Genomic DNA, 144,179 nt, shown 5'->3' with positions numbered 1-144,179 from the left:
GCAGCACCCCACACAAAAATGGCCCCTGATTTCTTCAAACATTAATGTTAAAATTTTGCAAAAACAAAATATTTTTTGATGTTCCAACTAGTTTTCAGTTTGTTGAACACTTTATTTGGATTCATTATCTCGATCCTTCACGATTTCATAGTTTTTCAAGATCGCATGTATTTCATCAATTTCCACCCTTTTTGACATGTAAAATAGCGCTATGTGCGTAAATCCCATAACATATGTTATAACAGTTAACGTTAGGGGTGTTGCAAACTGGACCCATTCCCGACATTTTGGTCACTGTTGCAATTCTCAAAACTGACAAAGGAAATGAAATTTAGAATATTTAACACAGTTACATGAGGAATCCTTACCATGCCAGGCCTCTTTTGATAGTAAGATTTTGTACAAAGATACAAGGCCAAGGGATGATGGTGGTTGCCTAGCAACAGAACAAAATCTTAACGTTTTGTTAAGAAAGTCATACTTTTTTAAAAACAGCGTGACACAGACGGTCTAAATCAGAATTATGAAGGCCATCATCGAAGTTATTTCATGATTCTGGTATCAAAAGAAAACTGGACCCCTGCAGCAAACTGGTGCCCCGACTCTAACTTAAAAGGCTAAGGGCAGTAACGCTAAAGTCAAGAGTAAGAGTAACATAAGGCTATTAAGTTCATTGAGAACTTTCTCAGCTATTTATTAGACCCTTTCGAAGTCTTGTCAGAAAGTCAGATTAAAATCGGCAAAGCTAATTGATGCAGTTACACGTTCAAAAGGGCAGCATAGAAATATAGACCAAATATAGTCACTTACCCTCAAATTTGCCTCGTCAACCGGGCCGTATAGAATTCTAGTAGGCCTTGTACGTACCCCGTTAAGACGACAGCTCCTTCATGTGATCGATAGTATCTAGTACCGGTACCGGTACCGGTATCGTATGCGATGATAACTGACTGATCGGAATGAGTGTGATACAGTGATACGACAATGGCGCTTTCAATTTGCACGATTTTATGTTGGCTATCGATCTAATTGGGGTGGGGATTGGGGTGGGCAGGACGTGAATTTGGCGACCGGCCTCGGTACGACTGGGGATTGGGCCTACACTGCTTACTGGTAACTTGTCTTTGAGGTATTTTGTTTCAGTTGTTTGTTTGTTTTACACAACATACTGTAGTAGGTAACCTATGAATAATTGGTGATCGAAGCTCAGCCACTGCACTCACGGTCGCCAAATGCTAAATAGTCTTACTTGTTGGAAACCAAATGGGGATTTCTTCAGCTGACAAGCAAAAAGCAAAAAAAAACAAAAACAAAAAACAAAAACAAAAACAAAAACACAAAACAAAACAAAAATAAAACAAAAAACAAAACACAAACAAAAAAAAACCCACAAAAAAAACTAACCCCCCCGCAAAAAGAAACCCCGAATAAATAAAAAGGCTTTTGAACAGCGAAACCAGGGGGGCGTTTCATCAACGAGTTCGTCGGGGGTTTTCACCGACGAATTTGCTATCAGCCAATCAGACGCAAGGATTTACACTGACAACTGTTAAAAGCTAATGAAATCCTTGGTCTGATTGGCTGATAGCAAATTCGTCGGTGAAAACTCCGACGAACTCGTTGATGAAACGCCCCCCAGGTGTCACTTCCGGGTTTCTTCAGCAGAGAGCCTGCTGACAAAAAAGAAAAAAGAAAAAAGAAGAAGTCTTCAGCGCAAAAACAAAGCCGTACCGCGCTCACCGAGGTTTCTCTTACTTTCTAGTGCTACTTCCGCACTTCCGGAGTAAAAAAAAAAAAAGAAAAAAAAAAGAAAAATGGGGGGGGGGGGCAAAGTGGTGACATCTTTATTATGTATACAGCTGTACTTCCTTTGTTTGGTGCAAAAAAAAAGCAAGCAAAAAAGTGCCCCCCCCCCCCCCCCCCCCCCCCCCCCGTCGGCCATGTATAGGACCCTATCATATCAAACACAGTTCAGCTCAGATTTACACTTTTCCACATAGCCTATACAGTGTGTACTTTGGGACGGGATTGAGTTTCGTTTTTATAAGATAAGTTTTTTTTTGTGAGTGTGTGTGCGTGTGCGATTGTAAGAGTTCTTGTGTGTTTGTAAGTGTGTGTGTGTAAGTGTGTGTAGCACCTATTTGTAAACATGAAAATTTGATACCAAATCCCTGTTGGGACTCATGGTTTTCATACCCACACGGGTCCCACAAGGGCCCCACATTGATAGGACGTAAAGGGCACATATTATGAATATTCATACATTTTTATGAATATTCAAGTGAGACATTTGGGTGAACTAATTTAAGAAACCATGTCTTCACAGACTATTACGGAGCCCGCCAGTTGACATGAGGAAAAAAAAACAAAACTCAATGAATAATTGCGTTCCCTCGCCGCAATAATTATTGCGTTCCCACGCAATATTATTGCGTGGGAACGCAATAAGGAATCGCAATAATATTGCGTTCCCTCGCAATAATTATTGCGTTCCCTCGCAATATTATTATTATATATTATTATTAATAATATTGCGTGGGAACGCAATAATATCGCGAGGGAACACAATATTATTGCTTTTCCTTATTGCGAGGGAACGCAATAATTTTTGCCAGGGAACGCAGGGAACGCAATGATATTGCGTGGGAACGCAATAATATTGCGAGTTAATGCAATAATTATTGCGAGGGAACGCAATAATCCAGCATTGAGTTGTTGTTTTTTTTTAAGTCACCTGGCGGGCTCCGAATAAGCCCGCCAGTATAACGAACACTGCCGAGGGAACGCAATAATCCATTGAGTTTTTTTTTTTTTTTTCCTCATGTCACCTTGCGGGCTTACGCAATAATTATTGCGAGGGAACGCAATAATTACTGCGAGGGAACGCAATAATTATTGCGAGGGAACGCAATAGTATACGAGGGAACGCAATAATATTGCGAGGGAACGCAAGAATATTGCGTGGGAACGCAATGATATTGAGAGGGAACGCAATAATCCATTGAGGTTTTTTGTCCTCATGTCACCTGGCGGGCTCTGTAGACTATAGTGTTTTGCAGGGTAGGCCTATATAAAAAACCGTGACACACAATCATCAGTTAGGATTAGGAAGTAGGAGGTATAATAGGCACAATGAGCAGGATTTTCTTCCTTTTTTATCTTTTTTTTTTTTTAAATACGGGAGTATACAGTATGATACTTTTGTCGGTAAAATGGCGGAACATATTTTGTGCCAAACGAGCTTGTGTGATGCATCTTTTGAATCGAATATAAGTTCATTCTTATAAAGACGACTGATAACAACCATGTTCTTGGAACCCTTTAGTTTTCTTCTCGTACAAGTAGCATCCTTGATGATTGTGAGTCATTTACTTGCTTTAATAAGAGTGCTACTGTCAGTATCAGTCTGGCAGAAAAAGTACAACTCCAGTATCTACGGAAGAAGGCCTCTTTAAGGTAGCTATCGGATCGATGTTATCTCTCAAGGGAACAAAAGTAACTTCATGTTCGCAAGGTGGTGGAAAACCCATGTCCTCCATGAAAAGATCCATATCCTAATTCTTGGGCAGAAATTCAAGTGACAATGTGGATTTATCATTTTTTAGTTGTATGCTGCCAATAATATGAAAAAGAGACATTCACAAGTCAGAAGGGCATAACTTATGAATTTTGTCAATTATTCTGTCGTTATGGGCATATAGGCCTACCTCAAAATTTGTCAGGGACTCCATGGATGCCTAAATGAATTTGAATCTTGACATCGCGACGGACAGAAAGAAACTCTGCTATAACAAGGACAAGAACGAAAACAAGGACGGAACAGGCAGGAATGTGAACAAACTAAAGGAAGAAAGGGAAACCAAAACGAGTGGTGTACCAAGTGCCGTTTTTATTTTTGAAAGATCGCCAAGGCACAGGTAAAAATTAAGCTTCAATGAAGATTTGCCAATTAATGAAAATGTTAATATCATAAAATACATTAATCATCAACATGTTATATTATTGGATAATATGTTAACGTTAGAAATAATGTTCAGATTGAGAGATGGAGGTATGAACCCCGATCATCAAAGGCACAATAGCATCCGGGGAATTTTATTTTTAGTGCACCCATAGAAAATTTGACAGCTATTTTGCCTAATAATGTAGCCATGGAACTCCATCTTTTGAACCTCTTTGGTAACACTCATAAGTGCCCTTTGAGGTACGTAATCGCTGTACAAAAGACTGAAAGACCATTGAAAGATTTTTCACGAAAGGCTGCCAAAAAATAAACTATTTTGAACCATTTCAAGGTTTTGGGAGACAATGAGGTCACGAAGTTCACTGAACAATCACTTAGGCAAGACCCCGGAAATCATTGAAAGTTCACTGAAAGATCATTAACATTGAGAGCATTGAGAGATCTGCCAATTTTTACAGTCGTTCTTGAATGTAACAGATTATACAAAAAACATGAAAGGCCATCCATTCGGCGAAACCAATTTTGTACAGCGCCATCTCTTGTCAATAACTTATACATCAGCACAAAATGAAGGAGGAGCGGTTGTAACGCCTGTAACGTTAGAACTCTATCTTGAAGTGTGAAGGAAGATTTTTTGAAAGCAGATATCAACCTCAATGAGGTAAAAGAAATCAAGATGTGGCACGAGGCAAGAAGGCAAGAGCGGTTAATCCGCGGAATGATGGTGGACTACAAGAAAAGAGCGGAAAGGAGAAGAGAATATTATGAAAAGATCGTAAGTTACCGAACCAGTTACCACGTATACCACCAGCCAACTACATAAACAGCAAGTGCGGGAAGGCCGCGCCTGGCGCCTACGCACATTGACCAAGAGTTTGTGTTGTGTGTACTGTCGGGTACTCAGTAACATGCCATACTGTTTTTACCGCTTCCGTGCTGGGCTGTTTAGCTGTGGTGCGAGCGTTGTAGAACCTACCCTATTTACGTTTCGTGTTTAATAGGCTTCGATGTTCGCCGATAGCGATACTGGAGCTCGGTGATGATGGTGGTGATGGTGATGATGATGAAGAAAAATATTTCTAAGCAAAGCGCTATTTATCTGCTAAAGAACATTCAAATGTTCCCACAAATGTCACATAAAATAGTCATAGACCATATTCTAACTGGGTATCCTTTCCATCTACAAATTTGTACGCCGCGCCGCGCCTCCTGTATACTAGTGTTAGATGTAACAAGTTACATGGTTTTACACACATAATTGACACATTCAATCATTCCCAAGTTTGCCACCAATTCATGACAAGTTAAATCTGCCTTTGCCAAAGTGGTCAATAGCAATACACTAACTTTGCGCTGCGATGTCTAGGCACACTGCTCATCATTGTAACTAAGTCAACCGGTCTAAAAATAAACAAAGGTAGCCAGACCAGACGCCGTGCAGAGTGTGTTTACAGCGACTGGGATGTGATGTGTATAGATTCTAGTTAAAACAAAGGCAAACCTAGCCCAGAGCTACCACTACCAAGTCTCACGCATTCTGAGTGAGACTCGAGCATTGAGGGGCTGTCTCACGATCTCACGCATAACACCCATTTTTCTCACACATCGGGCAAAGTCTGCAATTTGGGCCTACAATAAGAAGCATAGCTCAAAGGATTAAAGTGATAGTTACTATTGAAGGTATATTTTCCTTTTGTCTTTCAAAATAAGTAAAAAACCTGATTGCACCATTAGAGCTAAAAATTGAAAAAGCTCCCTACCATGAGAGGCCACAGGGGGAAAAAAAACCCTCCCACACCCTTGCTCGCGTGCACATTCGCTCGCCGAGATGCCGAGTCATGAAGATCTCACTCACAACAATTTTTTGAACTTGGCATCCCTGCTAGCCTAGGCCTCAACTAAAGTAAAAGTTTATACGGTAGCTCTGTTTTTAAGAGGGAATAAAATTGTTTAGCTTCACTGAGCTGACTGACATTTGCAATGATGTTCAAATGAAGAAAATACTTGAATCTATACTAGACAGATGGGGAACGTTACACTGCACTGTAAAGTTGCAATATGTGACCCGCTACAACAAAAGGATCCTGAAGTTGCTGACGGGTGAGCCGAGAAAATCGAGTTTGAAGTCAGATCACCAAAATCTGTCGAAACGTTCAGATTTCTGTTTTAACATAATTTTGTAGTCTAGTATCTTCTATCATGTGCCGAAATTTTGAAGCTAAATGATCAAAGGAAAGGCCTGAAAATAGCATTTTTCTGGGCCATGCTTGGCTTGCCCGTCAGCGACTTTAGGATCCTTTTGTTGTAGCGGATCACATATATTGAAGTTGGCCCGATCAGATGCCACGTACAAGTGTAGCATTCTTCCAAATGTAGTAGTTTAACCAAAAAAGTTTTGGAAATTACATTGTAGGAGGAATTTTTCTGTTCATTGTAACTTAAAACTCTACAATTTACCGGTACATGTACTAGTAATGCCCTGTATTGTAATCATAAATACACGATTTTGAATGGAATTGCATTAAATAGTAAATTTTGAAGATCTACTGTATGACTATACACTAGTACATGAATAAAGACTGATATTTCAGACAAATTACAGTTTGCAATTGCCATACGGCTGTAGCTGCACATTTACTTACAGTGCATTAATTAATGTATCACTTTGGCCATGTAAGTTTGCACCATGGTTTTGCCAGTGCTTGAATTGTCGCAAAATTATTACTTTTTTGATTCCTGAACTGATTTCATCTTTGAGACATTGGATGTAAGACAATGTTCATGTCATAGGAGGTATTTCATATTAATTCACACACTTTCGTCCTGTCCATAAATGACAAGACTACAGAGCTGTACTACTGGGCTGGGAGCAGCGTGCATGGTGGCAGCGCACAGTCAGACCGCAGCACCCGATAATTTGCTCGTATTTATTCAACTCGTATGCAAGCCCGCTCGAGGCTTGCATTCGCAATGAGCTGTGTCAGGGGATTTTGTCCTTGGGCTTTTGGCAACAAAAATACACCTTATATTCACAAATTTGGTCTTATCAAATTCAGGAAAATATTTAAGCTATCATCACATGTTACTCAAATTGTTATAAATGAAAAATATCATAGCGTAATTTGAGCTTGAAAAATTATGAAAAAGTAATTCGTGTAGTACACGTTCAAGACGTCAAAAGAATACCAAATTCACCTTGCGTTTCAATGAAAATGCATTATTTGGTAGTCCATCTCTTAATCTTTGTATCTGTGTAAATATCTTGACAATTTGTTGATTAATCCGATCAGGAACCAGTAAAATATACATCGATGTCAGTGCTGGTCAGCTTGAAACCGTGCAATCTCAAGAGTAAGCTCTCTTGGACAGCGCTTGCATTCAGCGCTTGCATTACATGTACGTCATTACGCTGCTATGGTTTCATGCCACGTGCGTGCATAGCGCATGCTTGCATACAGGCACGCGTGTAGTTCAAGTGCTGAATGCAAGCACTGTCCAATGAGAGAGCTCTTTCGCGCCACTGTACACTTTGTGTGGAGCATACTTCCTGCTTAAGAGTGAATTTTACAGACATTTCAAAACGGAAAAACTATTATAAATCATGCTTGCGTCTCCTTGACTCCAACATATAATGAGCATCTAAGTTTCCTTCTACGAAAAAGCCAAAATCAGAAACAACAGTTTCTTAATCCGGTCAGGAACCGAAAACGAACTTTAGACGACAAAATCTTCCGTGGAAAGCAGGTAAAATTTACACATATTCAACTGATTATATCGTCATGATAACAACCGATATTATACGCAAATTGGGTATACATCAAAATAAAGATCAAAGTCTGGAGAACAATTTACCGTGACTTGTAGCCATGATAAATGAATCGTTGCTACACTGTGAAAACCATAGCCCTGTCACACTCTCGCAAAATCTCGCACGTACTAGACACCTTTCGAACGCAAAGATCGTCAACGAGAGTGCTGAATAAATCTTGCCGGATCGGCTCATTAGCATACGTGCTGCGGTCTGACTGGCGCAGTGCTGTGGCCAATGAGCTGCTGACTGTCCAGGCCATCTGTGCCCATCAATATGGGAGGAGAAATTGAAGGAAGGGGTTAGCTTATCTCTGTGATGAGGAACTGAATATATCACAGTTGCATTTGTTGTGTGTGATTCATATTAAGGAACATTAAGAGTGGTTATCCATCACAGTATCTGTCTGATGGTGTCAGCTCGAGTTTTGCCAGTCAGTGTGCTCAAAATGTCAAAGTTAGTGGTCAGAAATTTGATGATATCACTGAGATAATGGATCTACATGTACATAAATACTTTTGTATGTGCTACATATATATGTATGAATATGTATTGCTCTGTTGAAATGGCACTGAGCAGAGAATACCAGGTAGTACAATAACTACTAAACTTTGTTCCTGCATGTAGATTGCCACAATTCTTTTTTTCCTGATAATGGGAGCAGTTTGATTCATTTTGATTTTCACTGAAAATGTTTGTGGTATAGCTGGAGCTGAAGCTGCTATAATTAGTTACAACTTTATGTAATAGTGCGTTATCTTTCTGCCATTCTGAGACCTGAGACACTAAATTTGTTGGGCCTACATGTACTGTATCTGAGCTGTGCCAAAAGCCAACTTGAGTGGCTGTTGGCTTTAGTTTGCTGCTGGGCTACCCAAAATGCTTCACTACCTGATAAACCTGTTCGTGTACTGTAAAACACAATATTTTCGCGGCATGAAATTTCTGCAAATTGGAGCCAACGGCCTTTTTCGAAGTATGAAATTTTCGCGAGTTGCCTCTATCGTTCAAAGCATATATTGTAAACAAGAACTTTCGCGTGCATTTAATGATTTAATGATTTAATGATTTTGATTTCATGAATCTTGGCTCTCGCTAAATTCGCAAAATTAAGGTGTATGTTAACATTCTTCGTTTTACAGTATACAGTTTTATACTTTCAAGAGTAAATGACATGGGAAACCAGAAGAGGCAACATCTAATGCCATTATCAAATACACAGGCCTACATACACATGTAGTCTTCTAGAATCATCTTGCTTTGCAATTTGACATAGAAAGTTCCATGCTGTATGGTGATTTTGAAGCAAACATCAGAATAAAAAAACTACAATTTTTTAAATATCTCTTTTGTCCATTTTACTTGACTTTCTTATGACCTTGCAACCCTAAAAAAAAAAAATATATATATATATATATATATTATATATGTATATATATATATATATATATATATATATATATATATACACATACATATTGTTGAGGAACTTGGATAGTGACCAGGGTTTATATTAATCATTGGTGGGAGAATTTCCTGATCATGCTCAGATGAAACTCTCAGTGAAGTGGGTGGGGGAAGGGAGGACGTTTTGTAATGCTAGAGTTCTTTTTCCATCCTGTTTTGAAAACTGTGGCCACTAATTAGCAGCAGGATGTTATTCCTTTGACCAACAAGACACCCAAGGCATCATGATATCAGGCAATTCAATTAGAGTAATGGCACGTATGTGTACAAAGTTTGAGATTACGCAAGATGAGTGAAATTTGAGTGATGGTGTTCGAGCTGCCCATCCACCCTGGCAAGTGTGAGTGCAATGAATTAGAAGAACTTTCGAAGATAGCAACTTTTAATGATAAGCTAACATTTTTGGGGCAGTGTTGAAAGATTTTTTTCCATTAAATGAGTGAATGAAAGTGACATTGAAAAGTAAAATGTGATTGTGTATCAAATGTGGTGAAATTGAAATTCCATATTTTGCTGTGTGTGTGATTTGATGAAATTGAACAATTGGTTATATGCATGTTGAAAGCAAGGACCTTCAAGTTTTACATTGTCAAAGTATACTAACTTGCCATATATACGTAAGCTGTATCTTTGCATAAGTCGTCTCTTTCACCTTCCTTTGTTGAATGCTGTGCAGAAGCAAGATCCTACTCAGTTTCTCAGGCTTCATGGCAGATCGTCCAAAATCCATCTCGATCCTGCTGTCGCTACTTCTGCTGAAAGCCCAGCAACGATGTGAGTACCTTGTTTACAGACCAGACAAACATAATACCAGTATGTCTGTATACAGAAATCACAGCACTTAGCACAGTGTAAGGCTTGATGTTGGAAGTGTGTGTAAACACATTACAACAAAAAGAAATGATTTATATTGATGTCTCAAAAGAGACTTCTGCTGCAATGTTCTTTTCTTTCCATATGATTTCTGATAGGAGAATATGAATTGAAAAAATATTTCACCGTGCAGGTTTCAAGATGGCTTTTTAGGTATCCATGCTACACTTTATGTATATGTATTGAATGCAACATTCAATTATTATTTGTTTAAATTAGGCTGTAAACTTTATATGATGAAATAATGGACTACCGTAGTTTGCTGGAAGATTTTGTATAAATCATTAACACACTGGGTTTTAGAGCTATTCTTTGCATTATTTTCATGGCATAAAAATGTGTTCACTTCTCTTGTCATTTACTACTGACAACCTATTTTCATTAAGTACGAGTGGCATTTTTGACTGCTAGACATATGAGGGATGAATGTGTAATTTAAAAAAATGTTCAAATGTCTGTTGTAGTTTACCTTCAATGTTTATTTCACTTTCTAGGATGCCATGGCAGGGAGACTCGACCCATATGATAGACAGGTTTGACGTACGCGCCCATTTGGACCACATACCCCAACGGACTCCGGAGCTGCCAACACTGGATGAAATCCGCGAGGAGCAGAGCTGCAACTATGAGCGGTATCGCACTCTCGTTCACAATGACCATGCTGGAAGTATGTACACACCTTTCATTAGGGAAGGTTTTTATCATGAGAACTGGCCCTCTTGAATGTCCCTAATGATGTGGCATTGTGGCACAAGTAAACCCCCATAGAAAAATGTATTGAAAAAAAAGAAAGAAAGAAGCTATTTGGAGGCTAAAAAGATATTATTTCATTTTGAGTGTACAAGATAAGGTACTGTATGTCCAGATTTTCATACTATTCTTGGAGCTATGAAAGATTACAATTTCAAAAGAGCACATGCAGTTGTAGTGTCCCATGTCTCCTAAAACCTCTGTACTGTCTGCTGTTCTTTTCGTGTACAGACATTTTTGCAAGTGAGGAGGTCACAGACATTTTTGAGAGATGTTTTTTTTCGCGATTTTGACATAGAAATTATTGTGAGTGCACACCACTCTACTGCACTTGGCGATATTTTTGTGTGTTGGATTCACTGCCCAACAGTGATTTGTGAAATTCATGAAAGTTAAACTCTCACAAAACTGACAATTCTTGCTACACATTTTTAATTTTAATATAACAATAAGTGGGTGCATAATTCTGTGGGATGCTGCATATTATTCAGAAAGACACCGCAAACACATACATGTACACACAAACCTACACTCACATGCTCACTCACACACACAAAGTACATGTAAAGCAACCCTATGAAATATTTGTATTGAAATCTGTTGGTAAGTTAATAAGTCAACATGATTGGCATTTTCAATAGTGCTTCAGACATACAAGCGTATCCAAATAATGACTCATGTTGATACTATTCGTTATGTACTAATTGTATTTGTAGCATACTGGTATGTATTCATACCTTCGTGTTTACCTCCATACTGGCGGAAAAGCATGCTGACAGACTAATTGGGCAAGGACATACTGTTCACTCAAGCATATGTGCATACACCATAGTAGACTTTTTGAGCCATTGTTTTACCAAATAGGACTGGATTTCTGCATCGGCACATCTAGAAATGGACTTACTAATGTCAACTTTATGGAAAATACATAACAAAAATTGAGACTTTGGTCTGATAACATCACTGCAAATTTTTGCTAAAACTGTTATTAGTTTGTCCAAGGTCAACTGTATTTGGAGTTCAAAATGTGTTTTGTATGTATGTTGCTTTAAATAAAGCACACAGCAGCTGAAAGACAGATGATAATACTTGGGTTTTACTTTTCATACAGTATATATAAGCTATTTTCCAAGAAGTATAATTGGTAAAGTATCTGTTTATATCTGTCTGCCATTTGGTCACCATGCCATGATAATTCCATAATGTTTTCTTCCAAATTCCTGATGATCTGAATTTCATATCAAGCCCTGTATGAATTGATTGATATTCATTGATGACTTTCTGTTATATTGTACTTTATGGGAATAGTTATCAGTGGAGTGATTCTAATACCTGTTTGTTTCACATTTAGGACATATGTTATGACTAAAGTGAGAGTCAGTTATGGATATTGTTTACTGCCACTTGTGAGTAATCTATCTAGTATCATAATTATTATGTGTATATTTAATCTGCTGCAAGTCTCTTTTGGCACAACTTTTTGAAGTATTGTAAGGCATACATAACCAAAATCATTGCATGTGATTTTACCAAGCAGCTTTCATATTTGTATTCTTTTGCAGTATCTGAAGAACAGTGCTTACATCAAATCTATGTGGAAGAAATGTTTCCAGAGATCCAGAAGAAACCTGGAGATGAAAAAGAAAAGTGAGTCTTGTTCTGTTTTTGTTGCTGTAGTTTGTTGGTGGAATGACATCATATTAATCAAATATAGTACGTTGTATTCACATTGTTGGTAGTTATTACCCTTGATGAGATAGAAAACAGTAGAAGGCATATTTAAATCACATGCATATATTTAGTTGGCCAGATGTTGGATATTATTGATTTCATTGACGTGTCGGTTATGCTCTAACCTCTCCGTAATGGAGAGAATTGGGTATGTACTCGTGCTCAAATTAGATTTCCACCTCAAACGTGATACCTGTAGTTGGTTCCTGTAGCGTCAACTCGCAGACGGGAACCGAGTATACCAGGTTCTCAAAATGTACACAAGGGTGTCTACATTCATGGCCTAAGTTCATATTTGTTAGTTTTGTACTGAGTTGAATAAATTACTTTCATCTAAAGATTCAAGTGTCTGCTATCAATATCTGTTGTTCTTTTTTCTGTCTCATAATCACATATTTTTGTGTATGTAAGTTACTGTAAGACATGATAATTATATTCGTGGCATGAATTTTTCACGAATTGGAGCTGAAGGCCTTTATTGCGGCATGAAATTTTCGCGAACTGCCACTGGCATTCAATGCATATAGTGCAGACAAGAACTTTCGCGGGCATTTTAATTTCACAAATTTTGGCGCTCGCGAAATTCGCGAAATTAAAATGCAAACGAACATTCCTCGTTTTACAGTACCCTTCCCATCACATTGGTATGCCTCTTTTGCAGTCAAACTTGTGTTAAGATGTATGTAGCAGTCAGGCTAAGTTCATTTTTGACTTTCGCTGACCCCATTTGGTTGCCGTTATAGTGTGAAGCAAAAGAATCTACAAGTCCAGCGCTCACTCTATTTATATCTCATGCCCTATCGGTATTTTGCTTTGTTTGATGGTACATGCACTTGACCATGGAAAGGGAATACATTTACTGCTTGACTGCTTTTGCAAGGATGGATTACCAACCTGACCATTCTTTTGTCGATGGGCAAAGAGAATCTCGTCTGGGGGCATTGAATGTTCTCGGAGAGTAGCAGAAGGAAAGTATTTATATGATATCTTGTGATTTATTTGTATGAATAGATTGGCAGCTATGCGAGCCGCTATTGGCTTCTCCTATGATGAGGGTGGAACGACGTTGAGCACGCCATCGGAGAGCAAAGAGGAGGATGCGACAGAAGAAGGAGATGAAGAGCTTAGCGACAGCGACTCGGACGTCAGTTTCTCGGAGATTGATTTAGGTAAGTTGAGATCAGGTGAATGGAAGCAGTCAGTAATTTACCACCACCTTTCACTATGAGGGATATACTATATCCGTGATAACACAAGGGTTGGCATAATGACTAAAATAATGTGGAAGCCGGTGTTTGCTTAGTGTTGGTATGCCCCATTTTCCCTGGGAACAGTAGCCAATTCTTCAAATCATCCCAATGAAAAATCATTCCTTTTTCTGTAATGCAGCAGTAAGAGAAACACATTGATGCCTGCTGATGTGATTTGTGAAAACCAGTTGGCAATTTCTTGTGCTCCAATTTACTTGAGGTCTCTCTGAGAAGTAGCCACTGTGCTGTGAGGGGTAATTTAATTTAGCTAATCATTGTTTGCAAAAAATGTGGGTTGTGTAGGGAGATGACAAAAAACATTGCAAATTCTGTAGGCAAGTGTTGTCAAGTATGTATGTTTGATTGAAGATGCCTCTGCACCCAGAGGTACTGGGTGTATTGTATTAACAGATGTCTTGCTGTATCAATGTTCATCTGTGTTATGTTGTGTGATTGATTTACCAGTAATTACTTGAAAAGTACTGGTAATGTGAAATACACCTTATACATCAGGGGTGGATCCAGGAATTCTGTGAAGGGGAGGCGCTTTTACAAAATCAAAATCTTTCACATTATATCTTTATTTGAAAAGAGAAATAGAATGAATTGATAAGATACAAAAAAAGAGAAGATAGTAATAGTATAGTCTCGGAGGAGTCGGAGCAGCAATTTACTAGAGGGTGGCAATGGTCCTGTCATCACAGAGAAGGGTCTTCATGAATTTGAGTGGGCTTTGACCTGAAATTTTGGATTTTATGCTTTAAAAACATAGTCTCAGAGCTCTGAGCTGTTATGGTAAAATGAATAAAACACAAACAAACAAACATTTTGAAGTGTAATTAATGGGTAATGATTCTGTGTATCTCCACTTCTGTAGATGTTGTCATTGACTTGGATGACTTGACTGCAGAACAGAAGAAACAAGTTAATGTCTATGGAGAAAAATATGGCATGGCCCCTGAAGCTTTCACAAGGTAAATCTGCAAGGCTGCTTATTTGATTGCATTTTGCTGTTGTGACCAAATGAAGAGTATAAATGTTCGTAATATATCGTACATAAATTTCGTTGTTGCCAATCAAATAAAGTATTTAGAGATATAAAGATAAGAGCTTTCAGACCTGAATTTTCACTTTGTTTGAGTTACACTGAGTTACACTGAGCTCAAATCCATGAGCAGACCCACACAAACACATGTAAGATATAAAGCTTTTATGATTGGATCACATGTATTGATTTCATTCATAGAAATCTGAATTGTATTTGTGATACCATTTTCTACAGATATTTCATGATGACAAATTTTGCAGCAACTGGTAGTGATCAGCAATTTATATTAGAATTGATTACCAGTACTTTTTTGCTGTTTTGGTTGATCCAACAATATATTTGCTTGTTCATTGTAATCGTGAAAAGAAAAAGGTTATGATTACAGACAGTAACTGAGTACCTGCTTTGCTATTCAAAAATAATCTTTATGACTACTTTTGCACAATACCTCCTCTCACTTGAAACCTCTCATTGTGTGCGTCCTGATTCCAGCAACAGCTTTCCAAGATTTCTCTTTTGATGAGGCCTTATGTGTATATCAGTAATAATGGGTGTTTGTTTTGGCATGTTTTATTTTCTTTCTTAGTTATCAGGTTTTTGTTGTGCCCTAACAAGTAACCATATATGAGGAAATAATTGTCTTGTATTTCATTGCAGAATGTTGGAAAGAGAACGGGAGGAGGCAGATGAGATGAAAAAAGCAAGAGAAGACGAAGAGGAGAAAGCCATGTATTCAGTGAGTATGCAGGGGAATTAAGAGTGAATGAAAGTTGCTGGCTAGCAACAACACCAACAACACCAACACACCACCACCACCACCAACAACAACAGCAACAACAACAACAACAACAACAACAGCACCACCACCACCAACAACAACAACAATAACAACAACAACAACAACACCAATTACAACAACAACAACAACAACAAAATCAGTACATTTGAAACTGATCAGGAAGAAACATATAACTGTGCTTCATGCACTGATGCTATGTTTTATTTGGGAGGAACATATCTAAATTCTCCTCACATGACCTTATATGTGCATGCAATATATTCATTGACCAATTTGATCATTTTCATCCCCTCCCAACAAATGGCCAAAACAGGATGATAGAAGGGACTGGAAGGTTTTGTTCTAGACAAATATAAAAGCAACAATAACAAAACATTTCACAGAGTTGGTGACATGCCATGCTGGTGAATGATTTTAATAGAAATGTCGTTAGGTGTTTATATGAATGTTTTGAGGTAGGAATAATAAGCTTTTCATTCCACTCACCGCACAGTAAAGTGCATCATACTCTGGTGCATTCAAATAAGACTATGGGTGCGTTTATCAACTCACTTCTGGCATAGAATTAGGTTTCCAAACAACTTTCAGGAAGATTTGGGCGGATGATAAATGCAAACCTGTTTTGATTATGGGGTTAGAAATGCCTTTCTGAATGTTAAAAAAAGTGAGATCGCAAACATGCTTGAGCAAAAAACATGTTTCTGTGCAGATACTAAACGCATACTGTAAAACAAGGAATGTTCGCGTGCATTTTAATTTCGCGAGCGGCAAGATTCTCTAAGGGAATATGCCCCTCAGTGAATCTGGATAGGGTAGGTCACAGACCGTTTCAGAACAGGCTGGTGAGTTGGCTCAGTCGATAGCGCATCTGCCTCCGACCTATGCGACTCGGGTTCGAACCCGAGTCTGGACTGAGCAATGTTGTGTGTAATCATACCGTCCCCTCTAGCAAGAGGCAAAACACTCTGTTCCTCAGATAGGACATAAAATGCACATCCAACTGGACCCCATGGAAGGCCAGCCTAGCATAGCTGAATATGGGCTTTCCAGCCATCTTCTCAGATGGAAGATGAACAATCAATCCAATCCAATCCAATCAATCAATCAATCAATCAATCAATCAATCAATCAATCAATCAATCAATCAATCAATCAATCAATCAATCAATCAATCAATCAATCAATCAATCAATCAATCAATCAATCAATCAATCAATCAATCAATCAATCAATCAATCAATCAATCAATCAATCAATCAATCAATCAATCAATCAATCAATCATTTCTTTTTCTCTCTGTCTGTCACAGGGAAGAAAGTCTCGTAGAGAGAGGAGAGCCATCATTGAAAGAAAGCTAAAAGAAAGGAATAAAGCTGGAAATAGTCCACCAAGGTATGTATTCTTTTCTTTCTCTCTCCGTTTTAACTTGGGATAGCTTTACAGCAGACTGTTGTCAGTGTACATGGTGAATTTTGTTTCTTTTATTTCAAGTGAAATTTGTGATATTACTTTATTGGAGGCAATATAGTAAATAATCTGGACCCTTCAATGAGTTACCTTGGCTTTCAAAACAATGAACAAGCTGCCACTTTGTTCACCACTTAGTTGAAGAGGTTACTATATTATTTTAGGGCCTCATCAGTATCTGAGTCCATAATAGTGCCAACTTTGGTTACAATCTGTAGTGCCAAGAGGAATTGGTTTAAAATCTGCTCACCCCTTGTCACCCCTTTCTTCCATGTCACATGTGGCGGCCACAACAATCCAGCCCTTTATAGGTAAAATTTCTGAAACGGCATTCATTGTATTGATTATACAGTAGTAGCATATTATGAAACAAAACCCAATTTAGAACATGTGGAATGCACACGTATAGTACCCTAAAAGCTGTTATTTTGCCAGAGTTTAATTTTCGTGAATTTTATAAATTTATTTTGGGCCACAAATTTATCTTAACACAAGAAAATTTTGCCACGTGATGCACTAGGGGAGTGTACAGACAGGCATTTGTGCACTTACGATAGCCACAGTGTCAAATTGTGAAAATAACAGATATCTTAAAAGCTGTCTGTGACCTCCTCACTGGCAAAAAATATCTATGTGTGAAAATAAAGGCTTTACAGTACAGTATACTAGCATTACAAGGAGAAAACAAGTGAAATGATAGGATGTGCCCATTTCTTCTCTCTTTAACACCCATCTGCAGCTATGCAGCCCGTGGCAGTCCTACTTATGCACCCTACCACCGCAGTCACTCCAGGTCGTCGTCCAGCAGCCGAGACAGCTCCCCGGAGCAGCCGGGCAAGGTCACCTTCATCACCAGCTTTGGTGGGGAGGATGAGGAAGATGAGGAACGTGGAAAGGATGGCGCCGACAAAAGAGAGTCTTCAAAGAAGAGGCCGTCATCATCATCTTCCTCCAAGCCGACGTCATCGGCCTTGTCGACTTCCGCCAGATCGTCTTCCAGACGCTACGAGGGCTCGGCGTCATCCTCTTCTCTCACTTCTACCACTGATTCTCACTCCAAATCATGGTCGGTGTCTGTGTGAAATCAGCCTCTTTTGAAGTCCAGATGATAGAAGAATAGATAGACAGAGATAGAGATAGTAGATAGATAGGTGAAGAGATACGTACATGTAAATAAATATATTAATAGAGAGAAAATGAAGGGGGAAAAAGAGAGGAAAAACAAACCTTCAAAAGTGATAGTGAAAGTAATACTTTCATATTCAAAATGATATGACAATCTGAAATAAAACTTCCAAGACTCTGGCATGTTCTACTATTTTTGTGATAGATTTGAATTCGTTTCTGTAACATGCTGTAGAACTTTTCAGTGTAGGACCATAATGATGTAGCCAAGCACATTTTCTTTTTTGATCAGATGCCATAATGTTGTTTTTTTTTATTGTATTCATTGCATAGCAAATTTCTTTTCTTTGAGATATGGACAGCATGAAACAAAATTGAGTAAACAATGGCTGAAAGACAAGCGAGAAAGTTGTAATGTGCCAAGCTATGCCAGCAAATGTTTACTAGTACCTTGGTCAGAGTATTGGAGTTGAGATGATATGGCTGATGACAATTGTGTTGCCACTCAATGATTACGTGGACTATTGGAGAACTAAACTGGTTTACATCAAGTGCACTTGTATGTGAATCTCTCCTAAAATGATGCAGGCATCGGAGGGACAGGAGGAGGTCTACCTCGCGATCAAGGACACGCTCAAGGACGCGTTCTCGCTCCCGGGACCGAGGCAACTCTCACCGTGCATATGACCATGGTTCGAGGGGCAGATCACCTACAGACTCCAGGGTATCTTCCCGATACAGACGATGGTCCACCTCGCGCAGCCGATCCAGGTCGCGCTCCAGGTCACGTGAGCGGTACAGGACTTCAAGGTCAGATTTACACGATAGACACAGGATGAGCTCACATGCTGGATACAGACGCTCACGTTCGCGATCGTTGTCGAGGGAGCGCCATCGCTCCCATCGCCATAGATCAAAATCGAGGTCCAAATCTCGTAGCAGATCACCTGGGAACACGACCATGTATGCGGTTGGGACGCTTCTGACCACATTAAGGTGTGAATTGTTCCTTTTTATTCTGGGATATCCTCCTCTTCATTCCTTCAACCAGGAGTATTGATTATTGCACGAAGAATTAATATAGACAAGTGTGAATAAGGAATATGAGATTGGTTTTGCAAATACCAACAGATCTGAACATTAAGTGAACAATTGTCTAAATGTTCATTTGAAAATGAAATGACAGTATAAAGTAAAATGCCACCACAGTACAACATACAAAGACATTGTACACCTGAAAGCAACACCAAAAATTCTTCTGTATGGCCATCAATTGAACCATAACTTTCTGACAAGTGTGGGGAATGTTCTAAGATTAGAGCTTCCACCGGACACAAGGAGAAGCGGGTAACTTGTGGAAGTAATGAATGATATCCCTTCTGTACTGCTCTTTTGTTTCTTCCAATTAAGAACAAGGTATTTCTGTGCTATTAGTTTTGGTGAGAACAAGTCTGATATTCATAATATGTCATAGATAGACATGCACAAGTTGTATTCATGCAAAGAATGTGAATTTTGCAAATACATCACAAATGTTTGTCACACTTGGGACTAATGATGAGTATCTTTTTTTAAATGGAATGAATGCCACAGTTTGTCATAGGAACTTTGCTGCATGTGGAAGGCAAATTTCATGTAAGACCCGGTAGCGTGGGGATACCATGGAGTGGCAAGGCCGGACCTGTGCAGATATATTTAAGAATCACTGTAATGAATTGTATATTGCTCTATCGCTGATCTCTGTTAAGGAAGTACACACACACCCAAAGAAACTTGAATGGAGTTGACCATGACCAATGAGCTTTGCTCTGGGGGGTGTTTCATCAACGCTTGTCAGCGCTGACAACTGTCGGTGCTGACCAATTTCAGCAAAATCCTTGGTTTTGATTGGCTGAGATGCTCTGGTCACTGACTGTTACTCTGGTGATTCAAGTTGTCAGCGCTGACAAGCGTTGATGAAACACCCCCCTGATGCACATTCGCTGACAGGTGCTATTTATGATTGCAGATGTACCCCATTGGGCAGCGAATGAATATCAATTTAGTGGAACCACTTGTGTCTCCCCACGCTACGTAGGGGGTGTTTCATAAAGCTGTTCGTAAAGTTACGAACCACTTACGAACGACTGGTGATCAGTTCTTGTGCTGAATTATTAAAATTCTGATAAGTTTAGTGATAATGATATTCTTTGCATTGTACATTGTAAAAGGTATCTTCACGTATTTATGTATAGTTTGTTTTGTTAACGGGAATTATAAGTCTTTGGACTTTTCACCCGTCTGTGTGTTTTTTGAATGGCAATAAACCTCATCAATTCAAGTCAATTCAGTTCAGTTCAGTTCAATTCAATTCAATTCAATTCAATTCAATTCAATTCAATTCAATTCAATTCAATTCAATTCAATTCAATTCAATTCAATTCAATTCAATTCAATTCAATTCAATTCAATTCAATTCAATTCAATTCAATTCAATTCAATTCAATTCAATTCAAGTATAGCACATCAGAACTGACCAACAGTCGTTTGTAAGTCGTTCGTAACTTTACGAACAGCTTTATGAAACAGGGCCCAAGTCTGTAAGACTTAGCTCAGCAGCTCATATAATCCCTCCTTGCATCTCTCTCTCTCTCTCATATGTCATCTACAGGAAAGATCGAGAGGAACAAGCAACAGCCAAAGCTGCCTCCTCCACCACCAAAGTCAGTACTCTCTTAAACTTCACTCTCTGCTGGCCACACTTAAAAACCAACCTTCTCGTGGCTTGGGCTAGGCGGTGGCGGTGTTGACTTGCCAGATGACTGACGGGGGAAAAATCGAAACGAAAGCAAAAACAATAAAGCGATTGTATTGAAAAGAAAAAAAAAATTCCACCACACTGCGACCCCCCCAAATACAGCTGAAAATTACATCAAAATACTTCTGCATAGCCATCAAACCATGACTTACTGACCATATGGGGGAATGTTTTGAGAGTAAGGACCAGAGCTTCCACCAAAAACAAGGAGAAGGAGGTGACTCGTGGAAGCAGTGAATGAAATCTCAAGGAGCATACAGAAAATTTAGATAACTTGGAATGGGACAAATTCTCCAGACTTTTCACAACAGTTGTGACATTACCTCCTCTTTGAGATGTGTGATATCTGAGAGGCTTTCCTTTCATTAACCTACCCTTACAAATGTGATGAGAGTGAAAGTGTGTTTGTGTGTGTGTGTTTGCATGCGTGTATCTGTGTGTGTGTGTGTGTGTGTGTGTGTGTAAGAGAGAGGGAGAGAAAGAGAAAGAAGGACAGGAAGATAGATATTGAAAAATTGACAGCATTTTTGCAAAGAAGTTTCCAGATACACTGTTAGAGCCGAGAATGCTGTGATGAGCCTATTGCCAAGCATTTTACTATCATCTGAATAAGCTGCCAAAGCAGATTCACTTATCCAAACAGATTCACTTCACTTCGTGGATTTGCTTTCTTCTTTGATTTCTGCCTCTCAGTTTTTAGACGAAACCTCACCAATCAGTAAATTCCATCAACCAATGGGATATGAATACAGCACAGTGTAGATAGTTCTGAAACTATATACCCATTAATCACGACAATGCTACCAAAATAGTCTTGGTTTCGTCGTGAATTCTTCTCATTATTGTTTGTTCACAGAACTTTCTGTTCCCAGTGTCTGATATTTTGTACTTTGATGTCCTTGAAAGTGCTTGATATTTTCTTGCTTCAGTTTGTTGTTGGCAGTCAAGTGTTATCTCCTAACAAATGTTGCTGCATTCCACAGCCCAAACTGACTCCACAAGAGAAACTGAAACTCAGAATGCAGAAGGCACTCAACAAACAACGTAAGTAATTAGCAGCCCTGTCCCCCCCTCCGCACAGTAACTCTTCCTGATGTAAGCGTAACCGCAGAACTGACCGTGTCTGCCCAAGATGGTCTGGTTTGTATGAATGGCTCAAAAATCTTGGAACGTGCTGATGTGTTTGTCATCATGCCATCATATGCAAAGTGTGATGCTTGCTTTTTGTCTGCTGCAATTTCTTGTAGCATAGACTTTGCAAAGTAAAACGGTCTCCCTCGTCTGAACTTTGCATGCGTTTCATTAAGCAGTGCAAATACTTTCTCTCTATACACAACATATAATTTCAATAGAAATGTAATGGAATGTTGATGTCATGACTAGTGCATCTTTGTGCATCTTCTGTGTGTGATACGATTTTCTACTAAAAATCTTTAGAAGAGTCGAGTGACGAGGGGCTTTTCTCTATGTATTGATTCACACACATGCTCCGGCACATCCGTTTTTGCACCAGGTCCCTCCTTAACAACAGTTGTAATGCCACATATTTTGAAATGTCATTATAAAGTCATTAATGAAATGATGGCAACTGATCATTTCCTTCCGCTGCCTCCCCCCCCCCCTTACTGTGGAGATATCACTTGGCACAGAGACTTTCATTTTCTTTTAAGTGCATGGAACTAAAATGCTATGACAGTATGTACAATAGTGGAAGTGATGCTTGTTATAGTGAAATGCCTCTCCACTCTCAAATTTGACTTGAATTGACTTGAGTGAAACCAGATTTTGAACAGAATGGGAGGAGTTTCATTGATAAAAAAGGGTAAGAAAGAAACTTCAACTCAAAATTTCACCGCTTCATTACTTTTAGTAAAGATTTAAAGGACATTTACGGACCACTTGAAAGTAGTCTGAAAAGATAGAGTGAAATTTTAATCAGAATCAGATGAAGATCAGGGGAAATAATAGAATTGAGAAGTTTTGCGTAATAAACAAAACTTCTTGAACAGTCAAAATAGATAGGCAAATTAGTGAGTTGGTGATATCACTGCCTCACAACTTGCCATATTAGATCTTGTACATAAAATCTTGAAATTTCCTGGTTATAATTGTCCAGATGCAATTATATCCCAGTTACAAATAGCAGTATATCTGACTGATGATTATTTTGATGTAATTCAGCTTTGGATAAAATGTTTTACACTTTTAAAGTAGAAGAAAAAATTTTCTTCACTTACTTGTTCATGATCAGTGGAAAATTGTTTGGTGATGACATCATCTGCTCACCCGTCTGTGTTGCAAAAGTTAGGAAATCTTTGCAATTTCATTAGTACCTTTATTTTTAATCCAATTTTTGATAAAATGTCCATCGTTGTGCTTCTAAATTGTCCTATTTTAAAAGTTATTTTTGGTCCAGAATTGTCCTTTAATGAAGCTCTTTAGCGCCGTGTTTGTTTGACTCATCAAAGTAAAGTTGATTGTAGAGTAGAGTTTTGCTTTGATATCTAAAGGAACTTGCTTTTTACCTTGTCCCACCTATATAAACTGCTTGCACAACATCAGCTGGTGTGGAAGTGCTTGCCCTGATTTGATCTGCATGCTGTAGCCTGTGTACAAGGCAGTACAGTTCATCACAGAGTGCGAGTACTGCTGTGGCAGTCCAAAGAAAGATATTAGATGCAGGGGGACATCTGCTAGAGCTGCTTTCCCCAATGAGGTGTATAGCAAATTGATTGGAATGTGGTACTGAGTGTAGTTTTGAAAAAAAACCAAAAACAGTTGATAAAGGAAGGACACGGAACCAAGCAATGTTTAAGTAAAATAGTTCTGGAGTAGATGTTAGTTTCATAGGAATATGTATACTTGCTGTCGTCACTGATTTGTGCTTTTTTTCTCTCTCTCTCAATGTGGAGATGAATTATTTCCAAAGATGGGAAACAGAGTACCGTTATACCATGGTAATGTCACCTTGCCTAAAAGGAGCAGCAAAATGTTGGAAAGAAGTCCTTGATATGGATCTTTAAAAAAAAAATGACGTAGAGTGAAACATAAGATATCTGTCAACATCAGAACAGAAACACTTGCCTAGCCCTGCTTTAGAACTGAAATTTGTGGTAGGCGACAAGTTGCCCACTACGTTATCAGACTGACATTCGTTTTTGTTCACATTTGCAGATAAAGCAGACAAGATCAAAGAGTACCAGAAGAAGTCGAGCAAAATTCAGGAGCAGGAGGTGAGTGTGTATGTTTGAGAATCTAAACACTTTTTTAAGAGACCCCTCCATTCCTGGAATAGTCATACATGGCTACATTCAGTACAGCTAGAAAAGGAGACTGAAGAATGCATGCCTTCACTAATATGTTGAGCATATCTACTAATTCATGACATTGTGTAGTAATAAATTAAGTTATGAGTGAATGTACTGCTAAGGATTATGGCAGAATCTGAAAATTTTGTGGTTATGTGCGGACATTTAGCTGGGTCACTTCAAAGTGTGCTACATAATGAACAGTGAATACTGTATACGCCATATATTTTGCGAGTCTAAATTCTTGCGAATCGGGACTTCCCGACAATTTCTGGAGTGGTTAAATTTGCGATCTTGGAGTACTGTACTGAACGGTGAAATGTATATGCGTACGTCACATTCATATCGGCATTAGAGTCAATATTTTCACGTGTTTTTGATTTCGCGAATAGCAGCTGACTGGCGGAATTTGTGAAAATAGAAACCTCGCGAAATATTTGGCGTATACAGTGCTTATCCAATGTATATTTCAGTTGAGGCAGCTGGGTGTAGTGAGTTTTAAGGCAGATCCATGGGTCATTCCTGCAAAAGAAGTTGGCTCCACCCGTAACTGCTGCCAGTTGCTTCACAGTCTCATGTGCAGCTTCTCAAGAGGCCTTCTATTCTTATCCATTCCTAATTTGTATCACTCTTCTCTGTGTGTGCGTTTGTCTGTCTGTCTGTACAGGACAGGGACAATGTTCTGAGGGAGCAGGCTCGGAGGATGCGCATGAGAGAACGAGAAAAGTGGGAGAAGGAGCGAGACAAGGAGCGTGAAGTGGAAGTCCGACGCTACAGAAGACGCTCAAAATCTCGCTCACTGTCGCGATCTAGGAGTCGTTCCTACTCCCCTCCGCCGAGACGCAGTAGGGCACATTTGCGCATTTTTGTTTGTTTCTCATTCAAAGTCCATCATGACACCAACCTCCCAGAAGACGGCAGAAACTAGTTTGCTCGAAAAGAGCAGTCTTTGGATTTTGATTACTCGTTTTCCCTTTTCTGTCTGTCTGTTTGTCTGTTAGTAGTCGTACATGGTAGACGTCGGCCCAGATATTGATATGCTTTCAAGTCTGAATGTGATGAATTGGAGGAGAGGCACTGTAAATCATCCATACTTGTTTGACTGTCTCATCATCTGAAGTAAAGTTTTTTGTGGTCTCCCTTGACCATAGTGGGGCTCTGAGAAGGCTTGGACTGAAATTTGGATTGTTTGTGTTTTTAAGGATAAGAGAGGAAAGAGATTTCCTGATTTATTTGGTTTAATTGATTATTCTTTTCTTTTCTTTTCTTAAAGTCTATTGAGTTGGATGTTTTATACTGATTCATTGACCATTTTACATACATGGAAATAGATCTTATTTTAGCCATGAGTGTAACAGTTATTTCTGAAAATTTCCGGTTTCAATCATACCAGTTGCCATAGCAACATTTCTAGTTGTGGCATGTAATGGTTGGTGTTTCTTTCACTGCCTTTGTTATATGAGACATGTGACACATTTTTGTGTAGAACTAATTGACAACCAACACTAAAATGTGACTGATTCTAACAGAAGAGCATCTGTCCTGTACCTGTGTCAAATTAGCAATTGAGATCAGTTACAGTCCTACATCTTTCAATTTCCTGGTTAGTAAGGCTTCCAAAATCACTCTTAGTTTCATGTTTAGTTTGTTCTATCTACCACGAGATGCCAATTAGTCAGCCATACATGGAAGTATTTTGCCTGAGTGAAAATACGAGAACCAGAAAAATTTTGCTTGAAGTGTATCTTTCTTTTCTGACTATTGAAACATTGAATAGAGCGATGTAGATGTGCAATGAGGTATTGCTTTTGATTCTCTTTAACCATTCCTTATCTATTTGTTTGTCTTTTCCAGGTTACCACGACTCCCCATTGCCAAAATCAAGATATCGCCGATCACGGAGCAGATCAAACTCCCCGCCTTCACAGTATAGATATTAGGTCAAGTATGCCAGTGACTTGAGGGGCAGGATTTCTTTTGGGATGCGTGGAAGTGTCATGACAAAACAAACAGCTAGAGCAAAAAAAAAAAAAAAAAAAATGATAGTGTGTATGAATATGAAAATAGAAATAAAAAGATTCTTTTGGCTCATGCTCATCATTGGGGCTATAGTTTTTCAAGATGAAACTGTTAAGAACATAATGTTTCCACAAGTAGATTGAGATCTCTCATTTCAACCCACTTGAAATCATTGAATTGAGGGCTTCTTTTATCGATTGCGGAAAAATATCTTCATCTGTCTGTCTGTCAGTTTGCCTGTCTGTCTGCCTGTCAGTATGTCTATTCTTCTGTATGCATGTTCTATGTACATGTATGTACATGTATGTATGTTTTGCTTGTATGTACAAATGTGTATGTGTGTGTGCATGTATGTTTGGTATGTATAGTATGTGTTTTCTCTGTCCCTTTCTCCCTTTGTTGGTGTTTGATCTCCCTTTCCCCTATGTCTGTCATCACCCTTCCCCCCCCTACTTCTGAAACCCAGCAATCTTCAAATGAAAGTGATTGATTTCAAGAGTGTTTGTACCATACTTCTGACAAATCCCAAAGCTATCTTGCTTCTCAAGAGCTTGTGTGGCAAGTATGATAATTTCTAAAGTTCAGAAACGAAGCACAGTTTTCTTATTGGCATCTCATATTTTGTTTATTCATGTATTTTTTTTCTTTTGTTTGGGGGGGGGGGGGGGGGAGAGTTAGAGCGTGGGTAGTGCCCTGCCTTCCCCTTTTCCCACGGTATACCAGTTATTTTCATGAGTTGTCAGTTTACAGCAGGCTGAGTGTGCAGTGTACAGAGAATCGACTCAAAAGAGGAAGTTGTTTTCAGTTTGTATATGAAGACTCAAAATATGAATAATGAATTTGAGTGAATACATCTCGACCATTGACAAAAATGTAGAAATTGTGAAAGTACCATTGTGAAGACTGTTTAGGAAGCTTTTCACACAGAAGTATAAAACAATTTCTGTGTGTTCAGTGAAAACATAAAAATGACACCTTATTTGTATACATATTTCAGACGTCGCTGAGGAGCTGTGGTCAAGAATTTGATGAAATAGGATTAGTCGGAAATGACATGATGCCATCTAACTTTGCTTGATTTCTGTTGGGGGGGGGGGGGGTGTTATGGCTCCACAGGAAATCTAAGCTATGACTTTCTTATTTCAGCAGTCCATCATGAAACCATCTGTTTACTCAGCTGTAAAAGAATATCAATGTGTGGCTTTTGGGCAACGTTCAAAGGTTCAGTTCTTCTGTGTGATACATGGTTAGTTATTCATTTCGTTTATCTTTACTAACTAGGTTTGGGATATACAGTACATTCCCCCTAAATGCACAATGTTTTCCTTCATGTGCAACTCGATTTTCAAATTTTTTAGTTATGTTTTGATCCGTTTTTATCCTAAGTACTTTTTTTTGTGGTACATGTGAACAGTCAAAAGCAAGTTGCACATACGCTCTCCCTTTTATCAAACATATTGAAATGAAATCGGGCATATTGTGGTAGCAATGACAGTTTTACACCTTTCAGCTTTTATGTACACACTTATCATTGGTAAGCATCTCAATATAGATCTATTCATTTTCAAAATACAGTATGTAAGCACACATACAAAACGATATTGTTTTGTGTAATGTAGGCTTCAGTCAATTGGCAGTAAGTAAAATTAGCATGTACAACAAGTCAAATATCCTCATTCAAGATATGCAAACACACACAGAAACACAAAGACACATTTTGAAATTGTTTTGTGTAATACATCTATAGGCTTCAGTTAGTTATTGAAATCAGCATGTGCAACAAGTTAGATTCCCCTGACGAAAAAGCTGTAGATAGGCATCAAAAGCACGAGTCTTGCTCCGATATAAAGCTCACTGGGCACTGTCTCTCAGCATATTGATTACAGTGTACAAGCAGTCAACAACATGTGCTGAATGGCTAAAGGACAAGTTTTCCTTCAGAGAGAAAGTTTTCCTTCAGAGAGATGTGGATTGAGTGAATGCAGCATTGATGAATAGAATGCGTCAGTGAGAGTTTGAAGAAAGTCAGACAATCCATTCAAAAGTTATGAATTTTTGAAATTTCTGCTCAGTCACTGCTGGATGAGAAGACTATTACAGCTTGTGATGTCACATGTGTAGAACGATATAGAGAATTGTATTTTCACTTTTCTCTTACAATAACAGAACACTTGACTTAACTCTTTCAGAAGACGGGGAATAATATTACCCTTAACAGACATAAGTGACAAGTGGAGGGGAAATATGCACTTTTTTTTCAAAAAGTACAATTTTGTGAAATTCTCTTTATATTTTCCTAATACTGAGTACATGTATTGTTCTACGCATGTGACATCATACACTATAGTAGTCTTCTCATCCAGCAGTGACAGCACAGATACTTTAAAAATTCATAAATTTTGAACAGATTGTCCGATTCCCCCCCCCCCCCACCCCCACCCCCCAAAGAAAAAGTGTTCTGCTAATATTGCTGCATTCACTCAATCCACATGTACATGTATATGAAGGTGGACTTGTCCTTTAAGGTATGATGTGAGCTGAAACTATGGGTCAGTGATATCCCAATACTGATTAGTGTCCGCCTCAGGCAGACAAGTTTGGCTCCCTTCTGGCTCTCGGAGAAGCTAGGAGCTACCCATGTCTTGAAGTCACGCCAGCCTTTTCCATCTCTAATGCCATCCATGTACCCTATCTCTAGAAGCTCTCGGTCATCTTATAGGGGGAAAAAAAACCCCACTCCATTAAAGGACAAGTCCACCTTCACAGACATGTGGATTGAGTGAATGCAGCAATATTAGTAGAACATATCAATGAGAGTTTGAGGAAAATCAGACAATCCGTTCTAATGTTATGATTTTTTGAAGTTTCTGCTCAGTCATACCTGGATGAGAAGACTACTATAGCTTGTGATGTCACATGTGTACAACGTTATAAAGAAAGTATAAAGAAAATTCAACATGTTTTCACTTTTCTCGCATAACAAAAGAACACTTGACTTCTCTCTTTCAGAAGACAGGGGGAATAATATTACCCTTAACATACGTCAGTAACAAGTCGAAGAAATGTGCACTTTATTAAAAAAGTACAGTTTTGTGAAATTCTCTTTGCATTTTCCTTATGTTGTTGTATGCATGTGACATCATACACTGTAGTAGTCTTCTCATCCAGCAGTGATTGCACAGATACTTTAAAAGTTCATAACTTTTTAACGGATTGTCAGATTTTCCCCAAATTTTCACTGATGTGTTCTACTAATATTGTTGCATTCACTCAATCCACATGTATATGAAGGTGAACTTGTCCTTTATTAAAGGCATAATTTACCATTTGAAGATGAAACAAAAACCTAGCATTAGTGCTTCAAAATACATACAGTAGTTCTAAAATGTGAGGTAGGGATGGAAACAACCAATGTAAAAATTTGAACCAGTATAATCAATGTTAAGTATTGGTAAATATACAAAACGTGAACATTAGTTAAAATAAAAAAGCTTCCCGCATTAACTGTTCACAGTTATGGTGTAATGAGAAAAATAGTGGTGTCCTTAAATTTTAGGATTTATTGCAAACATTTTATATGGTAGGATGTTTTGTGATACAACTGACCTATCCACATATGCATCAAAAGCCATATCTTGAAAATTTTTTTAATCACTGCTCCCAAAGGTAAACAGGACCTTTAAGGTGCCTTTGATGAAAGAGTCAAGCTTGTTAAGCATTGCAAATGTTGTTGAAATAAGCAAAAATTATGAAGTGGAAATATTAAGATGTAGCAAATTTCGGGGAAAACTGAAATCCATCAAAAACACGTTTTTGTGCCTAAAAATATTATCATCCATTTGTCCAAAATTCCCTCAGGAAAGATGCCTCTTAAAAGTCATCATTGCTTAATTATTATTACCGCTGAAGAACAATTTCTTAATTGTGAAGGGATATATTTCGTCTATAATTTATGTGTGTCAGATTTGTATGCATGTAAGGGATACAAGTGAGACAATGACGTCATCACCTAATTTGCATGTGTGACTTAAACAAACTACTTTGGGGAAGATATGTGAAACTTCACCGTACGCTACTGTAACCATTTTCCCCCCGGTTTGAATGAAGCACTCAATTTTCAGTGTATGAGATCTTATGTCATATAAAATAAACAGTCGGGTATTAAATGGACGGGATCATCCTCCACACCAACGCAGATAGTTTTAGGCCTATGTGTGTTTAGGGAGAAGCATAATAACTCAAGTGCAGTTGGCGCGCACATGACACCCCATTGCGTTATACCATACATTTTTGTACTTCCCTTTCGAGTCGAGAAAAGCGAAAATTCACGCTGTATGCTAGATTCCCATACATGTACAAGGTTTGACAGTGCAGAGGAATTACGGAAAGCAGTGGCAGTTTTGTCAGAACTTCACTCCAAAGCAAGTGACGAGTATCACGCTGTAATGTCCGTACACATGTGCACAGTGCACTCCTGTCATGACAAACGTATTACAATGTACATATGTACTATCTTTGTATACCTTATTTGTTCGGCCATAACGAAACTTCGATGTAACGGAAAACATACAAATAAACAAACAACAACAACAACAACAAAAACCACTGCCTATCCCGAATACTTCGTTATAACGGGAGTCGCCTGTAGAAGAGGGAAGTAAGGGACAGCTCATTAACATAGGACCTATACGTACAATTTTACAATCTTTTCTCATTTTTTTAACATCTAGAGTCCTACTTGAAAAAAAAAAAACCAAAACAAAACAAAAACCCAGCAACCCACAAAGGTCACATAAAGATATACACTGTACATTATATTTATGTAATGGGGAGAATGAAAACGGGAAAAACGGGGTATACGTGTACGTACATTGTATTTACATTACCCTATAACTACACGTACTATTATGTAAGCGTAGACCTAACTTAGCAGCCAATGACATTGTACATGTAGTACAATTGTAACTTGTACTGTACTTGTATCGAACAGCGCGCCATAGTGTTTTGACATCGTATCACGTGACTGGCTAGCACGTGGCGTTTCCAATGTACGGGCCCTAGAGTAGATAGAGATTGTTTACAAGGACCTTGCTATTTCATACTTCTAGAGGCTTTATAATTGTATGCTTTATAATTACAGTGTATATCTACAATTTGCGATACTTCGCAACCTCTGTCCACGACACTGACATGTAGACTGCATGTTGACTTGGGTTTTTATGGCATTTTGCTTCAAAGACGCATTCATCAAAACAAACTGATAATCCAGCAAGTCTGGGTAGCGTGGAAATACTGTAGTGGAATTGTGAGGAAGTTAATACAACTGTACATCATGTCTTTATTATCATTTTTTTTCTTCTCGAGAGTAAAATAAGAAGTACGCCGGTACTGATGAATGTCTGTGCGTGTAAGTATTGGTCATATACTGATGCAGTGTGTGAATGTCCGTATCACCTCTGTTCTGGTAACGAGCAGGATAAATAAAACATTGCTTGCATTTGCTCCTAATCTTTTCTGGCAGTTCGGTTGTTGAGTCTGCAAATTGTCGAGTGTATCTTTTTAAATATTCTCATGTATGATTTGTACATTTGTGAGGATTCTGCTGGCACAGAATCAATAATTTGACGGCGAACGCGTACACTTGAGAAGTGTTCTACCGCGAAGGTGGTTTTCCCTGATAAGAATTCTTCAAAATCATAACAGGTTACGGTTTCAAGGTTATCATGCCCACGGCCCGGAGATGTTCCACACTCGACGCTTTCCTATTAAAGGGGAAATCCACCCTCAAAGTTAGTTTGTGTATGGAAGCAGAAAAATCATAAGGAATAGACAGTGAAACTTAATTAGAGCAAATTCTGATGAAAACTGAGAAAGTTATGATTTTTGTTAAGTTATGATCAATTCAGCAATTCAGTGAAAAATCGTAACTTTCTCGATCAGAAAAGGACCTCCGTGAAGGGAGAGTTTGAACATGAAGGTTAAATAGGAAATCCACCCCAAAACTAAATTAAGTTCCAAATACGTTTATGTGTATATAATATTCCCTACAAAACGATGCAAAAAGAATGACAAGACTCGGATATGAAGTAATGAAAATACATTGTATGACATTTTGAAATGTCTTGAAATATCACATTTTTTTTTCCCCCGGAAAACATTCCTTGACCAGTCCTTATGAATATTCAAATCAGCAAGTTGACGATGTCATGCTCTCACAATTTCTTATCCATTTCATATACAGAAATGACAAAAACTCCATATTTCAGCTGTATAAATATATAACTCGTCTAAAAACCACCCAAAATAAAAAAAAAGAACAAAATGTTAACTCTGATATATCTTGGTATAGGAACGTGCTTTTACTTGTAGCCAAAGATAAAAATTTTTCCGAAATTCGCTATCACATACAGTGTGGTATGACATTTAAAATTGTGTGGGTATATGACATCAACTCGCTCATTTGAATGCAGTGTATCCATAAGGAGCTGGTTAAGAAGTGTTTTCTGAAAAAAATAATGTGAAATTTCGAAATCTCATACAATTGTATCTTATTTCTTATCCGATTTTTGTCATTTTTGTGTCATTCTATTGTATAGACTAGGGAATATTTCTCTCTTTCTTTTGAAATTTATTTTTGTGGTGGATGACACTCCTACGTAGGCCATACTAAAAAGATGACGAAAGAGGAAGGGGGGGGGGGGATAAAACCCGGGGATAGAAAGAATGAACAGAAATTCAAACACACACAAACACACAAACGACATCCCACGGTTCGTGCAATGTGGTCGGGACAGGTCTCGGTGAAAAATAACGTTCGGCCTTTGAACAGGACGGAGCGGCTACGAATTGCTGTGAGTGCCAGAGGCAGATTTAACCTTGTTTCCATGCGCCCAGTATGTTTCTTGTCTTTCTTTCTTTCTTTTTTAATGGTTTAACCCTATTTCGAGGATGCTGCAAGCGAGTCTGAGTGATGCAACTCGTACATCTTTGAAGGCTTTGAAGTACAGTGTAGGCCTACATGTATTCAAGACTGCTTTGAGAAAATGGCCGCCAAAATCTGAAATTCCTCATGGTATGCCCTTTAGACCTATTTCCTTTATGATGAAAAATGGAAACAAAGTGAAGGTTTTACCTTATTTTGAGGGTTCTAAATCTGAATCTGGATGATTTACAACTCTACCCCTCAACCAACCTTCCAACCACTAGGCCTACCCTTTCCACAACACTCCCCAATTGAAACCACAGCCTTCAATCCGCAACACCCCCTCTCACCCCACCTGTCTCTCATGTACTCCACCCCTCTCGCCTCACCTTATTCCACATGCACCTCTCTCTACCATGACCCTCTCCAACCCCCTCTCCGCATTCTCTCATTCCAATAGATTCTAAAGATTATTGTAAATTGTATTAAGCTAAAGCCCCCGTTGCACTTTGCTGGAAAGGCCGTCCATACAAGAAATTGGCGATATTTTGCTCATCCGTTGTTCAAATCGTCAATGCAGTTGACGAAGTGTGTATAAAGTTTCCATTATAGAGAAGTGTACATGCACGGTCTAGGCGCCGAACAAAACAAACAATGCACCTGGAGCGATTGTGTATATATACAAGACAGTGGAACATGTGCAAACGCATGAGAAATGAATATGAAATGCATGCCCACATGACAAAACGCACGAGGAACAAGTGGGTGACACATGAAATGTACATCAACTGTCAGAGAGCCTTTGATGTGCTGTACATAGCGTTCCATTAATTTGAAACGGGGTAAAACCAATAAAAACACATTGGGAGGACGGTAAACCAAAGTTAGGCCCCAAATCGGACTTTGGCACCCATGGCCTACTGAATAGTATTGGTGTAGGTGAGAATGCAGCTTTTAACTTTTTGCGAGATACTAGTACCTGTACTTGTTGTAGTCACCACTTCAGGCAAACTTAAAAAGCATATACTTCTAAGAGGAACTCAAAGTTTATTTGATGAAAATCGGGTTTGAAATGGCCGAAATATCCTCCAAACAAGCGCTCTTAATAGGCCCACCTATAAGGATCGCTTTTCATCAAAAACTTTGAATTCCTCTCGGAATTACACGTTTTTTTCATATTTCATAAGAAGTTTCTCGCTATATCTGAGAAAAAGAAGGGATGGTACTTTTCTTTAGATAATGAGAAGCCTCTTAGGAGATATGAAAGAGCGGAATTCTAAGAGGAATCCAGTTTATTTGATGATTTTTTTTTTGAATGGCCGAGATATCCAAACAAGAACGATCCTAATAATAGGTGGGACCCACCTTTTATGAAGATCGCTTTGTTTTACTTTGTTTCTAGATATCTCGGCCATTTCAAAACCGATTTTCATCAAATAAATTTGAATTTTGAATTCCTATTAGAATCGTATGCACTGTAACATTTTATGAATTGGTTTCTAAGTACATGTATATCGCAAAAAGTTAAAAGCTGTATACTCGCCCATAACAATACCATATACAATTTCTTATCAAGTGGCCATGTTCATCAGGTATACAAAGCGCCCGCGCGTGTGACGCTCCACGTCTTCAGAACTCGAAACGGCCAACGGGTCAGGAGTCTGGACGGAGCAATACGGTTGTGTATGTCCTATCATCCCGAATAACACCTACGCCGCTCACACATCCCACACTTTATAATTGCACATTGTGTAGGCCCTTCTGTGAAGTGAAGAGTTTTCTGATCGAATGAATAATTTGAAGGACGCGATGAATGTAAGTTTTCATCATGTAAGAGACTCGTAATGCTGGAAAGTATTGCGAAATATAAACACATCACTCTAGTGTTTGAGTCATTTTATGGTTACGTGTTGGATTTTGTTTTCGAATCTATTTAAAACTTTTTGCATTGCCTTAAATGCTACATTTTGTACGTAAATAATAACAAATTTGCATGCAAGTATTATACATAATCATAGAACAGTGAAATATATTTACCATCATTGTATTAAGGGTGCATGTGCGTTTGCAAAATTACTTCATGGAAAAATGAAAAGCGTATTGGGTAGGGCCTGTGATAGGCCCTACACATAGGCCTATAGGCCTACATAGTATATTGGGGGAGGGGTTAGTTCGCGTGTGACGCCACAGAATTATCGTTTTGTATTTGATAGATCACAATTTCAAAGAATTCGTTAGAACTTGCTCAAATTTCTTCCAGTCTGATCCCCCAACTTCCGTGCATCTATTCGCACAATCTAATTTTCAGGGTGGATTAAAATTCATTTTAAGAGCAGTATAGGCCTATCTCGTCGTAAGTGAGCTCGTTATACATACCGGGGTTTCCCTGTACATGTATTGGTGTTTTGAATAGGTTGTGTTCTTGCATCTATACTGATGCTGCTTTTGGCATGTCGCTCCTCCCGACACGTGGGCGTTAAAATTGCTGTGGTGCGTCGATTTCTTCGAACATAAACACATAATAAAGGCCTATTTATGTTTCCAGTTTATGGTTTGAGATATCGTGACTGAATGGTCTGATCGACATGAGTACAGACTCGATCGTATAGACCTAGTCCTGAAGCCATCAACAAAGACCATCATCAGGAAACGGTTGCTAATAGGTAACGGCATAATTTTCAAAATATTTGTATTTAAAAAAAAAAAAAAATGCATTTCATCATATCGTACAACCAGGACAGTATAGGGTTATTGCCTCTGAAATCGAGCCACCACAATACAGACTGTATTATGGAATGTCCTCAATTTTTCACATACGCAACCCAATACAAGCTTGAATTGAAGAAAGAGAGAAAGAGAGAGATGTCAAAACTTCAAAAGTGTGCAGACAATACTTAACATCTAAAGGATCCACCTGTTCAAGAAGTTCCGTTTTCGCATCACGTACATAATAATATGCCTGGGGGGTGTTTCATAAAGCTGTTCGTAAAGTTACGAACAACTTACTAGCGACTGGTGATAAGTTCTGATGTGCTATACTTATCAGAATTTCCATAATTCAGCACAAGAACTGATCACCAGTCGCTCGTAAGTCGTTCGTAGCTTTACGAACAGCTTTATGAAACACCCCCCAGGTCCACAACTGATTCATAACCCATTCTAAGGACCCGGAGTAAATAGCATACAGTTACACATATCTTGTATGCAATTCACAGTATATTCTCGTTTGTGTAGTGGAACAATGCAGAGTTGTACTTTTATGCATAAAACACATCTATAGGGCCTATCATACTATCATAATCATACATACCATGCACCATTATACAGAGCTAATAATTTCGAAAGGACTATTGCAATTAAGAATGATTATATGTGTACGACACAGGCCGACACGATCGCTCTATGAAAAGTTTTTACAATCTCGACGTTCGTTCTCGAATTGATATTGCGAAAGCCCAAAGTTTAGTGGTAATCAAACCATTTGGTCTAGGAAATATATGCAACAATGACAAACAACATCATCATCATTAACAACATAAACAACACGAAGGTTACAGAGCACGACCGCGCACTTTTAAAACACGCACAAAAAAAGAATGCCCATGGTGCCAGCTTATTCGCGTATCCTTTTAGCCATAATTTCATTATGTATGCAGATTTTTTGACCCCACACAAGATAATTCAGAGATTAGGCTGGCAATCAGTGACAAAGAGAATCCAGTATCAATATTGTGTCCTTGTATATAAAATTGTCATTGGACTGACTCCAACGTATTTGTAATCTTTGATAACAAAACGAAATCCTTCCTTTCAAACTAGATATGCGATTAGCTGTCCTCTCAATATTAATCTTCCTAGATTTGAATATTACAAGAAATCTTTTCATTATCGTGGATCTAAAATTTGGAACAACTAAGAGCCTACCTGATTTTATTCGAAACGCTGCCTCTGTTAACACTCATTCAAACGGCATTGCAAAATGCTTAGTTTAGCCCTAATTGATAGACTTGAGACATCATTATAAGCATGGGTGTGTTTAATTGTGTGTAGGTATATACGTGTGCGTGTGTGTGCATATGCGGGCTTGGGTGGGTGCTGATGGTGTACTGGTGTGGAGTTGAAAGTGTGTGAGTGTGCGTGAGAGATTTTTTTTTCTGTACTATTGTTTTTTATCTCTCCCGGTCTTGATTGTATTTTTTTGTTTGTTTCATTGGCCTGTGTGCAACCCTTTTTCGTGTACGCTCTATGGACTTATATAATATAGTGTGTTTATATTATGTTTCCTCTTTGTTACTGTGTTTGTAAGTTTGTGTTTTTTACTCAATCGTATTTTGTATGTGATGCAGGGCCCCTTGGCAGAGCAGTTCCGAGTGAGTTGAAAGGGCTACCCTGCTAAAAGAAAACGGAATGAATAAATAAATAAATGAATAAATACACAAATACATGAATAAATAAATAAATAAATAAATACCTATAATTGTATACATATAGTAGTAGACACGAATATACACATTGAATATGGCAATGTGTACAATTATGTTAGCATGATGAGCTACATTATGTTATATAGTGTACAAGGAAACGCACGTTTATAACGTGCACACACTGACATAATAGTGTTGGAATTTACTGGTTTCATTCATCCTCAAAATCATATCATAGGCAACATTGTCAACCACTTAAAAATGCACTAGTTCATCACTATAGGAGCGTGCTATATAGGTAAGTCTGCCATATAAGATTCAGCTAGATTGCGTCAGCTAACAAGCAAAAAAAAAAAAAAAATGAAATAGCTCTCTACTACAACTTGCAATTGGCTTCCAATCAACATCGACTATCAAGCAAAGAAAAAAAAAAGCGTTACCATTTTTTTTTTCTGGTGCCACTTCCGGGGTCAAAAAAGTTGGGGGGGGGGGGGGAGGGGGAGGTTAGGCCCAAGTGGTTGGACTCTATCCTATGTATTATGCCCCCCCCCCCCAAAAAAAAAAAAAAAAAATCCCTGAAGCCATATTGCGGCCACAAAGTGTTGAGGCGTGTAGGTTTGAAGCACAATGTATATAGGCACAACTTACTGATCTATGACATGCACATTCAACACGTACACAACTACGAGTATAAAATATGAATACAATAAACTTTGTCTAAAGATTATACAGGGGATGGGGAAAGCAATTTGTCGTTATATATAGGGCTTTTTTTTTTTTTTTTGCTTCTTGCATGTCACATTCTCATCTAGCACAGATTCCAGTGGATTGTTTGTTTCTTTGTTCATTTCCATCTGAGAAGATGGCTGAATAGCCCATATTCAGCTATGCTAAGCTGGTCTTCCATGGGGTCCAGTTGGATGTGAGGCGGGACCACTTCACCGGGTTAAACACCCTGCTCTTTGCGGGATCTTTTACGTGCATGAGTTGTGACTCTCTCACACACGGGACCTCCATTTTATGTCCTATATGTATCCGAGGGACAGAGTGTTTTGCCTCTTGCTAGAGGGGACGGTATGATAACACACAACATTGCTTAGTCCAGACTCGGGTTCGAACCCGGGTCGCTTGGGTCGGAGGCAAACGCGCTACCGACTGAGCCAAGTTCATCTGGAGATATTGTTTATAAAATGCATTAAAACTGCCATGATGGAAACAAGTAACAATGTCCTTTATTTTCTTTTGTTTCCTATTAGACAGCCATGCTGCTGTATTCCGGAGGATCGTCATCCTAGATTATCGAAATTAATGGTCTACATAAATAGGCGTGCTGGACAATGGATCGAATTGTCATTTTGCGAGCATTGACCTCGCGTCGGGAAATATTACGCTAGAATTTTGCTGGCTGCCAACAGGGCTTTAGACTAAAATTATGTGTATTTCTTGTAAATCATAATAAATGTTTTTGTTGTTGATATCATAGGCCTAACACTTGGGCCGAGTTATTCCCTTCGAGAAAATATTTTCTAGAAGCGCTGGCATTTGGAAACTATTAGGCCTATAATAATCTCTTCGGTAAAATAGAACCCCCGCGGGGATGTCAAGCGTATTACACCACTTTAAAGAGAGAGTACAATATATCTGTATATTACAATAGATGGAAAATAAATGATACATTTATTTATGAGTGAGGATTCTTAATATTTGGACAATCGAGACAATCGAAAAAAAAAACCGCCGAGTGACGTCACAAAAAGTATTACTAGACTCCTTTATTCAAAGGACAAGTTCACCTTCATAGACATGTGGATTGAGTGAATGCAGCAATATTAATAGAACACTACATCAGCGAGAGTTTGAGGAAAATTGGACAATCCGTTTAAAAGTTATGAATTTTTGAAGTTTCTGGTTAGTCACTGCTGGATGAGAAGACTACTATAGCTTGTGATATCACATGTGTACAACTACATAAAGAAAGTATAAGGAAAATTAAGGATTTTTTTCACTTTTCTCGCATAATAAAAGAACACTTGACTTGCCCCTTTCAGAAGGCAAGGGGATAATATTACCCTTAACATGTCAGTGACGAGTCTAGGAAATGTGCACTTTTTTCAAAAAGTAAAATTATGTGAAATTCTCTTTACATTTTCCTTGTAACGTTGTACGCATGTGACATCATACACTCTCAGTCCTCTCATCCAGCCGTGACTGTGCAGATACTTTAAAAATTCATAACTTTTGAACGGATTGTCCGATTTTCCCCAAACTTTCACTGATGTGTTCTACAAATATTGCTGCATTCACTCAATCCACATGTATATGAAGGTGGACTTGTCCTTTATTAACATAATTTCCATTTGAAGATGAAACAAAAACTAGCATTAGTGCTTCAAAATACATATACAGAGTTCTAAATTTCACAAATAATGTTCAGTACGTTTCACTCAAAAATCCACACAAAAAACGAAAGATAGTTTTGATATCAAGTTCATGTTAAAAACTGAACGTATCACTGTCTTTATTGACACACAAACATCAATAAATACAACATATTTCTGTCATTTCGGTAGATGGCCGTATGCTTTTGATAAGTGTAAAACTACGAGTTAAAACTGCTGATATTTCAGGCTCGAGTACACACACGACTACCTTGTATTTACACTGCATCTACGAAACTGATCGAGGTTTTTGATTTTGGAGTACTCGAACACCCATTAGAATATTTATGTAATTATCAGTACAGCGATCTCACAATTACGTTGGTACAGCAAGAATGAATGAAGCGACGGTCTCTTTTGTTGAATACATTTTAACACTTTAATAACCTCCGTACTGTATTTATTTTGTTCAAAGTAGGGGTCCCTTTAGCAGCAGTCTCCTATAGATATGAAATTTAACCAATATGAGTCAAGGCGAAAATGTTCTTTCTCGTTCGCTGACCGTCATGAAAAGTATCCGCAAACAACCTATGGACTAACAAAACAAAGAAGCAACATGAAAAATAAAATACGATCCTACGTGGGTTTACCACACACCACTCCAATATAAACAAGTGATAAATAAATGAACTAGCAAGACGGATCTTCAGTATTTAGATTTGTCGTAACATAACCACTATAGGTCTTGACCGATTCAGATAGCATCTCCGTGCACAATGGTTGGTTTGCTCCGAGACGTGTATGAACTCGTCGCCACACCGGCTCATTATCGTGACATTCAAACTTGACTGATGAGTACCTTTCAAACTCTAGTTTGTTTGACAGAAACAAACAGTTTGCTGAAATGTCGCCCGACATGTCTTAATGCTTCAAAATATGGAGTCCATACACAACATGCATATAGGGCCTATACTGACATTTATTCAGGTGGAAACATGCAAATCGTTTAAGGCGTTTACCTATACTTTATTTAAAGGGGAAATCCAGTCCAAAAATCGCGTCTAATAAAAAAAGAGTAAAATCTTACGAGTTCAACGGTGAAGATTTGATTGAAATCGGATAAAAATTAAGGAAGTTATGAAATTTTGAAGTTTTGCTAATTTCTGAAAAACAGTTCTTGTACAGTGGATATAAATATACAAATGAGGGAGGTGACCATGTCATAACCTCACAATTTTCAATTGACCGTGTACAAAGAATGACGAAAATTCAATGTTTCTGTCATTGAAGTCTGAAACATGATGTTATTTATGGTTGAATAACTTGAGAATAGTGATCAGTTAGATATCAGGATTTGAGCCTCGGGCATAATTGAGTTTGAATGAAAAACTAGAAATTTCAAAATTTTATAATTCATATGGCAAGTTGTGAGGGGATGACACGCTCACTTTGCCGTTTGCATATTCATATTGACTGTTCAAGAACTGTTTCCTCAAAGATGAATATATGACCGCTAAACTATGTTACCAAGAAGTCTGTGTAGAAGGCACAAACGGCCACATTAAATGAACGAGGCTTCATGAATGGGCCTGTAGGATGTCACTGATCGAGCTAGCAACCATTATCGAACGTGTTAGTCAAAGAATTTTCGACATGCCCAACATTACAATAGTACCATGTACACGACTACAACAGGTACATCTTTGCGATTATGTTCGTTGTATTCATTTTACGCCAGTTATACGACTGGCATATGTAATACTAACAGGAGACAAAATATAAACCCATCTGAAACACATTATGATGTATAGGCTTTGTGATGAAATCTCTCCCAACTCCAAGGTAAAGCGAAGCCAGTCGCATGAATAATAATAATAACAAAATTCGAGGAACAAGTCAGTTAACCCTATAAAGCATACAAATCTGTTGCTCAGAAACATGGACGTGATTTAACAGAAATTCGTTTTTCCCATCACACTCCGTGCGCACACTTGTAGCTCTCATATGCGTATTATAATTATGTTGTAATTTACATAGTATCTTATACATAATATACCAAGATTCAGTTAAATTCAAACGTTAATAATGGTTCGGAGTATAATGAAAAATGGCAAGCTTGCAGGCAACTGCTCTCGTAGCATGAATAAAGGCACCTTATCTCTCATAATGTGTAGGTAGTATTCATAATTCACCAAGATTCAGTTTAAATCGAACGATAAAGTGGTTTGGAGTACTATAAAATGGCAAGGTTGCAGGCACCTGCTCTAACAACATGAATAAAGGCATCTGTTTCCATGTCGTGTTCTCACTTTATTTATGTACTTAGTATTCCATTTTCGACAAGAAACGGTGTCGACACACATCTTTGGTATATACATTATATTGAAAATAAATCGCACCAGTACTGCACGGTGCAGCTAAATGACAACATGAGAAACATAAGGCACAGTGCAAGGCAAAAAAAAAAACACCACCAAACAAACAAAAACCAACAACAACAATATTAGAGTATGCAATGGTAAATTGACAAAAGTGAACTACGTCACAAATAAGCAGAGAATGGATGACAAAAATTTGCAGTCTTGAAGGGACATTACCTAAACCGATTAGAGCTTACGTTTTCATTCATACCAACAACAATGCATGTAGTGATTCTGCCCGAATACATTTGGTTCAAATACATGTACTTGTTACGCACTGGGGGTTAAGTATAGTGTTAGACATCTTAAAAACAGACCCAAAGGAATTGTAATTCAATATGCCGAAAATATTCCATTAGAGTGATAGGGTTCATCACACACACACCCTATTTTCAAATACTTTAGTATCACTTATAACAAAATCAGTAGAAAATCAACTATCAGCAGTAGTATTTGCTAATGATGGCGTCATACACTGACACTCCGTGATACAACATAGCCACTACGTAAATTATCAAATCTTCACAACTCGTTAGAAATATGCATCAAATCTAAGGCGGTTAGGCAAAAATTGATGAGAAAAATAAAGATACAAATTATATGTGATTATTCAATGATGAAATCATTATGTAAGGCATTCGGGGATGTCCTCGCTGATTTAGACATATAGCAGCATATGGTATTGATTACATTATACTCCGCACACAGTACAATGAGGCCTCTCCCTTCACCATCACCTGCTTTCCATCTTTTCTTTACAATAACAATTAAAGGGAACGTTTGGTAACCCCATAAGAGTTTGTTTAATACGGGTCAAAGGTCTATAAATGATTAGACTATAGATTATTCATGCAAGGTACCCACAATGTCTTGAGCTTAGACCAGATGGTATTGAATTTTAAACTCTACACAAAACAAACCTCTCTTCTTAGCATCGTCTTAAATCGTTGAGCATTATAGGCCTACTTCTTGCATGTATGCAACGAGGCACTTTTCTTTCAGAGGCACGAAGATTAAATTTCAGTTGACGTAGAAACGGCACTAATCTACATGCAGAAGTATAGGTTTTCGTTTTATTTCATAATGAACGTATATTACCAAATTCTACAAAAATGCGGAGCCTTCTAAATTTGATAAGTAGATATTCAAACTCACGCGGTCTTGTGGCTTGTTTGTGCAAACCGACAGACAGGTGATTGTCAATCTTTCAATGTTACACTGCAATGGGGTGTTTTAATTTCTGTTGAAAGTTTCTGCATGCTTGTATTGTCATTTACACCCATCAAACCTGAGAAGGGAATCCATCTGTACACTATCGCAAGAAAGTGAAAGAGAGAAACAAACTCGATAACAAACCACTCACAAGATCACTTCATCATCAAAAGTTCAAACGATTAGCAATCTGTACAAATTACTCAGCCACGTCAAATAATTTAAAGCTACACAATTTACTTAAAGGCTTCTCATTCTCGCGTCGCGCAGTATAAGCTACTGCATCAGGCGACACATAGTTTTTCCCAAGAAGCAACATGTAATCATGATACACAGGGCGACACATCGCAACATGTCCATTCGCAAATAATCCACAATCATTAAACATGGTTATATAAACATAGCACACAATGAACAAAAGATGCACTTATACACAGCAAACTATTAATCATAACTAAACAGGAATGGAGTTACTGATGGCTTTAAGGACAATGTCCGATATATTCACGCTAGAAAGGTGGAAGCCCCAGTCATTATTTTGAGACATATCCTAGGAAGAGCATCAATCTTTTTAATGGAAACGGTCAACCTTACAATTTTGACCACCTGAGCGGCAAAAGAACAGGAAAATGCAATTTCTGTGCCAAACGCAATGATCAAAGGGAAATTAGAACACTCCTATCGGTCCAATCTCCTCTATATCTAAACCTAGACTCAATACTCCTGAATACATTTTTTTTTTTTCCCCACAACATACGCAACAATCGTTCAATAAGACAAGAATGGGATTGTATGGATGGACGCAGTGAGGCCGTATTAGTATATATGTCAGAATTATAAATGGATGAAATAACCGGTTACCGACTCTAATCATTGATAACACCTTTAAGGTGAGTTCTAGTTTTCAAAAAGGCAGCATCCCGTCCGGCTTGATCGAAGAACACAGCCGCAACAGATGGTATAATGCACATGCATATCAATCTCTAGAGACGATCATTTCCACAGATGCGCGCCCGAGCAGGCACGAGCCATGGTATATCGTACCTGCGCTGACAGGCTTACGTGTAGTTACACATGTAGTCAGACCACAGAGACAGCGCTGACCCAGACGAGACATATACACGTACATTGTAATAATAATAATGTCATATCCCACTATCCCACACAAAGTCATCATAACTCTCCCGTCGGTATAGCAAGGAGCTTTGAAGCGTTTGAAGCTCCTTGCCGGTAGTGAAGGGTACGCGGGATATTAGGGAATGGCCGGCCGAATCTGTGATTACCGCTGTTGAGGGAAGATCGAGGTCGAACACATGTACTAATGGGATCGGAAGACAGGATAAAACAGAATAAAACAATACAAAACAAAGCGGAATAACATACCAAACTAAACACTTCAAACACACACAACCCCCCCCCCCCCAAAAAAAAAAAAAAAAAAAAACAAGAAACAAAAAAAAAAAGCAAAACGCTACAAGGGAACGGCCGTGTAGAATCATTGTTAGCATCATCAAATCGTAAAAAAACAATTTTGTATATAATGATTATTAGAAAATCAATACTGCATTTATAAGGGCTGTCAGAACAAACAACAGAAAATAAAGAATTGAATAAAAAATGGCATTTTCGTAATCGTCTTCTTCCTCATCTTTTTTTTTCCCTTCCATGATGACAAACTGAGGCAGGACGATAAAGTCTGCTCATGCTTGGATACTCGAGAATAGAATTACATAGTTCTACCACGTGTTGCTTGATGCACTTACCGTGTCAGATGGATAAATATTGGAGACCTTTCAAATACAATCACTACGCTAATTCACACTCCTGCAGCTAATGCAAAGACAAAGGCGTTGGATTACTAGAGAAATAGAACGCAACTCGACATAATATCACGTAGCGTATCATTATAGAGTTAAGAAAACACTTGCATACTAAACAGTAGTATTGAAGAGAGTCAAGGGCAAACAGAGTCTTCGGGGTTTGTCGGCTTTATTAAGGTAGACGTGAGGCCAAGAAAGGGCGGGTGTACATGTCATCCAGCTTTAGCTGTCCGCACTCTATTTGTTGTGAGTGAAGATGATAATACTACACTGCAGTTGTGCTCTGTACGTGTGACGTGACTCTGCCAAACAAATCAGACACCGCGCGACATGGTCCAAGCCTAACGCATAAATGAATTCCTTTAAAAAAATCACAAAAATCTTGATAACGCAATCTTTAGTTCATGAGTGCAGGGGATGATGGTATGTCATAAAAATACGTGAATGCATGGCGCAAGGCATCATACTTAAAAAATGCGCATCGCACAGTGCGCGCAGCATTACTTAAAGTAAATTCAAAATGTATGATCAATCTCATATCATAATGATAAATTATGCCCTATAGTTTCAATAAAGATTGGATTGGCGTCACATACGGACTGATACGCAAGAAACAGATAGGTAATGTGGTATAGATACATTGATCACTGATGCCATGATAAGAAATGAAACAGGTCTGTGGGGTAACAAAGTGGAAAAATATAGACAGCCAAGGAAAACAAACAAACACCGATGGATGAAAAGACAGAGGCAGGTAATTAGTATGGTATATAAGAAAGAGAAGAATAACACTTAAAAGACAGATCTAAGAAGAGATTGGTTGTTAGGGAGAAGTGAAATAACAAGAAATGTGTTGAAGGTTAGATTCATACAAGTTCTACAACTATTCAGGAGGTGTGATGTATGTAACACAAACGAGTATTGGATTTACGAAATAAGGTTTGGGTAATGCAGCTGGAATGATAGTAAAAGCAAACAAAATGATAACACACTCAAAATATTCAAAACACGCCGACACGAATCCACCAAAGATTGTGATTATTTAGTAAATAGCAAAAGATATGAAACCAGTATGTGATATATCATAAGTTACCTTGAAATCGATACCGCTGCCCTTTTCCCCCCTATTTGAGCCTGTCTTCTGTCAGCATTCTTGAGTTATTACAAAGGATGTCTTTATTTTGTAAACGGAGAGGAGAGAGGCCAATGAATTATGACCCTGGCAAATGAGATATCGGTCCGTGTAATTTGCGACGATGAAAATGTCATGTCTTTCCAAATATTTTCGAACCCTACCGACCCTGAACTCGAACCCAAAAGCTTACTAGCCTTTCGAGGCGTTTTATGCAATGTTATGTCCCCAGGCGTGAAAAAAAAAATATAAAAGTACGACGCCTAAACATTCACGATGACATACCAGTCGAATTTTCAAACTAAGAAGCGAAACTGCTTTTTAAACGATTGCGAGCCGCGTTCTCTTGTTATAGAAACACCCCTTTGCCATTGTTCTCTGCACTGCCAATTAAAGTGAAACGTTCGTTCGTCTTCAGACGTTGTCCCTCAAAACAACCATACAGCCTCCGAGATATTAATCACTATTTCCATAAAGGGTTACTAAATGGCGAAACGGGTTCTCGAAATTAATCGGCTAAACTTACTCCTCACGCGCAATCACTGGACAGAAGATGAAGAGCTCGAATGTCAACATACCTACGCTGACGACATTGAACTTTCACATAATGTCGTCTGCTTAGTCATAACACTGTTGGTATTGTCTGGCTTCAGAAATCCGTCTTACATAAGAATGTCCTGTACTGTTTAACATCTGAGTATACTACATTCAATCTCACACAATAAATGGCAAAGGTAAAGGAAGACATTGTTTCAAAGGCATATTGGCCAGTAATGGTTGCCCCCACGATGGGCGAAAATGGCAACAAACAAGCGCAATTCAAGGCAAATCAAGGAAGTTGAAAATGCTTGAGAATACTCAGGTCTTGATTACACTATATACATCATAACTCCAATGGTTTATGAAAATTTGGGAAGGAATTATTCCATGATGCTACTCAGAGGCAAAATGTCCAGAACCAGTCCCGCCGCCTGCGTTAGCTGACAATGAGGAAAGTGCCATGGCCGCGCTGTTGAGAAGCTCGTTTGCTGATGGCAGACGACCCGTCACACTGGCGGGAAAACCGGTGCCCGCCGTTGCAGCTTGTTGTGACAGAGCAGCACTCAGTGCGCTGGACACTGCAGAAACAGGCACGCTGCTCAAAGTGGTGGCTATGCTGTGGGAGGGCAGATCCTGCTGCTGGTCGTGCTGCTGTTGCGCCTGATGTTGCTGCTGGGGATGGTGGTGGTTGTGGCTGTGGTTGTGGTGGTGGTGGTGGTTCTGCTGTTGCTGCTGCTGCTGATGATGTTGCTGCTGTTGATGATGGTGATGTTGCAGTGGCGTCGTTAAACCCATTGTTGACGTGGAAAGATTGAGCGCAGGGGTCAGGATGGCGGGATTCATCAACATTGACATTGTAGCGAGTTGGGCTGCCTGGTTCACGTTTATGTCTCCTTTGCTTGACGCCAGGGCCAATGGAAGCATCTGTTAATACCAATATGGCAGGGTATTCCGTTTGTGTTTGGAAAAACAAGTTTTTCTTATAAAGAGCCAGAATTTATCTCGTGAAAAATCAAGTGATAAAAATGCAAATACAAAAGGATAAGCACATAAGAATTAGCGATTGCAGAGTAGAAATTATATTGTATAATAATCACTGTCTACGGGAAAGAAAAAAAAGTTTTCCAACCACATGCTTTAGATTATACTTTCAAGTATATTGATCTGCCACATACTGGCGGCAAGAGAACCAGAATCGGTCAGTTTTCTTCGCATGCTAAATAATTTCTTCATATCTACAGGAGTAAATATCGGTGTAATACTTCCTCATTTTAGTTTTCTCTCTCCGCCTGGAAGATGTTCTCTCAGCTCATTTTTGTTTGTTTGTAAAGCTTTACGCAATTGCGGCTTTCTTTTTTACATTACACGAGAAACGTACTCATTAACAACTCGTAGGAATTTTATGTGCTACATAGGTGGTGCCTTTTGAGTTTTGCCGCTCTCTCACCTGAGGCAGAATCATATCGGATGGAAATTTGAAGCCTTGAAGCCCGGTGGCGTCTGTGAGGTTGGCCAGCTCGGGCGCCTCGTGGATGTGCGATGGCGTCGTGCCCGCCTCGTCTGTGTGTTCTGGAGGTTCAACCTTGACGGCTTGAGGGTGCGAGAGGACCGCGCCGCTGCTCCCTCCTCCAGCACCACCACCGGTACCACCGGCTCCAGCTTCGCCGTTTCCGCCACCTCCACCACTACCTCGTCCTCCTCCACCTCCTCCGCCGCCTCCTCCTGGAGTGGCCGACTGTATGGCAGAGACGGCGTTCTGCGGATGATGACTCAGGACGGATTCTTAGGAGAGAATTGACGAAATTACGATTAAGTTGCGTCAATAATATTGTATCCGTAAGTTGCGCATGACTAACAGTGGAAAAGTAAGACATGACTACATCAATTTCAGTGTTTTAAAACTGTCTGAACAGGATAGTTGACGTGGAAAAATGACGAAAATCATCTACACATGTGCAGCTTGAACGAAATGTAGGGGTGAAGTTGAAGTTGATTTATCACTGAAGGACAGAAACTCAGGTAGTTGATTTTTACCATTCATTTGGGCCTATTTGACTAGCCATGAAAATGCCTACAAATGAGAAAATTTCTAAAAATATATCTATGCATAATGATGACAATGACATTCACGTATTATAATGCGGATGACGATGACAATTAGTTATGACTAAGATAAAATTCGAATTGATTGACAAATTGCCCATCATCCACGTAAATTCGTTAATCAGTTGCAATAAAAACACCTGGACGCAAGGATTAATTGACTTTAATAAACAAACATAGAATTAATGACGTATTTAGTTATAATGATAACGCTAATCGTAATCAATGTTCAAGATTATTAATCATCACTGTTCCATAAAGTTTATATCGCACATAAAAGTAAAGGGAACAGAAAAAGGCACAACGCAGAGGAACAAACAAAAAAGTACAGAAAATAATAAATTGCGTATAGACATTGAGGAAGCTTACAAAACATAGTTAGTAAGGCCCATTAACAGGGGTATGACACAAGACTTTGTGTTCCTAAGAAATCATAACAACTTGTTCGAACAGTGATTCTCATTCAATCGCTCACACACTCGCGCGCCGGTGAAAAGGTCAAACATATTGTAATAGAAAGAGATGGAGAGAAGAAAGATGGATATGAAAGAATTAGAAGTGCATATATATATATATATATATATATATATATAATACATGCATGCACATAATCATTTAAGTAAATATACTTGTATACAATACTACGTAGTTTACTCCATTTTTGCAAGCTAATTAAAGAGCCACAATATTGCTCTATAATAGGAGTTTACAACATAATTCTATTAAGTGTTAGAAAGTTCGACGAATGTTACCTATGCAATATAGTTAAACATAATATTATAACGTAACAAGGGAAAGTGGGCCATTTTATATTCTCAGTTTCCTCTTTCTGTATCACCTATAATGCAACTAGGAGATATGCAAATGACCTTCCACCAGTATAACAACAATATATGAGTGAATCATGAACTTTTAAGCACGAGGAAAACATTTCATCGAAAGATATACCGTGATTTTAATAATAATTCCAGTGCTTCCAGATACTTTCATATAAATGTTCTGGATATGACTTTTACAGTTAAGAAAGACATCACCCTGTTAACAGTGATTCTCGGAAACGGTATTGATTGAACCCTTTGCATGCTTACGTATTTTACAGATATTTCACTCAGAAGAAGGAAAAATGTGTTATTACTATGTTCTTTTGATCTATGAAACACTTGTTGTAAGAAAAGATTGTTAATTTAGGAAAATTTAAAGTATATTTGATACTTTGGTGAGCTAAAGCAATATTGTACCGTCATCAGCATTTGACATAAATTCAGAGAAAAATAACGAGGATCATATCGTTGAAATTGATCCCCCCCCAAAAAAAAAGAAAAAGAAAAAATGCATTGTATTCGACAGATAAGCATACAATGGAAGTTGATTTGTTTTTTTTCCGAAACCAAAGTTGACCTCTAATCAATTCATTAATCAAATATTTTATGCACAGAAAAATAACGAGGATCATATCGTTGATATTGATCCCCCCCCCAAAAAAAAAAGAAAAAGAAAAAATGCATTGTATTCGACAGATAAGCATACAATGGAAGTTGATTTGTTTTTTTTCCGAAACCAAAGTTGACCTCTAATCAATTCATTAATCAAATATTTTATGCACTGTACTGAAATGCGCAGACTACTCTACATTATCTTTCAAACATTTCTAAAATAATTTGTGAAATGGCTACAGAGCTATACAATCACCAACATTATTGTTTTAAGTTCTGTGATTTTTTGAATAATTATCACTATTAAACTAGGACTAAAACAGTGGTAGTATTATTCCTGCATAATCATAAAGATTAATTTCCAGAATGGTGCAAAATTAACGTACCCTCATCAAGGTCCACTGAGCGTATACTTCAGCGATAAATGATGTAAATATATTAACATAGTTAAATTCAGCATCTCACGTCACAATAATATGTAACAGTATTCGTTATAACATGACAAGCAGTATTAGAACAAGAGTAGTGTTATTCGGTGCATTCTTCCTACAGCATCCAAGAAACGAATACTAGATACGTATGAAATAAATGAAAATATCACTACACGTAATGTGAATGCGCGCAATTACATTGTTACTGCAACCGTGTTGTTACGAAAAACCTTAAAATGATAACCGTCATCCAACGATTACATAGCAGAATGATCAACTTATTATTTTTTTTTACAATCCTCACATCATATTCACTAAATACTCACGGACACAGATTGTAATAAAAAGAAGTCTCCTTTTTTTTTCTTGTCCTCACATTCACTCCCTCCCCCCTTCTCCAATCTTTCCTAATATGTTTATATTAGCTGTCATATCCAATCATTCTCCAAACACATCAGTCATGTCAACTTCTGTCCTTCATCATTAGCAGCACGCAAGGAAAAGCTAGCCATCAAGAGTAAGGAAAAAAGAATGAAAAGAGGAAAGGAAGAAGAAGAAGGAACAGAAACGATGAATATATGCTTTTGTTTGAATATTGGGCTCAAAGGCCCAAAGTTCATGTAAACATACACGTATTTTGCTGCAGCGGAAAGCTGTAAATGCCTCTAAAACTTAGATTCTAAACATTCGATCTCGCAAATGTAAACAGGGAAGAAATCGGAGAAGTACTCCAGCATCCCCATTCTGTCCTATTAATATCTCGGCAAGGGCGAATTTCATAAATACACTTCAATCTTCGTAGATCTTCAGTTAAAGTACTAATACAGATGTGCTATAAGCACTTTAATTCACGGCAATCATGAAACTCCTTTACATTATTCCTCTACCATGTCTACTGTAATACCAACATGATGTTATCATTGGTTTCTAAATACAATCTAATCATAAGATTTGTACTCGTTGATTAATACGTTGTAACACAACAAGGGCTTATCATGGGCGGTTTGACCAAGGAGTTAGCACATAACTCCTTTATTGTTTGACCGAACACTATTCGGATTAACTTTGATTACCCTCACCTCCCTGATTACCCATACTCTCCAGCTCACCCTGCCTCTCAGCTCTCTTCCAGCATCTTGTTTCCCACCCCCACCCTTTCCTTTCCACTCCCCTCTCCTTCTCTCTCCAAGTTCCCTGTGTACTTCTTCATTTCCCCTTCCCTCTCAATACCCTCTGTTTTTACCCTTCACTTCTATAGTGCATTATTTTTTTGTGCTGCAGTACATGGTATTACCAACATAACGTCATCGGTCTCTGAATACGTTTTACTCATTAGTTTTGTACATGATGTTATTGTGAAGTTTTGACAATATCTTCCGTGGGATTTTTTTTTTCTTTTTTTTTTTAGCGGTGTGACTGTTTGATGGAAAATTTTGGACAATCTGTAAACATTGTTGTTGTTTCGTGTGCTCAGATTCACGGAGAGGGATGAAAAATTGTCTGGTCACCCCTTTTCCATTCATATCTCTCCCCTTTCCTCTAATTTCCTCCACCATTTCATAGATTTTTTTTTTTACCCTTCTCGTATTGCGCCAGTCGATTCATCTAGATATTCTGTAAATTTCACCCCTTTCATTTTGTGTGTACAAAATACAGACAAAGTAATATAGCGGAAAGCAGCATTTTGTGTGTAACAGCATTGTGTGTGTACGTCTGCTTTTCATTGTGTGAGGACATAACCCAATGTATCTCAACCAAGGAATCTATATAGCTTATAATCATTCTGTTTCCACCTAGACCCTTTGGATTGCCCAACTCGTTTCCCCCACTCAGTTCTCAATGCATGCACTTGCACCACAAGTTGCATTTGGGTATTTCGGTGGCATTTTGTGCTGTTTCTTCTCAATTATATGCTCAATATGCATGAAACTATCGGCGTCATTGTTCTTTATTATTACTGTACCTTTTGTAAATTGGGTAAGTTCAATAATGTGTCGACTTGTATTGTTTTAATACTTTGCTTGGACACGGACTGAAATGAACTAGACTTGCATCAAACTGAACTGAAATGTGATGGGATAAGTATAATCCTTTTCTTTCTTTCATTCATTCTTTCTTTCCTTTTTTTTTGGGGGGGGGGGGTGTGGGGGTGTTCCAGTGAAGGTTGTTAATCCTTCTCATACGCGTTTCATCAAGAGTCTGTGAAGAAAATGATTTTTGTTTTTTTGCATATTCCAATTAATGTCAGAATTTGCCTTGATAGTTCGTAATCACGAATACATTTCACTTACATGACTTATCCATTTCAAGAGAATGAGGATTGGATATAAAATGTATGAGATGTCGGTTAGTTATGACATCTTTGAAGGCTTCCGTGGTGGTAGAAGGCTTCACGGTGCACCACGTATTCTTTCTAGAGTATGTACCGTACTCCAGAAAGAATAGGCCCGAAAGAATACGTGGTGCACCATGAAGCCTTCTACCACCCATCGGTCAGTTATGTTGATCCCATTGGTGCCCTTGGGATCAACGGTTACCTCCCAAATGATTAGGGCTGCTTCACCATACACACGTTAATATAAATACTAAAGATTCAGTAACTTGAGTTTCGAGAGCTCGTACGATAATCTGGCGTGTAGTTGCTGTATGAACGATTCACAACTAAAGGAATGCTTATTATTAAAGGAATATGTTGCTGGGAATTCCTGGAAGTAAATATCGGTACAAACTACTCATACTGCCGGTGCGAGATTTCATCACCAGTATAATTTAGTGAAGCAGTGGATATAGCTTCCTTTTCGTAGAATAACAAAGAAGAGGATGCAAATGCTATTAATATTATTATGGCATTTCTCAAGTGTGCCTGATGTGAAGATCCATGACCAACTGTCGCCACTTCCCCCTTCGGAGGCTGCATAGTCGAGTTTCTCAGGAAAAGACCAATACGATAAGGTTTTAGATTTTAACGAGTCAGAGTATTATACGATTTCCATAAGGCTCCAGTATATCATGTCAGACAGGTTGACAGTTAGCAAAAGAAGAGTCCCTATGTGAATGTATTCTCTCTACAAAGGGCTGCTAACATTCACAAATCAAGTCAGTTATACGTTGCTAAGGGCAATCAGGAAGATAATTGTGTGTTACTTATAATGCACCCAGAAAACCCAAGGGGAACAATTGGGTGCATGTCACGAGACCAACACCCACGAGTTATACAGTCCACAAGTCATACAGCTCATGAGTGATACAGCCCATGAGCTCGACTTAAAGCAAACAAGGCCCATGAGACCGACACATTAAGCCCCGTGTTGTAATGTCGAACTCATGGGGGTTTTTTTTGCCTATAAGTGACGAACTCATGAGCCTTGTTTGCCTAGTGTCGAACTCATGGGCTTTTTGACACGTGGGATGTGTGATTCATGGACTTTTTTTTTCGATGTCGAGCTCGTGGGTTGTATGACTTTTGGAAGCCGGTCTCGTGAGATGACCCCGGAAAATCAAGGGGGCTTTTGTATTCTTTTTGTTCGGAGATGAAGAACGTAACACGTTCCTTAGGGAGCCGTGCATCTGCAGAATGGGGAAGACTTGGGAGCTCTGCCTACATTTTGGAACCGTCACTTGAATACCAAACATTTCACTACTTTAAATAACATTGTTTTTTAGGTAGTTCCATCCGGTTTCCATACAGAATTTTCAGAGAAATATATAAGGGGAAAATGTGAAATCCAGGCGCCTTTGACCTCTTGAGGTTTAAGTCAGGCGTGTCAGTATCGATACTCGTGGTTTTTCCAAAAATGAATTGAGTACTCTAGAGTCAATTTTGACGACTACTTTGAAATCATGGAGATAATCACGCTTCATGTACACCTGCAAGTATATCTGCAGGAATACAAAGAGACCTGGATCAAACTGAAGCCTCGTTGGCAAATTCTGATTGGTCAATTTGTGACAGAGAGGAATAGCACGTGTTCATCAATGACTACATCGTAAATTGTATGTTGTTGGCCCTTTAATCGCAATGGAGTGATTTCTATGTGTTGCTACCATACGGGTGATACACGTCAACATCTAAAATCTAATCCACCCGATTTACATGCAGAACAATTTTACCAGTGGTAATGTAATGATTGTTTCTTACAAATCGGCAACACAAATAATTATTCAGAACAATTTTGTTCTTGTTTTAGATTGAAATTCAACTGCCTGGTGCACACCTGGTGCAATCCAGGCAAAAGAAATGGCTAAATCGTGGTATGTGTCACCTCTTGTTCCGCGTGTGGTGTCTGACGCTGTGCACTAAATCTGTGGAGGTGGTCCGAGCGGGGGAGGTTAGCGGATATTGAGTGATGTTCAACTATCTGGTGAATACTTTTTGCGGAATGTTTGGGGAATTTTCACTCCAAAAAAAAAATGAGGAAAATAACATTTCAGGGAAATGAGAATGGCTAAATCATGGTATGTGTCACCTCTCGCTCAACGTGTGTGTCTTTCGATGTGTACCGAGTATATGGAGGCGGACTGAGAGTTAGAAGGGTGTGGAAGGAGATTGTCCCCCCTCATACACTGGGGAGCTTTTGCATTTTTAGAATTGAAATTCAACTATCTGGTGCACATTTTTGTGTGATATTTGGAAAATTTCAATCATAGAGTAAGAAACATGAAAATTACAGGACGATGTGAATGGCTAAATCGTATCAGTTCCGCGTTCCTCTTGTTCCGCGCGTGCGTCTTCACTGTGTAGGGCGCCTTGTGATAAAAGTCTATGGAAGTGGACCAAGCCAGGGGGGGGGGGGGGTGAGCGTTTGCAGTTTTAGAATTGAAATTCAACGATTAAGTGCACACTTACAATGAAAAATTTGGACAATTCTGAATGAAAAAAAAAGATAGTAAATATTCAACGAAAATGTGATTGGCTCAATAATGGTATATCTGTCACCTCTTGTTCCTCGTGTGTGCTTTCACGTTGTACTGAGTCTAAAAGGAGGCGGATAGTGCTCGTTGGCAATGACAAAATAAACGATAATGAATAGGAGTGTTCACAAATTATATCACGATAATGCCATGTGCACTCTCACCCCACGATAATGCGCATTGTACTCAGAAATTTTAGTTTTCAATCGCTGCGTGATTTTCTCATTTGCTGATCACATTATTTCAAAACCTAATATCCGAGTGTTAAGGAAAAGAAGGGTCTAAACATTTTATAGACGTTTGTCGAGATGCCTACCTCCATTTGGCGTTCTCATGCCCCTCGTCAAGCCACCACGAAGTCCGTCAGGCCCGATTCTCGTCGCGTCATTCTCGCCGTCAAACTTCTCCAAAGAGAAATCTCCGTTGGGCGACGCCTTTTCGTCACTGCCGTATTCACCATCAGCGCTCCTGGTAAGACAAAAGATTAAAACTAAATTCAGCTGCGCATTGAGTCGGTCATTCAGACATTCAGTTAGTACTGTAAGTGAATTAGCCCGAAAACTGGTCAAGCACTCCGTTGAAAAAAGAAGTAGTGATTAAAATCTGGATTGAACGTTCTTGAAATGAAAATGATCACACAATAAGATTGAAGAGCATGACCAAGAACAGCAATCAAAATTCAAGGAGAAAATGTCACAGTTTTGGTTGAGATGGAGCTTCAGGTTTCCAACTTCTTTTTTTTTTTTTTTTTTTTTTTGGGGGGGGGGGGGGAGATAATGAGAAGCATCTTATGAAATATGAAAGCTTATAAATCTAAGAGGAATTCAAAGTTTATTTGATGAAAATTGGTTTTGAAATAGCTGAGATATCCAAAACAAAGCGATCCCGAATAAAAAATGGGACCAACCTCTTATTAGGATCGCTTTGTTTTACTTTGTTTTTGAATAAATTATAATCAGCCACTTCAAAGCCGATTTTCATCAAATAAACTTACAATAGAATTCTTCTAGAATTGTACCGTCTTTAACATTAGTCATAAAGTGGTTTCCAAAGTATCTCGGAAATCACAACTCAACCAATACTATATCATCCTTTTAACATATTACTGATGTACAGAGCAAACAATAACGACAGAAGGAACGAGTCAAAAATTCCTGAAGGATTAAATCGTACACACATGCATGCTACTGGTACTGATACATATGAAGATTCATCGAAGGCGATCACAAAAGCATGGGGAGAGAAAATATGCTCGTAATGGGGAATAGATGAAATCATAACTGTGACCCTCGTGTCAACGCATGCATGATAATGAAGTCTATGGATTTTCCATTTTTTATGTTCCCTTTGCTGCTGCTCTCATGGTCGTTGAATTTAGATTTTGTCTGTCTTCTTCTTCACTCAAAATTTGCAATGCAAATATTGAATCTAGTAAACTATTGCACCACCTTTTTCCTCCAATCAGCCTATCACTGCCTATATGTAGTATTCACTAAAAACATTGCATTTTAATTCCACTTTCTATCCCACTGTCTGTTATCAATTACAAACTAAATGAAATTATAATTTCGTAAACTTGTTTTTTTCTATTCTCGTTGGTATTGCATTGGTATTACGATATGTTTTGGAGTTAATGTCGGTATGTGTTGTTGTTGTTTGTCATAAATGCGGAACAGTACAAATGAATAAATTGACAGTAAATAAAGCTACCATACAAAGACATATGAAAAATAAAAGATAGGGAAGTTTCTGTTCACCTGTGACTGCATAATAAGGGATAATAATATTATAAACCTAAGTACTGGAATGCCTCGAGCTAGTTACCAGGGTAATACCAATGAATATTCATACAACGCGTATCAACTGGAACTGATCATGGGGTCATATTTTCTCTCTTTTTTTTTCAAGCAAAACTTTCATGATGGAGAAAGCCTCAGTTTGAAAAAGGCTATTTCACTACAGTGTATTACAAACGAGTTTCATGTTCCACTGCTGTATTTTTTTTCAATATTTTTGAAAATTAGATAATTTTATCTCGTAAATACAGCTTTGCTTACATTTATCAATTTTTTCATATTTATAATCGAGAGTTTTCAATGTGTGGTTTTACATCATCGTGAAGTTACCATCAACACAGCTTTGGTATCCCTGCCGTGTTTTACTGTATACAATGTTTGTTATCAATTAACCACTTCACTTCAATTATACAATTCCATATTCAAACAAAGCAAATCTTCTTTAACCCTGATTATTGGGCAACTCGTATAAATGTATAAAGTAGGGTGATCGAGAGTGTCAATACTACTGAAATATTAAAACAAAATCTCAAAATTGCGCGATATCAAGGCATACAGGTGACACGTGGCAATCGCTTTCGCACATTCCTGCATGCAATGCCTTTCTTTTAAATGAATAAACTCATTGCATTTAATGCGAACATTTGCGTCGAAGACCATTCGCTCGATTCGAGTGGTAAGTCAAGGCGTATTTACATAAGCACCAGTGCAGGTTTGGTAAAAATAGCAACACCAAAGGACTTATAGTTTCGACTGAATATGTCTTGATAACGAAAAGTCCCATGTATCTTTTATCGTATGGACAAACAGCTTTAAAACGAAGCATATGAAACAAAACAAACCGTGGCGAATATATACCATGCATGCATACAGTACGATCGCGGAAATAGACATGCTAAAAAGTAGAATTACAATTCATTTACAGCATCAAAGTGTCTACAAAAATTCATAGGAAATTACTGAAAAAAATTCCTATTTTCCCAGTCAAGCTCTGCTTATGAAGATGGTCCCCTTGATTTCCAATAATTTATTTCAAAACTTTATTCGAAGAAGCGTTTCCAACAATAGTGTACCTTCAATCTGATATTGTTCTTTACTTTATACGTTTTTTCCTACGATTGCATTACATAATAATGTAAATGGATGCAGTTAATTCATATGGTTATGTCGACACTATGTTACATTTTGTGGTATACACTGTATTGGAAATGGTATGCAGAAATCAAACTTAACTGAGTGACTGATCTGAACTGAACTGCGTCGTGCATCCCCCTCGAAATGTTTCTCCTCACAATCCCGTTCATATATATATATATATATATATATATATATATAGATTAAGCGAGAATTAAGGTTTACGAGATATTTTCAGAGTTATTTACATGTTGGCTTGATTCACTTTTGGGTATTATCATCATTCTTTTCATAGTCAGTATTTTTTTAATGTAAACTATTATCATATCATTTTCATCATCACTCTTACCACAAGATACCATGGTAAGCCACTACGATCATCAACATTCCAATTCAATTTTGACAAGAAACCCGGGGGTCACGCGCTCACCTGAGTATCGCAATTTCACCTTCCATGCATTCTTGACACTCTTACCTGAGAACATTGGAAACTTAGGTCTGCATATACATGGCAGCCCTGGATCTGCAATGAACAAACTTGGAACTAAAGTCATCAGTGTACAAACTCATGGTATTAACTTTGCTTTATCATTTCTGGTTCTAGAGTAGAAGATTCTAAATATTCCTTAATGTGGGGGGGGGGGGGGGGGAATGACCCCCTAGGGCCCCCCCCCCCCCCAAGAGGGACATGGAGCCCATTTGAAGGAACTGAGATTCTATTCCCCTAGGGATGCTACCTGCTAAGTTTGGCCAAAATTCATCATGAGGTTTTCAAAAAAAAGAAGATGGACATGTACAATTCAGGCCCCATTATGACCCATCCCCATTCCCTCTCCTGGATCCCAAGGGGGGGGGGGGGGGCACCCCTGATTCTGCCAATCCCATGAACAAACGTGAAACTACAGTCATCAATGTACTAACTCATAGTATTATCTTAGCCCTATCACTTCTGGTTCTAGAGAAGATTTTTAAAGATTCCTTAATTTTAGGGGGTTTGGGCCCCCCTGGGGGCCCCCCAGGTAGGTCATGGTGCTCATTTGAACAAATTGAGATCCTATCCCCCTCAGGATGCTAGCTACCAAGTTTGGTGAAAATCAGACATGGGGATCTCAAAGTGAAGATAAAAATGTACAATTTAGGCCCCCATTAGGACCCCCGTCCCCTGGGTCCCAAGGGGGGGGGGCACCCCTGATTCCCCCATGAACAAACTTGAAACTACAGTCATCAATGTACTAACTCATAGTATTAACTAAGCCCTATCACTTCTGGTTCTAGAGAGGAAGATTTTTAAAGATTCCTTAATTTTAGGGGGTTTGGGCCCCCTTGGGGCCCCCCATGTGGGCCATGGTGCCCATTTGAACAAATTGAGATCCTATCCCCCTAGGGATGCTGCCTGCCAAGTTTGGTGAAAATCTGTCCTGGGGTTATCAAGAAGAAGATGAAAATGTAAAAAGTTTACGCACGACGGACGACGCACGACGCATGACGGACGCCGGAGGAAGAGCGATCGCAATAGCTCACTTGATCCTTCGGCTCAGGTGAGCTTATAAAACCAATGATATCATTGATATTCATAGCACTGAGTTTACACGTGGACTCGCCTCAAGCATGTCAAGGTTTAAAGTTATCTCACAATGTATCTCACTAGCCCAGGTTAGGAAGGACATGTACTTTCGTGTTGGAATAAAGATGAATGTTATGTGTCCTTCATTGTTTGACATCTGACTTGTGACAGATATCATTGGAGGCATTACTTTTAATACTCGTCTTAGCCAGCTTTCAATGAGTCCAGTATCAATGGCCGCGTATATAACGAGAGATATCAAACACCAATTTACCTGTATATCTTACACCACTTTGACACACGTGCCAGATATCAATATCTAGATATCAAGTGTACGCTTGCGTCAGATTACAAAAATTACACTTGACATCGCTAGCGCGAGATCATCATTTTTCTTTTTTCAAATAAAGTAAAGAGACACTGAAACTTCATATTAAGCAAATCACCTTGGTTATAAGTCCATCTATTTTTAAAGTTTGGAAGCTATTAGTCTATATGCATCGTTGGTTTATCATGAATACAACTGCCGTACTCCGTAACCAAGCTCTTCGTCAAGCATAACCACCTCATAATTATGCAATCGACATCGTTAGTACACAGGCTGCTGATGGTACAGATAAAGTTAAGGGTGTCAGTAATTCTTATTTCCTGACTGGCACATACAGCTCATCACTTAAAAGGGAATTCCAGTGCAGTTAAAAGTTAGTCTGAAAAGAAGAAGTGAAATTTTCCTGTCACAACAGTGAAAATTTGATCAAAACTGGATGACAAATAAGGAAGTTGTGACATATTGAATCTTCGCTAGTTTTTCAAGAAAAGTTCTTGAACTGTCAATTATTATGAATATGCAAATAATGAAGTGATGATGTCATCACCTCAAAACATGCATGTCGAAATTTCCAGTTTTTCATTCAGACGTAGTATTACACTTTTAAGTCATTATTTACCATTTGCAGATGAAACAAAACCCAGCGTTACTGCTTCAAAATAGTTCTAAAATGTGAAGGATAGAAACAACAATGTAAACATGTTAATTATTATAATCAATGTTAAGTATTGCTAAATATACAAAATGTGAATAATAGTCATACTAAATCTGTTTCTAGAATAAACCGCCTACAGTTATGGTCTACTCCTTACATTTTAGGCTTTACTGCGAGATTTTTATATGTAGGATGTTTTGTGATATAACTAACCTACGCATGCATATGCATGACTCTCGAACATTTCTTAAATCACTCTTCCGAATGGTAAAAATGCCTTTAATAAAAGTAACGTTGAATTTATGTCATTTTTCTCTTTTTGTGTGTGTACACGATAAATAGAAAACTGTGAGGTTATGACATCATCAGCTCCCTCATTTGCATATTCACATCAACTGTACGAGAACTGTTTCGCAGAATTTAGCGAAATTTCACAGTTTCATAACTTCCATATCTTTTTATCCGATTTTGATCAAATTTTCACTCCTATACTTAACTCTTAAGATTTTGGTTTTCCTTATCTCAGTTACTTATAAATGGACTGGAATTCCTCTTTAAGCAGTAACATAAGGTATATCTAATCATATAAGAATATACGATATGACACAACACAACATCTAAAATCAAAGCAGAACAATCAAAGAAAACCACCAACACTATACAGAAAAGAAACAGATCATAATATTGAAATATATGTGATTAAATCTGGGAATAGCAGAGTGATATTTTCCTTGAATCAGGCGCAGGTATGGTATATGACATTTTCTCTAATCAAGCTTACTCATTATGGCAATACCAATTAAAATTTCGTAATAAAAGGCTTTGAATTACAAACGGAATCATGCGCTCTATAGAACATACAATAAAGATTAATGTGCACAATAGCAGTCACTACTACGTGTCAGAGATCTGACAAGTGTTTTATGATGATGACAAAGGGCTTACAGAACTCAATGATATATTCGACGCATTTAAGACTTATTGTCCAACTTTAGGCCTGAAACTAAACATCAGAAACTATAACACAAATTATATTTCAAAGTTTCTTCCACCACACTATCACAAGACATTCTTCTTTACCCCAACAGACGAGGAATTTAAGACTGATAGAACCCTTGAGTCTAGCAAATCAGCCGGCTATGACGGCCTTAGCATCTATTTTTTGGAAGGAAATTATTATCAGTATATTATCACACCTCTTACATAAAATTTTAACCAATGTCATTGGTACGTGTCCTAATTCATTTGAAGTATTTAGAGTGGTTCCTTGTTTTTATATGTCTATATCACCCAGTATTTCTAAAATGCTGGAGAAAATTATTCATAAACAGTTGTGTATTTTCCTAAATATCAATCATTGGTGGGTTCCAATTCCATTTAGTTTCAGAAAAAAAATGCTGCTTATGGTATTGCTCAGGTACTGAATAAACTCACAAAATGCTTTGGTTTTTGCGGGATGTAACTCTATGGCTGATGGACTATTTATCTATTGAAACTCAAAACTAATGCAGTTCTCCACTCATCAGAATCCTATAAATCGAATATTATAAATTCATCTTCACTGTTTAGTTTTGGACTCTTTGCAGACGATACAAACATTTTATATTTCCATTAAAATTTAGAAACTCACACTAAATTCAGCAATATTTACACTCTCCAAGTGGTTTGTTTGTAACGGATCATCACTTAATATTTCTTAAACACGTTTCATAATATTCAAATACCATAACTCGAATGTTATTGTACCAATTAGGCCTACTATATTTGTATTGACGTACATCCAATATTGTTGAAACGTGAGATCGATTAAATTCTTAGGCATAATGGTTGATTAATTTTGAGTTTGTCGTGAAATGATCACTATGTTGTATTGGAGGCATTTATACTGCCTGAGAAACTTTGCCTGTCAGAAGCCATTGACTATTTTCTGTACTCTGCCCTAATATTGTCGTATACTACGGACTATAACAATGTGTGGGGAAATTGTGCCTCAACCAAAACAAACTCGATACATGTGTATGCTTTTATCAAAAACAAAAACAAAAAAACAAAACAAAATAGCCGTGCGGTATCAGAATACGAACTCCTACATAATACCTCCGTCCGACCACTCATTTTCTCAATCAAAAACACTAAAATTTGATTACATTCAAACTTTTCAAACAGCATATGCACAGATACACGTTCAAGCGACTCCCTTTGCCAGTGCTCTATGACTGTCTAATTTCTAAATATGGGCAAGTCCAAGATATCGCGCACCTTACGTATGGGACATTCAGAGATTTCAAACCTCTGAAAAGTAATGAAGGAGCACTTGGATTTTACTGTTTATCATCAGGATGACTGGTATCCCTGAGAAGAACATTGTGTTTAAGTTTGATGTCATTTGACCTTGGGTTAATCATTTTATTAAGAAAAATATGGCAACTTACGTATGGGACCAGAGAAAAACTGGATTTTTCAAAAAAAAGTTTGACTTGAAAGTTCTCTGAAAGTACCTTATTGATCAAGTTCTGTTTAGAAGTGAAGAAAGGTACAATACTGAAGTATCTTTCAGCAAAGTTTCATTGCAAAAGAATAAAACATTTTTTCATGAAGTTGGTTTAATTAACGAAAGTACACCTTACGTATGGGACATGGCTCAACTTACGTATGGGACATTTGTCTTTAGTGCACAAGTGTATTCATGGGAATGACTTTGAATTTTCCCATAATGTCATATTCAGTTCCACAAATCATACTACAACATTTAACAAATGAAATAGACTGCTAAGTAGGTGCTTTCCCAGTTCAGGTACCTAACAAAAGCTAAAATAAGACAAATAAAAGTAATTACCAATATACAATTAAATATCTTAGTTTGGATTCCGTCATGCATTAACACTGTCCTCATGATGTCTATACATACAGATACAGTATATACTGACACTCTATTTCTAGCCCATTTGTAATACTCTGGTCAATATTTTTATCAATTGAAAAAAAAAAAATGTGCGAATTCTAGCTTGTGACCTTGATGTAGCATACATGCACATGTACCATGACTAATTTGTAGTCTTGATAATTTCAACTGTAAAATCAAATGTCATGTACAGTGTAATTTGGAAATACAGTTTGAAGTGGGTACTTTCAGTAGTTCTAGGCTTACCTTGCAAGTTGTCTAAGTTTTTATAGAGCTTTATAATTGTTTGAAATGCAGCACAAAACACAACAACAAGAGTAATTCATTTTGCTCTGTAATCATCATGTTTTGCCATGTGAATTTTAGCTTCTGCAAAATCAATCAAATTTTAATGAAACTTTTAGACTTTAAAAGCCGTGGTAGAACAAAGAGATCTACTTAGAAAAATGTATGTTCCTATGCTGGCTTTTTTTTCTCAAATTGCATGGCTTCAAGTCTATGAAACCAAAGACCACAAAATTTGTGTTGATACTTTGTACATACATAATGCTTGTGTAGTGAAACAGGAAAGATTATCATTTGTATTCAAATCTTAAGAGAAAATGTAATTCTAGATTTGAAACACTTAAGTAACTCACTGATCTGAAACTTATAATTTTGATAAATTCTAATAACCTCATTTGATCATACACTACCAGATTGCAATGTATGTTGATAATTGTGTAGATGTGGGGTACAAAGTAAGTATGATTTGATGAAGGTGTCACCTCAAGTGATTTTGCTATTCAGTAAGACCTGTAATGTTGTCATTGATGAGCTCCACAAGCACAATTGTTTTGATTTCCCTTTTGAGGCTGTACAGCCTGTAGTACATGCTGAACAATGTACTGCACCTAAAATGACACTCACAGAATCCCATTCTCTTGGACAAAGTCATTTTGTAGAGAGGTAAAGTTGAAAATGTGACACTGCACCTCAAAACAAACAAAAAGTCGCCAGACATGAATTTTAAGATAATACCATATTCTGAAAGAGCAGACTTTAAGCTTTAAAATGATGTATAACTCAAATCAAATGGACTCTCCTAACCTATCTAAATATTGGAAAGAAAGCACAAACTCAGGAAAAGTGTGAACCGAGAAAAGAGGCTCTGAAGTACAATGTCTATTCAAGCGCTTAATCTTTACCAAACCGTGCTGGCTGTGCGATGAATGGGACAAAAAACAGGAAGTAAACCACCAGAGTAACAACAATGAAGGGATTATCAAATTAAACTGAAATTAAGCATGCCTTATTAACATATTCTGTCCATAATTAATGCCAACTTTCAAAGCAGTAGCACTATCCTATCAAAAGTTATTAGAGTCGAAGCTGATGAGTGTGGACAAGGTTTTTCAGAAATGAAAAAGGGATTCTAAAGACACACCTAATCACACTATTCTTCCAAAAATGTTCGAGATAAACTGCTAAAAAACACACTTTCCTGCCCGTTTTATGATCCCAAATTTTAGCATAATGTAAAAGAGGACCCGCTCTTTCAGAAAATATGAAAAAGTCAAGTTCGGCTAGATTTACCCATTTCACTTATTTTCAGTCCTCACGCAAAATCAGTGTGTGCGACTTTATGTTCGTTTTGAGGTGCACGGTCACAAATGATAACTGAATTAAGAAAATATCCAATATCAAAATGTTAAAGGGAGGAATGCTAATTGAAGACCAGCTGCACAGCCTGTAATGAAAATAAGAAAATAAATGAATATTCTTTATTTTCCTTTCTTAATCATAGAATGACTCAATAATGCTGTTCTTACACTCTCCCTGAGGTCAACTGAGTAGGAGAGGCAGATATATAGACATATCCTTCAGAGTAGGTGCAAAGATAACCATTAACCAAACAAATGTAAGGACATATAGCATCCATGTCAAAAGGCGGTTTTCCCATTCACTTTGCATGTAATGTCCCATACGTAAGGCATTTGTCCCATACGTAAGCAAACTTTAATTAGTTATAAGACGAAGGACTAATTAAATTTCCACATTTAGTTTTGCTAATCTGGAGTTAAAATGAATAAATTAGAACTTCCTGAAGTATGATTGGTCAATGTTAGAAATCTTTAGAGAAAACTTAAAAAAACATACTCAAATCCTTACGTATGGGACACTTCGTTCTGGGAAAGTGCATAATTTGCATAATTAATGTGCTGACCTTGTCTTACCAATTGGAAATTATACTAGCTCATACAGGGGTCATGTCCATAAAGGAATTAGGTCAAGGACAAATTCAACTGATTTTATATGAATATTTTTAATTTGTCCCATACGTAAGGTTTGTTTTTACTTTATGCAAATTAAGGTCATATTTCTTGCATAAATTTGCATAATTCAATATTTTCTTTGCTGGAAATATATAATTTAACTCTTTGGCTACAACATGATATCAATAACTTTTCGATTAAATCAAGATGAATTTTGAGCATCTGAGGGGACATTATCTTGGACTTGCCCATATATTATCCATTCTTACCTCCTCGTTCGTCTCATTATCATCTGGAAAAACCAAGAATTGCCTTAGCACAAATCTTCAAAACATCATGGGCCGGATGTCTTGAATTTTGCACCCGACAACCTTACACAATGAAAATATAGTCACTTATTCAAAAGCAGAATGAAGATAATTGTTAAATCAACACACCTTTGATATTTAGAGCATATCGATAATTTCTCGATTGCTTCTCCTTCTCCATTTGTTCTCTTTAGTCCAAAAGGCCCCGAACTTGTTGCCATACACCCCACGGCGTAGCCAGGATTTGATCTTAGGGGGGCGGTTAGTCTGCGAGGGAGCGAAGCGACCGAGCCCGGGCGAGCGGAGCGAGCGAGTGGGGGAGGGTGTGGGAGACGGGTGTCTCCCACAAAGCATGCACACGAGGGTGTAGATAGGGGCATTTCCCCTCCCACACGAAGGTGATTTTGCATTTTCAGACCTTAAATCCAGCGATCTGGTGCAAATTTTTGGTGCGATACTTTTTCATCGAAGTGTTAAAATCATTGAATTTAGCTCTTATTCTGAATGTGCATCATCTGTGTGTATGTACAAAGTCTAGTGAGGAAGAGCCTAGGGGAAGGGGGATTCCCCCTCCCGCTCGGCGGAGCTTTTGCGTTTTAAGAATTGAAATAAAGTGATCTGGAGCACACTTTTTGTGGAAAATTCGGAAATTGTCACTCCCAAAAATGCACTAAGTCTAAAGTGGGTAACAAGCAATGGAATGGTGGCAAGATACCTCTCCCATATTCAAGGGAGCCTTTTTTTTCAGTTTTAAGCTTTTAGAACTGAAATTCAACAATCTGGCGCACACTTTTGTTGGAATAACTCGAAATTTTTCAATCAGAAGAGAAGTGTAGCAAGTCTGTGGAAGGAGATTCTGTATTATTTTCTGATTGCAGTTAAACGTTTTGGTGCACACATTTTGTGTCATATTTGGAAAACTTTTTTATGTTCAATGTGTAGCCACAGTCTACTTCTATGCATGGGGGGGGGGGGGAGGGGCGGGCGAGCAGGGAGAAGGCGTGGTCGAGTGTTATCTCCACCCTTCCCGTACGATGGAGCTTTTGCCTTTTTAAGGTTGAAATTGAGATATCTCGTATTCGCATATTTGTTGGAATATATGGAAAATCATTAAAAAAACCCCTTGATGTGTGTGTGTGTGGGGAGGGGGGGGGGGACTGAGGGAGGAAAGGGTCGATTAAAAGGGGAAATTCCCCTTGTACATGAGGGAACTTTGAGTTTTCGGAATATAAGTTATAAGTCGTGTGCACTCAGAATTAATCATAAGTTTTTGTAAATCTAAAAAGTGTACTAAGGCTAGGGAAAGAGGCACATCGCAGAGGGGGAGGGTTTGGGAGGGGGTACCCCCTCCCAAGCACGAGAGATTTTGCATATTTTGATTTGAAATTCAACGATCTGGTGCACACTTTGAATGAAATATTCAAAAAATTATGATCTTATTTGATGGAAGGTTGAAAAGGAGACCCGCTTCATGTGCATACATACAGTATACACGCATTTTTTTCCCGCCTCGCAATCCCCTGTCCAAATCCCCCCCCCCCCCCCTGGCTACGCCAGTGCTGATACACCTTAGGTGATATCATGGCCCACGATCCCCTCATTGGCCCAAACACAAATCTTCACTATTTCTTTTTGTGTTTGTTTTTTTTTTTTAAACTTGATATTTAGAAGAAAAGGAAAAGAAGAGAAGAAAAAGCTTGCACTCATCTCTCAGAGGTAAAATGCTGTTGCTGCTAAATCATACACTCAAAACAGGGTTTTTGGAATGCCTTTGTGCACGAACCAATGATATCGTTGGTTGGAGTTGTGTAAGTTGGTTAGATCACCACATCAGCTTATTTGCATAATTATGTGGTTGCGGCCGAAAGCACTATTCGTTGAAAACACGCGACTCTTAGAATTCCACAACACTCTTATCTTATGCCCAATTTCGAAGAAACTTCTGCAACTATCTTCGTCTGATATAACTCTTCACCAGAGTGAATTGGGATGGAATGTATATAGCGCAATAACAACGTTAAAGCGTGTCACACAGAAAATAGTTACAAGGAGCAAATCGTTTGAAATTTTGAGAAACAAGGAAACAATGAAAGTCACTGTGGAGTTTGTTTGTTTGTATGTATGTTTTTTTTTGTTTTAAATATCTAAACACGGTCATAAAAATCGCGCTCAGCCGTGGCACGCCATTCACATTTTGACCAATGATTCCGAAAAAAAAGTTTTTTTTTTTTTTGCCGAAAAAACTTCAGTTTATCAGTTGATAAACTAAGTTTTTTGAGAGAAACTTTGTCTACCGAGCGAAAAACTAAGTTTATCGACAAACTCTGTTTATCAAGTGATAAACTTGGTTTATCAAGCGTTTCGATAAACTTAGTTTATCAAGCGTGTCGATAAACTTAGTTTATCGCAAAAAAAAAATCCTCAGTTCATCAGTCGATAACTAAGTACTGTTTTTCGAGAGAATGATTTTTTTTTTGAGAGAGAAAGTTTATCGATAAACTATGTTTACCACGTTATAAAATAAATTTAAGTTTAGCGTTTATCAACTGATATATTCAATTTATCACCAAAGCACTCAGTTTGTCGACCGATATTCTGATTTTTTTCCCTCGATAAGATTATTAATTATTCTTATTATCATCATTATACCGATGAACAAAGTTTATCAACAGAGAAACTAAGTTTATCGGTGATAAACTAAATTTTTCGGGAATTTGGGGACAAATGGCGCGCCATACGAGTCAGTGCAGATGGAGAGCAGACTTTCAATATGATCATGATCAAACGAAAGTCTGATAGATCGTGTCTAAGGTAAGGACTACGCCTAATATAGTTGTACATTTTTTCTCACTCTGAGTACTTACATTAATTTTGTCTGTTAACTTGTTCTAAACGCCGAGTACACATTAAATGCCTATACAGAGAGAGTCGTGTTATTTTTTCCATTTTTTTTTTAGACGAGTAATTCCTTTGGGACAAGATTGTATTGACTTTTAGAGGGAAAAAAAACCCTGGAAAATGTACGTGAAAATTTTAGACTTCGTACGATAGACCACTTTCATGAAAGTGTTGTGTGTGTGAGCCCTGTATTAAGCTACTGTCTTGACTGACTGCGTGTAGAGATCTCTCAATCACACAAGTATCGAAAATTGATATGAGAAACGAAAGTATGAAATTTTACATTTTGTCCACGAAAGAAATATGATAACAGCCGCCAGGTAATTTACGAAAATTATGCAATGCAATGATATCACGAGCTCATAACATTGTACAAACGAAATATATATTAAAAAAAAAATCATATTTATGGTCCACACGTTAGCTACTACATCTATGTGAAATCAGCGTCTTAAATAACCATAATAGGCCCTGCTATAATGATACGATGCAAAAGACACTATTTAACATGTTTGCCTTATTCTTTGAATTTGTAATACCAAAAACATAGGAAAACATTTGGCTTGGTTATTATGGGTCGTCTTGTTGAGTCTATAAGTAAGAAAACTAGGAATTTCCGGAAATTAAACAAGCTGATTTGCTTTAAAAGAAAACAAGAACTACACGGAGTGTCTCGTGTATTTTACAGATGTTGTTATTATCAACACATAATACATATCTACGGGGAAATGAGTATAACAATATCTGGTATGAAACTTGCATTAAAGCTCATAAAAGGAGCCACGTCTGCTTAAGGGTATATCTATACGTACATAGCGTTTTCATACTAAGCCAGTTCCGTTTCAATTTTGGCTGCTCGGTTGCACATTTTTGATACTATTTTCCGTCAAAGATAAAACACGCCTTTAAAGATCATAATTATCTCCTCTCGTGATTTATTCTCCTAATACAAGACGACAACCAAATGACATACATATTACATAAGTATAGAGAATCTGATCTAGTCTATTTTACTTGTTAGCGATAGCAGTCGTTTTTGTTCTCTCTTTATTATGATCATTTCGTCACAAGTGACCCAAGAAGCACCATGCCGACGAGGAATTTCATTCTTCATTCAAGGCATCGAAGAACTACAGCTTTAACCAACTCTGTGTACATCCAAAGTTATGAGAACGAACAATTATTTTTTCGTTAACGTGTAATGCGCAGGACACAAAACGTCTGGCTCATGATTAAATTTGTAAAACTCTATAATTTCTTTTCTTTTGAGAAATAATGAGATAATGAAACTGCATTCTAAGTGGTGCTTCATTGTTGCGGTGTAAACTTTACGATAAGAGGAAATAATTATACACGGTTGACGCAGTTAAGTGGTGTCGTTCTTGCCAGTTTAGAAGGATCACTCAGGAAACAGGTTGTCGTATTTTGAAAGTACGTGTGCCAATGTGCAAGGCTTAAAGGGAAATTCCAGTGCAGTTGAAAGTAATTCCGAAAAGAAGAAGTGATTTTTTTCTTTCAGCACAATAATGAAAGTTTAATCCAAATCGGATGAAAAATAAGGAAGTTAGGACATTTTGAAGTTGTTTCCCTAATTTTTTTTTTCAGGAAACAGTTCTTTAACAGTGTTGATTATTATGAATATGCAAACAGTGAAGTGATGATGTCATTCCCTCACAACTTGCCATATAGTTTGTACATAACACTTTGAAATTTCCAGTTTTCCTTTCAAACGCAAGTACGTCCCACTCTCATATCCTCATGTATCTAACTGATGATTATTCTGAACTTATTCGGCCAGGAATAACACCATGTCTTATACTATGATAACATAAACATTGCATTTTGGGTTTTTTTTTTTCTACACGACTTACAGAAAATTATTGGGTGGTAACATCATTAGCTTACTCATTTGCATATCTGTACGAGAGCTGTTCTGCAGAAATTACCAAAACTCCATCATTTCATAACTTTCCTAATTTTCATCCAATCTTTCGCACTCTCGCACAACTGGACTGGGATTCCTCTTTAAAGCTACATGTCGCTCTGAACGCATTGTTTAATATTGATATTCTTTGTGTGTTTAATTTGCTCAACGGAGGTTTTAGTTTCAGTACACGAGTCCGCGTCAGGTTACAGGCAAAGATGTTCTCTGACCTCACCAATTGCTATTATCTATAAATATGACAGGCAGAAATGAGAAAGCAGTAAAAACAAATGAGTCAACTATCTCACTAAAGCTTCTTGACACTCGTCTTCACTCACGTACAGGGGAATCTACCCCATTTGCAAGCTACTTTTAATTAAAAAGAGTAACGCCGCTTTAAAACTGCTTGTGAAATCGTGCAGAGAAGAATGTCAAGGAATTTGACGCTTTTAAATATTTTCAGTATACAGTTATATCGGTCACAATCACACTCATATGCAAAAAAGATGAGGCGACGATGCCATCGCCTTTCGCCGCTTGCGCCGGTTTTAAGACCTAAAAGTCATGGAATCATCGGGGGGGGGGGGATTTGAAAGTGCCGATTATACGAGTATTACCATTGCTGTATCATTTCAACTCTAGAATAATGTGATGTGAAGGATTAGCCATTCCAGAGTGTCTCGCGTGACTTTTTGCCTTTAATCTATTTGTCTATTGTCTAATTTTTGTGTAAGTACAAAAATAACATTAAAAAAAAACCCCAAAACAAAAACAAATTTCCTACTTTCTTCGGTTTACCTGTTCTTAACTGCTACTTTGACATTCATATTCCGTACTTATTTGGACTAAGGCGATTGGTATAATGTGGTTGCATGGGTAGTAAAACGATGCTTGTATAACTTATAGGTCTAACTCGCGTGACAGGCTATAATTAATTGGGGGTTTTGACATTCTATTTAGATTGCTTTTCGTATGAATCTGTGAGTCAGATATGAAGCATGATAGGCGTAATGCAATATTGATATCCATAAATATGATAGGATGACTGCCCATCAATCACGCACCGATCAAAGTCACAGTTGCAGTAACCACCTAACTTTTGAGTTATGCTCTGAGCAAAATCAGATTTGCATATTGACATATACATATACATTTGACATATTCTGTGACTTGCGTGGCAGCGTAAATTTCTCGATACATAATTAAACTACCACTTGTACAATGTGGGGTTAGTAATCACTGTAATATATCAGTAGGTTAATGCTATTAAATGAATTTTTTAAGGGCTTATATCTTTTCTAGACTGTTTTCCACATAGGGAGTGGGGGTTGATGTGAGGGGAAGAGGGGAGTGGAAAGAATTGGACGAATGCCATACCCGTTTACACTCCTCCCCAACAATTAAAAAAAAAGATCAGTTACTCTATAGTGTCAAAACGAAAAAGGAAAATATCGAGACAAGTCCGGAACCTAAGTGACGGATGTAATTGTGTCCCAATATTCATCATAGTGTTTTATTATCATTATTATTACTATTATTATATTATTATTATCATTATCATTTTGTTGTCATGCATCTTTTTCACAAGTCTTGGATTTTGATGAGATGCGCAAAATGCCACCAGTCTGTTGCCAGTGGTCATCAACATAAATACACCTGTCAGTTAACATGTATATTTATACCTTTGTGCTATGTTTATATCCAAACATTGTAATTATGAAAATGCTTTCCTGACAATGCATCAGCAGTCATTCTGAGTGACATAGAGACTAGCTAATATTTACAGGTGTCTGAGGAAGCTTAACATTTGCAGGATAAGCTCCTTGATCTTCATCAATCCTTCTTTGACAAGGTGTTCATGTTTGAGAAGTGAATGTTTCCCTATTTTTTTTTTTTGGCAGCTTTCTTCACCCATTTGGCAACCCTAACTGTACCAACATCTCTTCTCGTATTCTGGAAGTGCCCTGCAACTGAAATTCTGAGCAAGGAGTCCCCTTCCCCTACCATGTTCACCACCAAATCAGCAGGTTTTTTTTTGAATGACGATACGCCCCTTTTTATTTGTGATTTTTTGATATGATAGCATTTGGCTATTATTGCCAATGAAAACAGTTTCTTGAAAATGGGTCATCTTGTTTTATGGACTTCTAGGGAGAGCATTTGTAAAAAGTCATCTTCATACTATTTTGCTGTACATTAACCAGGCAAGTTCCAGGATGGCATGCTTGTCGGTCATTTTTTTTTTCATCTCAATTGACTCTCTTGTGTTCAACTTCTCACTTGAAATCACATGGAATGTAACATTTGTATGTTAGTGTGGAATCTGGAACAATGAATGAAAGAAATTAACTGAGCGGGATGTTTTGGTTAAATCGACCAAATGCGGCTTGCCGTGGTCGTTAGTTATAGTTTTGCTGTCTCTTTCTTTTTATTTCGTTCTTTATGCTTCAAGGTGTCTGTCAATTTTTCGTGCATGTGAAATTCATATTTTATCTTTCAGAAAAAAAAGTGAAGAAAAATGTTCATATAATATATATGCATAACATGATAGATGACCTTGTCTTTGTTAATTTACAAATACGCCACATTAAATTGTCTATTGATGAATACATGACATTATACAGAATATGACAAAATGACAATATAACAAAATGCACGAAACTCTTGCTAGTGCACTGAATTGAGCATAATAACATTTTTAACAGTAGAAGCAGATTAAGATGTAGCAGATGGTTTCAACCACATTTGATTTTTTTTAACATGGACATTACCACAAAGGCTAAAACTGCTTACTTGGCACATTTGGGCTCAACTAGGATACTGGATACAAAAGGTGAATGACATCCGAAGCATTCAATATGACCCTTCATAACAATAACATCTAAATACTAGTTATAAAAAATACAATTATCTATTTCCTTTTTTTTTTGGGGGGGGGGATTGATGATGACCCTTACGTGGAATGCCTTGAAGTAAACATTCAAGCACACTCTCATTATAGGGAGTTGTGGGGTATATTGGCGTCATCACCTCCTCCAGTTTGAATGTGAAATTCCATGATGTTCTTGTTTCCTAAGCTTTATGTTTGGTTATTCATTATTCAATACAATCCACTTGGAGTTTCAGATGCATATCCCACCAAATTCTCAAAGTTCACACTTCCTTGATCTCACACTGATAAGATATGTGAAATATAAAAGCCTGTGATTTGTTGCAATCATCAAGCTACTCTACCAGTCTGCGGGATGTTTTCGAGGAGAGCATATATCCTTAGTGCGTGTGTGTGTGTGTGTGTGTGCGCGCGCTTTTCGGTCTCCACTGTTTACGAGGTAGCCTTTCTGCATCTTTTGCAGGGTCATAAAATGTATATTTATGTTGTTGTTTTTTTAACGACCAATCATCAGGGAGCAGGTTCAGAGATTATCTTACAAAATCACCGTCAAGTGTTTAAAATCAGTTAAGATATCATCAGGCTGTCATCAAAACGTCAACAAATTTTACATAAGATATCTCGAGAAAATCAGCTTTTTGTTTCTCCTGCGAGAATTTAATATTGATTAATATCTAATTCATATTCACAGAAATCTGTTGAGTTTAATGTCAGCAATTCAATTGATTACAATGTTGATAATAGCAGTAAATTTTGGATATATATATATATATATATATAATATAGTTATTTTTCCCCAAGTATTGACAAACCAACCAGGATAACGACATCATTTTCATCACTTAGAGGTAATATACTTAACAATATTTTTGAGAAAGATAGTTATGGTGGTATTTTCTTTATTATGATGTATCCGATCATTTGTCAGTTTTCTTATGTCTTGACAATTATTTCGAAGTATTAATGATATCAAACCAAAAGCAGTGATGTATAGGAAAGAACGTATTGAAAATGTTAATTTTAAATAATGAGTTCCTTTATGAATAGGGATTGGATGTTAATGAAGAAAAAAAGATATAAATACAGCATATGATAAGTTTATGACGAAATTAAAACTATATTACGATAAGAATACAACTTTGGTAAAAATTAAGCTGTCTGAATTAAAAAAAAAAAATCCGTGGATAAAACAAGGAATATTAAATTCAATCAAGTTCCCATAAGCCATATAAAGTTTATATTTGTAAACCAAATGTAATCTCACTAACATTATTGGTAAATCTAAGATAATATAATATTCACAAGAATTGCAAAAAGCAGAGGGTGATATGAATTCCATTTGGAAATAAGTAAAATGATAAATAAAGTAAGATTATACAATACACTTGATCATATAAATGAAAATCATAAAACACCGAAAAATCCCTCTGATATTGCAAACGCATTTTTCCTCCATTGGATCTGATTTGGCTTCAAAGACACATTTGTGATAATTTGCAATTTTCTAAATTTGTATTACGTCCATCAACAAAAATCAATTTCTTTTTCCTACAACACAAAATGAAATGATCAATGTAGTTAATACTTTTCAACCAAAGCAACAGGATATGATGGAATTAATATGTAATTACTCAAACAGATTGCTTAGTCAATTGTATCTACTTTAGAATATATAGTCAATATATATGTGTAGCCCAGATGGCTACTAGCACATATGATAAAGAAAAGAATAGAATAGGATAGACAGTTAAAGAAAGCAGAAGCATTATAATTGTTTTCCAAGTCACCCTGTGACGTCAGTATGAATCAGTCTTTTCCCTTCTTGGAGTTTATGAAACCCTTTATTTTGCTTCCAGCTAGACTTCCCTTTTTTTTTGTCAATTCTCCTCTCCCAAGAAAAGTTATTGGTCCTAGGAATTTATGAGTTTGACATTGGCTACGTTCTCCAGCTAGTGGTCAGTTCTCCGCACTCTCCATCCCCAAAGCCCCCTGTCCAATTTATGGGAATGACGTGTTTTTGCCCTCTGATCCCTAAAACATGAATGACCCTCGCTGGGCTAGAAGGTCGTTCTCCAGCCAGAACTTCTCCTTTATTTTGATGTACTTTAGTGCAGTAGGTCAGACAGGAATTCCAAAGACAAATTCAGGGACAACAACCCAGAAAAATGATGACGAACACGTTGGACGTCATAAGGACACTATCTTTCATTTGGTTTATTATTTTGTTATCCAAGAAACAATAAAGTCTTGACCAGTAGTTACAGAGAACAAGGAAATACAGAAACCAAAAGACAGTGGGCGAGTTAATCAGAAACTGAGATGAATCAGAGAAAACGGAGTTCCACAGAAACGAATGGGAGGAGCTAATGGAAGATCTGACCAATAAGAAATTAATTTCCAGTGAAGATCACACCCCCAAAATAAGATTTAGCCAATGAAATAATTTTAGGGAAAGGATGCCAATAGTAAATTTGTTATAAAAGACCATGTTTGAGGAGAGTTAGTTTATTGATAGAAGAGAGGGGACACAACAGAGGAGCTGCGTGATTAGAGAGACCGGCAGAGATAGAGAAGGGCCATGAATAGTTGGAGACCACATCTGAGATAGAGTTAGGTGATCCCCTTCCTTATCCACCATGCTCCCCTCCATAAACTAAACTTTATTAACGCTGCGAATGTGACGAGGATCTTGGTTGAACTGCCCAAGAGTTAACGAGTTAACTGGTTGACAACGACAAGTTGAGAAACTTTATACCACGACAAGACAGAACTTTGGTTTACACCAATCTGGGGTGTAATGAACTCCAAATAGTCGACTGGTACGTGTCATCAGAGATGTTGCATCCTGTCAGGTTGCCACAACGTGGACGGAAATGGTGATGAACTGTTTAAGGAAGCAGTGAAAGCAGACCGGTTAACAGACGCCCCGGCCCCGTGAACGAGCTCGACATGCAGGCGAGAACTTCATCCCACGACCATGCCGACGTCGAGATAAGTGGCCACACCCATTAACATCATTATATCCCTACTAACAAAACCCCTCCCCTTCCCTTAAGAAGTGTTAAAGAAGTAAAGCCCTCCAAAGGTGTAGAAGAGTAAAGTGATAAGTGATGTGTTCAATTGTGTAATAAGAAAAGGAATTTGTTTGTAATCAGTATCTACATTTCAGACCTACGAGAAGGCAGGTCGGTGAATAAATATGCTGTTAGCAGCATTGACATTATCCCTGTAAATTCTATCCTTCTCCCGCATTTTATATTCACTGTTGTTGTGAAGCAACAATTAGTCTCTTTCTGACTATTGGAAATTTGTTGATGATTGGTGTCTATGTGATATAGCTAACCCCCGACCAGTACAGAGAGAAGCTAACAGACCAGACCAACATTTATCCGCCTCTGTACAACATTGGTCGCCCCCTTGAGACAGTATAAGGGGTGTGGGGGTTGCACGGAACTCACGACCTTCGCGTTATCAGCACGATGCTCTAGTACTTTTATGAAAGGTGTTGGATTTTGGTTAGCATTTGTTAGAAATATGCTGAACATGTGCACCTCTCAACTGGTACTATGTAGGTTAAGTTCTTGTAGCGAATATTTGTTTTTGTTGTGATGGTGGTTATCGTTGTTAATTTTCATCCATATGTTTTGATTTTGTCTTTATTCGTTCTGGCAATGAATGATATGACAATCAATGTTCAGGAGAGGGATGAATGAGTAGATCCTGTAGAGATTCGAGTAAAAATGATGCAATGCCGATACAAACTGTGATTTTAAAGATCACTATTTTGTTCTTCTTTCTTTTTTTTTTTTTGATGCTAACACTCAAAACTTTGAAATTTGACCGTTTGGTTTCGGTATGCACGTTACTGGAATGTGCAAACATTTGGAAGGCATGACAGCAATTTGTTCACGAAATGATGATTAGTGTGCGTGTGGTTGTGCGTGCGTGGAATATCGAAGTAGTGGAACCAGAGAGAGATGATTTTCCTGATTTGAGTTGCAAGCTCCGACCCCGTGCCCAGCGTCCCCTTTTCAGGTGGTGAGCAAGTAGGGACCGCCTCTATTAATGAGGAGGACTGTCTCCCCAGGACGGTCAAAAAGGTGTCCGCTTCTACCTGGTGTTGTTGAAAGTGATGTTGAAGGAAGAGAAGTTTCCCGTCCCCAGTGTCCCCCCTTTCCGCAGGTGAGAATTTGCATTGGGACCGCCTCTATAAACGAGGAGGACTGTCTCCCCAGGACGGTCAAAAAGGTGTCCGCATTCACCTGGCAGGCTTGTGTATTATTGAAGTCAGGTTGTGCAGCCAGTTGTAGAAAGTGAAACAGGGTTGTTTCTTTCTAGTTTGGTTGATCATGTTGATTTTGGTAAAGGTTGTGCTCTTTTTGTTTCCATTGACAGAGATTTTGATATGTGTTGGTATGTTTGTGTCCATCGTTGTGCTGTCATGTTTTCCAAAAGCAAAACCAGCAATTTACAAAACTGTTCGGGTGTATAAGGCATCAGTATCGTTTTGGAAAATGAAGCCAAAAGATAGAATGGCCGAATTTCAAGAGAAGGGTCATGACTAAAGTCAATCGTTATGCCCAATGATTACGGTATGATTACATGGGAATTCCGTAGTATTTTTTGATAGTAGTGAATTCGTTTTGCTTGACAAAGTTATATTTCAAGTTGTGTAGTATGTGTCACATAGCGATTTGTGTGTGACTGACAAAGGAAGGTCAGGAATTTTAAATGTGTATCTCAGAAGTTGATGAGATGTTCATGTACAGTTGACGTACATGAATGCGGATCAAACGATCTGTGAATTAGGGCATTAGAAAGAGAGTGTCCATAACTTGTTGAATTTTGTTATTGTTACTTTATCAGTTTTGCGTCATCTAACCATGACCATCTCGATTTGAATTGTTGTGTATGTGCTTGATTTACTAGAGTTGAATAGTCTGGATAGGATGTATTCAACAGTCTGATTATTTTGTGTTGTATGTTTCATGGCAGCAAGGCCATGGTGAAGGGATATTGCCAAAGAAAAAGCAACATATAGAGGCTTATGAGAGAAATAAGGACTATCGAGTTTAGGAGATTGTTCGTCTCTCCGAACCTGCCTTATACTTTACAGATGAGGAATAACTACCCATCTTGCGTATTTCTTGAACTAGTGTCATGTAATGATGGACACTCTGATGTTATCATTAATTCGTAATGATGGTTTCTGTTATGGGGAAGAAGCTACCCCAGCTTGTACGAGAATTGTGATATAATTATGTTTGAATTGTTTAGTGTGATGCTAATGTTATTACATTATGTTTAAAAATTTGCGAAAGAGTATTATTACAATTTGATTCTGTCGACGACGATTGTTTTGATGTCGGGAGTGCAGATTAAGCAAGCCCTGCATTTAAATTCGCATTGATGTTTTACGTGTTTATTATTAATTCTCGAATTTTCGAGGTCTCACATTTGAGAGGTGCACACTTAGCATTTGTTGGAAGCTAGTTACTTTGTTATGATTGCGATCATGTTATTCATGTCTAATGAAGGTAGTGACATGCTATCTTGATATTTACCATTGGGAGTATTGTATGTGTATCTTTAGCTTTGATGAGTATTAAGATCGGTTAAAGCCAGGTTGGCAAGGTGATTGGTATGCTTGCTTGTAAATGAGTATGCAAATATGACAAACGTTCTACCCAATTTCGAGGACGAAATTTTTCGGAGGTGGGGTAGATGTAGCCCAGATGGCTACTAGCACATATGATAAAGAAAAGAATAGAATAGGATAGACAGTTAAAGAAAGCAGAAGCATTATAATTGTTTTCCAAGTCACCCTGTGACGTCAGTATGAATCAGTCTTTTCCCTTCTTGGAGTTTATGAAACCCTTTATTTTGCTTCCAGCTAGACTTCCCTTTTTTTTTGTCAATTCTCCTCTCCCAAGAAAAGTTATTGGTCCTAGGAATTTATGAGTTTGACATTGGCTACGTTCTCCAGCTAGTGGTCAGTTCTCCGCACTCTCCATCCCCAAAGCCCCCTGTCCAATTTATGGGAATGACGTGTTTTTGCCCTCTGATCCCTAAAACATGAATGACCCTCGCTGGGCTAGAAGGTCGTTCTCCAGCCAGAACTTCTCCTTTATTTTGATGTACTTTAGTGCAGTAGGTCAGACAGGAATTCCAAAGACAAATTCAGGGACAACAACCCAGAAAAATGATGACGAACACGTTGGACGTCATAAGGACACTATCTTTCATTTGGTTTATTATTTTGTTATCCAAGAAACAATAAAGTCTTGACCAGTAGTTACAGAGAACAAGGAAATACAGAAACCAAAAGACAGTGGGCGAGTTAATCAGAAACTGAGATGAATCAGAGAAAACGGAGTTCCACAGAAACGAATGGGAGGAGCTAATGGAAGATCTGACCAATAAGAAATTAATTTCCAGTGAAGATCACACCCCCAAAATAAGATTTAGCCAATGAAATAATTTTAGGGAAAGGATGCCAATAGTAAATTTGTTATAAAAGACCATGTTTGAGGAGAGTTAGTTTATTGATAGAAGAGAGGGGACACAACAGAGGAGCTGCGTGATTAGAGAGACCGGCAGAGATAGAGAAGGGCCATGAATAGTTGGAGACCACATCTGAGATAGAGTTAGGTGATCCCCTTCCTTATCCACCATGCTCCCCTCCATAAACTAAACTTTATTAACGCTGCGAATGTGACGAGGATCTTGGTTGAACTGCCCAAGAGTTAACGAGTTAACTGGTTGACAACGACAAGTTGAGAAACTTTATACCACGACAAGACAGAACTTTGGTTTACACCAATCTGGGGTGTAATGAACTCCAAATAGTCGACTGGTACGTGTCATCAGAGATGTTGCATCCTGTCAGGTTGCCACAACGTGGACGGAAATGGTGATGAACTGTTTAAGGAAGCAGTGAAAGCAGACCGGTTAACAGACGCCCCAGCCCTTGGACGAGCTCGATCGACATGCAGGCGAGAACCTCACCCTGCGACCATGCCGACGTCGAGATAAGTGGCCACACCCATTAACATCATTATATCCCGACTAACAAAACCCCTCCCCTTCCCTTAAGAAGTGTTAAAGAAGTAAAGGTCTCCACAGGTGTAGAAGAGTAGAGTGATATTAAAATGATGTGTTCAATTGAAAGTAATTGGTGTTTGTAATCAAGTATCTATGTTTCAGACCTACGAGAAGGCAGGTCGGTGAATAAATATGCTGTGAGCAGCACTGACATTATCCATATAAATTTTATCCCTTCTCCCGCATTTTATATTCACTGTTGTTGTGAAGCAATAATTAGTCTCTTTCTGACTTTTGGAAATTTGTTGATGATTGGTGTCTATGTGATTAGCTAACCCCCGACCAGTACAGAGAGAAGCTAACAGACCAGACCAAAATTTATCCGCCTCTGTACAACATTGGTCGGCCCCTAGAGACAATTAGGGGTGTGGGGGTTGCATATGTCCTAATCGAATGGAATATGCCCGGATCTGTGAAAGATTGCAATATTTACATATGTATATGAAAAAAAAAAGCCAGTAACTAGTTATTAACTATTTCCCTCTATTTCAAAGTTGTTTTTATTGTCTTTTAAAGAAAAGATTGTATATAAAGATTGAGTACACTTTTGACAGTTAGCCACACCCATAGTTAGTCAATCCCAGTTTGGATTTAAAAAAAGTAAAATTATTCAACTGATTTCAATTTTATTTTCAAAGTTTATTTCATTTGTCGACAAACTTATATATTTCACTTCCTTTGATGACAGAGAATAAGGTAAAAAGAACATTGTAGAATGAAAAGACTATACAATAATTTCGCCATTGTGCAGTAAATAGATAAGTTTACAAACAACTCTCATAGAAAGAGCATGTACAACTGCCATATTCATGGATTTAAGCAGGGAGGTGGGAAGCAGGAGGTGGGAACCTACCTCCCTGATTTAAGTAAGGCGTTTGGTACCACTGATTATAGAATACTTATACTTTATAGATTATATAATTATGGTATACAAGGCCCTGCTTACTTTTGGTTTGAAAGTTATTCATTTGATAGGCAACAATTTGTGTGCATACAAGGTCACGATTTATCCTTCTCAAATATTCATGTGGAGTTTCCCAAGGTTCGATTCTTTTCTAGAATCCTCACAACCCGATTCAGATATTAAATTCAGAATTGCAAATATATATATATATATATATATATATATATATATATATATACATTTATATCTTGATTTTAATGCAATTAATTATTTCTGATTACTGATAAAACATTTTTTTTTTACCTTTTCAAACTACACACTCCATGTTGCAATGCTAACCCGCAAATTGTTGATGATATACAGATTGATGGTTTATTATTAAATAAAATGGATTATGGAAATTTTTGGGAGTAACAATTGATAACAATTTAAGCTGAGTAATTACATAGCTAACATATTATCTTCACAATTAGCTAAAGGAATAGGGATATTGTGCCGAGTAAGCCTTTTTTTTTCTCAAAAATATCTGTTCATGCTTTATAACACTTAATTCTTCCCTTGCCTAACATACTGCAATCTTATACGGGGAAATTGTGGTAAATCCGAATTAAAAAGAATCTTTGTTTTGTAAAAGAAAGCTGTTGGAATTTTTACGAACTCTACCTTTCCAACACATACTCATTGTTTATTTCTAACCCTCAAGCTTTCAATAATTACTTTTCATATAACAAAAACATTCATTCATATCCAACCAGTACGTGCAATGAACATTCATCAAATAACTCATGAATTCTGGTGGCTCATAAATCTTAAAGACATAATGGATCTGATGTATGGAATGCTCTCCCTAATCCTCTGAAGCAATTTATATCTTTATATTTCATAACTTTCCAAAACAAAATAAAAGACAAAGACAGATAAATAACATTGTCCTTGAATCAATATGAATAAACATATTCACAAGAAATATATCGAAATATAGTGCAGTATTGATAATTATAACAGATTTATAAAGTTATGCTAATTTACGGTCCCTATAATTTTATTCATTTTTTTTGTAATTAAAGTGAAATCAATTCGTGACTCCCCCTCCCCTGCCCTTGCATTTTTTTTTTGCTAGTAAATCCTTGAGAGTAGTTGTTTAGTCGTTCTGTCAGGAAATTCAAGGGCTGTCATCTCGTCAAATATCATTACACACGTTTATTGTGACGAGCCCTGCAACGTGGAACATGTCATGAAAGTGAAAATGCAACAGTCTACTTTATTTCGCTTCTAAATTTTATCAAACCAAAATCGGTGTTATTGTACTCTCGTTAGCACATTGTGTTCTTGAAAAAAAAAGTTGTAGAAATAAATTGAAATTGAAATGGACACAGAAAATGATATGAATTCTTTTCATTTATATAGTGTTGTTATAATCATTACCATGTCCATCATTAATAAACTCCTGCTCATTGATTGGTCTACATAGCGTCATGTGACCAAAATAACATTGCTTTGATGTCAACGTTGCTGAAAACAAAATGGCGATAGAGAGAGAGAAAAAAAAAAGTTTTATAATACCGTGACAGTACGTCAGAAATGGTAAAGCGCACCATACCATACATGCTATCGATCAATGATTTTTAATCGCTAGCATGTGTAAAGTGTATCGGAGTCGGCTTCAATAACCACTGTGTAAATCATGTCCAACTCGGTACACTGGTCGTCTGCGCTGCAATATAAAAGCATTTTATATTTTATCAAAACAATGTTGTCATCTTTTTAAAGATTTGTTGGGAATAAAATGAATATGAAATGGATATAACATCCATACATCATGCACAGCTCTGAGTCACAGGTGAAATTTCGGACTGAAATAGAAAAAATCATATCTTATGAGCCAAGCGAAGTAAGTGAGTGAAAATTTGAACAAAGTCATACAACTACTATAAATGGAAAGTATGATCCTTAATTACGTCATCAACTTTGACATTCAATGGAAATTTCGAAACATTATTTAGATATAACTGTGCGGCTAGTTAAATATAACATTTCATTACACGCTGTTCCATGAATACATTGTGACGTCTTTTCGTTAATGACTCCACCAAAACTATTTCAGTGACTTCATGTTCTCCTATTTTGAACCAACATAAAAATAAGGAGTTTTAACCAACATAAAAATAAGGAGTTTTACACAAGCGAGAACACAGTCAAATGTTGTAGTCCATGTGAGATTCAAGTAGGCTATTAGTTAATTTGCGCTTGAAACGAAAATTCGCATTAAACTGTGTCGCAAATTTTTCCTTCATGCCTTCAGTGTCAAATTTACTGTTGAGTGTTGACTGCCGTCATCTTCAGACATCACTGTGGGACACTTGGTTTTGAATCAAGGAGTTTGAAGGAAAATAAAAACAGGAATATTGGTTTACTTTCCTCTGCTATTATAAGTGAACAGATAAGTCTTAAGGCTCACCGTAACTTCTCTTCTTCAGCACCATAAAACATGCATTCAAAATAGACATATACATATGCGGAGAATTCAGGCACTTCATAAAGAGATGTCGCTGCCTTTAAGGAGTCTTCTTGGTTGCAAGAAGAAGAAGAAGAAGAAAAAGAAGGAGAACAGAATATCATAGACCCACTGTCGTTTTATTCTCATGCCAGGGACCATACTGTGTTATAAACCTCATAGATTCCTCTCATCTGATTGGTTAAAAGTGGAGTCATGAAAATAGCTGTGCCCCATTTTTGATCAAAATGACGTCATGATCTACTGTGCCCGGGGCATAGAATCAACTGTGCCATGTAAATATGTTTGGAGACAGTCACAACCCCGTACACATAGATCGCTCATATAATTATGTACGCACCAATGATACGACCGCCGCGCTGTCGATCAGCGTTGATTACGAGTGCTTCTGTCCTTGTTTAATTCAGGTAACCTTTTAACCAATCAGATAAGAAGAATCTATATTTTCGGTATATAAAACAAATAATGACAGCTTAATATTCGGGGCACAGTTAAAATTATGTAGGCCCTCGGTGATGTGAAAACCATAACTATGCCCTCAGCTTCGCTTCGGGCATAGTTATGGTTTTGACATCACCTTGGGCCCATAATTTTAGCTGTGCCCCTCATAGCAGTCATTATTCGTATATCATACAAATTAATTGTCATCCTGCAACTCTTTGCTTTAACTTCAGACAAAAGCATTATCAATGATCTGCTGCAGAGGATTAAAGGGTTGAAGACACGACTGGAAGGGGAGAGGAAAATAGATTACAGTTCACGCGTGCCAAAGTTAGAGTTGATTTTGCTTTTCATCTACACGAATTATCGGGAAGTATTTCCATTTTGTACTCTGCTTCCTGGCCGTTTCCGCCACACAACCAATATAGGAGAGTTCCACTTTCGCCATTTTGACAACGCAAGGCATTGAAAGCGTGAGAACCGTGCATGGGCCGTGATTCTCCGTTCTCGATATCAATGGATAAAATGGTCGCATATAGTACTGCAAATTCCACTCAATATCAAAGCTGACTCTGAAAATCTGATGAACAGAATGCGCGAAGAGACATGAAAATCGGATATCCTACAAGTAAGAAAGTTATGGAAAAAAGACATCAAAATGGGATATCCTTGACCTATATAAGTAAGAAAGTTATAGAACTTTCACGTTTTCACGAATGGTAATAAGTATTCATTGATATAGGTAGCAACCACACATGCATATGGAAGAGTATAAAAATTACCTAACAACTCTCCTTTTCATTTGTATACACAAATTTTGATAAAATCATATTTGGGGCCAATGACGTGGCTATCATAACCCCCTCCCCGTAAAATATAATGTTTGCTATCTTAATACAAAACTATGCTCCATGCGAGGGACACATCTTATTCTTACTGATTTCGTGTCAAAATCGGGGTCTTTCTTTAAAGGGGCTTTCCAGACGATTTTCATAATTTCACATCATATATTGACAGCTCGATATGTAGATTTGTGGAATTTATTATGGTCCTTGAGCAGAGAGACACCAATACTCTGAAAAATCTTAAACAAATTACACTAAAAAGTGTTGATGACATAATATAGGAGCCTCACATATTTCAGAAATCTAGCAGTGTAATTCCATTACAATACCGCTTGCTTACCATGTTCACCTGTGTAAAATTTACGCATGAATTCTTCTTTTGATCTGCTTCCTTGAGCCCCAACTCATGCATTCTTATGGTGACCCTGCCATGTCATCACCCTTGTTCATATGCAATATGTTATAAATTTTGAAAACATTCTTATTCCTCACCCCAATCACTATAAATTCTGAAACTCTGTACTCAATATATTTAATTTATAGTTGTTCAAACGTAAAAGTCTGAAAATCATCCAGGCAGATGAAACAAAAACCCAGCATTAGTGCTTTCAAATAGTTCAAAAATGTGATTTAGGGATAGAAACAACCACTGTAAAAATGTGAATCCGTATAAACGATATCAAGTGTTGTTAAATATACAAAATGTGATCAATAGTAATAATAAAAATATTTCCAGACTAAACCGTCTACAGTTACGGTTTATTGACAAAAACATTGACATCTCCTTACATTTTAGGCTTTATTGCGAAAATTTTATATGGTAGGACGTTTTGTGATACAACAGACCTACACATATGCATCAAATGTGATATCTTGAACATTTTTAAATCACTGCTCCCAAAGGTAAACAGGACCTTCAGTTCAGTGGGGGACCTGTGGCGTATAAGGACATCCCATGATATCTGTCAATTTGATAATTATAGTCTCGATCGATATCACTTATAAGTAAAACCTTAGAAATCTAAAAATCCACAACTTTCGTATTTTGGGGTCTGATTTCGATTTGATTTCACTGTATCTGTCATAGCCATCGTGAACATGGTGTGCAGATGTGTGCACTGTTATAGTAGGGAAAGGACAGGACTCGTGGATCAACAATAGATATGGATATGTCTAGGGAGCCTGATAAAGATTTGCTTTCTTTCAATCTTGGGCCCAAGCAGAAACCAGAAATTGATATGCAGTCGAGTCATGTGGATACACCTTCCCTGATGACCTGGCAATGAACAAACTATTCCCACCATTTGCATTTTGATAAATGCGATGCAGTTTACGTGCATGAGTTGTTGTTTGTTGATTTTTTGGTAACTATACACAAAGAAGCACACACACACACACACACACACACACAACTCTCTGGAGGGTTAGGAAATTTGCTGACTCTTACCTAAAACCTGCCATTTTCCAAGCAGTCCGGGCTCTATATTACGATTGGGGGTATCTCAGGGATTTCTTTACTTTCTTCGGAGTCTATTAAGCTGATATCGATCGACGGCAGAAAGTACAGAACGCCGCCTCTAATACAGATATGTGTATTTCATGTGCGTTTACGTTCTCATTCCACCATTCTGAGTCGTCAACGCCACTGACTGCCAATATAGAAGCTATAATACTGGTTTACAAAGTGGTCAGCAACGGAGCACCAACTAATGACCAAAGTATACGGAGGGGTGTCTGATGATGATACGACAAAACCCGACTATTAGGTATATCGACTTCAGTGTTCGTGACTTTTGTGCAACATATTGAGCAACAAACTAAAGCTAGTGGCAATGAATGCAGGTTTTGCAGGTTTTGAAATCTTGAACAATTTAAACATAGTGTGACGGCAACTCTATTGTGATATTCCTTGAACTTTAATTTGACTTGCACTGCCACTGTCAAGTTCAGGGCCCTGTTTCATCAAAAGATATGATCGATTTTACATTTTCTTAACACACAGGCTGCCATAGACGTATGATAGAAATCAACTTTATTATCAATTTTAACTCTTAATAAAACAGGGCCCAGTTCATACATATTTTGACTGCAACGCTAACCTAGTGGTAGTTATATCAAAGCGGAAGCCAGTGGGAAATGGATATCCACTACAGTATACTATCATTATCAAAAAGAAAGTCTACATTATTTTACTTGTAAACAAAACTGCTTAACCAGCGATTGCTGCCGATTTTCTTAGTACGCATAACTCTTGAAAGACATGTTTTACCAAAAGGTAAATTCATAGCTAGGTCCTTCTCCTAACATCAGGTATGAGACGTGACCTCAACCCCCCTTTTTTTGATTACTTCCTTTTTCGTCTTTATGAGAAAAAGAAATTTCTGAAAATGTTAACAATTCTGTTGGCAGCAAAGAATGCAACCAAGAAATATTATACCTGACGCCATTTAGTCTCACACCTGTCAATGCAAGTGCTTAACCCCAAAGATAGTAGAATAAAATACTGAAATTCATGACTGCAAACTAAACAGTACAGGCTTCATATGAATACTTTTGATTAGCTGTGGTTGATGACTGTTTGTTTCTCAACAGTACCCGCTGCTGTGGGGATAAGTACCACTACCGCCTGTCGGGAGTAAAGCTTGGTGGTCTTCATACTTGGAAGCGATGCCTGTCCAGTAGCCTAAATAGCAAATCGAAGGTTCGAGTCCAACCCGAGTATGTATGCCTATGATTTTTCAGTCATGGCTACTACTAATACACAGAAAAAAAAATCACTGTTTATTTGTGTCGATGAAGGACAATTTCTCAATCAGTTGTAATATGTTTCTCATGTCACGCATGCACAGACTGGACACACTTGACATTAAACTTAGAGGGACTCAATCTGTCTATTCGGCATTGATTCTCAAAAATATAAAACGCAACAATGAAGATTTCGTGTATCACATAAGAGTTGTTAAATCATGTCAGACCTCGATTGGTGGACCTTATACTGATGGTAAAGGCTGTTGAGATAAAGAGGCAATAGGTAGAGGCTTAGGTAAATCAAGGAGGTAGGGCCTATACTGCGGAGTACCTCCCCGGGTTATTCAATCCGAGGAAATTAGGATATACGCCTACGTAACCTGAAAATGGATTTTATATAGGCAAAAGAAATAATAAACGGAATATCAAAAGTGGCCGAACATACATGTCACAGCTATCTAAGAAGGCAGCGATGGAAGATTTTCGTGACTCGGCCTTTTGCGAATTTATTTTTTTCATGTTTCTCTGGGAATGAGGGTTAACACAAAGAAAGCAAAAACAGAACAGCGCAGAAAAGCATTGAGTAATTCACTCATCTAACAACGTTTTGCCCCCAAACTATTCTCCTCCATGTTTCTTTTCCTCTGTGATCAGTTTACTCGTCTTACATTCAGCCATCCATCTATTCACCCGCTGTTTGTTCATTCGTCTATCATCTATCCATCCTTCCATCTTTCCTACCTTCCTTCCATCCAGCTGTCATTCTTCACATCTGCTCATCTCCAAACTGTGATAGCGACCTATTTCTCATCTTTGGACCATCATGGTCCATGCTTACACTCGCCTACTGGTACCTCCTTGGTACACCCAAGATATGAAACACTGCCCGAACCATGACATCCCGAGAAGGGGGGGGGGGGGGGGGGGGAGGGGAGGAAGAGAGAGGGGGAGAGATGGAGAGAGAGGGCGGGAGAGACACACCAGCTCACAAAACGCTCCACCAGCCCGAATATGTAGTATGATAGGAACCCGCATCGTCTGCGGAGAACCAACGCGACGCGACGGCGCACGCACCCCGAAGGAGGAGGAGGGGAAAGAAGGCGAGTGGGATAGTTCCCTCCATCAATCAGCTCCATTCGCCGCAAGACAAGGTCAAGAAAACCTCTCAAATATTTAGGGTGGGTGTAACTCCGTCTAAGATGTCACCTTCGAGACCCTGCACTTTATTAACCTGCAATCTGTCAGTTCGTGGACGTTATTCCAGTCCCACGGCACAGCCATCTCTAGCCTGATTCCAGACTCTTGACTCGCGCTTAACTTGGTATCCTTTGTTCTTCTTAAAGTTCTATGTGTTTGCATCTTTTGAGGAAACTACACGCCCGAAAACTAACTTACACGATAAATGCAGTAACGACACTGAATATGCTATGCAAAATATTTGTATTATATCAAATACAGCGCGATAAAAATAATAAGTCACAGTCGCTTGACTTTGAAGTGAATAAAAGGCGCCATGTTATGTTTGATGATTTCAAGGCACGCATGCATGCAACTAATACAACAGGGCTATACGCTGCTACATGATGCCCCTAAATTTCACTGACTCCCTGTCGTTGCCTGTATAAGTCTATACTTTTTTCGTTGCTCCACCGAGATGATAATGATTCATAGCCGTTGTGTATTATAATCACCATTTCTACAGAGACGATGCAGCAGTCACAGCTATTGCGCGTGATTCTATGGTACAGATCACTGGATGTATAAGGTTTGTTTGTTTGTTTGCTTGTTTGTTTTTCGGCTTACCAACATGTATAGACCTACATAACTTCACAAAAAGTTCCAAAGTGCACAGTCAGTCGTGTTATATTCTACGAATATCACTTATATACCGAAAAAAGAAAAGATAACTGAACGTGACTGAAAGTGAAAGTTTCAGTCACTAACTCAAGTTTTAAAATATGATTGACTCTGTAAAAATCACTGCAGCTTTTCTTTTTTTCTTTTTTTTTATATTATGAAAGATTTTCATACATTCTGTCTCGTTACACCAGGAGCACACTCTGCAGAGACGTTTCTTTTAAGATACTGGATTAATTTACTCATTTTTTTTTTATAGAAGCGATACATAATAAGTCATCTAACCTCATAGTCCAGAGAGTGCGAGAGGACCTGTAGCTACAACCTAAATATAATTAGGAAGGTTCTTATAGGATGTAGTCTGATATCTGAACATTTATTTTTTATTTTTTCATCTTTTTTGTGGCCATATTATGATATATAATTAACATTCATCTCTCCTTTGCTTCACTATCAACAATTCACTCATCCATGCACGCAACAAACTACCTGGCGAAGCAGCGTTCTCCTCTCTTCTGCATCCAGGCTGTTGAATAAGTTCCCTCCTCTTCTGAAATCACCAGCAACTCTGGATCACTTCAAACAAAATTTGACGACCTACTGATTCTGAAATCCCTATGTATGCACAGGACTTGTACTGTCACAGTCTGGCAATTTGTATAATCTCCTATGCCGACCATGGATTACATCTCATAGCGCTTTGTATCCAGTGCAAAAGGCGCTACAAAAAATATCAACTATTATAAACAATTCCAACCCGTAGTTGTTGGGGGCGGGAAGGCTATCACACAAGACTCTTCGCGTCTAAATTCCTAATAAGTTAGTCTGAGAAGAAAGAGTAAAATATCACAACAGCGAAAATTTGATCCAAATTGGATTAAATGTAAGAAAATAAAGTCTACAGATTCGTTATCTTGTGTGCAAAACAGTTCTCGAACAGTTTATAAGAATATGGAAATGAGTGAGCTGATGATGTCACCTCGCAAGTTTTTATTGATCGTGTACAGACAAGTTTAAAACATTATGTTAGCCCAATTTGATCCTGGCTGATTGACTTCAAAATAATGTTCAGTCAGATGTATCAAGATTTGAGGATGGGTCATCATACTCACGTTTCAACAAAAACAGAAAGCAAAAACAAACATATAATCCTGAAAATGTGAAGATTTTATGTAGGCCATACAAACTATTTAGCAAGTTGTGAGGCGATGGCATTAACTCACGGTTTGCATATTCATATTGACTGTTCCAAAAAATTCTCAATTTTATATCTTACCTGATTTTTATCCGATTTTAATCAAAATTCCATTATTGTGCGTGCAAAATTTTTATTCTTCCTTTTCAGACGAATTTTTGACTGGTCTGGAGTTTTCCTTTAACTCCTCTCCACCCCTTCGCATGCGCTCAGTCGCAGGTGCGTGAACGAAGGCAGCGTGAGATCTGGTGTAATGGTATACAGGTACATGACATACCTCGTACAATCACGTCAAAATTTCACGATCCCGAGAGGGTCGCACCTTGACGACCTTTTCAAGCGAGATACAACCGCCTCAACAATAAGGTAATGTATTGTGTTTCCGACGAGGTTTATAGAATTTTTAGTTTGAAAATGCAAACATCTCGGTTCGAACACTTCTAAACAGTTACAGACTTGAACTTGAAATAACCATAAATCGAAATATATTTTTGTTTGGATATCATCTCCTTGGCAAATGTTTGTCTTTGCTGATCTCAAAACACGTTATTTATTTTCCTGATCCAATTTTCCTACGAAGGAGGATAATCAGGAGACATAGTTGTGTGTATATACACACGCACATATAATCATACACATGCACACAATTTTACAAGCACAGGGAGACATAGCCTTGATGAAATGGACATTATACAGTAACTATCCATGAGGGTCGTAATGGAATTCTACTCAGAGTAGTAGTGGCGACAAGTGGGCAATTCCATGATAACACCGTGACACTTTTGAGTATAATTTCACTCATCAAATGTAAATGAATGGAAAATGAACGTATATAAAAATCATTATAATGCAAATTCTCATTCATACACATAAATTACAGTCAAGAGTGTGGCTCTTTTTGTAGTGAAACTTGTGAGATTGCGCACTGCACCATGCACAGGAAAGTAGTATTCCAGGGAGATTAACTTTCGGTGGACACATTGATTTTAGGTTCAGTATGCCCTAAGTAATTCTTTAGGATACCAGGGAAGCTGCAGCAAGACGTCAGATCGTTTATCACGTTAGGAACACACTGAAACGCATGATTAATGCACAGAGCATGGCAAATGACCAGTCCATGATACCTTTTGAATACTAACATCAGTTTGCATGCAAATTGTCATTCCATGGCATTTACCATTAGACTATAGCAGCTGTTCAAAAGATTAAAAAAAAAAGAATCTATGGCAGAATCCAATATCAACTTGTTCTTGAAAGACAGAGCACTTTGTACAATTCAAAAAAATACATAAATAAAAATGGACCAAATTCTGATGATTGCACACAACACTGTGTATAGCAATGTCTCCCGCCCCCTTTTTGTCAGAACCTTTGGCATTTGGATGTATATGCTAGAAAATACAAAGTCGACAGTGTAGCTATAATTGCAGTTTGCAGAGTAAAGAAAGCATTGTGGACAAAAACTTTTTTTCTGCTATTTGAGTCTAGAAAAGAAGAATCAAACCATGTGATAAAAGGGTTAATTATGATAAAAATATTAAACACAGAGTATTAACTCAAACTGAAACTGTGGCCTTAATTAAAAGTTCAAAACCTTCAGAAATGTTTGCTCTAGTTGAAAATCTGGTAGGTGGCACACTGTGAGTGGCTGCTGCCATTTTAACCCTCCATGTGCTCTGAGTGTTGATTGGCATATCAAACCCCACGTCATTGTAAACACAGTACTAGATTTTTGGCACAGAAAGGGTTAAAATTGAATGATGCTGGCAACAAGTACAATTGATAATCTTTGTGGATATAGTCACTTCAACAGTTAGTTGCTGGTAATCCGGTATGTGTCCTGTGTTATTGCAATGCAAGTCATGGTGTTACAGTCACGGTGTTATAGTTACTGTAACACCGTGACACATTTAAATCAGCTTTGATTAATTAACAAAATGAGTTACCATCATTTTAATACTTGTATATGGTAGCTATATGTGGTCATGATTTGGGCTATCAAAATAATTCCTTTTGTGTTTGTAATTTTCAAACAATTCTAAAAACATCAGTTTTTACTGTAACACCGTGACATTATTGATTATGGTATTTGCGATGTTCGCTGAAGCATAACATAGAAAATCTTGCACTCTGATGAATTTGTAAACATGTTCAACCCTAAAGCTCTGAAAACAAAGGCAAAGTTTTAACCTCCTTTTTAATTTTTGCATGCTACATCCATTTAACTCATTATATATTTCAGATATTTATCTCAACTTTAATTATGCTGATTTTATGCGCATATTTAGCCAAGTTAAATATGTAATTTTCTAACAAGATGGTCAGATATGAAAAATTCAGTCCTTAAGCTTTCATTTGATACCAAAATAAATGAGATTTGACTAGTTTGAAAATTTGATGGTCATGTCCACTTTATCGTGGAATTGGCCAGCTTTTCCTTTCTTTTCTTCAGACATAGATACACGATAATGCTCCTTTGTGATTTATCATTGGTAAACTGCTGGGCAATTAATGGAGTCTGCATAAAGGCATAATTTACCATGTGCAGATGAAACAAAATTCCAGCATTATATAATGCTTTAAAACAGTTCTAAAATGTGAGTTAGGGATAGAAACAACTACTGTAAAAATTTGAATTGGTAAAGTTAAATATACAAAATGTGAATAATAGTTATGATAAAAAAAATTCCTCTCTAAACCGTCTACAGTTACGGTTTATTGAGAAAAATACAGATATCTCCTCATATTTTAGGTTTTATCGCGAAAATTTTCTATGATAGGATGTTTTATGGCACAACAAATCTACAATGCATTAAATGTCATATCTTGAAAATCTTCTAAATCACTGTTCCCAAAGGTAAACAGGACCTTTAAAGAACAAGTTCACATTCATATACATGTGAATGAATGAATGCAGCAATATCATCAGAACACATCAGTGAAAGTTTTGGGGAAAATCGTACGATCCATTCACAAGTTATTAATTTCTAAAGTGTCTGCACAGTCACTGCTGGATGAGAAGACTACTACAGTGTATGATGTCACATGCGTACAACGATATAAGGAAAATATAAAGAGAATTTCACAAATTTTGATTTTTTTTGAAAAAGTGCACATTTCCTTGACTTGTCGCTGACGTATGTTAAGGGTAATATCATTCCCCTGCCTTCTGAAAGAGGCAAGTCAAGCGTTCTTTTATTATGCGACAAAGGTGAAAATATGTTAAATTTTCTATATGTTTTCTTTATATCGTTGTACACATATGACATTACAGGCTGTAGTAGTCTTCTCATCCAGCAGTGACTGAGCAGAAACTTCAAAAATTCATAACTTTTTAACGGGTTGTCCAATTTTCCTCAAACTCTCAGTGATGTGTTCTATTAGTATTGCCGGATTCACTCAATCCACATGTCTATGAAGGTGGACTTGTCCTTAATTATCAGTATTACTTAGTAACAGCTGATCAGTTTTCATTATTATTATTACTATTATTGCTGTTTTCATTTGTTATTTATCATTAACTTAATGATACAAAAGTATTAATCATTGCCAGATTGGACGATCAACACTTAAGCAGAAACTTTTCTTATGAAGGTGACGCCCTGCATTCCAATTTTTTCTTAATATTTTACTTGAAAGTTTCATCTCTATAGTCGATATTCAACACGGAAGTGCTTTTTAATGTTTATTTTACTTTTTCTTACCTACACGTTTTGAATATCATGTATATTGATTTTGCATAATGATATGCCGACATCAAATTTTGTTAAATTGTATTGACAATGGAATGAAGCAGTAAGACTGAACTGAATTTAAATGACACTATCAAGCACATTCTCATGCAACCATGCGATATTACTTTCACATACGACCGTGAGAAATCAGGTGGGAAATGATAAATAATAACATTAAAAAAATATAAAGCGCCTGTTACAAAATGTTTCTAAACGCTTTACAGATAATAACACCGAATGAACATTGACAATCAACAAAGGAAACAAGCATATCATAAAGATAATCTATGAATAACATAATCATAAGTATCATTCTTTAAGTAGGTGCGTGTGGGGTTCTTTTTGAAAGCGTCGATGTGGATTGAGTCCTGAATACGGGTAGGGAGGTTGTTTCATAGAAGGGGGGGGGGGGGGGGGCAGAAAGAGCGCGATCACCATAATGGTGTTCCAGATGATGATATGAGATTACCAGCGTCGTTTTCAATCTGACCCCAACAGTTCAGTGGGAATCCGTTGCCAGCTACATTTTCTGACAATCTTCAATCAGATCGTGATTCTGACCTTTTGGATAGTTGTATTAACGCACGGAAGAAAAAAAAAAAGATGCATTTTCAGTAGGTCATTAAGAAATAATTTTCATCCCGCGAAATAATCGTATGACTCTAACATGTCACAAAAACAAATTTATAAGGCAGGGAACTATCATATTCCACTCAGAGTAAATGAGGTTGAAGGCTGTGACTTGTCAAAAAGAGAGGGACTGCCGCAAATACACTCAGAAAAAAAAAGTGAACACTTTTTCCAGTTCATCTTTCTCATAGATTATTTGGCTATTATTGTTTTATATACCATGTTAAAGGTAATTTAACTGGTTATCAACCTAGTAGGTCAATAAAAAGGGAAACTTTACGCATGAGTGAACACATTCGTTTTTCTCTTCAAAGGCACAAAAGTAAAAATTGCAAAAATGGACAAGTTGTTATTCAAGCGTATGTGCTCTTCCATATAACAATGAAACAAAAGACAGATTCCACACAATAAGAAATGCAAATTGATTTGCAACAACCAACCCATGATCTCTATAATGCCTCTGTAACCCTCCAAAGATAAAGAAAGGCAAAAAGGATAATGAAAGAAAATGAAGAATCTTCTGTCAAATCCATATTCAAAAGACAAACGAGAAGAAGTAATGGTAACAAAGATGGTAGAAATTTTAAATGTTATTCCAAATAAAAAACTTGAAATAATATTTGGTCCTTGAATTTGTCTCATGAATTCTTAAATTCCCTAATTAAAAGAGGAAATAAAAAATTCTGTCCATTTTATCACCTTTGCGGCTCATTCCCTGTGTCATTTAAACTTTGAGTTGACAGAAAATTATCATTTTCCCCTTTCAATTTCACCACTATTTTTGTTTTAGAATATAAAGAGAAACGAGGGATCGAAAACTTATTTCTGCTATTTCATTCATGTCTTTCATTGCGTTGAATTGGTCTTTTGTTATCATTGTTATCTTGAAGGGCATTTGCATATCAATTTCAATTTGTCAATTTCTGCAATTTTTACTTTTGTGCCCTGAAGGACAAAAACGAATGTGTTCAATCATGCGTAAGAATTCCCTTTGTATAAATCTACCAGGTTGATAGCCAATTAAATAGCCTTTAATATGGTATATGACACAATGATTTTTATCGAGATCTTCGATGAAAAATATGAACTCGAAAGAGTGTTTACTTTCTTTTTTGCTGAGTGTATTTGGTATTACCGTAGAGGTATGTCGGTCGAGCAATGCTTGAATTTTAAAAAAAAAATCAATGACGAAAATTCAAGGAATGGACTAACTCATAATTCTAAAAAAAAAGTCTTACACATCAATAAACATGTATGCCCATGTACGTGCTCCATAAATCGTGTTTGTTATAATGGTACGGAGGTGATGTCATAAGCCCACAATGGAACTTTGAATTCTCTCTAAAAGGAATGATTATAATTATAAACATAATGAATACTTCGGTTACATCTACATTCAGGGAGTGGGCCTAATCACAAAACGTATAATGTCTGTCCCTCCACCGGAGTGAAGAGAATTTGATTCGGTAAAAAGAGAAGTTTTTATTGTATTATCGTTATATATATATATATATATATATATATATATATATATATATATATATTGCACATGATCGTTTGTATATATGATAATTGTATACAAAGAGAGAGGGATATATATATATATATATATATATAGGGCCTATATATACAGAGAGAGAGAGAGAGAGAGAGAGAGAGAGAAGGAAGTGAAAGGAAGAAAAAGAAGAGCAGGACAAGCATGCAATGACTTCGATAAGCGGTGTTGTTGTACCTTGGCAACCACGCAACGTCTTTGTTCACAGCCAGACCATAATCATATCGGTCTTGTAATTTGGTCTTAGATACTACACAGCACACTATTAAGCAGCTGTATGATTTAAACTCTGGAAAATGTACTACTGTATAAAGTCACGGGCACGTACAGTGAGATACAGACACAATTTAACCCCATGATAGGTTCAAGCTGACTTCCTTGAATAGAGTATAATATACTTCATCGCAGAAAGTGAACATTTCATTGTATATGTATAGGCCCTTTTCTAATTATTACGAAGGCCTTGCAATTTTTAAATCTCGTTTTGTGATAACACGTGGTCACACATCAAACGAGTACTAGCCATCTCAGCTCTCTCATTAGCTTCTAACCTAAGCTTCTCTGAACTTATTCTTTCTTAAATAAGTACATTGTCATAATTTATCATTTACACCAATCTAGCTTAAGGTTGCAATCTTTAAATGGGAAATCCAGTCCAAATATAAGTTAGACTGAAAAGAAAGAGTAAAATAGTAAGAGTTCAAAGGTACGATTTTGATCGAATTCGGGTGAAAAATAAGGAAGTTATGACATTTTGAAGTTTTGCTAATTTTTCATGAAACAGTTCTTGAACGGTCAATATGAATATGCAAATGGCAAAGTGAGCATGTCATACCCTCACAAATTGCCATATAGTTTATACATAAAATTTTGGAATTTCCAGTTTTTCATTCAAACGCAATTATGTCCGTGGCTCAAATCCTGACACATCTACCTGATCACTATACATTCTGAAGTTATTCAACCAGGAATAACATCATGTTTCAGACTTCAATGACAGAAACATTGAATTTTCACCATTTTTTGTACAAGATCAATGGAAAATTGTGAGGTTATGACATGGTTAGCTCACTCATTTGCATATTCATATCCACTGTACAAGAACTGTTTTGCAGAAATAAGCAAAACTTCAAAATTTCATAACTTCCTTATTTTTCATCCAATTTTGGTCAAATTTTTACCGTTGAATTCGTAAGATTTTACTCTGTTTTATCAGACTAACTTATTTTTGGACTGGATTTCCCCTTTAAACAATCATAACTTACTATTATTATCATTATTGTAAAAGGGAAGTTATAGTTGCTAATCCATGAAAAAATTACCCTTACAGCATCTCTGTAAGTACAAGCCATTAAACGCGAGAATTGCGAGGCCACAATAATAACCTCATGTTATTGTCCACATGATTGCTGTGATCAACACTGCTGAATGTAGTCAGATGAAAATATGAAATTATATTATTTTGTCCCAGTATCTGAAACTCTGACTTTAAATTCTATCAACCCTATGAGTGCTACCATTCCATTATCCTATTGACTTTGTATACAAACATATCACTGACGGAATCGTTGGAGTGAAAGCACACTCTTCACGCATAATGTTTCTACACAGTGTAGGGCTCACACGGGTAAATATTTCCCCGTAGAGAAGTGTGTTAAAATTCAAAATTCAAAAAATTCTGTAAAATAGCTGGGAGAATTAATGAGGTGTTTCATCTGCACTAACCTGAAAAAGTGAGATATACCCTTTCATCCATCAAATTTCAAAGGGGGGTTCTTCAGCTCAAACTCTGTCCGAGGGTTCGCAAAGCCAGACTACGAGTTCTTTTCACTAAAAAAAAAAAAATCACCTATTTTCTGTACATGCACCCAATCAAATAATATCATAGTCCCTTCAAATTCCATGAGAAGAGCTTTCATCTTCCACCCAAAATGCAGTTTGTAGAGGAATTCATACTCAATATCTGCAGCTATTCAGTTTTTTGCTAAACAGCATTTCTGATTTTTATTTTTTTTTCTTCATTTATTTTAGCATCTTTGGTATGATTTTGTGAAGCGGTCAGGGACATTCCATTATATTTACAGGTGGGAGCCCTATACGAAGAAAAAGAAGAAATTTGAACATGAAGTGATATTTCTCCAAAATATCTTTTCCCCATTACGTCATCATTACATCATGATCATTATTTCATCATTACAGTGTGAAGTAAGTGAAGTTAGTTAGAAGGAAATATCACTGCATTTAGGACTGTCCATGTAAAAGAATATTTATTTTCATTTTCATTTTATGTCAAAATCATTGTGGGCTTCCATAATTCGTGAACGCAACCGTGCACGCTTCAACAGGTTGACGATGATTGAGCATTCCTTAAATTGGCAATCGACAAGATTCAAGCGAGAGGAGTATTCAGACCTTTAAAAACTTGCTGCGTTCCAACATAAACAATGGAGTGATGCAACGTGACCCTTTCAAGGCTCAATACCCCCACTTAAATGAACATTACTATAATAATTCACATCATCCCCAGTTGGCGCAAACTAAATCGCTTACACTGAAAATAACCCCTTCATCACACACACACACACACACACACACACACAAAAACACTGCTTTATGTGAAATTAGATTTTGGAATTATCATTACACATCAACTACATGCTTGTATAAAGTTAGTCGGTGAACGTCGATTTTCCGATTTTGGTACTTTTTAAGCTATCTAAGCCTCTATAATGATATTACAAATTTGTTCATACCCCCCTCCCCCCATATAAATTAAATACTACCCGGAAATCGTTAAAAAACCGGCCATCAGGAAAATACGATCTTATCTTTGGTAATTTTAGTGCGGTCAAGCGTAAACGATATTAGATCAAGCCACAAAACACCACATTAACATTGTTCAAAGTATACTCTAGGCCTATACTCTTATTTTCTTCAGATATTTTCTCTGCTTGAATGTCTACGATTTTATTGGATAACGAAGTTGACGGGTCCAATATGTGTGTGTGTGTGTGTATGTGTGTGTGCGTGTATCTTCTTCGTGTGTATGCAGTGTATACATATATATATGTATGTATATATATATATGTATGTATATATATATGTATATATATATATATAATATATCTATATATATGTACGTACATTATGATATATATGTATATGCAATATACATACAAGGAAAGAGAGAGAGATAGAGAGTGAGGATCTCAAAGGAAAATTGCGAGCGTATTATGCGAGTGCGTACTACAGCGTGAAGAGTGTTATCCGGCTTACTTTCGGTAAAATGATTGTCAAAACGGAACTTGGCGTAATTAAAACAGCCCATTTCCTTTTTGACGAATAACTTTGGATGGCGCGTGCAACAAATAGTCTACAGTCAGCACTGCAATGAAAGCAGTTTACATTCGTCCACTATGGGATTGTTGTTTACTATGTTCAATTCACATGCATTATTTCTGTCACTAAAGAAAGTGAGATGTATATCATATTATTGTGGAAAAATGGAAATAAATTGGAACTTGAACTTGAACTTTATTTTAGCATGCAGGCAAACGCGGTGGATCATAAAAACTGAGAGAAAACTCCCAAACATTACCAATAACACGATATTTAAGATCGCTAATTTATATCAAACCCTGGCTGACTTGAAAAAAAAAGAGACTCATAGTCGTGTTTTAGCGGTGGTAATAATTGATGATTTACCTGTTACTTATAATGTTGAGCCCCTATGTTTTGGGGGCTTTTTTTTTTGGGGGGGGGGGGGCGTGGGATGGACGTGGGGGAGTCAAGAAACACACAGACACACACACACACACACACACACAGACACACACATACAGTATACACACAATGCAATCATGCATCACGTCCCTTACTGGCTCTTTAATGAGCACTCGAAACCTAACAAACGTCCTGTTCTCTAAAACGCAACCTCGAAGACTGTACATTGCAGCACACACACACACACACACACACACACACACACACACTTTTTAAAATAATAATAACACACACACACACACACACACACACACATCGATATAGTCACATAAGCAAAATTGTCACTCACATCAAGCACATAATAATTACTACATTACTTCTAATCTATACCACTATCATTACTACCACAATTACCTACTCAATCACCACTACTACAATTACAGCGACTACTATAGAGGAAGTGGTAGAAAAAACAGGTTAATAATTGGAAAGCACAAAGAAACGGAGCGAATTGGCCGAAGGAACATAGAATACCACCATATTATTGACATGTTCATTTTGTCATTACAACATCAAGATTTTGATGTGAGGGAGGTAGTTACAAGAGAGAATGCCTTGCTGATACCTGAGAACATTTTTTCTTCGCGATTTGATATGTGTTTCCGATACTCATAGGAACTAAGCACTTGTTTGCCAAGTGACACTTTGATTATGCGAAGATATTCTTTATGGATTTTTTATTTGTTTTTCAAATATGCTGTGAAACAGAAGACAACTATTCGGTAGCTCACTGGAAGACGGGTACAGAGGTATTATCAACAAAAGGCGGGATATTGCATTACAAAGAAAAGAGAAGAACAACGGAAGGGAAAAACACATAGATGGATTTTACAAGAGCATGTTATTTATCGTCGCACTGTATTGTAGCTCTTCCCCGTGCCCTGGCAAACTGACCTAATGTACTTCCACCATCTTCAAAGTGATCAGGAGCAACTTGATATGCGTTCGTGATGCTGCGCCGTTGTTACGGTTGTCACACATCTTCACAGAGGTGAACCTCTTTCTGAAGCTTCGAGTATACAGGACGCCACCCCTCCTCCTCCCCCATAACAGTCGAAATTTTGGGTGACCCGAAGAGGTCAAATAGCTCGACTCTTCTCACGAGTTGACCTTTCTTTGCCAGCGACGAAACATAGCAACAAGATACATACTCTCTTGTTACTCTGGAGACAGTTTGGGGATTTTATCAAAACAAAAAGGCGTCCACAGGCAAGAGTGGTGTAATCCCAACGGTTCGGTCAGTGCAAGCGAGGCGTATCAGCCATAGCGCTTGCACAGCGCGTAATTCAGTGACAAAAGATGTGGTTTCACTCTCTACTCATACATCTCGAACGGCTTTCAGTTGTTTGTAGATCTCGATCCATGTATACTTCGGATGACTCAAGTAACAAAGGAGGATTGTATCGTCAAAGAAGGGAACTTCCATCGGAGACCATGACGTTAAGTTTCAGCCACTTGACATTAAAAAAAGACCCTACTGTTTCGTACTGTACAAAAGTTCCAATATTCCCTGTTGCTCTTCGAGAGTGTAGATTTCCCAATATCATAACTGTAACAATATTGTCTCTGTAACCGTTAATCTCCTCATCAAATTCGCTTCTCATAGCGTCATGGATTTTTAGTTCAATTGAAAACATCTTAAGAAAGGAACAGAGTTGTACGGGGCATATGATATTTTGCATGTAAAGGTAGATTACACTCAACAAGTCTTTCAGCAATGGGTGATAAAATCTATGTGAGTATCCCTCTGCTTCTAATTTTGCATTGCAGTTGTCATTGATCACAATCGACATCTTTCTGCCATCATTCACTGATTACGTAGATACAGATAATATTCATGGCAACAAAGTAACGTTCAAAAGAAAAATGATATAATGTTGCAATCCAATAACAGTGATCACTTTCATCATCGATGTACTGGTATTTGCTCTGTTATCCATATAGATGTCCCCTTTTTCGTTTCATGAAACGTCGAGTATATATATATATATATATATATATATATATATATATATATATATATGTATGTGTGTGTGTGTGTGTGTGTGTGTGTGTGTGTGTGTGTGTGTGTGTGTGTGTGTGTTTGTGAGTATCCGTTAAACTACAAAATAACAGCAAGCTGCAAACAGGTGTAATCTATTTATAATTCCTAGTCTATGCTTTGGCATAACAATCGCGCGTCTTAATAGCCGTAAAGATAATGGCCGACACTTTTCAAGATGATTAATGACTGAAAACTACAGACTCTCAGGGAACACATTTTGATTAGTTGGCTTATGATATCACGTTGGATGCCAAGTCAAGCAAAAATATGAACACATATTCTTAATGCGTGAAGCCTGGTTGTGCACGTGTGTGTGATGGTGTGTGTGCGTGTGTATGTAAGTGTGAAAGGGCAGAGGCGTGGATGTGGATTGGAACATAATAAAAAAGTTATAAAAAATACATTTGATTTTTTTTTATTAAAAACGTACAAGAGAAAGCTACTACCTTAAGCTTACATGACCAGAAATTAATCTTTAAAAAAGCCACCTGAAAACATATCATGTTCAAGGCTGAGTTAGACAACAGGAGCATTGAATTTATAATTAAAACAAAAAATGACATTGACAAGAAAAAGCAAAGAGGCCACGTGCTTTAGATTTCAGAAACCGTGGATCTTTCATGAAGTTATCAGATATTTTTTTTTCTTAGCTCTGATCTTGAGACACAGCGGATTTCAAATTTTCTTACAGTTCTATATTCCGTCCCTGCATACATCATATTTCTTGAAATGTGTAGAATCATATCGTGTCACTTTCCCTTTTCTCCCCCCCCCCCCCCCCCCCCCCATCTTAATTTTCACATTAATCTCAGCTATCAATATCGGTTTTCTTCTTTGTCCTTTCACAACACATAAATATAATCCAAATAATTAACATTACTATAATCACACAAATTGTCACTATGAATCATCAACGGAATATAGTGATAGTTATATACGTGACACAATTATCATCACCAAAATACTCTCATTTGTGCAGATTGAATTCGTTTTTCATCATAAATGGCTTGATTCTCATCAGCCTTGATGACACGAAACTGATACTGTTTCCATATCCTTAACAAACCCTTGAGTCTTTTTATCTCTTGACCCCCTTGAATTGCAAATCCGTAAACAGGGTAAAGTGCTACCCACTTGAGTACAAGACCCCCTCAAAAATCCAAATCATCAAAATAATCATAATGTATGTGAAAAGTTAAAAAAAAAACTGCAATACTCTTAGCGGGTGTACTGTCTACAGACCGTTGTCATAGTAGTTGATAGTGCGAAACCCAATGACGTCACTGGACAACGATATGCATAAATTTTTTCACAAAAGTAAATATTCTATGAAAAGTACACATTAATTCCACTTGTTACTGACATAAAATTAAGGGTAATATTATATCCCCTGCCTTCTGAAAGTCAAGTGCTCTTTTAAGTTAGAAAAATTAAAATAATTAATGTTGAGTTCTCTTGATATTTGTTTTTCATATTTCTTTTTTTTTTCAAATATATCACCACCTCGGAAGAACCGTGCGACACATGCAAAGGTGACGCACGATTTTGAGGATCCAGGGCATATATTCGCACCTCATGGATATGTCGCGAAGGCTGTACCGTGACCCATCCTTTAAGTCGTAGCAATATCTGTTATACTTTTGACTATCACTAAATATACTGGTTAGTTGGTTTCCCATTAGAATATTTTAAATATCACTAAAAGTGTCATCTCTCCTGTGAAACTCTACAATTAATCCCTATACTTCTTCGTCAGCCATTACTGATACTACTTCTAATTGCTTTGATATAGTGTTGCAAGGGAATTCAATTAAAATATCGTAATGCGGATTCAAAGAATGCAGAAATATTATTTGGAAACTTTTAGTGAAGTGTGAGGAAATTAGGTTTTGATTTGATGCATGAGTCGTCACTGCTGGACCGTTAGGCTCCAACAAGTCGCAAAGTCAGAGTAGCGGGACGTTATAAAGAACATTAAAAAGAGATTCTGTCATATATTTATTCCCATTTTCTCTCATAGTAAACTAAAAGAGACCTTAACTTCTTTCCTGCGCAAACCGGGGGAATGATAACATCAGCAACAAGTCAAGGGAGTGTGCACGTTCATTTCATAGCAAATGAAATGTTAAATTCCTAATTTTTTAATGGGTGGTCCGATTTTCCTTTAACTTCAGTAATGTGTTCTACCAATATTTGTGCATTCACAGAATCCACAATTCCTTTAAAGACTGCTACTGGAACTGCTCTGACTTCTACAGCACTGCCCGCCTTCTTTCCGTTTCATTCTCTCCGTACTGAACGCCCAATATTTCTAAGAATGTGCACAAGGTCGAGTAAGTGTTATATGTGGGAAGGATCGTAGTACCTGTTTGGCAAGTTTATCATAGCTGTGACGTAGGCCTATACGTATGCAGAGTTTGCGAATATAACATGGGTCATGATCAGATCTATTCATCTTTAGATCTTAGATCTTAAAGGGACTGTACAGTACTGGTTGAGGTTAGGATTCAGTTTAATTTTTTTTTTTGGTGAGATAATGAGAAACCTCTTATAAAATATGAAAGAGCATGTAATTTCAAGAAGGATTCAACGTTTATTTGATGAAAATTGACCTTGAAGTGGCTGAGATATAATTTATATAAAAAAAAAGCGATCCTAATAGAATTGACAGGCCACGGCTTTTATTAGGATCTCTTTTTTCCTTGTTTTTTTTTTATATCTCAGTCATTTCAAAACCGATTTTCATCAAATAAACTTTTGATTCCCGTTAGAATTGTTTGCTCTTTAACATATCATAGAGTGGTTTCTAAATATCTCGCAAAACATTCCAAGCTGAATCCTCACCTCAGCCAGTACTGCACAGTCCCTTTAAGCGCAATTGAACATGCCAATAAATATGGAAAAGTCTTGACACAAACCGGGCAAGAGCATTGAACGTTAACACGTGAGTTTAGCAAGTAGGCTTACAACTCCACTTTTAAAGGACAAGTCGACTTTCATAGACATGTGGATTGAGTGAATGCTGCAATATATTAGTAGAACACATAAGTGAAAGTTTGGGGGAAATCGGACAATCCGTTCAAAAGTTATGAATTTTGAAGTTTCTACGCAATCACTGCTGTATGACAAGACTACTACAGTGTTTGATGTCACATGCGTAGAACGATATAAGGAAAATATAAAGAAAATTTACCCAAATTTTATTTTTTGAATAAAGGTGCACATTTCCTCGACTTGTCACTGACATGTTAAAGTTAATATTATTCCCCCTTCCTCATGAAAGATGCAAGTCAAGTGCTCATTCATTACGCGAGAAAAGTGAAAATATGTTGAATTTTCTTCATATTTTCTTTATATCGTTCTACACATGTGACATCACAAGCTGTAGTAGTCTCCTCATCCAGCAGTGACTGAGCAGAAACTTCAAAATACTTTTGTGTTCTTCTAATATTGCTACATTCACTCAATTCACATGTCTATGAAGGTGGTCTTGTCCTTTTAACTGCTCTGTAAAATCAGTTTAAAGGGACTGTACAGTACTGGTTGAGGTAGGGATTCATGTTTTGAACATTCCTAAGTGAGATAATGAAAAGCCTCTTATGATATATGCAAGAGCATGTAATTCTAAGAAGGATTCAACATTGATTTGATGAAAATTGGTTTTCAAATGGCTGAGATATCCAAAAAAAGTGCTAATAATAAAAGGCGACATGCCCCAACTTTATTAGTATCTCTTTGTTTCACTTTGTTTTTGGACATCTCAGCCATTTCGAAACCGATTTTCATCGAATAAACTTTTGATACCCCTTAGAACTGCATGCTCTTTGACATCTCATAGAGTGGTTTCTGAATATCTCACAAAACGTTAAAAGCTAAATCTTCACCTCGACCAGAACTGTATACACCCTTTAAAGTTATTGCAAAATGGCGTCAGAGTTGCCCAATGAGTGCTATTTCAAAATGCACCTGTCGCCTCAAGCAACATGGTCATAGTCTAAAATTCAAACGTACTACAACTTGCCAGTTATCATTCGTAATTGTCGCACATTTTTTCACTCTTCTCTTGATTAATCATTCTACATGTATTTACACATTAAGGCGCTTTGCTTCTTCACAAGTACAATCTGCCCATATAAGGATAGGGCGCAATGATCAGGTCTTGTTAGACTGCATGGACGCTATAATAGGAACAGGCCTACTTGGAGCTAAAAAAAAAGTCAGTCTTTTCGACCATTACGTTATGGACGGTCAATGCTTTGAATTCTCTTCTCAAACTGAGACAGAATTGTAAATCTGACGGCACGAATACTTTTCAATTTATTACGCAGCGGTGTGGCATGCCACGTCCATGTCTTTTCTTTCCTCCCGCGGAGGCGCACGTATGCTAGATTTACCCGCCGTGTCTTCCCCCATCCACTGCCTCCATCATTGCCCTGTTTCCCGTGTCTGGTTGGCATCCGCCTACACTCAACATGAATGCCGGTCGGTGTGGTACCCTGCAGTTTGTCCCAGTTTAGCTGGAAAATCGTAGCAACCATCTTCCGTACACTGACCTTCTCTTCAAGCTACTCAAGTAGGCGTATACGATACAAGCAATTCATGTCGACACATTATACACACAGGTACGACCTGCAATGACCTTTGGGATCTCATGAAAACTTTCGGTGGTTTCTACAATACTGTTTCATCCATGTCGTACCGTCATCTAGTGCCCTAATTATACGTCAAGTACCAATTCATCAACCATAAAGACTGAGTGATTAATCGTCGAATTCGTGCCTGATTTGAAGGACTGTATCTGAAGATGACTTCTATCCATTCTATTGACATACAGTATACAACCAGGTTGCAATGGAACATTGTGTGGATCCATAAATATCATAACATTGATATGCCATTAATTACGAGATGCGGAGGAAATAGGCATATACATGTATACGGAAATAACCCTTGCCCAGGCATCTGGCCATGCGTAATGGGGACCTTGCAACAATCAAAAGTAAATCTAACTAGGCTAGATTGTATATCAAAAGTGTGATGAAAAGAACATCATTGTTAATAACTAGCAAGATGACTCCGGGAGTTGACTTGACGTTTGCTACCACAGAAGAGGGATATCAACGCACACTTAGCTTTGCTTTTGTTATTAAATGCAGAGGGTACGTACATTGTATCTGAAAAGCATAATCGAAATCAATGGTCACGAGACAAGTTGTACTCATTGAGACCATAACGGTATTTCGAAATCAATGTCTTCACCTCAGCTTACACATGAAATTGCCCCCCCCCCCCCAAAAAAAAAAAAAATTTGTACATTAATGACGTTCTTTTCACAATCAAAAATATCTATAGCCAGAGTCCATTAATCTAATGATCTGTGGGCACCTCTGCATGCTATTTTGCCATCCGAATTACGTTACGTACAACCTATGGGGGGGGAGGGGTTGGAAACAGTTAGTTTTGATTGTACATTGTAGTTCCAGCAGCCATGATGGGTATAGTCTACAGAAAAAGGTAATGTAGTTTTTAGCAGGAAAAAAAAAACAATTTGAGAAGTCTTTTGTTGTTATCATTAAAAATTATTCCTGGTGTATTAATGATGATTATCATTATCATCATTTTGTTTGTTTTTTTGTTTTGTTTTTAAGAATAATGAAGCACCATCTACTCTCCTTACATCAGAAATTCCTATTGTTATTGTGCTATAGGGTTCTATTGTAGTATGGTGGGGGCACTAAGCGGATGTTTCTGGTTGATCTTTTATGTTCAATTTCGCAACTGATCATAATTACTATTGGTGGATATCTTTATAGTCTGGCTCACAATCCACATGCAGGCTTCTGTACCGTTTCCATTTTAATTTCATGTCACATAGAAACCTGGCTTGGAATTCTTTAGGTTTCGAGGAAGCGATATCCTATCAGCATGCATAATCACAAATAAAGCGGCGCGCAATCAACATCCTTTTTCAAGTTATGAAATTCTGCGAACATCAGCGGTTCGATACTTTCTCATGGTTGGCAACACCTATTTATTTCTTGAGGAGATGCATTATTTTTGCAGTGAGTTCGTCAACCACATGCCGTACTGGTGGATATTAAACTTCAAACGCACTCCTGAGGGCATTTTATGAAGCGTTTTGTCGGCTGTGTTGTTGTTGTTGTTGTTTTTTTTTTGGATAAATTTGCTGTCAGCCAATCAGATGCAAGGATTTCTCTGGCTTATAACAGTTTATCAGAGAAAAAAAAATCTGACAAAACGCATGATGAAATGCCCCCTGAACACGAAACTACCGGACTTCAAAGAAACTGTGACAATAGCAAGAGGTGAAATCTTAAAAAAGAACTTCACGTTTCAACAATAGTCACTCTTAGAAAGTTTGCCGGAGACCTTCACAGTTTCAGTTGTTTCGAAACTTGTATTGCAAATGCATTTAATTTTATCATTTTCAATTTCTTTCTTTCTTATTTCAGTACTTGTGTTTATAAATCTGTACAACAAAAACCACGTTGTTCAAAATGGAATATAATTATAAAGCGTTTACAATTTTCTTAGTGGACGCTGAGTCTGTACACCAGTATCGGTTTGACATTATTGCAATAACAAACCGTGTATATTTCCGTAATTTCTTAGTAGGCCCCTACGTGTAATTATCTCAACACTGAGCTATATAGAGCCTTCTATTCTCCTGTATATTACAAGTAATGTAGTTCAAGATGCAAACACTCAAACGTTAATAAGAATTCAATGTCATCCAGAGATACAGAGATTGTGAAATAATCTTTTTTAGTTTCACAATGACCTTTCTGATCATGTTGCCATGGCTACATGGGGACAAACAATGCCATAACCAATGATGACAAGGCAATGTTTACATATCAACACATTTTGAATCACATTAATATTTCAAAAAAACTTATACCCCTATAAAAGACATGACGTCCATGTAAAACCAGTTCTGAACTGTGATCAGCATGGCCATTAGTCATGTCAGTGGGCATTGTTTCCATGTCTTTTTTTGAAGTGAAACTAGTTGCAGATGTCTCGAGAAGAGATAGACTCATTTCAGCCTACAATATTAACTGAAATGTACCTCATTCAATCCATGACTGAACAAAGGTTTACCCTCTTGATACATTGCCTACAATAGAAAGAAAATGTGAAGTGATCATTTCGTATCAGAGAGAGTAAAATGACATCAACACTGATCAAGAGAACGTTACAACTTCTTGCGGTTTTCTTTAAAAAAAAGAAAGAGAGAGAGAGAGAGAGAGAGAGAGAAAAAGTGACAGCTCTTGATTTAGCGGGGTTGATGTGTATATAAAAAGTTTATTGCTCACATTGCTCGAAAGTGAGAGAAAGATGTACAAATGACGCTGAATTGTAACCTGTTTGGATTTTGCTCTGTTTTTGTTTGATGTGTTTGTTTGCTTGTTTGTTGTTGTTGTTGTTGTTGTTTACAATATAGGTTGAAGGATTAATTGGGTTTATGACCTATTTCTTCTGCATTCTACTCACCCTTTGATCGACATGGGCAATTTGTCACGCTGGCGTCGATTCTTGAACCAGTTGCTGATTTGCGTCATGGTGAGGCCCGTCATCTTGGCCAAATTCCGCTTTTCGTCTGGGGTGGGGTAGCGGTTCTGCTTGTAGCAGTCCTTCAGCATGTTGCGGGATTTCTCCTTGAAGCAGTACGCCATCTCCTCCCCGTCCCAGATGGTTCGAGGGAGGGGGTGTTTCCGCCTGATTCGGTACTTGTCGACGGCCCCCAGCGCTCTTCCACGGAGTTTTTCGGACTCCTTGTAGTGCGCCTGGTACCATAAGTCCTGGAGTTCGGTGTGGAAAGCGGGGTTGAAGCTGTGGTTTTGGAGGAGAGTGTAAAGATCTTTGTAGTGGCACTGGTGGTATGCCACTGCGGCGCGCGCTCGCAATACTGTCTCGTCATTTTGCAGTGTTTCATCTGCCGGGAGTGTCCAGAGAAATCGAGCAAGTCGGTCTATGTTACCCTCCTGTCGCAGCGCCTCGCACACGCACACGACTTGTTGAGCGGAAAAAGATAGGATACCAGGCCCACCACTGCCGCCACCCGCACTGTTACCAGTTATCACTCCTTGCTGGATGTTCGAATGTTGGCCGCTTCCCGCCCCCTTACTTTTGCAGCATGTCGCGCCGTCCACATTCAGCAGCAAGCTCGTGGGCACGGGTAATGCTATCCCGGAGCTCGACTCCGTGGTGCTGGAAGTACTGGCGGCTGGGTTGAGGTTGATATCCGACTCCGGTACGCTCATGGCCGTGTCTAATTCCGATCCGACCGCTTCAAGTGGTGTGCTTGCTTCCATGACGAAGAGAGAACCGAGTCGCAATCGGTGAAGGGTGGGGATAGGGTTGCACGCCTACATTGACACACACACAAAGCTGGGACGTGTGGTCCCTCCTCAGTGGGCAGGTCAAGATACCAGCTTCTCAGATTAGCGAGTTGACTACAGCAGCCTATACAGTGAACAGGCGACGTCATTCGACTACCCCGAGGCCAGCCGAGGGAGCGATGGCTACCCGCTGACACACAAAGATGGCCGCCACTAGGTATGATTGGTGAGAGCAGCCGGTTGTCATGGGTTACGCGGTGCTGTACCCCTACTCTCGTCTCTACCTCCCTCCTTTGCCCTCTCCTTTTTCTCTCGCGCGCGTCTTTACTTTCACCAGTAAACAATATCGCTGTTCCTGGCGTTTTTATCTAGAAGGAAACACAAACCCATCGTGAGGAAGATCGTATTATATCGATGATAAAAGGATGAATAACTGCAGACACTTGTCTCTGGTTCCTCTTATGAAAGAGTTCATCGCATCCTCTTCCCCGCCCATACAAACACCAGAGTTCCAGGCACTTCACCAGTCAGTTATCGCACAGTGTTGATTAAACGAACGATACTTGGGGATTTCCCAAAATACACAAACCGTTGCGTCTCCCGGAACTAGCCGATCCTGTTTGATGTTTCATTAAAAAGCCCACGTTGAATTTCAGCGACTTCCATCGTCGTCCAATCACATGCAATTATCTAGCCTCCAGATGCATGTCACTCATACGGAGCGACCGCCCTCACAAAGCAAGTCACTATACGATGGACTTTTTATCCACCCATTAGCACTAAGAATGACTCGCAATCGTACTCCGTTGTTGACGATGATAAACACATTGAGCACTGAACAAACACAAATACAGATCCTATAATGTTTAGCTTGCAATAATTCTAAACAATAAAGAGTAATGGCATTGTCTGGGTATCAACGTGTCTCTTTACTTATGTTACGGACCTAAATTTGAGCTGAAAGAAAATTAACACGTTCCTTCCTGGAATCAAGTGCATACCCACTTTCTAAAGTCCACAGGGAATGAACATGCATGAAAAGCAGCAGGTGTAATCTATTCATTTTAAGGGTTGTCTAATTTGGTTTGGTTTTCATTTCTGTATTATTTTTTTACAACTAGGAGTAACATATACATATAAAATATGTTAATATAGTACAAAAAAAACAAATTTTAGCTATTTTTAGATATTCATTTTCAACTATTTATTTCAGATATTCTTAGATACTTTGATACAGAAATACGTAGTCAATTCCGTTTACACCATACGGTGACCATTGTCTCTTATACACTAACATGTTAATAGAGTAGAAAAATTGCAAACAAAGAAAACAGGACATGCAGGAGACCGCCATTATGAGCAGGGCTCTCCTTTGATGGCGACCCAAAGAAACGTAATCACTAATACAATTACAGGGTTGCACTATCTGCATAAAGGAGGGAAAAGTGATATTGAAAGTCATATTTGATTTGAACCTGAAGGAAAAGTAAAAACGTGCAATGATAATTTACAAATGTTTGGGCATGCCAATGTTTGGGTGCCGTAAAATCGGTTTTCATCGAAAATATGTGAGAATGGATGTGTGGTAGTGCTAGACAGTGCAATCACCAAACATGCACATGTTTGGTGAAGAGTTGGCACCTTTATGGCTGCGATATGATATCATAGGCCCTATATACGATAATCACCTTTTGAAAATCGTAGGATAAAAGGCATACATGTAACAAATCAATGCTACATAGTCATAGTTGAGAAGTGACCGAAAAACTTACGGTAAGACACTGATGCTGGCTGGGTAGATAAAGTACAGCAGATAGGTTTTTTTTTTTTTTTTACGTATTTGTGTTTTGACAAAAAAAAAGTTGTAAACTTCTTGATGTTATCTGGCAGGGTTTAAAACTCACGTTATGTCAGGCCGATTTCAGTGCGGGGGTTTATGATAAGTGATAGTGTAATGAACAGCGAGTGGGATTCAAGTAAAGTATGTTGTGCAATAACGTGTTCAAGCGATGAAATTTCGGCTCTATCATAGGACGATGGACAATGATTGACAATGCAGAATAAGTGATGCGTGTATAATCTATTCGTTTTGTAGCATTGATAAATGAGGTATGTGTGGAAGGTACTACTTTTGATTTGATTTGATTTGATTTTATTGTTCCACATCTCAAACACAAATAACATGATACAATCGATTGAACATAAGACTAGACATACCGTCGTAATTGAAAAGAAGAAAAGAGAAGACAATTTTGCAAAATGAAATGTGGGGACCTAGTAAAAAGCAGAGCTTTTAATGTATAGGTCCCTTGATGAAAATGTTGATCTTGTTAAACAAACAACCGAGTAAGGAAAACTATGAAAGGAAGGAAAGGGACGTAAAGGAAAAGAGAGCAAAAAGAGCAAGAAAAACAAATAAAATACATCAGAACATAACGAGATAGCCACCTGTCATACGCTTATACAAGATTCCTCGTCACCCGAGTAACATAATTACGTAACTACAGGAATGTGCAACATGCACATGATACATAATGATTCATGAATTCAGGAATAGCCTTGACATGAACGACTCAGTAAGAGTATAAGTATAAGTATCTGCGCAGTCACTGCTGGATGAGAAGACTACTACAGTGTGTGATGTCACATGCGTACAACAATATAAGGAAAATAAAAAGAGAATTTCACAAAACGTTACTCTTTGAATAAAGTGCACATTTCTTCGACTTGTTACTGACATATATTAAGGGTAATATTATTCCTCCTGCCTTCTGAAAGAGAGAAGTCGAGTGTTCTTTTGTTATGCGAGAAAAATGGAAATATGTTGAATTTTATTTATTCTTTCTTTATATCGTTGTACACATGTGACATCACAAGCTATAGTAGTCTTCTCATCCAGCCGTGACTGAGCAGAAGCTTCAAAAATTCATAACTTTTGAACGGATTGTCCGATTTTCCTCAAACTCTCACGGATGTGTTCTACTAATGTTGCTGCATTCACTCAACCCACATGTCTAGGAAGGTGAACTTGTCATTTAATAGGTTATTACTTTTGAAAAGTGGGCTTATTGGTGCTAGATGATTTGTGCAATTGATAATCCTTACAGCTCGCTTTTGTATTCTGAAAATAGACTCCATGCGTATTTTATTTTGGAACAATTCCCCCAGGGCAGTATGCTATAATGGAGATATGGAAGTAATAAAGTAATACAAAAGTAAACATAAAATACAAAAAAAAAATTTCCTTTCAAAAACACTATTTCAGGGACATCAGACAAAATCAGATGATTTAATGGCATGAACAACGATCGTCGAGACAACCAATATTTTTCAGCCCGTAAAGTTTACTAGATTTCTGTCAGGACTGACTCTTGACTAGAGTTTCTTTTGATTGTAAGTCAATCATTGAATGTAGCTATCTACCTATTCAATATGGCATCACAGCTATAATTTTCTTTCTCTTGCTTTGTCCTGTTAATAATAATGATAATAATAATAATGATGATGATAATTATAATAATAATAATAATGATAATAATAATAATGATAATAATAATAATAATAATGATAATAGTAATAATAGTACCACACAATTTTGGTACTATGTGTTATTGCCAGAAAAGAAACTAGTATAATTGGGCGAATTTTCTAACCATTACAGTGTATGCTCTTAATTGCGTGGACTAGTAATTATGAGATTACAAAATCCTCATGATTATATTAACAGCGCAGATAATGGTTTATGGGACTAGGGCAATCGTCTTGTACAATACTAAAAATGAAAAAGTGCTCGTTAATCCGAACAATTGTGGCGTTTTTCCGAAGGTTCGTTATTCCGAAGTTTCGTTGATCCGAAAATTGAAAAAAAAAAAACAACAAACAAACAACAACAACATCATCAACAACAACAGCAACAGAACACACTAAAAAACACAAAAACAATAAACAATAAACAAAAACACAACACAACAAAAACAAATATGTGTATACTAACAAAACCCCGGACGAACTGTAACTACTAAAAACCTCTTAATTGTCCTTTTTTCTGTCCCGTCAACAAAAGTTTTTCCATGCTTATGTGTCGTAAAAAGTGTAAAAAAATCCACACAAAATAAGCAATCCGTTTCACACTTTCTGATAGCTTGAAAGATTAAAATCCCAGACCTGTACTGCGCCCCATGATCTATGCAGATTTTATTGTGATTGAGTCATTGGCCAGAACGTGTTTTATCATTAACACATCTTGAGTCAAGTCTTGAAGTTTCATTTCGCTTTCTATAGATGATTGGAAACTGATGGCATTTTATCTTATGCTACATCGAGCATCGTGTGGTCTGTATGAGACAAAACGTATACATTTCAATCAAATGTGAAGCATGTAACCTATAAGTCCATAAAAATACAAGCCATTAAATAAATTCTTCATCATATCATTTAACAGGAAGGAAGTGATTAAATAGAAGCCAAGATAGAAAGTCGATTGTGAAAGGTGTATTTGATCTGGAAAAAGAACGACATTTTCCAATGCCATTCTTACACAGTATCACCAATAAGACAATCATGCATGATATATAAGAAAGTCACAAATAATATCTGCAAGGTAGGGCACAAGGTACACGTGACCTCCGATTTTGTATTCTGGAGTTTCTACCTTCACAAACGATGTTAATGCTGGGGGGGGGGGGGGGGGAGGACGGGGGAGGAGGGGTCCGCTTGAACTAAATTGATTTTTACGTTTAAAGATATATCTCTCCTCATGGCCGGTAATGCAGAGCTGGAGGGCTAAAATAATTTGATCAGTATAATGACCAAATAACGCAACAGTATATATATATATATATATATATATATATATATATATATTGGAATTTGAATAAATAACCGACGTACCATCATCTTACTTTTTACGTTAAAAACCTTCACAGTATTGCACCCGAAGTGTGCACCAAAGCGTTGAATCTCTCTTCTAAAAATGTAAAAGCTCCCTCATGTGGGAGGGTAGACACATGTACCCCGTCATACCCTCACCTACTCTCGACTGCTCTTAGATATCAGATTTTCAAATAATTTGGTGCATATTATGAGAAAATCACGCAGCAATGAAGAATTTAGTTTGCTTTTGATCTTTTTTTTAACCATTTAAATAAATGTGCAACGTATCGTCTTGCTGTTTTCGATTGAATTTTTCAACATATGTGTGTGCACCAGATTGTTGAATTTGCATTTTGCACAAGCTCCGTCGTGTGGCCCACACCCTCCCCCTGCTCGGTCGCGGTATACTCTCCCGCGAGTCCCCCTCCCCCCCCCCCCCCCCCCCCGAAAAAAAATCCTATGTGCCGACATAAATGCCAGATTCAAGTTTCTCGCTGTATGAAAGTATGTCTTACACTTTGCATGGTATTACCGTAACAAGGGACATGGCATCGCAATGCAAGCAGGTCGATCGGTAGAACAGCTCAATTTTGATGGAGAATGATGCTATATTCTTACCTATAGCATGAGAACTTAATATCAATCCCGCTAAAACCCGAGCACACTTGAGCCCTGAGCGTCTCGCTAGCTAATATCGCGATTATTAGCCCGATTATCGCAAATTGGCTGAGCGTAATTGAATCCTGAAACGCGACACCGGCTAAACTTTCCCCACAACGTCAAGTTTGCGACGGTTAAAGGACAATTTTGGACTCTGGCGGAATCCGGGTGTGGTTACCCACATGAAACCACTCCTGGAAAGAATTTTGGGTTGTGACCCGGAAAAGACGCTGGAGAGTAGCAGTGGAATACGATGAACAGCGAGATGAAGTCAATCGTGCTGAATGATATTACCCATACGCTTGAAACACTGAAATAAAACGGAGTTTGTCCTCGAATGAAAATTTACTCAAATTTCCAGATGTTGATCATGAGCAATACCTGTTTAAAACGCGTCCCCTTGAAAAGTAACAATAATAAATGCATCAACCTATGTATTCCCCGCAGCTAAACCCGTCAATATTACACTGAATCCGATAGTACGCACACTTAGGATAATCATCAAAATAGACCGTCATTCTCTATGAATAACAGACCTGGCTTCTGTTAGAAGAGAAAACTGTCATGTCTACACTCAGCATCATTTTTATACATATCATGATATATGTCTATATTTTTGTCCCCCCTCAAAAAAGAAAGAGAAAAAAAGATAAAGAACCAGAGGTAGAAGAAAGGAAATAAAAACCTTTAGCTGTGTCCATAGGTTTTATGAACAATACTCAGTATACTGCACGCAAGTCCTACATTACATATAAATACACACACATATTCCGATCCAAGGTAAGCAACGAGGAACGCCACATCTGAACATCTTGACGACTGAACGTTTGGTTGCGTGTCGTGGACGTGTACATACGTAGATGCGATGCCTTTAACGCCCAGCCAGGTGTTAGTCGTCAGACCGCTTGGCGAATATGACAAGTCTTAAATCAGGAGGGTAATGGAGGTCACGTGGTCACGGTTACAAACCAAGATTACTTATACGTATTCCACTTTCGCATGCAGGAGAGGCGGGGGGGGGGGGGGAGAAATAGGGCGGGTTGTTTCGGATGTGGCACCCCCTCCCCCCTCTTCTCTCTCGGGAGAATGGAGAAGGTATGTTGATGCAGCGTAACGATGGTAACCAAATATGCCTTTTCTTTTTCATGATAACGTACTGAATAGGCCTACGTCAAGCATGCTCATCTGACATGTAAAAGATATGAAGAGACCTAATCATGTTCATTTTTTCAAGTGCATCCCAAAACTTCATTACTTTTATCCCTTTCATGGCTGTATACAGTGATTGGTGTCTCAAAACTTACTGTAGACTGTAACAAGGTTAGATACATGTATAAACACTGTAGGTCTATATAATGTGAGGCGGTTTTCAATGCGAGATGAGCATTATCTATCTAATCCTAATTTCTGCCACGGAGAGCTGTTATTGACGCTGCGAGACTCGTCGTATATCATTGCACCACTGCTATTGTCATTCTGCGAATAATTCCCTGTTTGAAGTAAAAGAAACAAATCATTTTGCGTGGTAGTGAGTCCACAGAAAGCAATCGAGGAAACCGTTCATTATATTTCGTACGATGTAAACGGGGGAGATAACCATTTGAATGCCAATGCAAATAGTGAATATACTGCAGGCACCTATAAAACATCGTCTAGGACACGTAACCCCCCCCCCCCCCCCGACTATTACTAATTTTTGTGCGTTGAAGATGTCTTCCGATTCTCAAGTAGGCCTACTAAAAAAAAATCAAACAAACAGGAATAACTAGCTTTACGAATACTAAGGTATTAGATTGAAAGAGAAGAGATGTGCCAGAAATATGATAACCAACATGAGTTCCCTCCCCCACAAAATATATCTCCTCACAAATTATATCTCATATAGACTAAGATAATAACTATGCACTGGGATATGGGGAGGGTTATGAAAAGGTTGACAAACAGGTAATATGACTCCGAACAGCAAAATGGAGAAACCAATCGGAGTAAATTTTCTGTTTAGGTGTCCTGTTTCTTGTTGTCTGCTTGACCAAGTGCCAAGATAACTAAGTAGATCCCTCTTTGTAAAAAAGAAAAGAAAAAAAAAAGAAGTAGAACTTTGAGTCTGTGTATGTGGAGAAAATCGTCCGCATTAAAAAGTAAGTAATAAAAGATGATTCACGTCCTGCATTGACTGTAATGGAATTGATTTGCATGGAATTGATTAACATGGCTATTTATTTTGACACAGCAGTAAATCACATGAAAACAACATGGTATGAAATTTAAACAACAGCACCAACAACACACACAGACTTATCATGTATACATCGAAAGAGCTGGACATGATTATGTGAAGAAATGCATTATTCATACCGTGTATATCATTATTTATATGCGTTTACATTGAAGCACGTGCATTATTTGCGTAACAAACCTATCCGTCTTGTCTGAAAGAGATAGATTGAAGGTGGAAGGTAATATCCGTCTGCAGGTTGGAAACTTTCACTGTAGCTGCTTCTCACGTGCAGCAGAGTGGCCTGGATCGATCACGGAGAAACGGAGTTTTCTTTTGAAAATAACAGACTTTAATTTTCGGCGATGAGGTAGCAGGCAATTCCCCTTCAACATCTGACGCGCGACCAATAACTGTATACTAATATAATTACGATATCCTCTCATTTATCAGCATTTTCTCTCTTTTTTCCCCCAAATCCAGTTACACTATATACTTGCCAATTCTTTGGCCTCACAAACACCATCTTTTCGATCCATATACGTGTTATCATTGACAATGACATTCAAAAACTTGATAATTTTGTGACTACTTTTTAAGGTTTCCTTCACTAATGCGTTCATTAATCGTGTGGACTCGCATGTGAATGGGGGAAAAAACACGAAGACATGAACGCCATGGGGGAAGGAGTGGGAAGAGAAACGGAGGTAATGAGGGCGCTATTTCACTATACTTGGAGCAACAATCACGCTCCGGTATCCCGCATCGGCATATCTCAAAACAAAAAGTGTTTGGACCTATATTCAAAGTTTGTACCACTAGACATAATTAATATTTCTGGTATATTTTTGATTGCTGGTTTGTTTTTAGGCAGCATATGGCTGAAATATCAGAGATTAAATGTAAAACAAAGCTATTTGAGGCATTTAAAAGCCGATTTTCATCGAAATTTTAATTGCTGTTAGAGTCGCATGCTCTTTAATATTTCAAATAAGTGGTTTCTAATCATCTCATAAAAAGTTAAAACCTAAATCCCCATTTCAACCGGGAATATACCATCCCCATAATGTGTCGGTCTCGTTGGCCTGTTTGCTTAGTGCTGTATGACTCGTGGGCTGTGTGACTCGTGGACTTTATGACTCGTGGGTGTCGGTCTCGTGACGTGCACCCGCTGTGACAGCACGTGGGGTACTTTTTTTTTTTTTAAAGTGGGTTACAATTTAGAAAGTGTACATAGATCGGGTAAAAGCAGATCTGATGATTGATATACACCAATGAATACTGTGTACCTGTCTGTGTGTGCACATTGCGTGCATGCGTATGTATATGTGTGTGTGTGTCTGTCTGTGAGTGTGCGTGCATTTCATACTCGTAGGACGGGATGCTATATAGATGAGTATTACGTACACTCATATTAACAACATTGATCATGAATATACGGGGTACAACGTATTAAATTCACTCTTCACTTCACTATATCGTGAGACTACTTATCGAAGTAACTGAAATAAAATAACAGCTAGCGAAAGGACACCCAAAACACACCTCTTTCACCCATATATCCATCATTTAGGGAGATGAACGGTTAAGATGAAATAAAAGAATATCGATTATTTCAAAATTTTACTCAGAGTGGTGAAAAACGTTTTGTTTTTGTTTTGTTTTGTTTTTACCCGACTTCCCCATAGGGTGTTCAGGCATAATGAATATTCGCATCCAAAGATGGTTTGATATTATGTCTTGATGTGTTATAGATTTCAACGCCGTCTCTTAGGTGTTCAGATTTTGAGAAAATGATCATGTAACAACTTTTCCGTGTAGCAACTAGACCCGGTCTTCCCTACCATCTAATGCTGAGTTGTTGGAGAATTTGATTCATTTCGACATTCTGAATGATATGTTCTTTAGTCTAATGATATTGATAGTATGATAATTATGCAACAGATATCAACTGAATAAAGAATACATGCTCGACTTTTAAGATACGCAAAAACTCAGAAGATCCATCTGCAATTTTTAATTCCTCTGTTGACTTTTTGTTGTTGAGTTTTTAAACATCGAGATTCTAAACTTTGAAGATGAAAAATTGCAAATCCAGAACAGATTGATATCGAGTTCAATTCATATTTTGTCATGAGATACTCACATACTATGTTCTTATTCTGATTTTGTTGTGAAATAATTCGGTTGAATTAGAGAGCAATAATCTATGCCGAGATCTCGACGTTTTAAACTTCAGCTTTAAAAGTGTTTCACCCCTTTTAAATCGAAATTGGAATTGGAATCCCAGTATATTCTTGAATACATGCATACTGGAAGGGTACTGTATCATTTGGCAGCACTCATTGAAAAGACGTTGGGAAAAGCATGAATTTATTAAAGGGGAATTTTAGAGCAGTTAAACGTGAATCTGAAAAGAGAGAATACAATATGAAAAGCACAACAGTGAAAACTCGATCAAAATTTGATCAAAAGCAAGAACGTTATTTTTGTACAACAGTTCTTGAACAGTTTATGTGATTATGTAAATGAGTGAGCTGATGATGCCAACACCTCACAATATTTCCTGGATTTGCGTACAGAAACAAAATGACGAAAATGTAACTTTTATGATCTAATAATATAAAATATAATGTTAAAGCAATCAGTCAGATATATCTGTATGTGAGGTGGGGGCATAATTGTGTTTGACAGAAAAACCGGAACAGTCAAGATTTTATGTACATACAATGATTATGGTAAATTGTGAGGGCTGACATAATCAATTCACTTTTTGCATACTCATATCGACTGTTTAAAGAAATGTTTCGTAAAAATCAACAAAACATCATAATTTCATAACCTCTTTGATTTTCATCAGATTTTCATCAAACGTTACTGTTGTACTTTAATATTTTACTCTTATCTAGACCAGCTTTTATCAGTCCTGGATTTTACAATGACTGGTGAATAGATTCCTTTTCGTTATCCAATCAAAACCGATAGACACGTCTGTACTTTGCATAGCAAAGCGTCCATTAAATATAAATATATATTTTTTCTCAAACAATGATGCTGGAAGCTAAAGTGAAAATCAAACCACACAATATTAGTAGGGGGCTACATCACTGTTCTATTCAAAAGATGAAACTAAAAGGTACAATAAATTCATGGTATACAATGGTATAGGAGAGGTTGAAAACGGGAAATCCCCACAGGCCAGCAGTCAGGACTGTAAAGCGAAAGCGATGTCAGTATCTTTGTTATTAGCATTTACTTCTGCAAATCGTAGACATGTGGAGATAAATGGAAATATTGTGGTACGCACAGACATTATAGAGCAGGTACATTCGACTTTGTTTCTTGGAGTTAATATAGACGAAAACTTATCATGGCGAAAACATATTGAGTGTGTCTCTTCCTCAATGAGGAAAACAATTGGAATCATATCTAGAATTAGACAACTTGTGCCTAGGCAAATCTTACAATCATTATATAACACCGTTATCCTTCCGCGTATGTCTTATGGACTAGAAGTTTGGGGATGTACATACCACTCATATCTTCAATCTATATTTTTGTTACAAAAGAAATTAGTGCGTGCAATCTGTTTCAAAGGACCTAGGGAGCATACTGGCCCTTTATTTCATCGTTTACAAATGCTAGATGTTTACAGACTATATCAATTTGTAATTGGAACTGTAATGTTTGACCTAATCCATCATACTTTACCGCACGATATCTCTGATTATTGTTTTGAAATTGACCATAATTATGATACAAGGTTTAAAAATAATATGAATTATAAATCAATAAGAATCAGATATGAAACAGGTAAACACGCCTTGTCATATGCAGGCAGTATAATTTGGAGAGGATTTCCTCATTATGTCAAAAAGATAAACACCCGTAATGCTTTTCGGATATCATTGCGAAAGTATCTGTTATCAATATGATAATGATCCCGTATGAAAACATGTAAATAATTATGTACATATAACAATTCTTCTGTAAATATTGTAAATACGTTATATCATAATCTATATCATTGAAAGGACTGGCCTCGACTAGCCTGCACGCTATTGCCAGTTCTTTTTTGCCAAACTATATCTTAACTATTAATTGTTGTGACTTTGTGGACGATGTTTGTTTATTTGTTTGGTAAATAAATCTAATTTCTCATTTCTCATTTCTCAAATTCGATCATGAATTTTGGATACCATGATCACTAAGGTACTGCAAAACCCAAGGAGTGAACTCAAGGAGTTAATAACTACTCCTCGGTGAACCTAACTAGAAGCCACAGCAATATCGAGAGGAATAATAAATGGCATCTCTAATTGTGAGGTGAGAAAGTAAAAATGAGCTCACAAAGAATTTCTGATATAACGGTAATACTAATTTGGTCTTCTTTATCCAGGATGTTATAATACCCTTTTCAGTGTTGACACTGTTCTGCCAGGGGTCCCTGGTATTGTCAGTGGGGTCATTCCACGAACTCGAAACCCACAAGTCCTGCTGCCCTCGAGCTAGACACCATGTGAAACAGGCCCATTAGCTGGACACTAAGTAATACAGGTCCATTCAGCCAGATACTATAATAGGCAAATAAGGCCCATGGGCTCGAAACTAGGCGTAAAAAGGTCCATGAGCTCGAAACTACATGCATTAAAACCCATGATGTAATGTCGAGATCGTGGGTCTTATTCGCCTAGTGATGGCCCCATGGGCCTTATAATTCGCTTATGTAGTATCTAGCTCGGATCGTAGACCATATAAATTTGTTGGCCTATTTTTGCTGATGTCGAGCTCGTGGGCCTCCTTCACTTTAGTGTCTAGCTCCTGATAAGTGTCTAGCTTGTGGGCTGTATGACTCGTGTGTGTCGAACTAGATTGAACTAGATTGAACTGGCTTAGAACTCGGGTCGTAGGATTAACGGCCAGGATATGCCTCAATGTCCGAGCAAGATATTTACCTCGCTTTTAACGCAGTTAACTTTTAGCTCAGATACCAAATTCGAAGTAATGACATCGTATGAATATGGAGATATGAGTATTGTTAATGCTGGTTCTGATAGACTAAAATCTGTATGCAAGATATTGACACATCAGATCATCGAGGATTATTTGCACACATGAACGTCAATGGCTCGTGTAAAACCAAGGAGTCTGCGCCAAAAAAGGATCCTTTTCAGAAAGTAGTGAACATAATATATGGACCATTGGAGTATGTCTATCTTACAAGCTTCTTTTTTTGTTTCTGTAACTATATTTCATTTCATTTTAATTCATTTTTCCCATTTTCACTTTAAAATATAAATCTATAAAACATATGCTAAATAAAACACAGTATTCATATTCTAAATATGTCAAAATGTATTTTAACTACATACAATAGGTTATAAAGCAAAGATGCATGATATTTACTTAATGATCTGAATATTTCGCTGTTGTCTTTCATTTTCTATATTTTTGTACTGTGTCATGTATTGCTTGCTTCATGATACGTAATCGAAGTCCCACAGTAAAATGAAATGAATTGAATTGAAGTGATAGTCATGGATATTTGGAATTGGTCGCATTAGTTGGGGCACGAATTCTTTATTCTTTAATGTCTGAGTTTGAGTTTGAATTTGAATTTATTTTATGTCACCACAGGTCACTCACTTCAGTCAATGGCTGTTCTTCAGTGAGTCAATTACAAAATACAATATTTTATACATAATATAGGAAACGAAAAATAAACAAACAAACAATCACACAAAAACAAAACATACGAAATCATGCATATTACAAAAAGAAAATAGGAATTAAGATACTAAAAAAAACCCCCTAAATGATTGACATGCAATGTTACAGTTCAATGCAAACAATTACTATATAATTTATCTACCTTATTTTCAAATATAGAAAGAAATGTAGAAAATATAGAATGTGTCCCCTTTTCGTATACACTTTCTTTCTTGAGATCTCCTCAGTCCAAACAGTCTAAAAACTTAGCAAGACTTTCCAGTATGTCACCAGTTTTCTTTTTGACCTTCCTTTCAAATTGATTATGATTTACAGAACTTTGATATAAATACAGCTATACCTCTAACTTTTGCGACGAAATTGTATGTACATGTATAATATATATATATATATATATATATATATATATATATATATATATATATATAATATCATATCAAGCTCTTCCTATATACATACATATAAATATATGTTAAGTATTTCGTCGTCCAGGTGTTGGTCAAATTATGAATGATAGAACAGAACTCCAAAAATGGCATTTACTATCGATGTGGCCTTCTTACTTACATACTTACTCACTTTGTGTCCCCTTTGAAGAATTAATTGTAATTTCTTTGGATGTTTGTTGTTATCTACATGCATAATGCTATTGCCCATAGCGTCTTAACAGGACCAGGAGTTGAATTTCTGTATGCTATTTCTGTTCATATGTCCCTCTATTTCCTTGTCTTTTTTTCAGGCGTCACAGTATTATTTTTTTTCTCCACAACTATTATCTGTTTCTCTCTACATGCTCCTGCTAAAGATCGCTGTCTCCGTTGTGTTTTTTGGTGGCTATGTTGTCTTCTGTTTGTTAGTTTCGTCCATTCTGTTTTGTCTGGTACAGCCTTTCCTTTAGTAGTTTTATTGTCTAGTCTCGTTTCATGTTTGTTCGCGTCTATGTACATGTAAGTGTATTAATCTGTTGATCTATTGTTCAGTGGGCTTTCAGACTTCTCCCACTTCTTGTTTTTTTACAGTGCTTAAATTCATCTTTCCAGTGATGTTCTCTTCCAGAGGGGCCCACGTACATTTTACAAGCTCTACCTTTTTAGTGCAGGGTCCCTCCATTTTTCGCACCTTAAGCAAGGTTATACATGTACTTTATTTCGACCACTTCTGTTCCTTTTTACTACAATGTATAATTACTATAAGGTTCCTTGATTATTGTATAGTTTTTTCATTCTATAATGTTCGTTTTACCTTATTCTCTGTTATCAAAGGAAGTGAATTACATTATGTTTTGTCGAAAAATGAAATATACTTTGAATTGAAAAAAAAGAAGAAATGAATTGAAATCATGCTGCCAATCATAATCACTTGACAAAGGGCAGGGAGCCCGAAAATTGGTTGATGCCCCTTTCTGGAGTTCTGTTCTATGCAATTCATGTACATATACAGTATATATACATAGTTGTATTAACAAAAGTATACATGCAGTGTACATGCACGCCAAGTCATCATTGTATACGTATGGCTAGGCGCAAAGTCCTGGCTTATGTTATGCCTAGTGAAGAAGGCAAAGCGCCATCTGTCGCTAAGACTCGCCCAGTCAAAACACAACTAATGTTCTGTCTAGACAAAACCTTAAACATAGTGGTTTTAATCCTTTCATTTTCTGTTCGAAAGAAATGCCCACACTATTTCTTAATTCTTTTAAATGTATCATTCTGGTTTATTTCTCCTTTGGGATTTTCCCTCTATAATAACGTTTGATTGTGATCTTTTCATTTTTAATCATTTTCCATTTCACTTTCGTGTATTGATTTATCACTATAGTTTTTCAACTCATAACTGATCACAACATTGAAAGGATATCAAATAATGAAAAGATCTACATTTTCTAGTCGAATATATTTCAGCTGCAAGCAGAAGTAATCCGAAAGTAAGGTAACCACCGGATTGGTTAATGGTAACTTTTTCAAATTTCTTCTAGTTACGGTTCCGCGGTTTCCTTGTCGGAATTGCTTGCTTGCTGCTGCTGTTGTTGTTGTTGTTGTTGTTGTTGTTGTTGTTGTGTGTGTGTGTGTGTGTGTGTGTGTGTGTGTGTGTGTGTGTGTGTTTGGGGAGAGGGGCTTGGTTTAGTTTTATTTCTGTGTACCTTTTCCTGGTATGGTCCTAAAGTAACAAATAAGATAATCATTGTCATAAATCACGATAACCAGATAATTGAAAATGATACTCAAGGATTGCACGCCTCACACGTATATTAGTTATTAGTTAGAATGGACCCTTCCAAGTTACTTTCAAGTAGCAAAGATAGAACCAACTACAAACATGCGAGCAAGCAAGCAAGCAAACAAACAAACAAACAAACAAACAAACAAACAAACAAACAAACACGAACATCACTATTTCAGGTTTAGGGCCAAACAAGATGGTTAATACCTGAGTGTGAAAAATATATGTTATTATAGTTATGAATAATTATTATAATGGTAGTAGAAAGGACCAAGAGATAGCTAATATGATGCAGAATTTTATTACAGTAATGTAGACAAATGACCTCCATACATCATTGGTCTTTTACCATCTAGCTCGTTTACTTACCCACAACTCACTCGTTCAAAAAAAAAAAATCTCCTTCACACCATAATCATGCTTGATCATGCCATGTTTTTGTATCTTGTTATCTCGTGTTTGATTTTTTTTTATCTCTTCACAATCATAAACTAAATGAATAACAACCATACAATATGCGACAGCGACAATCAACTACGCAATTCTTCATTTTTTTTATAATGCTCCTCTTTGTTGGAAGTTATGTTTGTGTGATATTCTTATGTTTGTATCTCAGAGTGATCTGTATCAAATGGAAATAGTGTTAGATTTCTCTCACGGGCGCTGCATAAACCGGTTATCCCTGTCGAAATTTGGCAAGAATAATGTTCCCCGTGCTTCAATCACATTAGCCAAGAGTATTCTGCATCGAAAGTGGAGAAGAAATAGAATAGCTTTTTAACCGACATTTATCTTATTTTTTTTTTTATTTACCCAGATCCGTTGTTAACCAGAAATGTAGAGCAGTGTGTATTCATTACCTGTCTTTGAAACGCGTCTCTTGAGACTTTCCTAAGAAGATTACCATACTCTTTCAAATCTCCCTGAGCTCTGTCATAATTTCTGCTAAATACCCTAGAGAGGGAAGAGCGCATGAAATAATACAGGCGATGATTAAAAGCCGTTCCGTTTTAAATCGCTGGGTTTTGGGAATGAGACTATAATATACCTATTCACCTGTGCGATTGGAGGCTATATCTTTTGACGAAATGACCACTCAAGAGATTCCTGAAACGGGTTGCTACAATGGTACCCTTGGAAGTGAAATGTGACCTCTCGTATCCTGTCACACAAAACACAAAATGCCTGAGGCTAATCATCCCAGCAGGACAAACCAATAACTAGAAGAAACAATCGCCTCTTATTGGTTTAACAAACATCCTATCGATTTCTGGGGCAAAGGTGAAGATTTTGACAAAATAATGTAATATACCCGTTGTGATCGTCAATGCTGCTTTATTTTCATTCAAATCGCGGACATATTTTTATATTCATGTCTAGGTTACCTCCAGGCAAATTATAGTGAATTAGTACAGTTTTAGCGCATCTGCCTGGTCCGATTACAGCGCATTTTCTTCAAATCTTGTTTCACACAACAGAAAGGGATAGCGCATTAATGCTTCTTGGTCCGAATTTGTGAGATTTCTATCTATCGAAGCCTTTGGCACATTGATTGATTCTTGATGACCTTATTTCCCAGGGTTCAACGCGAATTCGAATAATCTATTTCCCTATTGTGTACCGCAAAGATGCCCCGGGGTACAAGTCAAACAGACCTGCATGTTTTCCGAAACTTGCCTTAAATTCAATATAGGGCAGTATAGTTACGACAAGTAAAGCTGTATTAGAAACACTTGAAAAGATCGGTGTGACGATTTGATTCAATACATAGAGGAACGACACGTTGCTATTTTGTGTGTGTGTGTGGGTGTGTGTGTTACAAATTTTAACATTCCAAAAATTTCAAAAACAGTGCCATCAACATTAACAGTGTATGTAGGCCTACATCATTTAGAAAAATATCTTATTCCCAATTAAATTGTTTCAAAATTGTAGATTTAAACTATGTCTTAATCTGTCTTAGTATCTTTGTATAAATGGTATTGTTGATGTCATAGCACCTGTCATTCTAAATGATATACTGATGGCCTCACTCAAACATGAAACAATAACATAACAGGTCATACATCGCTGTTACCATTTTCGTGCTATTTATTTTCATCTATATGTTGTTGTTTGTTTGTTTGTTTTTTTATGTTTTGTTTCAGTTATGGGTCTTTTGCTGCATGAGCTCCACTGTGGAGTTCCGCTCTGGAGACATCTTAGTTCATGAGCTCCCATGTGGAGACCATTTCAAAAAAATTTTATTTGGTATATGGGCTTCTATGTGGTTTCCGTGCGCTTCTTTATCGAGACAGTGATTCCTATTGTGATCCCTCGTGGAGACACTATAATTATTATCTATAAACTCCTGTACGGAGACTATTGTATCTACTGGCCTAATTCATGATACTACTCGATTTAATGATATTGTTGGCTTCGGCAAATTATCTGCCATATAGGGCCCTATTCTTCTAATTGATAACAACAGTACCAACAACAGTAATGATACAAATGCATCATTTGTGAGATTGTGAAATAAAACTGTATAGAAGTATACTTTCAGTAAGATACTTCCTTACTGTAAAATTTAAAAAAATGCCGCCGTTTTTACTTAATTTAGATCATGTATGTTGTGACACTGCATGCCTTGTTTTTTTTTAAATATACAACTGAAACGTATTTTTAGCACAATTTAATTTACGTGGTTTCAAGTATTGTTTTTTACTCTACTTGATTTAGTTACATCAAAGGATTATTCATATTTTAGATATATACGAATAAAAAAAAATACATCATTAACCATAAAAATCAACTTACTGCTCAGTTGGCATTCTCTGGGACTAGTTTTAACCAATAACCGATAGCAAACGAACATTAAGATTATCTTTTACGTAAACTTTACTTAAAGTTGGGACATATTATACTGAACCTTATTGCATGCTTTATGGGGGCATATCAAGGAATAAATTTGTAAGAAATTTTCATTGAAAATCCCTTTTTATCTCTTTCTAATTGAGTTGCGATTTAAGAAAATCCCTTTTTATCTGTTTCTAATTGAGTTGCGATTTAAAATTTTCATATTCTTTCTTAAATAGATTACATATTTTGTACTCAAAAAATAGTTGCTCATATTCTTTCCAACACGAAAACAATCGTTTGTAAATTTGATCCTAATGAATATTCATGGTTTTGTTAATATCTACATTGCTCATTTTTTTTTCCAGTCAGGACAAGTCCATACAACAAAAATTGTTTGGGTAATAGTTTCCAACTGGAGTTAAAAACACTAATCAAATTACTTTAATAACCTCATTTTTATTTCTACCTTAAAATATCACACATATTCAAATGTATTGAAAGTTATGTGTTGTTTGAAGGTTATGTACTATGTGTTGTTTGAAGGTTATATATATATTGAAGGTTTGACCTGGTAAGACTTAAATAGATTGTGTAAGAGGAAAAACTTCTGTTTTATTAGTATATGGTACTTTAGAAAAACTATTTGAGTTATCAATGGACAGAATATTATAATAATTTGTATGTAGGTACACTGTATTCAGTGCAACACCGTGCTAATACAGTGACGGTATAGGGCTCACACCCATAAATATTTCCCCATAGGGACGTGTGTTAAAAATCAAATTTCAAAAAATTCTGTAAAATAGCTGGGAGAAATGAGGTGTTTCAGCTTCACTAACCTGGATAAGTTAGATGTACCCTTTCATCCATCAAATTCTCTGGGTGGATAATTCAGTTCAAATTCTGTTCAGGGGTACGAAAAGCCAGACTACGAGTTCTTGTCACTCAAAAAGTCACCCATTTTCCGTGCACGTACCCAATGAAATATAGTCCCCTCAAATTCCACCAGAAAAGCTTTCATCTTCTAACCAAAATGCAATTTGTAGAGGAATTCATACTCAATATCTACAGCTATTCAGTTTTTTGCCAAACTGCATCATTGATTTTTAATTAATTTTTTTCTTCATTTATTTTGGTATCTTTGGTACGAATTTGTGAAGGGGTTTCGGACATTCCATTGTATTTACGGGTGTGAGCCCTATAGTGAAGGTCATATTTCTCATTTGACTTTTAAACATCATAAATGTGTTTTTGATGATATTTGCACCTACATCATATGGGAAATTACACATTCTAGGGTTATAAAGCTTCTCAAAGGGACACTTTTGAAACTCACACCCTTTGAGGTTTTTTAAAGAAATAAAAATGTAGTGTTGATCAGTTCTTCATAAGATGAATACCTAGAAGCAGGCAGTAATCTTTGATTATGGGGGTGTCATCATCACATTATTGCCTACAAAATACTTGAAAAGACTTTGTTCTGTCAAACAGACTAACTTTATGAATTTTGACCTCTTCCAGTGGTAGCCAAACAAAGAAATACATTAAAATAACACAGTCATTCAAAGTTGTGTGATACTGATGACTGCTCTGTACAAAGGTCTATCTATACCACAACAAAACAACAACATAATAAGAAAACAAATTATAGCCAAACAGAGTTGGGGGGGGGGGGGTAGAGGAGAAGGGGGGGGGGGGTAGGAAGGGGAAGGGGGGAGGGAGGAAGAGATCTGACACAATACAACAACATAAACCAGCAGAATTTGTATGGGATGAATACTTCCCATAGACTTGTGTGCATTGCATGCATCCTCTATAGGGCTCACACCCATAAATATTTCCCCATAGGGACGTGTGTTAAAAATCAAATTTCAAAAAATTCTGTAAAATAGCTGGGAGAAATGAGGTGTTTCAGCTTCACTAACCTGGATAAGTTAGATGTACCCTTTCATCCATCAAATTCTCTGGGTGGATAATTCAGTTCAAATTCTGTTCAGGGGTACGAAAAGCCAGACTACGAGTTCTTGTCACTCAAAAAGTCACCCATTTTCCGTGCACGTACCCAATGAAATATAGTCCCCTCAAATTCCACCAGAAAAGCTTTCATCTTCTAACCAAAATGCAATTTGTAGAGGAATTCATACTCAATATCTACAGCTATTCAGTTTTTTGCCAAACCTCATCATTGATTTTTAATTAATTTTTTTCTTCATTTATTTTGGTATCTTTGGTACGAATTTGTGAAGGGGTTTCGGACATTCCATTGTATTTACGGGTGTGAGCCCTATAGTGAAGGTCATATTTCTCATTTGACTTTTAAACATCATAAATGTGTTTTTGATGATATTTGCACCTACATCATATGGGAAATTACACATTCTAGGGTTATAAAGCTTCTCAAAGGGACACTTTTGAAACTCACACCCTTTGAGGTTTTTTAAAGAAATAAAAATGTAGTGTTGATCAGTTCTTCATAAGATGAATACCTAGAAGCAGGCAGTAATCTTTGATTATGGGGGTGTCATCATCACATTATTGCCTACAAAATACTTGAAAAGACTTTGTTCTGTCAAACAGACTAACTTTATGAATTTTGACCTCTTCCAGTGGTAGCCAAACAAAGAAATACATTAAAATAACACAGTCATTCAAAGTTGTGTGATACTGATGACTGCTATGTACAAAGGTCTATCTATACCACAACAACACAACAACATAATAAGAAAACAAATTATAGCCAAACAGAGTTGGGGGGGGGGGTAGAGGAGAAGGGGGGGGGGGTAGGAAGGGGAAGGGGGGAGGGAGGAAGAGATCTGACACAATACAACAACATAAACCAGCAGAATTTGTATGGGATGAATACTTCCCATAGACTTGTGTGCATTGCATGCATCCTCTATAGGGCTCACACCCATAAATATTTCCCCATAGGGACGTGTGTTAAAAATCAAATTTCAAAAAATTCTGTAAAATAGCTGGGAGAAATGAGGTGTTTCAGCTTCACTAACCTGGATAAGTTAGATGTACCCTTTCATCCATCAAATTCTCTGGGTGGATAATTCAGTTCAAATTCTGTTCAGGGGTACGAAAAGCCAGACTACGAGTTCTTGTCACTCAAAAAGTCACCCATTTTCCGTGCACGTACCCAATGAAATATAGTCCCCTCAAATTCCACCAGAAAAGCTTTCATCTTCTAACCAAAATGCAATTTGTAGAGGAATTCATACTCAATATCTACAGCTATTCAGTTTTTTGCCAAACTGCATCATTGATTTTTAATTAATTTTTTTCTTCATTTATTTTGGTATCTTTGGTACGAATTTGTGAAGGGGTTTCGGACATTCCATTGTATTTACGGGTGTGAGCCCTATACTACAAGCACTGCAATGATTGTCGCCCTCATGTGGCAGCATTTTGATCAACGTTGAGTAGGCTATGTGGTTTGATATGATTATTGTATTTCGAATCAATTATTGTTAAGATAACGTTTAATGGCCTTTGTCCCCCCTTTTTTTTTGGGGGGGGGGAGGGGGAGGATGACTGAATGTGAAGTTGATCAAAATAAAGCATCTGCTCTTAGAATTCTTTTTCACTTAATTTTCCATTTCATTTATTTTTAAACTTTTAAGAGATCGCAACATCAAAGCCGTAATTATCTTAATTTTTGTAAAAAAAGAATTAATCTCCTGGAAGTTATTTTATTTCGTTTGGACCGTAAAAACTGAAATAAAGGTCTTTGCGTTTTATTTTGAATTTAGATTATTTCCGGTCTCTTTGCAGACTTAAATACGTAATGATTTGGTGGCTATGCTTCTTTTATATTGACGTCACCCCCCCCCCCATGTTTAATGAATAATATTACTATCGTTACTTTGATTATCATCATCAATATCGATATCATTTATTCATTTTATGATAATGATTATGAAAATAATGGTAATGATAACAGCTACTATTATCATTATTATTATTGGTAGTAGTAGTAGTGGAGGTAGTAATGTCATGTAATGTCATAGTCATCATCAACATACTCCATTTTTCATTACGTAGTACTATTCAGGAAAGACACCCGAAATTTACATGGATTAAATGCGCACATTCGGACACATCCTCAATCATCTAATAGGAAAGTCTATTTCAAATCCTCCATTAGATTATCATGCAGTGGCTTATAAAGTAAACTCTGAGCTTGGCAAGTCACGTCATCATGTTCACGTGACCAAGCTTTGGTGGGTTTTTTTTTTCAGTGCTGCTTACGCGACGCCATGTTGGATGACTCACCAACTTTGACAATCAAACGGTCATGACTTTCACAAAATTTGAGTTAGGTAAACGCTTTTGCTAAAATGTTTTGTGATTTCTAATCGTTCGTCTTTAAAGTTACTTCCTCTCTGCCACGGATGGATTTCACATAAAAACCAAAATAAGTTCTACTTAACTATTTAACAACTTCAAGCTTCGGGGAAGGTTATTTTTTTTCTCTCTCTCTATAAAGTTTGCTCACATTTGTGCGATGTAAGATATTAATACGGGCATAAATTGTTCCTTCTGATGTTGAAAAAAAAACAAAAAAAACCCGCGATCATCCTGACATCGTTGGCAGCAGTTAAATTACTCATCAAGCACGAACATCATCGATTGGTGAATCATTATCCCTATCAGGTTTCATGGCGGCAAACTGATACACAAGCCCTTGTCCATTCTCTGTCACTTAACTCCAACGTAAAATGGCTTTACCATCATCTTTTCGTTCTTCCTCTCCCTCTCAGCCAGTCTCCGTTTCTTTCCCTTCTTGCCTACCGCTTTCTGCTGGCTGCTTTTTGAAGCTTGACATGGCTCGCAGCGAGCGGTCGGGGCCGTCTCTCTCCACAGCCCCGCCCATAACTCCCGCGGTCAGAGCTGAGATGGGAACAAAGTGTCTTCGTTGACAGACGACTCCGCACGGTCTCTGCAGACGAAGCAGAGATGGGGGATGAATCGGGGGTGGGGGTGGGGGGGGGGGGGGGGGGGGGGGGGAGGGGGAACATGGAAGACTAGGGAATGGGAATGGGGAGGACGATATACAGTTATACATTGCAAAAGAAAAGCACAGTGGAATGGAAAGCAAACGGAAATGGTTTCAAACAATAATGGTAGTATACTACCACTACTACTAGGCCTACTACTACTACTACTACTACTACTACTACTACTTGATAACGATGATAATGATGATGATGATGATGATGATGATAATAATAATAATAATAATAATAATGATGATAATAACAATAATAATGAAAATGATAAGAGTAATGATGACATTGATGATAAGCATACTTACCACAATGATTATGATAATCTTACAATATTAAATTGACAATATAATAATAGTCATAATAACACTAACCAGAACAACAACCACAACAACGACGACGACGGCGACGACGATGTTCATTGAAATATAAATATATTTGGCAGATAGCAGGACAGAGTGAAACAGTCTGGGAAAAGTGAATTTCAGAGGTAGAAACAGAGAAAGAGCGACAGTATACCCAGAAACTTGTTCGCGCAAACAATTGCCTTGTTGATCATCTTCACGCTATACGAATCACTGATAGACAATGTCTCCAATTATATCATATCTGCCTCAGATTCCCCCCCCCCCCCCGCTAATGCACAGCGTCTCGTGCTATAATGTAACCTAAAATCTGATATATTCATAGCTCCCTTATATCCAATGTTAGATGTGAAGAAAAGGGAAAGCAAAGCGAAACAAAACAAAATATGCATCAACATTTCGGGAAGTTTCTGTCCACACAACGTGACTGCTGCTCACCACTCTGCAAACAGTGGCATAGAAACAATCGATTATCAACACTCGACGCCAGTCTCTTTCTTTGCCTCGACGCACGGTCAGACGATAATGTATAATACTGATATCAGGGAGGTTAGACAAAACCCTGCTGATATCGAAGCCACTGACCATAGTGACCATACACGTCTGACCATTTCAGGCAATGACAATTAACTCGGTCTTTCTTTAAGAGTGTCTTTCGCTGTATCTTTGACTGCTGAGTGCGCTGGTAAGCACGATTGTGTCGTCATACTGCTTGCTGTGGATCGACAATACAGAATATAGCGTACGTACGTCGCACCATGGACCGTAGGTCCATGGTCGCACTTATACCTCTCTGCAGATAACGGAACTTGGGTGCACTCCACATCTCTCCCTCTCCTTCTCTCTGTCCCTCTTCCTCTTTCTCTCACTCTCTCTGCATCTCCCCTCTCTCTCTCCCCCTCCCCCTCTATATATATTATCTGTATCTCTGTCTTTCACCCCATGGAATAACGTTACAACTTCTCCCTAATTATCTTTTATTATTGTCAATAGTTGATCGCAATGTGCCTTACTATAACTGGTTATCGATTTACGGCACTGCGGTCTAGTGGAAACGACTCCCAACTTCAAATCTGAGGACTCGAGTTCGATTCCCTCCCAGTGCTTATGTTTGTTTGTTTGTTTGTTTGTTTGTTCATTTCCATCTGAGAAGATGACTGGATAGCCCATATTCAGCTACTCTAAGCTGGTCTTCCATGGGGTCCGGTTGGATGTGAGGTGGGACCACTTCACCGGGTTAAACACCCTGCTCTTTGCGATGAATGAATGAAGCGGGATCTTTTACACGCATGAGTTGTTACTCTCTCATACACGGGACCTCCATTTTATGTCCTATCCGAGGGATATCCTTGGACAAGAAGTTTTTACCCACCACTTCCCTCTCTCAACAGGTGTATAAATGGGTACCTGGCAAAGCTAGGGTAGTAATAATGGCAGGGTCCTCTGATAGAACAATGGCGACAATGAAGGGGGTACCCATGATCACACTGTTATCATTCTTCTTCTCTTCTCCTCCTCCTCCTCCTCCTTCTTCTTCTTCTTCTTCTTGTTATTATTATCATTATTATCATCATTATTGTAATTAATATTATTATTATTATTGTTATTATCATTATTATCATTATTATTATTATTTTTTATTATTGTTATTGTTATTATTTTTATTATTATTATTATTATTATTATTATTATTATCATCATCATCATCATTATTACTATCATCACCATCATCATCATCATCATCATCATCATCATCATCATCATCATTATCAGTATTATTTAATGTCACAACTACTGGTATATTAAGTCTAGGTCGGTTTATCAAGAACACATTTCTTCCCCCTCCCCCAAGTAATGTATAATCGAGATCTAACACTGTGTAGTATCAAAGTGGTTCCTTCCTATAGGGGACAAAAAAAAAAACAGTCCCCGAGGGCGCGGTAAAACCCTGGTAGTGTAATACACCATCAGTAGGAAATGTAATAGTAAATACTATGATAATTACTGTTGCTCGTATTGGGGATTGAAGCAGTAAATTTTGTAGTAGTACACTCCTACACGTAATAGTATTGCACACACTGTTATGATTGTTTTTTCCCATACCACCCGAATCTTCACCTACTGCAATCTCCGTTTTCATAATTCAGAATTTTTAATGATCTAAAAGTGAAAGATATTATGCTGACCACAATAACCGATTCCAAAACGATATTGCAACGCTATTGCGGTAAGATAATTGTGATGCTTGTTGCAGTTTCTATTACATGGTTTGTTTGTTTGTTTGTTTGCTTGTTTGCTTGTTTGTATGTTAGGACTGGGGTTTTGGGATTGGGGAGAAAATATGAAATGGTAAGGACGAATTAAGGATTTATCCTCCAACAAAGAAGAGTCGTTAATATTCAACTCCAATTAAGTCTTGCAAGTGTGTTTGCAGTGTCCACGTATACTGTCTTGATGTCTTCTTCACTGTGTGGACAAGGCATCTTCTTCGACAAGAGACACAATACATGAGCACACACACACACACACACATGCACACACATACAAACATACTCACACGTTTTTATGATATTCTTTATTCAAAGTCCGTTCGATATCAGCATCGTATTCACAATGAAACGTATACAAACAAGGATTTTATGCAGATTCATACAAACAAGCAAAAAGACTTGTACAAAAACCTGCAACCATGTACGCAACGTACAGTCATACAATACAAAATTAGACATTAATTATGTCTTAAAATACGCACATACACACAACGCACACACACGCACACACAGAAACGTACACATAAACAAGTTTTTGAATGATAGAGAGTCTTCGGGCGAGGGTGTAGCAGGTCAACGTGTTTGACATTCGTCCGCTAATTGTTGACAGTGGTGTCGGATGCGATTTCCATACTACGGGTGCAAGGGTTGAAGCTTTCACAGCTATAAGGTAGACGGCTCGGCAGCGGCCGCAGACCGTGAAGCGTATCGCATCGATTCTCCAGCCCGACAGTACAGGCGCACAACATGGGGCGAGGAGACCCGACGATCGACGAAACAGCGATGGGAAAATAATAGGAGGGAGGGGAGGGCAGGGGTGGAATGAATGGTAATACAATGCCTTTCATTACTTTTTAACGGGTACATTTGGTATCATTTCACTGAAGAAACAGTTATATTCATTATCTATGATCTTGCCTGTTGCGTGCAGAATTTTGCTACAAAAATTATGCACAATAGTAGGAATATGTTCACGGTCCTCTGTGCACACTGCCGTGTGAACGAGCATTACAGCGTGGACATTCATAGTGTTTCGGCTAGAGGAAACCTTATTTTTTGTTTCTATATCAAGTTTGATGAAGTTCATCAATATAGTATTCGTTGATAATTATTGTAAAGTAAATAATGCAAGCACATATAATTTATTCATTGTTCATACACGTATCAGTAGAGATTCGCAACATAGGTCTAAATGATATAATTCTTTCTTTTAAGATGCTAAAAGTGATTCGATTTTTGACCCATCGACCTTGCCCAGTCCTCTACTGTTATTGTTGCAATGTTTTTGGTATCATACTTACACACACGCACACACACACACGCACGCGTATCGCCCACACACATACATATGACATGGAATACAAAATCATCCTTTTTCCACCTTTGAAAGGATATGGTTATAATGGTGTATATATATATTACACTATACATAACTGGTATATATCCAAATCTTCAATATCAATATCACAAACATGCTCCTATATGCTTACAATTATATTTCAATCTCCGTCATGCTCGTAGCAATAAAGAAAATAATATCAGTTAAACATTGGGACAGTTTGGGCATGTCAAGCAAGCTGTGAAAGCAAAAAAAAAAAAAAATAGAAATCAGAAATCACATCACAGGTTGTTAATTTGATTTCAGCAGGTTCAACGTGAAAGGCTACCTTAATTGATATCTGAGGGGTTTTTTTAATAAGAAAAAAAAAAATCCCAAATCAGGAAACGGAACCTGTCGCTCAGAGAGAGAGAGAGAGAGAGAGAGAGAGGCAGAGAAAATACGGAGCATCCGCCCTATAGTGGCAACATCATCATTATCATTGGACTAAAAACACTTTGGATCCACAAAGGCAGCTCGAGTAACAGAAGCTTGCCCACGAAGGAAAGGTCTGTATATACCTAAAACTGAAAATCATATATTTTTTGTTGGTTCTATTTCAGAAAACAGAAACGATCGCTTGGGCACCAGCGAGCAAAAAGTTTGGATACAGTATAGATGGCTGAGAATGCATGGACTAATTGAATAAAAGTTTCATGTTACGGCAGAGATCATCAGTGATGCTGCATTATACACGTAGAGAGTTACACTTAGACAAGGCAGACATGAGCGCAATCAAAAATATATATGTTAACCGCTTGGATCAACATCCCACTCTCCCTGAAACGCATGCTTTTAGCTTTCACGACAGGCTTTTCCGTAATATGATTTTTCCTCTTCTTACTTCCCAAGGACGTAAATGATGGAGAAAGGAGAAGGGAATAAACTGCTTCTTTCCTTTCCTTGATTTTTTTTTTAAATCATTTTTTATAGATAAATTTTCCAATGTCAGTATATTGACTATTTACATTCGGTCTAATACATTAGCTCTCATGTTTACCGGAGAAAAACTTCCGAAACGTGAGATAATACAACGTGTCCCACTGTGCACGATATGCTACATAAAGTTTGTCACACCTTACTGTGTTTGTTTTAACAACTGACACCGAGGAACAAACGCGCGTATTACACGGGCAATTTGTATTGAAACATCGCTATACTGCTTTTTTTTCATCTTGAAGGACGTAATTGCTGCATAAATGGAGGCCTAACATTGACTTAGATACAAGAAAAAAAAAAGTAAATTCGTCATCATAACCCCAATATCAGATTGATGGGGGAAAAATAAATCCCGCAGACGCCTTCTAAAAACTGGTGAAGTTAAACTTGAGAGTACAGAACCAAACACGACTTCCATTTGCCAGCTTCCTTTTTCGTGCGACAGAACGCTTGGTGTATTTTTTCCCCGATACTGGTCGTTCGACTCGACGTGTCTTTCACATCGCTGCTCGCTCTCCTTCCCTGTTTAGCGCGTCCTCCTTGTCTGCAACTAAACTAAAGTCAATGTTTGACTTTTACTCGCTTGATTCTCACCGCTAAATGTGTTTACTCACTCATAACAAAAGATACATGGGAGCTGCATCGCGGCCAAGCAATCTTTCATCAATCGCCCAAGTCTTTTCTTTCCCTCTCTCTGTCTTTCTATCCATTTCTCTCAATTTCTTTCCCTGTCTCTCCTTACTCCCATACTTGGGACTCCGGTGTAATATCAAATAACGGACGCCCAAATATTAGAATTGTGATGCGAACACTATATTTATTGTAAACTTCCATTTTTTTCCTCCTTGCTGAATACACGGCATTCATCGCAGGAATATAAGATATCTAAATTTGGATGATTGTTAAAAAAACCACAGGTTTTATGTACTGACTCATGGATGTCGGGGGGAAAAATGGAGAAGAATCACTGTAGAGGAGCAGTGAATTCTATCGAGGCATAAGGTCAAATCAAAATATGTTGGTGACACATTATGTATTGAGGCCAATTAAGGTATGGCGAAGCGTAAGATAATCTGATGGGAACGGAATACGGAGTTAGGAGAAAGAAATTGAGCTCGGTCGAAATGGGAGAAGGAATGGCATTCCCTCCTCTTTTTCTCAAACTTTCCATAGAAAAATGTCTATGCCAATAAGTTGGTGAGTTTAGATGATGACTCGACAAATCTATGCGAAAAACAATCAAATTAGACACCAGTCACAGTACCCACACGCACAAAAACTAGAAATCAAAATTGCGAAATGCGGGGCCTCCCCGGAAACGGTATATCATAAATTCATTTTCCACCGTTACCTAGTCCCTTCTAATTCAAATCGTTCATGCTAGGTGTTTTTTCTTTCTTTCTTCTTCTTTTTTTTTTTACGATGCAGTGGCCTTGATATCCCGAAAGCGAATTCACCGAAGTCACGTGACATTATTATCTCTGTTTGCTTCTTCTCTCCCCTCTTCTCTTTGGTATCTGTCTGCCCTCCTCTCTCTCTCAATATATATATAATTATATATATATATATATATATATATATATATGTATATATATATATATATATATATGTATATATATATATATATATATATCTGCCTCTCTTTCTCTTTTGTCGGTCTGTATAATATCAAAATACGAATAGTTGGATCGCACACGGTTAAAATGCCATTTCTAAATATTTTAAAGTACGTACATCATCAGGGGGTGTTTCATCAATTTAGTCAAGGCTGACAAGTTGCAAGTCTCTGACAATTTCAGCAAAATCTTTGGATTTGATTGGCCGAGAAGCTCTGGTCCCTGACTGTTACCATGGTGATTGTCAGAGACTGGCAACTTACCAGGGCTGACAACTTTCATGAAACGGTCCCCTGGTGGAGCAAATAAAACCTTTTTGATGATACCTGACTTGTCACATAACAAAGAACATTTTTGGTTAAGTTTTGATTTGAAAATGTCATATTTTCTTATTGTTTCCATTGTTTTTCGTCAGCTTTAATCGCTGATATCTCAATTTCAGAAGAATGTATTTAATTCGTTATGCGACTAAAGTCTTCATGTATGCAGTCGAAGGGCACCATTTTTTTTTCTTTTCCTGATAGTCATTTCAAGTCCGTCCCCAGCCAATGGCACCGTCCTACTTTTTCTACACTTGCTTTAATTTTCCCCAGTCAGCTCAGAAAATAAGAGCGCCATCTCTAGGCTGAGTCATCAAAACGAAGAACTGTTTCCGGGTTTCGGAGCAGTGAAGGTGGTCATTTATCGAAGGCATGAATCAAACTGTTTTGTTGGCATGTATTGATATGCAGGAAGAAAAACTGTCGATAGAAAAGGATGTTGTAGGTGTCTCATTAGTATTGCCATTCCATTATGAAGAATGCTCAAACACTTACTTTGCATGGCGTTAAGTAATTTTTTTAACCTTTTAGAATTTGATAATGATCAACGGAATTGAAGAAATAATATTGTATATCTGTCTCTTCATGTCATATAATTTCAGTCAATTTCATTTCATTCAATTTCATTTCATTTCATTTCATTTCCGACAAAAACCTAAAATACAATATGACATATGCATACACAAAAAGTTAGAGTACAATATGACTTTTGCATGTTCAAGCAAAATCACTGCAGCTATTTTTTTTAAATAAAACAAAACATGGTTCAAGGAAATGCATAGGCAAACTGTAACTAAATCGTGTCAAGAATGCAGTTCCCTCAAGAGCAGTAATCAATAGTATAATGGTCACATGAAACGATAGGACAAATTGCCTGAGAAACAGAGGGAACATAAAACAAATCATGGCACTCAACGGCACACACGGACAGAAAAGAAAAGCAGCTCTTTAACATACGCATTCATTCCTTCATTCATTCCTTCATTCCTTCATTCATTCATTCATTCATTCGTTCGTTCATTCGTTCGGTCGTTCATTCATTCATTCATTCATTCATTCATTCATTTCATTTCATTTCATTTCATTTCCTCTTAATTATTTACGGTTCTAAAATCAAATTAACTAATTAAATACAACTTGAATTAACGGCTACATAAAAATAATACAAACTAATTCTAGTATAAAGGCAAGATAGAAATATAAAGCTATGAACACTGAATTTGCATTCCCA

The 144,179-nt window shown here is 37.5% G+C and overlaps 2 protein-coding genes across 2 annotated transcripts; one reads left to right on the top strand and one right to left on the bottom strand.

Moving 5' to 3' along the window:
- Positions 1 to 4,539: 4,539 nt before the first annotated feature.
- On the top strand, positions 4,540 to 27,418 carry LOC139740526 (uncharacterized). The gene is made up of 15 exons (XM_071651115.1): positions 4,540 to 4,739; positions 9,916 to 10,013; positions 10,607 to 10,779; positions 12,425 to 12,509; positions 13,605 to 13,762; positions 14,721 to 14,817; positions 15,549 to 15,627; positions 17,000 to 17,082; positions 17,897 to 18,223; positions 18,871 to 19,278; positions 20,933 to 20,984; positions 22,063 to 22,123; positions 24,254 to 24,312; positions 25,055 to 25,232; positions 26,242 to 27,418. Exons 1-15 carry the CDS (start codon positions 4,641 to 4,643, stop codon positions 26,325 to 26,327), a joined length of 2,043 nt encoding a protein of 680 aa, XP_071507216.1. The 5' UTR covers positions 4,540 to 4,640; the 3' UTR covers positions 26,328 to 27,418.
- An 18,729-nt stretch (positions 27,419 to 46,147) lies between these two features.
- LOC139740535 (uncharacterized) lies at positions 46,148 to 112,624 on the bottom strand. The gene is made up of 4 exons (XM_071651124.1): positions 111,660 to 112,624; positions 56,449 to 56,600; positions 48,702 to 49,036; positions 46,148 to 48,178 (listed from the first exon to the last, which is right to left on the bottom strand). Exons 1-4 carry the CDS (start codon positions 112,478 to 112,480, stop codon positions 47,648 to 47,650), a joined length of 1,839 nt encoding a protein of 612 aa, XP_071507225.1. The 5' UTR covers positions 112,481 to 112,624; the 3' UTR covers positions 46,148 to 47,647.
- Between the last annotated feature and the right edge of the window lie 31,555 nt (positions 112,625 to 144,179).

Source organism: Diadema antillarum, unplaced genomic scaffold (genome assembly GCF_040938485.1).
Source record: "Diadema antillarum isolate AM-2024a unplaced genomic scaffold, OU_Dant_1.0 seq00000858_RagTag, whole genome shotgun sequence".
Taxonomy (NCBI): Eukaryota; Metazoa; Echinodermata; class Echinoidea; order Diadematoida; family Diadematidae; genus Diadema; species Diadema antillarum.
The sequence above is the reverse complement of the archived record's forward strand: the minus strand, read 5'-3'. Positions and strand labels throughout refer to the sequence as shown.

Bases quoted from the DNA above. Each gene is read 5' to 3' on its own strand.
- LOC139740526 (XM_071651115.1), top strand. From the start codon at position 4,641: ATGTGGCACGAGGCAAGAAGGCAAGAGCGGTTAATCCGCGGAATGATG. The intron at 15,628-16,999 runs GTGAGTATGCAG...TGTCTGTCACAG, and splicing joins AGGAGAAAGCCATGTATTCA to GGAAGAAAGTCTCGTAGAGA. The intron at 22,124-24,253 runs GTAAGTAATTAG...TCACATTTGCAG, and splicing joins GAAGGCACTCAACAAACAAC to ATAAAGCAGACAAGATCAAA.
- LOC139740535 (XM_071651124.1), bottom strand. From the start codon at position 112,480: ATGGAAGCAAGCACACCACTTGAAGCGGTCGGATCGGAATTAGACACG. The intron at 56,601-111,659 runs GTGAGTAGAATG...TTGTCTTACCAG, and splicing joins TTGCCCATGTCGATCAAAGG to GAGCGCTGATGGTGAATACG. The intron at 49,037-56,448 runs GTAGGCATCTCG...TTCTCTCCTAAG, and splicing joins CATGAGAACGCCAAATGGAG to AATCCGTCCTGAGTCATCAT.